This window comes from Pelmatolapia mariae, linkage group LG23 (genome assembly GCF_036321145.2).
Source record: "Pelmatolapia mariae isolate MD_Pm_ZW linkage group LG23, Pm_UMD_F_2, whole genome shotgun sequence".
In the NCBI taxonomy this organism is placed as follows: domain Eukaryota; kingdom Metazoa; phylum Chordata; class Actinopteri; order Cichliformes; family Cichlidae; genus Pelmatolapia; species Pelmatolapia mariae.
Genome location: NC_086246.1, coordinates 50,677,618 through 50,800,754, shown reverse-complemented (window position 1 = coordinate 50,800,754; position 123,137 = coordinate 50,677,618). Strand labels below are relative to the sequence as shown.

The window sequence follows — 123,137 nt, the reverse complement described above, 5'->3', positions numbered from 1 at the left end:
AAGCATGGCTGGTTGCTAGGCTTTGACCGTCTCATTGTAATATTTCCTGTATTTGGTTTTTGGGGCATATTGATCTTTTCAGATCCCGGTTTCATGCAGCCACACAGGCAAAAGGTTACATTCAGTAATCACGGACATGAATGTCAGAGTAATTTGGGGTTTTAATGATTTCTTTGAACTGTTCTTGAAAAACAAGAATTGGTGCATAAGTTTGGATTTATTTTGTGTTTTCCTTAATCCCCCCCCCCCCCCCCCCCACACACCCGCCCCGCCCCAAATAACATTAGGTTAAATGTCCCTTAGCAAAATCTATCCATCTATCTATCCATCGTGAAACTGAGGATTTTGGAGGGTCTTAGGGTCTCCAGTACTACTCACAGCAAAACAGCCCCAGAGCATAATGCTGCTACCACCATGCTTGACCGCTGGTGCGCTATCTTTTGGAGAGGCATTTGGTTTGTCCATGTGTATGCCTGCAAATTTCAACTGCACTTTAAGGCTTTGATTATGGAGCAGTGGCTTCTGTCTTGGTCGGGATCCTCTCAGTCTGTGTAAAACTTGTTTTGACTGTGGACAGTGACGCTGGTGTTCCAGCGGTTTCGAGTTCATGACACACTTTAACCCTGGTGGTTTCTGGGCTGTTCCTGAACATCAATTTCCTCTAATCGGAGGGTGACAGTTTGGCTGTTCTTCCTCAGCAAAGTGGTGACATATCCAAATAACTGGTACTTTTGTCCAGTTGTTTGTGTTTGATCTGCAGTTGTTCTGATGTAGCTCTATGACGCTTCTCTGATGGACCTTCCCAAAACCCCAACTTCAAATTTACTGACTACGTTTCAAAGCTGGTTCTGCACCAGGAAACCCACCAGGCCGTGATGAGTGGTGAAATATGCAGCCAGAGTTATGCCCGAGGCTCCAAAGGTGTCTTATGAAGGTGGGACTTGATTTGATTTTACATGTGTGTGTATACTTTGACCCTGTGTGGATTACAGAAAATCCTACATAAATTCAAACTTGTGCACGCAGTTCATGACCTTTTAGCATTAACAGTGGAAGAAACCACCTCTTTCCTGTTACCGTGGACTTTGACGTCTGCATCTGTAACAGGTTTTAGACACTGTGGCACATGTGGGTCGGGGTTGTACAGAGCAGGTGATTAAACCCCATCAGCCTCATGGTGCAGAGACTCGTCTGATGCTGTTCAGTCATTTTGGTCTCATCGTTGAGAGAAAACACATTTCAATGCTGCAGACCTTCTGATGCTATACAAAGGTTGCTTTAAAATAAGGTGAATCTACTTTTTATTGTCATGTGTCTAAGCTGGTCGACCCCTCGTTGATGCAGGGTGGAAAACCATCAGAGACACTGGGGCCACTGTTTACATTCTGATTGTTTTTCATGGTTCCAGTGATGTCGAGCATATGGTGCCTTGCACCATTAAAGCCAAAGCTATCTTTACCCTCATACTGACAGAAGGCTATTTTGGAGGTTAGTGTGTGGGGAGAGATATGTCAGCTGTTCAGCACTATGCTCCATAACAGCAGGAAAAAAAAAGAGAAAGCACTATAGCCTGTCAACTTTGGGAGCTGGGATGCACAAGGAGGCATGGACGCGCTCTTTGGTGGATTAAATACATCTTGTTAACCTTAAAGACTCTGTGAGAAACAGCACAGCACATGCTGGAGGTTTCATCCAGCTCGTGTTTGTTTTGGATAAAGTAGTTTTGCTTTTTTGAAACTGGTGCAGAAAGAGTGTATGCAGGCATGTGTTCGTCCTATAGATCACCTGCTTAGTTTGACAGCTGGTGCACTGGTGCAGGTAAGCTTATGTATTCTTCTTTAATTTGGAAATGTGTATAGAAATTATATTTTTTTATTTTTGCAGTTGAATATAGCCAACAAGAAATCCCTGTTGAATAGAGTATCACTGGAATAGTTGAATTATATTGCAGAGTTGTATTAAGCTGGTTTGCTGTATTGCTCTGAAAGGATTTCAGTTTTTATTTCTATGGTGTGTTTTTATTTTGCAGAATAGATTTTAATAGGCTTATGATAAAATATTAGGGCTCTACAGGTAATCTAGATAACAAAGACAGTGTCGTGTGTGACGCATCATAAAATACCATTTTAGCTGGTAGGTAATGTAATGGAGCAGACTGGCCTATGCTTGGAGTGCTGCTGGGAGGAGCTGGTGTGTTTGATGATCTCAAATATCATATCAATAGGTCATTGGTCGATCGCTTGTTGGCTTTTCAGAGCTTTCCCTTCCTCTGAGTTCAGCGCATGTTGCCTTATGGAGGTTTGATCACAGCTGAGTCTATATTGGGGGTGCTGAACTCAGCCAAGTGCGGTGACAGAGATTACTCTGCTCTTCATTACTGACTGGCACGCCATCACAGGGATCAACAATATGAGACACTGATGCCATGTATATCCAGTTTGATGGGGTTACCATTTTGGACGTTGTGGTTTGATGATTAGCCTGAAAGGAATTAGATCTGTTTTTGCAATGATGTCCAAAAGATTTAAGCACTTATGTAGAAATCAGTAATGTCTGTACCCCTGAACTGTGAGAGTGAGCTGAATGAGTTCGTGGAAAAGCTGATTTCTCTTTTTGTAACACGGTTAGACAACATATCCTGACTCAGGGTCACCTCAGGTACGTTTGTATTTGCAGCCTGCTGACTGTGATAGAAAACAAACTTCTCCAGTCAAGAACAAGAGACATGGGAGACAATAAGCCTGGAGGAATAGTAGCAGCTGCAAGTATGTTTATTTCTAAATGCATTTGTACTTTTTCAATAGAGTTCTCACCATGAGTCAAAGGCCTTTAGGCCTCTAACGCCGCCTGTGTGTGTTTGTTTGCCAGAGAACCGTCTGCAGGTGGTGAAGGGATTGGACGACGCAGAGGTCTCAGAGTGTGAGAGCTGCTCCTTTGAGGTTACTCTTAACCTAGCCTACATAGAGGGCGTGTGGATGAGGGATGGGACGCAGCTCAAATCTAAACCCAACTGTCGCATCAGCACACACGGGAAGAAACACTCCCTCTTACTGAACAGGGTGGCTTTGGGAGATGCCGGTTTGTTCTCCTTTCAGGCTAATGGCATTCAGACCTCAGGCCGACTCACTGTCAGAGGTAATGTGATAAAACTACTTGCATGCTCACAGGATTGAATGTTTTTATATGGCCCAGACCATCTCTGTGTTAGATCCCAAATTCAGGTCAGTGACTTTCTCCGGGGCTTCAATAACCTGAACCACTAACTCGAGGTTCATACGTGTTTTTAAGAGGGTGTAGTTTCTGCAGTGAAGTGCATGCTGTAGTTGAAATGTCCAACAACTGCTGGACTTGGACAGACGGTGTTGTCTTTAATGCAATGTTTCTTTTTCCCATTAAAACTAATCAGTGTTATGAACCCAACAAAGCTATGGAACCGCAGAACATACAGTCACAGCGCACCGTCTTTCATTTTAGTTCGTTCGGGCGATCGTGGCTCAAGAGTTGGGAGTTCGTCTTGTAATCGGAAGGTTGCCGGTTCGAGCCCCGGCTCCGACAGTCTCAGTCGTTGTGTCCTTGGGCAAGACCCGTTGCCTACTGGTGGTGGTCAGAGGGCCCGGTGGCGCCAGTGTCCGGCAGCCTCGCCTCTGTCAGTGCGCCCCAGGGCGGCTGTGGCTACAATGTAGCTGCCATCACCAGTGTGTGAATGTGTGGATGACTGGATGTAGTGTAAAGCGCTTTGGGGTCCTTAGGGACTAAGTAAAGCGCTATACAAATACAGGCCATTTAGTTCAATATATAAATAATGATATGGAGTAATATGTCAGATTGCAGTTAGCCAATATTTTAGTGGCAAAAAGCTCTCTTTGGTTACTTTCACTAAGTTTCGAGTCATAGTGTGGATATTTCCTGCCAGCTAGGGACATTCACATCGTGAAGGAGCTGGAAGATGTCGACACAGTCGAGCGTCAACCTGTAACCTTCGTGTGCGAGGTCAGCCAGATGGATGTGGATGGTCGGTGGTACAGAGATGACTGCCGGATCCGTCCTGGGGACAGCATCAAGATCAGACACCAAGGTAAAAGATCAGTTATCTTAGCAGTAGTCCTTATTTTGGGGGAGCTATCCTTGTAGTTGCTTGAATTGATGAGCTTCAGTCATTGGTACCTGAACCATAAGGGGAACTCTGAGAATTAACCGAGGAAAAGGTAATAAGCAGAATAAAATACTGGGTTTAATGTGATTTCAGGTAAAACACATTCTCTGTCCTTCAAGTCAGTCAGACCAGAACATGCAGGAGAGATCAGGTTCACGGCAGAGCGGGTCTCATCCTGTGCAACTCTCACGGTACAAGGTGAGCCCCGAGAGTCACACCTCACACTGGGCATGAAAGAAATCCTGATAAACACACCAGAAATAGTTCTTATAAAACAATAAAGATCATACAAACCCGAGTTTGTTCTTCCACTCTCAGAGCTTCCGGTCCAAATAGTGCGTCCTCTGAGAGTAAAAATCGCCATGTATCGCCACCGAGGTCTGCTAGAGTGCCAGGTGTCACGGCCTAATGCTGAGGTCAGGTGGTACAAGAACAGGAAGGAGCTACTTCCCAGCAAGAAGTATCAGCTAATCAGCCAAGATATCTACAGGCAGCTTGCTATCAATGATGTCTGCTCGTCAGATGAAGACACGTATACATGTGATGCACAGGATGATAAAACCTCCTGCCAGCTTCTGGTAGAGGGTGAGGTTCCCACACTTATGAAATCAAACTATGATGTCAGGAGCTGTGCAGTAGAGGTAATATGTATTATGCTGTACATGCAGAGCAGGCTATCACCATAGTGCGGGGGATGAAATCGGTGGAGGTGATGGAGCCAGAGCCTGCACGATTCCAGGTAGAGACCAACTTAAAATCAGGGAGGCCACCAAAGTGGACACTGAACGGTGAGGTCATGGAGCCATGCGCGGCAGTGACCATTGACAGGGAGGCCACCCTCCACAGCCTGTGCTTCACCTCCACAGAAAGCTCCATGTCAGGCCCGGTGGTCTTTGTAGCTGGCAAGAGTCGTTCCACCGCTCAGCTTACGGTTAAAGGTGAATCTCCCACACCGCCTCAAGCTGATAACATGGTATTCTCCAATGAAATAATGGAAATACGCTGCTGAACAGGTAAACCTGTCTTCCCTTTTAGAGCGGCCTCTGCAGGTGGTCCACCACTTGGATGACGTGGAGGCAAAAGAGAGCAGCTCTGTGACTCTGAGCTGTGAGTTTGCCCCGTCTCCCAGGGTGGTGCGCTGGTTTAAGGGCCGCACAGCTCTGAAATCCTCTAACAAGTACAGCATGAAGAGGGAGGGGAAACAAGCAGAGCTGACCATCCACGGCCTGACGGGGATGGATGCGGGACAGTACCGCTGTCTGGCTGGAGGCTCACAGAGCTCGGCACATGTTAAAGTAGAAGGTAGGTTCAGTGTAGTGTGATGCAAATGTTAATATGAAGCCTTTTCAGGACACGTTGATGAATTGAGCCTTTGTATTGCAGTGCGGACACTGAAGTTGGTCAAACACCTTGAACCGGTGGAAATTGAGGAGAATGGCGTCGCCACTTTCTCATGTGAACTCAACTACGTGGTGGCCAATGTGGAATGGCTCCTCAACAATGTCCGGCTCTATTCCAACGCCATCAACAAGATCCACCACATGGGCACCATGCACAGCCTCACAATCAAAAAGCTTCGGCCACAGGAGAGCAGGGTTACCTTCAAAGCGGGCCTTCTCACTGAGACAACCACCTTAAAGGTCAAAGGTCAGTGACAGAAGGAGTTGCTTAAATTTCTCAGAAACATAAATTGCAATAATAACAACACAAAGACTAACCTGTATTGTGTCCCAGAATGCACAGCAGTGTTCCTGAGGCCTCTGGAGGATGCAGTTGGAGAGGAGCAAGGGGAGCTTTGTCTTCAGTGTGAAATTTCCAAAGAGACGGCGAGGCCTGCTTGGAAGAAGGACGGTGTAGTTTTGACAGCTGATGACAAACACGAGCTGCTCCAGTTTGGGAAGTCCATGGCTTTGATCATCCATTCACTGAGCAAGGATGATGCAGGACAGTACACGTGTGATCTCGGCACAAGTCAGACCAAAGCTAAAGTCACAGTACATGGTGAGTAGTAGAAAAAGAAACGCCATTTCTAATAAGCTCTCAAACCAGAGAGTAAATTGTTTTATGTGAGTTTATCAATAAAAGCATTGCTCTTGTATTTCTGAATCCTCCACCATTTAAGAATTTAAATAATTTAAGGTAATTATTTCTTTATTCTGCACCATGTTTAATGAGTCTTGGTGCTATTAAACCTTTCTGAGATCTCATCCACAGTTAGTATAGCATTCATATGCATAATATATACAGGTCCTTCTCAAAAAATTAGCATATTGTGATAAAGTTCATTATTTCCTGTAATGTACTGATAAACATTAGACTTTCATATATTTTAGATTCATTACACACAACTGAAGTAGTTCAAGCCTTTCATTGTTTTAATATTGATGATTTTGGCATACATAACTCATGAAAACCCAAAATTCCTATCTCAAAAAATTAGCATATTTCATCCGACCAATAACAGAAAAGTGTTTTTAATACAAAAAAAGTCAACCTTCAAATAATTATGTTCAGTTATGCACTCAATACTTGGTCGGGAATCCTTTTGCAGAAATGACTGCTTCAATGCGGCGTGGCATGGAGGCAATCAGCCTGTGGCACTGCTGAGGTGTTATGGAGGCCCAGGATGCTTCGATAGCGGCCTTAAGCTCATCCAGAGTGTTGGGTCTTGCGTCTCTCAGCTTTCTCTTCACAATATCCCACAGATTCTCTATGGGGTTCAGGTCAGGAGAGTTGGCAGGCCAATTGAGCACAGTAATACCATGGTCAGTAAACCATTTACCAGTGGTTTTGGCACTGTGAGCAGGTGCCAGGTCGTGCTGAAAAATGAAATCTTCATCTCCATAAAGCTTTTCAGCAGATGGAAGCATGAAGTGCTCCAAAATCTCCTGATAGCTAGCTGCATTGACCCTGCCCTTGATAAAACACAGTGGACCAACACCAGCAGCTGACATGGCACCCCAGACCATCACTGACTGTGGGTACTTGACACTGGACTTCAGGCATTTTGGCATTTCCCTCTCCCCAGTCTTCCTCCAGACTCTGGCACCTTGATTTCTGAATGACATGCAAAAGTTGCTTTCATCCGAAAAAAGTACTTTGGGCCACTGAGCAACAGTCCAGTGCTGCTTCTCTGTAGCCCAGGTCAGGCGCTTCTGCCGCTGTTTCTGGTTCAAAAGTGGCTTGACCTGGGGAATGCGGCACCTGTAGTCCATTTCCTGCACACGCCTGTACACGGTGGCTCTGGATGTTTCTACTCCAGACTCAGTCCACTTCTTCCGCAGGTCCCCCAAGGTCTGGAATCGGTTCTTCTCCACAATCTTCCTCAGGGTCCGGTCACCTCTTCTCGTTGTGCAGCGTTTTCTGCCACACTTTTTCCTTCCCACAGACTTCCCACTGAGGTGCCTTGAGACAGCACTCTGGGAACAGCCTATTCGTTCAGAAATTTCTTTCTGTGTCTTACCCTCTTGCTTGAGGGTGTCAATGATGACCTTCTGGACAGCAGTCAGGTCGGCAGTCTTACCCATGATTGCGGTTTTGAGTAATGAACCAGGCTGGGAGTTTTTAAAAGCCTCAGGAATCTTTTGCAGGTGTTTAGAGTTAATTCGTTGATTCAGATGATTAGGTTAATAGCTCGTTTAGAGAACCTTTTCATGATATGCTAATTTTTTGAGACAGGAATTTTGGGTTTTCATGAGTTATGTATGCCAAAATCATCAATATTAAAACAATGAAAGGCTTGAACTACTTCAGTTGTGTGTAATGAATCTAAAATATATGAAAGTCTAATGTTTATGAGTACATTACAGGAAATAATGAACTTTATCACAATATGCTAATTTTTTGAGAAGGACCTGTATATGTGGTCATTTACTGATTGTATTTATTTACAGACTTACACATTACAATTGTCCAGCGTTTGAAGACGACGGCTGTCCTCGAGGGAGACACCTGCACTTTTGAGTGTCTTCTCTCCCATGATCTTGACGATAAACCTTCCTGGACAATTAACGGCCAGCTCGTGGTTACCAACAGCCGTATTCAGCTCACCAACAGCGGCCGCATGTATACGATGACAGTTAGAGATGCGTTACTTACTGACGCTGGAGATGTGGTCTTCACAATTAAAGATCTAACCTGTAGGACCATGCTTTTTGTTCAAGGTACATAATCTTTCCTAAGATTTGGTCATGCCTGGAGAGTTTATACACATTATACATATCCTACACTGTAAAATGTTTCAAGATGTTGAGCGAGCCAATGTGCCTTTTCTCACACAGAGAAGCCAGTGCACATCTTCAGGGACTTGTTGAACGTCAAGGCCGTGCCTGGTGAGGATGCAGAGCTGACCTGTGAAATCACCAAACCAGAAGTCACCATCCGCTGGCTGAAAAATGGGCGTCTGATCAAGGAGAGCCCCAAGTATGAGATGAGCGTGGAGAAACATCTGGCACGATTGGTGATCAAAAGCACCGCTATCCGAGATTCTGGAGAGTACTGCTGTGAGGCCGAAGGCGTGGCCTCCCGTGCCAAGCTTGAGATCAGAGGTAGATTCAGTTCGACTTTTCATTAATTCTTGGTTTTATAAAGGCAGCAACCATTCACAGATAGAGGTAAAACACAAGTTGCAGCACGGAGGTGCAGATTGAAAGGATCTAAATTATCTCCACGCTTATATGTCTTTGGGTTTTTTATGGCTGGATCGGCTTTACTAAGCTCCCTTTTCATTTCAGAGTTACAGCACACATTTGCCAGGGAGCTGAAAGACACTCGAGCAGAAGAAAAAGGAAAGGTGACACTCGAGTGCGAGACGAGGCAGCCAGCCAAGCGTGTGACCTGGCTGAAGGGCTTGATTGAGCTGCGGCCTGGAAGGAAGTATGTCATCAGGCAGAAGGGCGTGGTGCTGTCCCTCACCGTCACCTCACTGGAGAAATCGGACACAGATATTTATATATGTGACGTTGGCACCATGCAAAGCCGGGCACAGCTGACTGTGCAAGGTGAGTGTGGATCATTTAAATTAAACTGGGCCATATCAGGCAGTGATAGAAAATACTGTAAAACAAAGGAACCAACAGACTGGTAGAAATACCAGTATGATGAGTGCTGTAATGCATGTTGCTAACTTTTATCATTACTGAATAAAATGTTTGGTAAAAATACTAACGGTGCTGATCGGGTCATGTATGCTGTAAGTTTGTAAGAGTTTTGTCTTTTCCATCTCGCAGGTCAGAAGGTGGTGATTCTGGATGAACTGGAAGATGTAGAGTGTCTGGAGGGGGACACGGTCACATTCAGGTGTCGTATCTCTCCCAGTGACTACGCTGGGGCCAAGTGGTATTTGGATGAAACTTTGCTTTATACCAACGAGCTCAATGAGATCCAGGTGCTTTCAGGAGGCTTCCACACCCTTACGTTTAAACAGCTGGCCCGTAAAGACACTGGCACTATTTCCTTTGCAGCAGGGGACAAAAGATCCTACGCCTCGCTGTTGGTTCGAGGTAAAGCTGAGATCTTTGGGTTTTAATGTGTATTTTTTGTCACATCTTACATGTGCTGTGCTTCATCTGTTCATGATACCAGAAAGGCGTCCCACCATTTGTAAGTCACTTGAGGACTGTGAGGCCATCGAAGGAGGTGGTTTGATTTTGTCCTGTGTGACCTCCAAGCCGTGTCACATCCTGTGGTACAAAGATGGCTGTCTCATGTGGAACTCCTCAAGATACTTTACCAGTCGTTTGGGGTGCGAAGCTCGGCTGACCATTCGAGAAGTTTGCAAAACAGATGCAGGAGTGTACGAGTGCAGTGCTGGCTCTGTTACAACTAGGGCCGCGGTCACTGTCAAAGGTACGAACAGGGATTTATTTGTCATGTGCTTGCTATGGGTCGAACATTTCTGGTAGATTGTATATGATTACATAGGAGAAATTATAATAAGTAAAGATTTCCCCTCTTCATTGTCATTCCCAGCCATCCCAGCAGAGTTCATCCACCATTTGAAGCATGTGGAGGCCAAAGAAGGAGAAGCTGTCACCCTGACCTGTGAGTACTCTCTGCCTGGGGTCCAGGTCCACTGGAAGAAAGGTTTTGAGAGCATCAGACCAGGAGACAAGTACGTGATGAAACAGAGGAAAACGATCAACTCTCTGATCATCAAAGCCCTGAAACCCGAGGACGCTGGACAGTACACATGCCAGTGCAGAGACCACCACACTACAGCAAGTCTCAAAGTACACGGTAAAGCTCTTCATCACAATACAAACTCACCTGACACAGTTTTACCAAAAAGTTCTTCTTTTTTAGTATTTACAACATGTTTTACATCCATTGCGAGCTCATGCAAGTATAAAAGGAGCAGTGCAGTTTTATCCAGCTCACCTGGAGAAATACAGATGCATGCAACATGCAATAACTTACTGTGCACTGATATATGACAGTTAGCCACATACAGGTACAGCTGCTAATGCAATAAACTATCACACAAAGCTTTTATCCTCTTTGTATTCATGTCTATATCTATGATTTTCCAGCTGTTCCTATCACATTCATACAACAACTCAAGAATATGCAAGCAGAAGAGGGCAGCAGTGTCATACTGCGCTGTGAAATCTCCAAACCTGGAATACCGGTAGAATGGAGGAAAGAGGACGAGGTGCTGAAGAATAGTGTGAAGTACCAGATAAGGAAACGGGAGACCACACTGGAGCTCCTCATATGGAAACCTGTGCCCGAGGACGGTGGGGTCTACAGCTGTGTGTGTGCTGATCAGATGACATCTGCCACTGTCAAGATTACTGGTAGGAGTTTATTTACCAACTAGCTGATAAAGGAATAATTATGAGGCCGTCTGTGATTATTTATCTGGGTTTCTCAGCTCTCCCAGTCACCTTCAAGCAGAAGCTGAGGAACGTGTTGATAGAGGAGGGCAACACTGCCACGTTACGCTGTGAGCTCTCCAAACCTGGTCACACGGTGGAGTGGAGGAAAGGCGGGGATGAACTGATTAGAAATGGAGAGAAATATCACATACGACAGAGAGACATGCTCATTGAACTGAGGATCTTTGATGTGACCCCCGAGGACAGCAGCATCTACACATGCATCTGTGGAAACGTGGAGACCACCGCTACTCTGACTGTTAATGGTGACTTATATTCTAGTGTTTTCTGTGTATCTGGCAGGTACAGGAAGTCATACATTTGAAACCCACACGTTATGGCTTTAATTAATTACCTCAATGAATTTCAGAGCAGACCCATGAAAGAAGGATGTGCTGCTGTGCTGCATTTTTGTTTTCAGGGGCTTCACTTACTTATCTCGTCCACTTACTTTGCCTTTTAGCTCTTCCCATCGTCTTCAAACAAAAGCTAAAAAATGTACAAGTCGAGGAAGGACACAACATCACGCTGTGTTGTGAGATCTCTAAACCTGGTGTCCCAGTGGAATGGAGGCTTGGAGGAGATCTGCTTGAGCATGGAGACAAGTACCAGATAAAACAGAGGGACTCGGTCCTGGAGCTGACCATCAGAGATGCCATACCAGAGGACAGCGGTGTCTACACATGTGTGTGCAGAGAGCAGAGGACAAAGTCTACTGTTAAAGTTATTGGTGAGTTTACTCTCTGTGCCATATCTCGTTATTACTTAACCCTGTAATGCCCTTTGACCTGTGAAAAATGTCTTTTCCACAAGAATGAACATTGACCTGTAAATCATATTTGTCTCGTTCTTGCCTTTGTTTTACGTCACACATATAAAAATATATGTGCCTGCTTTGACAGCGATCCCTGCGACATTTAAGGTGAGCCTGAAGAGTCAGGTGGCTGAAGAAGGGAACAGCGTGACGTTACAGTGTGAGCTGTCGAAGAAGGGAGTCCCGATTCAGTGGCAGAAGCAGGGTCAGCTGCTCTCTGAGGAGGGATCTCAGGGAAAGTACCGGATAGAGCTCGAAGGAAAGACGGCTAAACTGACCGTTTTAAACATCCAACCAGAAGACGCAGGAAAATACAGCTGCATCACAGGAGATGAGAAAACCACTGCTGAAGTCAAAGTGAAACGTAAGTTTAAATCAGTTTGTCACTTTAGGAGGAACTGCATCAGTCCTGGCTATATAACCTCTGTGCTACATAAAAAAGCAGAAATAAAGACTGAATAAGAAATAAATACAGTGGGTAGGTGTAAACAGCAATTTGCAAATCCATTCAATCACCAAAAAAAATCCATTTTCCAACAGCACTTCCTGTAACATTTAAACGGGAGATCCGGAACCTGGTGGTAAAGGAAGGGGACAGCGGCGTTTTCTGCTGTGAGCTATCCAAGCCTGGAGCTGCAGTCAGCTGGAGGAAAGGCAGAGTCATTCTGAAACCTGGAGAGAAATACGAGATGAAACAGGACGGACGCGTCACTAAACTGGTCATCAACAACGTGGAGGAGAGCGATGCCGGCAAATACACCTGCAAGACTAAAGACAGCCAATCCACTGCTGAGCTCACAGTCGTAGGTGAGACGCATCCCCGACATCTGATTATGATTTTATAAAGCACTCTTCTTCCTTCTTTTTCAATTTTTATGTCATTATTTAACAGAGTCACCCAAGCGCAGACGTCAAAGAGGTCAGCCACAAAATAGTCAAAATGAACTAAGTAGACCCGTCATCACTGTGTGAACCCATTCATGATGTTTCCATATGTCGTCACCCAGTTTGTGCCTAATGTCACAGTGATAGTGTGTACTCTACTGGAAATGAGTTCTTTTAAAGACCTGCATCATTTAAGTGTTGAAGCCAAAGCTTCCTGAATCTTATTATGAGCAGCAGTCCATCATTTGTCTCATGCAGGCATCATGAGACATACTCACAGCCTGGAATATAATGGATTAGAGTTTAATCCATTATAATGCATATTGAATACCCACGTTTCCTCTGTAGTAGCTTTGTAGCAGAGTGGATACCTGGATAATGGATTTCTCCATCTGTAGTCATGTTTTCCACTGATTGCTGAAGTTGTACCATAAACAATTTCAGTGTGACCTTTAATTTTATCTGTAATAATTGTTTATGTTTTTTAAAATCACATCCCTTTAGTGCGCGACACGTGATGTTCTCTTTGGCTCTTGGTTTTCGTTAGAGTTACCGCCTAGTTTCAAGATACTGCTAGCCAATCAGGAGGTGACGGAGGGCAGCCGTGTGGTTCTGCGCTGTGAGCTCACCAAACCTGCGTCCGCGGTGGAGTGGAGGAGAGGAGGAGAGCTGCTGAAGACTGGAGACAAGTACCAGATGAGGAAAAAGGACCTGCAGGTGGAGATGAAGATCGCAGACCTCTGCGTGGAGGACAGTGGAGATTATACTTGTATATGTGGAGAACAGAGGACAACAGCTGAGATCAGAGTGAATGGTGAGCGCTGCTGCTTTCACTGTAGCAGTTTTTCATCTTTTTCAGCATCCTGAATGTCCTAAAGTAACATTTAAAGATGAAGACGACGCTGTATGAACAGAAATATAGTGACTCAAAAATGATGCAGTATATACATATATCTTTGTTTAAATCTTTTTTATATGTCATTGACTTTATCTCAGTGTCTACCTGTCAGAGCTACAGAAGCATAAAGGTGAAGTACATTTCAGGATGTCTCCTCTGCTCTTTTCTAGAGCGGCCCATCAAATTTCTTCAAGACTTGAAGAATATTCAGGTGCAGGAGGGCGGTGTTGTTACACTGTGCTGTGAGCTGTCCCAGCCTGGGGTCCCCGTGCAGTGGACAAAGGGAGACACTGTCCTTTCCAACGGAGACAAATACCAGATCAAGCAGAGCGGCTGCATCCACGAGCTCCACATCAGGAAAAGCCTCCCCGAGGACAGCGGCACCTACAGCTGCATTTGTGATGAGATAAAATCCACGGCAACAACAATCGTTACTGGTGAGATGTATTCAGCAACATCATTTAGGGGTGATCGTGGCTCAAGAGTTGGCAGTTCGTCTTGTAATCGGAAGGTTGCCGGTTCGAGCCCCGGCTCGGACAGTCTCAGTCGTTGTGTCCTTGGGCAAGACACTTCACCCTTTGCCTACTGGTGGTGGTCAGAGGGCCCGGTGGCGCCAGTGTCCGGCAGCCTCGCCTCTGTCAGTGCGCCCCAGGGCAGCTGTGGCTACACTGTAGCTGCCATCACCAGTGTGTGAATGACTGAATGTAGTGTAAAGCGCTTTGGGGTCCTTAGGGACTAAGTAAAGCGCTATACAAATACAGGCCATTTATAATTAAGCTTTAACAATCTTTTTGTAATGTTTCTGGCTATCACTCCTTAGCAATACCAGTGACCTTTAAGCAGAAACTGAAGAACCAGGAAGCTGTGGAGGAGGGCTGCGTGACCTTACGCTGTGAGCTTTCAAAAGCCGGAGTCCCCGTGGAGTGGAGGAAAGACGCTCAACTGGTGAAAGAGGGAGAAAAAATACAAATAAAGCAAGAAGGCCGAGTGGCGGAGATGTTAATCAGAAATGTAACTCTGGCAGACTCTGGCGAGTACAGCTGTTCTGTTGGGACTGTTGTGACATCAGCTGACATCAAAGTAAGAGGTAAGCTTCACTACAGCTGGGGTAGAGATATAAACTGTCCAGCTGGGAATGACCACAGGAGAAAAACACCCAGTACTTCCTATTAACCACAGCAGATTTAGAAAATGATTTGTAATTTCAGATTTGTATTCTTTTCTGTAGCACTTCCTGTTACATTTACAAAGGAGGTTGAGAATTTGGAGGCGAGGGAGGGGGACGGTGGAGTTTTCTGCTGTGAGCTCTCCAAACCCGGAGCTCCGGTGGACTGGAGGAAAGGCAGAGTGATCCTGAAGCCTGGATACAAATACGAGATGAAACAGGAGGGACGCATCACCAAGCTGATCATCAACAACATGGAGGAGAGTGATGCTGGCAAATACACCTGCAAGACTAAAGACAGCCAATCCACTGCTGAGCTCACAGTCGTAGGTAAAACCCAGCTCCCACACTAGAAACACTGAATCTGAAAGAATGAACTTTTATAAAATAAAGTCAAATAACTCCATAACTCCTCTTTGGTGCTTCTTGCAGCGCCGCCGGTCACATTCAAGACTAAGCTAAGGAACCAGCAGGTGGAGGAGGAGAACAGCGTGACCCTGAGCTGCGAGCTGTCCAAGCCTGGCCTTGCTGTGGAGTGGCGGAAAGGAGAAGAGCTGCTGAGGAATAATTTCAAGTACCAGATTAAAAATCGAAACAGCGTCATGGAGCTGACGATCAAAAACGCACAACTGGAGGACAGCGGCCTCTACAGCTGTTTCTATGGAGATGTCAAGACTACAGCCAATGTCACAATCACACGTAAGCCAAGAGTGTAGATGTGAAAGTGTTTGGTTCATTCATACTTCTAAAGCCTATGTTTCTGCTCGTAGAAGGTTTTAAAAGGTACCAAATGAAGCAGTACGATCCTGTCTTATATGTTCTTTCCTGATCGTTAGACTTCAAATTCGATTTTCTACCCCACATCCACAGCTATACCGCTCACGTTCAAAATGGGTCTGAAGAACCAGGAGGCCCCTGAAGGAGGCAATGTGTCCCTGCGCTGTGAACTATCCAGGGCCGGGGTGCCCGTACAGTGGTGGAAGGGGGAGGACCAGCTTTATCACGGAGGAAGATATCAGATGACGCTGAAGGGGAGGATAGCTGAGATGACCATCAGAAACATCCAGCCAGAGGATGTTGGCGAGTACAGCTGCGCCTTCGGGGAGCAGAAGACGGCAGCTGAAGTCAACGTGAGAGGTATTCGAAAATTTTACTTTTCTTTATTGCATTTTATTGCAAATTGCTACCCTGGACCCAGGGGCTATGTTGTCTGGGGGCTTTTGCCCCCTGGTAGGGTCTTCCATAGAAAACTGGTCTTGGGTGAGGGACGAGACAAAGAGCGATTCAGAAGACCCCTATGAGAAGGCCATCAAGGGAACAGTTCACCCTGCCCGGGTTAGGGTTACCGGGGCCCTGCTCTGGAGCCAAGCCCGAGTGTCTGGTTGCTAGGCTTTAGTCCATGGGGCCCGGCCGGGCACAGCCCAAAAAGGGGACATGGGCCCATCGTCCTGCAGGCCCACCACCCGCAGGAGGCACCGTAGGGGCCAGGTGCATTGTGTGCCGGGCGGCGGCCAAGAGTGGAGGCCCTGTGAGACTGATCCCCTACCAAGACTGAATTCTTATTCTTCAGGCCCGACCCGTGCTGTATAACTGTGCATTAAACATGCTGGAGTTGTATTTGTGGAACCACAATCCCACAATTCATGTGAACCCATCAATTTATCCCTTTCCTTAACTGCTTACCACCCCGGTGAGAGCTGGGGTCCACCCAGCAAAGGCTGCTAGTTTTACATAATAATTAATATTAATTAATTCACACATTGTTTCATACGTAGCTGGGCCATCACTGCTGGGTTTCTGTGTGTAACACAGCAGACCCGGGTGCACGTTCCCCCATCGCCTGACTGAGGCCGGGGGAACCATCCAGCCGAACCTACTCCCCTCCCCACAGCTCCAGGTCTAGCGACGGGGGGGGGGTTCAGGTGGCTGCCCACGGCTCCAGCTGGTCCGGAGGTCGGCCGCGTGGCAGGTGGTCACGGCTCACAGGAGGCTGGGCCGACGTATGACCAATTGGCGCGCCTGCCTCTGGTGGAGATGAGGCCGGTCTGGCCAGCACGCCGCCCTCAGACTTGGCGGTGCCGTCGCACGGCTCGCCCTCCGGCCAAGCAGGCTCCTCTAGCACGGGGACCTCAGGCTCCTCCTCCTCTGCGGCTGGAGCAGCTCCTCCACCTCTGTCAGGCGCGGACCCTCACGCGCCTCCCCGACCACCGGCAGGCACGGATCCTCGCGCACCTCCTCCACAAGTAAGCACAAGCCCCCGCGCAGCTCCTCCTCTTTCTCCTCCCTCTCACCTGTCAGGCATGGGCCCTCGCGCTCCTCCTCCAGCGCGCTGACCTCCGGCTCGGGCTGAGCAGGTGGGTGGGCTGTTGGTGGACCCAGTGGTTGTTTCGTGGCCCTCCTCCAGGGAGCAGGAACAGGCGCAGGCCTCGGCCAGGTACAAGCCGTTCCCACCTGAGGAGTGGGGATGGGTGCGGTGGCACGCTGCGTCCTGGCTGGTCGCAACTTGGGGGCCGGCACAGGCGCCAGAACGTTCCGGACATCTGCCACTCCCATGCATTCAAGGGATTACAGTGGGGGTTGTGGCGATGTCGGCCAGGACTGGATCTGAGCCGCCAGACTCGCGATCCTCTGCGTGCGGCGCTTAACCAGGTCCTCCAGTTCTTCCTGCTGTGTGGCCACCATCTCAGCCACCATTTGGGTCAGCTCCTTCCCCGGCTGGCCCAGTCGCGGGTCTGCTGTGTCCCCTTCCTGGGTTTCGGCACCACTGTAACAAACCCACAGCAGACCCGGGTGCATGTTCATGCTTTCAAGCATCTCTTTATTACAACTCAAGGTTGCCGTTCACGACACACACAGAGCTGCAGCTCTCCCGCTGCCAGCTCAACATAACACACAACCAACAACAACAAACACAGGACCCAGTACAATATTTAAGTCGGCGGGACATGATTGCGGATGCCGTGCAGGTGCGTCCACCTTCCCTGCACGGCACCGCAAGCCACGCCCCACCACACTGTGATAATCGCCTCTTTGATAAAAAAGTTATCTGAGTATCTCTTTTCTTTCTTCACCCAGCGGCAGCATCGGTGTTCTTTGAAAAGGAACTTGAGAGCCAAACTGTGATGGAGGGGAAGTCTGTGCTGTTCTCCTGTGAAGTCTCCAGTCCTAATGTGCCCGTAACGTGGAAGAAGGGCAACACTGTGGTGGAAGAAGGAGGACGCTATATCGTAACAAAGAAAGGCCCCAGTCACACTCTGGAGATCAAGAAATTGCATCTGGAGGATGCTGGGGAGTTCAGCTGTATCACCAGGGGCAAAAAGACCACTGCCAAGTTGATTGTCAGGGGTAGGTGTATATGGCAGTCTAATGTCATTATTTGTTGATATATTGGGCTAATTTATTTACATGACACGAAATCCAGAGCGGGCCCTTCCGAGTTGAGTTAATGTAAATGTATCAAATTCCCTTTTCTAAAAAAAAAAGCTGTATCTAGCTCCTTCTTCCTCCACAGAGCGCGTTCGGATCGTTACAGAGCTTCAAGACAAAACGGTGACAGCGGGAGAGGACGCGGTGTTTGTGTGCGAACTGAGCCACGCAGACGTGAGCGAGGGCGTCTGGTGGCTTGGGAACAGCCCTCTGCAGAAGAACGAGATGAATCAGATGACGTGTCGCGGCCGCCAGCACCGACTGGTCCTCACCATGACAACGCCTGAGGAGACGGGCACGGTTGCTTTTGTGGTCGGGGAGGAGAGGACCTCTGCACGCCTGCTGGTTGTTCCTAAGCCTAAAGGTGAGCAGAAGAATACAGTAGAGAGGGTGTATTTAAGTAAAAACTAATAAAATGCTTCAAAGTTATGTACCCCCTGATGATCACTGGGATTTGATATCAAATTCTAGTTTTATTGGAGGAGAAGCCCAAAGACACAGTGGTCATGGAGGGCGAGACGGCTACTTTGAGTTGCACCACCTCTGACCTCACCACCTTGGTTACCTGGAAACGCAACCACATTCCTCTTCGAAATGGTGATAAATACGAGATGCGCAAGGAGGGAAAAGTCAACCTGCTGCTCATCCGTGATGTCGACCCCCTGGATACTGGTGTATACTCTTGTGATACAGGAGATATGCAGAGCACTGCCAAACTTGCCGTCACTGGTACTTCAGGGCAATGAGCTAAACAATCTTACGATCAGCACGTACAGTGAAGCGTTCTTCTTATACTATTCCCATTTCTGTCCTTTTCCCCCAGAGCTTCCTCCGTTCTTCCAGGAGGAGCTTCAGAGTGTGGAAGCTGAAGAAGGAGCTTCAGCCACCCTGTACTGCGAGCTGTCCAAACTTGGAGTACCAGTTCAGTGGAAGAAAAACAGCTTGCCCCTAAGAGCGAGCAGGAAGTATGAGATGCGACAGGACGGTTGCTTCCTCCAGCTTCACATCAAGGAGCTCAAACTTGAAGACAGCGGCAGCTACTCATGCCAAGCAGGGGGTGCAGAGACCAGTGCAACTGTGTCTGTGAAAGGTGTGTGAAGTGTTACTGTGTTAGCATCCTTCCAGTTGCAGAAACATAATGTCAACAAAAGTACTGCGTGGTGATGCTGTGACAGCACTGAAAACTTTTCAAAAGGACACATGACTTTCTTCTCCCTTTTAACCCATTTTCCAGAACTTCCTCCATTCTTCAAGAAAGAATTAAGAAGTGTGGAGGCTGACGAGGGAGGTACAGCCTCCTTGTACTGCGAGTTGTCCAGACCTGGAGTGTCAGTGCTGTGGAAGAAGAACAGACTACCTCTGAGAGCCAGTAGAAAGTATGAGATCAGGCAAGAGGGCTGCAGCTTACAGCTTCACATCAAAGAGCTCAAGCCTGAAGACAGTGGCAGCTACATATGCCAAGCAGGAAGTGCAGAAACCAGCGCAAATGTGTCAGTGGAAGGTGTGTGAATGGCTGATTTGCTCGGTTTGTTTTACAGCATCATTAATATCTGAGTAGAAAATCATTTCTGCATTTCTACATTTTCTTTCATTACTTTCAATCCATCTTCTTTTTTGCAGAGCTTGCACCATTTTTCCAAAAAGAGCTGCAGAATATGAAGGCAGAGGAGGGAAGTACAGCATCACTGTCCTGTGAGCTGTCCAAGCCTGGGATATCAGTGCAGTGGAGGAAGAACAAGCTGCCTCTGAGAGCCAGCAGGAAGTATGAGATGAAGCAGGACGGCTGCCTCCTCCAGCTTCATATCAAAGAGCTCAAACCCGAGGACAGCGGCAGCTACACGTGTCAAGCAGGAAGTGCAGAGACCACTGCAGCTGTAACAGTGAGAGGTCTGTGATTATGGCCAGTTACATGGTAAATGTTAGTGTTCACAAGCCCTTAATCACTGGGAACTACTTTAAAATTACTTTTGATCATCTATACTTGTTTAAAACAAGTGGAGCAAACTTTAGTCATCTTTTTACATCACATGTACTTTCTATATCTTATTTGCCCTTACCTTAATTTTTCTTTTAATGATAATCCCTAAACCTTTTATTTTTGCCAGAGCTTCAACCTTTTTTCAGAAAAGAATTACAAAACATAGATGCAGAGGAAGGAGGTACAGCCTTATTGTCCTGTGAGCTGTCCAAGCCTGGGATATCAGTGCAGTGGAGGAAGAACAAGCTGCCTCTGAGAGCCAGCAGGAAGTATGAGATGAAGCAGGACGGCTGCCTCCTCCAGCTTCATGTAAAAGAGCTCAAACCCGAGGACAGCGGCAGCTACATGTGTCAAGCCGGAAACGCAGAAACTGGTGCAAATCTGTCAGTAAAAGGTACGTTAAACTATAGATTTGCATTTGGTATATTTTCAGGACATTTTAATGTCTAAAACATCACTTGGGTGATGCTGGAACATTTTTATTCATTACCTTCACTTCCTCTTTTTTTTTTGCAGAGCTTGCACCATTTTTCCAAAAAGAGCTGCAGAATATGAAGGCAGAGGAGGGAAGTACAGCATCACTGTGCTGTGAGCTGTCCAAGCCTGGGATATCAGTGCAGTGGAAGAAGAACAAGCTGCCTCTGAGAGCCAGCAGGAAGTATGAGATGAAGCAGGACGGCTGCCTCCTCCAGCTTCATGTAAAAGAGCTCAAACCTGAGGACAGCGGCAGCTACTCGTGTCGAGCAGGGACGGCTGAAACTACTGCAAAAGTGTCCGTGACAGGTTCAATTCAATTCAATTCAATTTTATTTATATAGCGCCAAATCACAACAAAAGTCGCCTCAAGGCGCTTTATATTGTACAGTAGATAGCACAATAATAAATACAGAGAAAAACCCAACAATCATATCATATGACCCCCTATGAGCAAGCACTTTGGCGACAGTGGGAAGGAAAAACTCCCTTTTAACAGGAAGAAACCTCCGGCAGAACCAGGCTCAGGGAGGGGCGGCCATCTGCTGCGACCGGTTGGGGTGAAAGAAGGAAAACAGGATGAAAGACATGCTGTGGAAGAGAGACAGAGATTAATAACAGATATGATTCGATGCAGAGAGGTCTATTAACACATAGTGAGTGAGAAGGTGACTGGAAAGGAAAAACTCAATGCATCATGGGAATCCCCGGCAGCCTATGTCTATTGCAGCATAACTAAGGGAGGATTCAGGGTCACCTGGTCCAGCCCTAACTATATGCTTTAGCAAAAAGGAAAGTTTTAAGCCTAACCTTGAAAGTAGAGATAGTGTCTGTCTCCTGAATCCAAACTGGAAGCTGGTTCCACAGAAGAGGGGCCTGAAAACTGAAGGCTCTCCCTCCCATTCTACTTTTAAATACTCTAGGAACAACAAGTAAGCCTGCAGAGCGAGAGCGAAGTGCTCTAATAGGGTGATATGGTACTACAAGGTCATTAAGATAAGATGGGGCCTGATTATTTAAGACCTTGTATGTGAGGAGCAGGATTTTGAATTCAATTCTGGATTTAACAGGAAGCCAATGAAGGGAAGCCAAAACAGGAGAAATATGCTCTCTCTTTCTAGTCCCTGTCAGTACTCTTGCTGCAGCATTTTGGATTAACTGAAGACTTTTCAGGGAGTTTTTAGGACATCCTGATAATAATGAGTTACAGTAGTCCAGCCTGGAAGTAATGAAGGCATGAACTAGTTTTTCAGCATCACTCTGAGACAGGATATTTCTAATTTTAGAGATGTTGCGCAAATGGAAGAAAGCAGTCTTACATATTTGTTTAATATGTGCCTTGAAGGACATGTCCTGGTCAAAAATGACTCCAAGGTTCCTCACAGCATTACTGGAGGCCAAGGTAATGCCATCCAGAGTAAGGATCTGCTTAGATACCATATTTCTAAGATTTTCAGGGCCGAGTACAATAACCTCAGTTTTATCTGAATTAAGAAGCAGGAAGTTAGCGGCCATCCAGGTCTTTATGTCTTTAAGACATTCCTGCAGTTTAACTAATTGGTGTGTGTTACCTGGCTTCATGGATAGATAGAGCTGCGTATCATCTGCATAGCAGTGAAAATTTATGCTATGTCTTCTAATGATGCTACCTAGGGGAAGCATGTATAATGTAAATAGAATTGGTCCTAGCACTGAACCCTGTGGAACTCCATAATTAACCTCAGCATGTGAAGAAGACTCTCCATTTACTTGAACAAATTGGAGTCTATTAGATAGATATGATACAAACCACTGCAGTGCAGTACCTGTAATACCTACAGCATGTTCTAATCGCTCTAATAGGATATTATGGTCGACAGTATCAAACGCTGCACTGAGGTCTAGCAGGACAAGCACAGAGATGAGTCCACTGTCAGAGGCCATAAGAAGATCATTTGTAACCTTCACTAAAGCTGTTTCTGTGCTGTGATGAGCTCTGAAACCTGACTGAAACTCTTCAAATAAGCCATTCCTCTGCAGATGATCTGTTAGCTGTTTGACAACTACTCTTTCAAGGATTTTTGATATGAAAGGAAGGTTGGAGATTGGCCTATAATTAGCTAAGACAGCTGGGTCTAGAGATTGCTTTTTAAGTAAGGGTTTAACTACAGCCACCTTGAAGGCCTGTGGTACATAGCCAATTATTAGAGATAGATTGATCATATTTAAGATTGAAGAATTAATTAATGGCAGGACTTCTTTGAGCAGTTTTGTAGGAATGGGGTCTAAAAGACACGTTGATGGTTTGGAGGAAGTAATTATTGAAGTTAACTCAGAAAGATCGATTGGAGAAAAAGAGTCTAACTTAACATCAATGGTACTAAAAGTAGCTGTAGACGATATTACATCTGTGGGATGATTATTGGTAATTTTTTCTCTAATGATAAAAATTTTATTTCTGAAGAAGTTCATGAAGTCATTACTAGTTAACGTTAAAGGGATTGTTGGCTCAGTAGAGCTCTGACTTTTTGTCAGCCTGGCTACAGTGCTGAAGAGAAACCTGGGGTTGTTCTTATTTTCTTCAATCAGTGACGAATAGTAAGATGTTCTGGCTTTGCGGAGGGCTTTCTTATAAAGCAGCAAACTATTTCTCCAGGCTAAATGATGATCCTCTAAATTTGTGACACGCCATTTCCTCTCCAGCTTACGAGTTATCTGCTTTAGGCTACGTGTTTGAGAATTATACCACGGAGTCAGGTACTTCTGATTTGAGACCTTAGTTTTCACTGGAGCTACAGTATCCAGAGTCGTACGTAGTGAGGAGGTAAAATTATTAACAAGATAATCGACCTTGTATGCAAAAAAGAATCCACTGTACAAACACACACACACGTTTCATACTGTATGTTGCTATCTTACATTAGCTGTTGAAAAGATATTTTATACGATATTCTCCTTTTGTTTATGCCTGAAGTATTGTATGTATCCTGTATGTATGATGACTTTTTCTCTAGAGCGCCCACCTGTTTTCAAACAAGATTTGAAAGATGTGGCTGCCGAGGAAGGAGGCACCGCCTTCCTGCACTGTGAAGTGTCTAAACCTGGATTATCGGTGCAGTGGCAGAAGAACAAGCTGCCACTGAGAGCAGACAGGAAGTATGAGATGAAGCAGGACGGCTGCCTCCTCCAGCTTCACATCAAAGAGCTCAAACCCGAGGACAGCGGCAGCTACTCGTGTCGAGCAGGAGCTGCAGAGACAGCTGCAACTCTGACAGTGAAAGGTGTGTGTAGCAAGAACAGCCTGACGTTTTTCCCAATCATTTGGTAAAGCGCTGATATTAGTACTGCCTTCTTTTATTCTGTGCTGCAGTACTATCCTGTCCTATTTTTGTATTTATTTGTTATTCATAATCTTTTAGTTTAGTTTTTTAATAAACTCACACACTTGAAATATTTGTAGGATATAGTTAGTGATGTATTAGCATGGTTCCTTATATATTATGAATTTTAAATTCCTTGCCTATTTTACCAGAGCTGCCTCCTTTCTTCAAGAGAGAATTACAAAATCTAGAAGCCGAGGAGGAAAGCACAGCAGCCCTGCACTGTGAAGTGTCTAAACCTGGGGTGTCAGTGCAGTGGAAGAAAAACAACACACCATTAAGAGCCAACAGGAAGTATGAGATGAAGCAGGACGGCTGCCTGCTCCAGCTCCACATCAAAGATCTGAAACCTGAGGACAGTGGCAGCTACACCTGTGAAGCTGGAGGTGCAGAAACCAGTGGGACTGTGACAGTAAAGGGTTTGTACACTGTGGTTTTAAACTCATCCACAGCAGACATTTACACAGTAAAACAATCTATTACATCTTGTACATACTCCATTGTTCACTATGAGCTAGATATTAAAAACATAGTGTTACCTTCCTTCCTCACCTCAGAGCTCCCTCCATTCTTCAAGCGAGGTTTACATAGCATGGAAGTTGAAGAAGGATGCATGGCTTCCCTTTCCTGTGAACTGTCTAAACCTGGAGTTATGGTGCAGTGGAAGAAGAACGGGCTACTGGTGAGACCGAATGCAAAGTATGAAATGAAGCAGGAGGGCTGCTTCATCCAGCTGCTGATTAAGGAACTCAAAGTGGAAGACAGCGGCAGCTACACGTGCCAAGCAGGCAAAGCAGAGACCAGCGCAACTGTAACAGTGAAAGGTTTGTGCATTTCAGCTGTACTCGTGGAGTATCGTAATATCAGTTTCTGAATACTTGTACGTGATTCTTTTGGGAACTCGTCTGTGGCACTTTAGCATTATGTAAGCTAAATCACAGCATTTCCTATTTCTTATTTGACCCTGTATCAAACTATTTGTTGGGCTGTTCTATCCCACCTAGAGCTCACCCTATTCTTCAACAAAGAATTGGAAAGTATAGAGGCTGAAGCAGGAGGTACAGCTTCCCTGTATTGTGAGCTGTCTAAGCCCAGCATATCAATACAGTGGAAAAAGAACAAGCTCCCACTGAGGGCCAGCAGGAAGTATGAGATGAAGCAAGATGGCTGCTTCCTGCAGCTGATCATCAATGAGCTCAAACCTGAAGACAGTGGTAACTACTCCTGTCAGGCAGGAAGCATAGAGACCACTGCAATGGTGCAAGTAAAAGGTATGTTGATTTATTGCTGATTGGCGAGGTTACAAGAAGGTAAACACACTCATGTCCATTTTCTTTGTCCAGGACAACAACCGACTCCAGCAGAGGCAGAACCAACAACAATCATGCCACAGGTAAAAGAAACCGTCTCCAAAACAACTCCTACTCAGGAGACGCAGAGACCAGTAATCCCAGAGGGTAAACCAGCTCCTCCTGAGCCTAAAAAGAGGGCAAGAAAAGCATCAACTGCAAATTCAGAAAAAGACACAGAGCTTGTTTTTGACCTCAGGCCGTCTGCGCTGAAGGATGATGATAAAGTCCAAAAGGACATTCAGTCTGCAAGAGCTGTAGAAAAAGGCACTGATGGTGCACAGAACGCAGCACGTGAACAGATTAATAAAGTGAAGGACCGGGAGGTGAACAAGAAAGCTGATAAACCTGTGAGACTACTGGAGACTATAGACTATAGGGTTGACGGGAAGGTCGAGGAGCCAGCTAGGCGTTTGGAAAAAGAAACTGATGCTTTCCCGGAGATGCAACAAACAAGAAGACATACTGAAGAATTAGGTAAAGCTGACCACGAAGAAACTCAATCAGACAGGGCTTTGGATAAAACATGTTTTGAACAAAGGAAACAAAAAGAAAAGAAACGTGGAACTGAAAACAGCTCAGAACAACTAGAAATACCTTTGGCAAAAACAAGTGGAGTTGAGGAGAAGCAGAAACATCCAGCTGCAGAAGCAGGAATGATAAGCCAGGATGAAAAGTCTCCTGTGAAACCACTAGAAGGGTTGATTAGCAAAGAATCGATGAAAGATCAAAATATGAAATCTTTAGAAAATGAAGGTGAACTAGACAAGACAGAAGGAGAGCCTTTGAAACCACCAACAAGATCTAAAGGAAAACTGACAGATGGAAAGCCACCAATCAAGTATTTACTGAAGGATAGTGAGGAGATCCTTCCTACAACGTTAAAGACTACACAGATCGATTCTGAAGAAGACAGCAAACAGAGAGATCGTCTGAATAAACCAGTGTCCAAAGAGTCAGAGAGAGGAACAAAGCCAGGAAAAGTGTTTGACAAAGAGCCAACTGAACAACCAGAACGGCCGGTAGAAAGCGAAGCCCCGTTTACTCATCCAAAGCCTCCTGTGAGGACAAAAAGCAAAGTAAAAGGTGTAGAAAAACAAGTATCACGGGACACTGAGACGGATCGAGAGGAACAAGAGCCAACAACAGGAGTGGTAAAAGTTCAAGACCAACCTATAAAACAGCTTCTAAAGCCATTAATAAAACAGGCCGAAGAGAAACCAGCATTGGAGAGGAACCAGTCAGTTACAGCAACTGAGAAAACAGACCAGCCTGCCAACCCTCCATTAAAACAGCCAGTTAAACCCATGAGAAAAGAACCGGAAATGGACCAGGACGTGAGACTGGCAGTGAAGCCAACGAGGAGGGAGGAAGAACAACAAACACAGGTGGCAGAAGACATTCCTCTCCTTTATATTTCTGAAGATGAAACTTTCTCAGAGGCTTTGACTGAGATACCAGCTGCCCACAGGGATGTCCAGCCCCATGAACCCTTTGTTGAGATTGAACCATTAAAGGAGTCTCCGCCGGAGATCGATATCAGCACCAAGGATGAACCACAAATGCAAGAGGCTGCAGTCAAGATCCAGGCTGCCTTCAAAGGCTTCAAGACGCGAAAAGATATGCGACCTGTTTTTAAAGAGGTTTTTAAGAACCAGACAGCAGATCTTCACGGTACGCTCACTCTAATGTGTGTTGTTGAGGGAAAGCCGAGCGCAGTACGGTGGCTCAGAAATGGACAACAAATTTGCAACGACCAGAGATGCAGGATTACGACTACAGATGATGGAGAATGCACACTTGTGATCAAGAACCTGTTAAACAGCGACAGTGGAATTTATACCTGTGAGGTGGTCAATAAGTTTGGTGTGACCTCCTACAATGGAAACATAACAGTGGTGCAAACCCCACAGCCTGCTCCTGTGGCACAGAAGCCCGTACACCCACCTCTTGCAGCCATTACTCCTTTGCAGCTCGCCCCAACAAAGCCCGCAGCCCCGCCCAAAGACCAGAATGAGAATCTGCCACAGAGTCAAGCGCAGGTGCCCACGTCAGCAGAGAACTATGCAGAAAGCATGAACGTGTCGCTGTGGGAGGCCTACACCCTGACAGAGCATGCGCCTCAGCAGACCCCACAAGAGAGGAGACGGTCCTCTGTCATGGCTGCCAGCTCCAGTGAGTGACTTAGCTTTAAAAACTTTATTGGGTCACATTGAAGCACTAATGATTCATTACTCTGCTTTGAACAGTGTCGAGTCCCTCTGATTATGACACAGCTCCCGATATGATGGAACCTGTTGAGATTTCCACAATCACACCGAGGTACCAGAGCGCAGATAAAATATTTGATTTATTCTATGAATTTCATTTTGTTTGGCTGTAAAGATGCCAAAAAATCTGAATATTGTCACAGGGAAGAACCAAAACCAACAGAACAAGCAGCTCCGAAGGATGATAACGAAGAGATAACCCAACCTCCGAAGATGCTATTAAAGATCAAAGGTCAGCAAGAATATTTATTTAATATATTATTTATGCAACTTTCTGAGCAGGTGTACTGAAGCTATCCTCTATTACAAATGTTTAGGGGCCCATGATAGTAAAATGAGGACACCATCTCCAAAACATCGTGCCTACACGCCCTTGGACAGCACCGTCTCTGGATCTGAGTCGGAAGGGGAAGAGGACAGACGAGAGGTGATTTATGTTGATTGAATGCACATTATTGTCTATTTTTATGTCCTTTTTAAGCATCAGTGGAACAAATCTGATAAAGTCGCTGTATGACAAAATAATATTGCACATGTCACGGCTGAGCCATAAATGATGTATTTGCTGTTTTCTTCCTCAGATGTTTGAAATATATGTGGCTCGAGCTCACTGTAGCCCTAACAGTGGCAGTAAGGAGAGTTTTATTCTGAAGGAGGGCCAGTTTGTAGAGGTCCTGGACTCTGTTCATCCTGACAGATGGCTGGTGAGGACCAAACCCACCAAAACCAACCCTGCTCGGCAGGGATGGCTGTGTCCAGCATACTTGGAGAAGAAGAGAAAGGTGGGATGTAGAAATCCGCATGACAAACATGTTGAATATCTATACTGTTAGTTTATTATTATATCAACAAAGACATTGAGGATTTAAAAAAAGAAGTTTTTAATAGTTATGACTGTCATTTTAAACAGGAGACCTTCCCTCAACTGAGAGCACGTCAAGAGGATCTTGATGGAATTGGATGTACAGGAGAAGAGTACAGGAGAGGCCTCAGGTTTGTCATACTGCCAGATCAGCTTTACTAGTATTTGGATACTGGATTACTTATACTGATGATGATTAAACTGTGTCAGAGTAAATACATGAATACATATTTCATATATGTTCATGTACTTCTACGATACTTTGGTGTTGGTCATCACAGCTGTTCCTGGAAACATTTTTATAATATCTTGGCTTCTGTGATGAATCTATTTGTTTCCCTGTATCTTTAGTCAGTTGATCCAAGGCCTGATTGACGGAGAGGAGGAGTTTGTGAGAGAGATGAAGATGTTTATATCTCAGCAGCTAACTTTTCTGGACTCCAGCTACCACGTCCCCGTTAACGTCCTCAACCAGAAAGAGATCATTTTCAGGAACATCAAAGACATCGTGTTGTTACATGAGAGGTGATACACACGTGCTAGATCAAAGGCAAAACGCATCGACATGTCAAATCACAGTAACAGAACTCGTGTTTTCTCAGGTGTGTCCTTCCTGGGTTCAGGGAGTGTGCCACAGATGATGACGTGGCCATGCATCTGATCAAACACAGAGAAGACTTTGAGAAGTATCTGCACTACATGGTGGGTCAAGCTCAGGCAGAGGCCTGCGTCGCTGACAAAGCTATCCAACAGTTTTTCAAGGTATTCAGAACTGAATTCAAGTATAAACATTTAATGCTGCTGAAATAAAGGTGTGGAGAGCAGGATTATTACATCAGTCTAATGTGTTGTTGTTTCCTGGGATATTTCAGGAGTTACCAGAAGCTGGTAAGCTGGAAAGTGCAGTTATGGATGTCCTTACATTCCTCCAGCAACCAGTGGAAAGAATTCAAACTTACCAAGCTTTACTAAAGGTTAGCATATAGATTTAATACCATTTAACATTTAAGGCTATTAGGGCTAATCTTCTTTAAAGTGTGTCACATGAAAAGTTCAACTTTTTACCTGCAGGAGTTAATCAAGAATAAAGCTAAGAGTGGCCAGAGCTGCTATCTGCTGGAGGATGCTTTCTCTTTGGTGTCCTGCCTTCCCTGGAGGTCAGACAACCTGCACAAGGTGTCTCTGATTGAGAACTACCCGGCTCCTCTTATTGCCCTGGGCGAGCCCGTGCGTCAGGTAGGCAAAAATGACTTATATACAGTTTAGATCTGGTTCCAGCATGAAATCAGCAAACCAAAAAAACTGTCATAACATTCTAGCTGTGCAGAAACACACAAATGATTTAATGTCTTCTTCTCTTTAGGGATCCTTCACAGTGTTGGAGGAGACTCCAGAAATTAAGACCCCCTCTAGAGGGCATCAGAGACAAGTCTTTCTCTTCAAGGAATGCATTGTACTGTGTAAACTGAAAAAAGACACCAGCATGAACCGAGACACCTACAGCTTCAAGAACAAAATGAAGGTAAGGTCATTTGTCGTTCCGGCCGTGCGTCATACCGCGCCGTACACTTACTGCTTTTCCAATTCTTCATGTCGTCCTCCTCATTGTCTCCAGCTGAATGATGTGGAAATAAAGGAGACTGTGGGTGGAGACGAAAGGTCTTGGGGCTTGTGGCATGAACACAGAGGCTCCATAAGGAGGTACACGCTGCAGGGCAGCTCCACGCTGGTCAAACTGTCCTGGCTTAAAGACCTGAAGGAGCTACAGCAACGTTCCAGCCTGCCTACTAACAGTAAGTCTGTTAGTCCAGGTACTGAATATCGAACATTTTTATGATAAAACCATAAAACTAAATACTGTTTCATTCATTAACCTAACATGGCAACATTCAGTTCTAAAACGCTGGATTAAAAGTTATCTCAGTGATAAACAGTCAAAGATAAACTGATGGGTCCAGTAACGCTGTGTGCTTGGTGTATATTTGTGTGTTTGCATCAACAGGTCCCCCAGTGTTTGGGTCACTGTTGTCTGACTGCACATCAAAGATGGGACAAACAATCAAGCTGACCTGCAAAGTGTCAGGATCTCCAAAACCAGAGATCAGCTGGCTCAAAGGTTTGAAAATAGACACATAATAGAAAATTATATTTCAGATGGTTGCACCTGTTTGATGTTTTATCAGATCAGATTATTTTCCCTCATTCGCACACATGTTATTTATGTCGTTGTGTATCCACATTTTGCATCCAAAGTAACTTGAAAAACTGACAGTTAAGCCAACTTTTACATACTGTGCTGAACAAATTTAGACTGCCACCTAATGTAAGGTTTGCACCTGCCCTGAAGTACCAGCATCATTTTTATGCTTCTGTAATGGTTAATCCAACATTTTTTTAATACATTTGTGTTTTCTTGTTTTTATATCTGGTTGTCTAGTAAATTTGTTGCGCACTTCGTACACTCAGTTTGCACGTGCCAATCCTTTGTCATCTAAACTCATGTTAGGTATAAAGCTGCATTTCACCTTTTCCACTTTAAAAATCAACCCAATATGTCATTTTTACAAAGGCAGTTTCACTTTTAGGTATTACTGTGCACCTAAAAAGAAAAGAAAAAGTGTATTTGTGTGACATAAGATAAGATAAACCTTTATTAGTCCCACACGTGGGAAATTTGTTTTGTCACAGCAGGAAGTGGACAGTGCAAAAGTTATGAAGGACAATTAGAATAAAATAAAATAAGAATAAATACAGTACACAACTGTACAGAATAGAATAAAAATAGAATATTATATACAGTAGAATAAAATAGAATAAAATATACAATAGGATAAAAATAGAATACAAATGCTATATACAGAGTGAAAAATACAACGGTGCCATTAAGATTATTGCACAATGTCACATGCACATGTCACGGAGACAGCGTCCAGAATAGCAGACTAGTTTATCACCATAAACACAATTGAGTGTTATGGTCACAGTGATGAACCTACCTGGATTCTGATCCCTTCCTCCTAGATGGCCTCCCTTTGGAGGACGACCCACGTCACATCATCACAGCAGACCGGTCGGGCTCTTGCAGTCTCATCCTGGACAGCCTCACTGCGGAGGACTCTGGAGAGTATGCGTGCTACGCTACCAGCTTCATGGGCAGTGCTGGCACTCTGGCTAAGGTGGTGGTGCTGGGTGAGTTACCAATCCGAGTTTAAGCTATGCTAACACTGGGGCTCGATTGATATGTGCGCATGCGTCAGGCGGCACGCAGCCTGTCTCAGTTGCTCCTGCTTTTGTCTCCTTACTTTAACTTTTTCTTACTTTTTTTTTGTCTTTTACTTTGCGTGTTAGAGTGTTTGTTTTGTCTTTTCAAACATGTGGATCAAGAAAGTTTTGGTTCTCCTTGTTGTCAGGGAACTATTTTGTATAATTTCCATAGCGATTAATAAAGTTTTGTGATGCTGATTTACTTACAAACAAATCTGTGCGTAAATCATGCAACTGTTTCACACACGTATCCATGATTGATCAATATTAGGAACAAATTTAGAGGTAAAAAACAAATAAACAACTTCTTGGTTGCCTTAGGAATTTAAACACAAATCTTTAAAATGAATACTACACCTACTACTGCTACAAGTAACAACAACAACAATAATTATTGTTTTTATTATTGCCTTTTGGTTATTATTTACAAAAAATGTCCTTTTTTAAAACAGCATAAGCAACAAAATGCACAGAATTGCAATAAAAAGAAAACATGTAAATTAAACAAATTACTAAATGTAGCGATGTAGCCTTTAACCTTTTTAATTTAAACATATTTGTCAGGTTAGGGCTGTGTGCAGGCAGGAGTGGTGGTAAGGAGGACCCAAAGCGCAGACTCCTTGACAGGCAAAAGTGTACCTCAAAACTCAGCTTTAATGCTGGATGGCAAAAAGTAACAAAAAACCCGAAAATACAAAATAAACTTACGCAGGCAGGCAGACGGAACACACAGCAAAATGAATGGTAGATCACAACATGGACACAGAGAAACACAGGGCTTAAATACACAGAGGGAGCAATCAGGGAATGAGTAACAGGAGGGAAACACAGCTGGGGCAAATCAGAACTGACGAGACAAGGAAGCGTAAACTGAACACACTGAGATAAGACAGAGACCTTCAAAGTAAAACAGGAAGCACATAACACAGACCGAACAAAAGACACAGACTCACATGCAGGCACTACACCAGAGGGAACAGAGACGTGGGACCAGGGCAGACACAGACACTGACTGGACGTGGGGATACAGCAGACAGGGGAGACAGCAACTAAGGATCACACCGAGACATAAACCAAAAGACAGAACTCAAAGAAACCCAGAAATGATAAATCATATAATAAACTCAAAAACCTCTGGGTCAACGACTCAGGCATCCTAACAATATTCCCCTATACGTTATTTTATTTTATCATAGCTTAAACATTCTTACCTTTCTTCAGGATGACTTCCATCATGGCAGCGTGATTTCTTGATGCTATCCCATGAAGCTGAGAATTTGGATCTTTTTTTCCATTGTAGTGAGTTTTTCTTTTTAGGTTGACACATGACACCTTGTCCGTGTCTTCCACCTGTTTTCTCTTCTTTCTCGTGGTCTGTTGGGCTTCTTCGTATCAACTTTGTGTTTTTGATTTAAGCCACAGTGATCTCAGGGGAAATCATATTCGTCGCTTCTTATTTATTGATTTATTTTTAAATGTTTCGTCACTCCAGTCGAAACACTTTGAAAAGCTACACCTCTTCTGGCTTACTCCTTGGACCTCAGACAGCATTATGTAATTTTCTATAGTCTGACTTTCTCCTTATTCCCTGCCTGAGAGGTGCGGGCTTCGTTCTTACAGCATAGTCACCAGTTTTGCCATTTCACATCTGTGCTTCTTTCTGCAGAGAAATGGGGGCGGGGCAGTATGCAGATAGTATGCAAATTGTATGCTGATTGCACAACGCTGCTGTGTCTGAATGATTTTGATTTACTAACATGCACGCAGCAGTGACAACAACATACACCGTTATGCACGTTTCATAAATCCAACTTTAATGTTGCCTACAAACTCATTCGTTGTGCAGGGTAAGAACATTTCCCCTGAGAGCCCCAGAGTTACTAGAATAGAATAGAATAATCCTTTAATTGTCCCACAAGGGGAAATTTGGTTGTAACAGCAGCCAGAAAGACACATATACAAACAAACAGGACACAGAACAGAAACATACACAATTTTTTCTTACATATTTACATCAAGGACTATGGTTACTATAAACAGAGTACTGTACAGTTATTAAATAAAATAAAATTAACTACAAATAAGAGGCAAACCCAGGTTGTAGTGCGAATTCCTACCTTTTATAATATTAATATAATAGCTGCTGCTTTTGGTTGCTTCTAGTCATAGGCTAAACCTGATCTTTTCATGCGCTGCTTCTTTTCTCCAGCTCCACCCAGATTCGTGAGTCGACTGGAAAGTGCTTGTCTCATTGAAGGAGAGGACATCCAGTTCTCCTGCTCCACATTCACCACTCCTTTACCGAGAATTAGGTATCGCAGCGCAGAGCTGACCGCTGTAGTCGCTTTACGATTTTGTAACTATTGTGTTTCTGAATGCAGCGCTGCTTGCTCTTGACAGGTGGTTGAAGGATGGCAAAGAGTTGACTGACCAGCAGAAATACTTGATTATGAATGATGCACGGAGCGGGATCCTGTCTCTGACCGTCGTCAGGGCAACTGAAGCAGATATTGGGCAGTACGAGTGTGAGGTATAAAACATCGTCCATGTGTGAACACAGCTGGTGTCACTAATATCAGAGCTCTCCCTTTGAGATAATGTATGAAAATGTTTTATTTTGTTCAGCTTTGGAATGAACTTGGTGGCGTCAAGTGCAAGGCAGGTTTATGCCCCGCCTATGTCCCCCCGACTGACCGCGAGAATGGCCAATCACAGGACTTACCTCCTAAAGGTACGACAGTCAGAGCCAATGAAGTTAATATCCTCCACCTAGGATGGGAACCCATAAGAGCATTTTTAAGTGGGGGGGTTCACACTCTCACTAGTTCAGCTGTGTTGGAGAAAGGGTGAAGCACATGCCATTGTCCAGTCACCCTGTTTTTACATCACACCATGTGACATCTCTTCCCTTCACTACAAACAGTTTGGATCAGTTTCACCTTTCCACCCTTCATTCATTTGATCAAGTTTACACCATTTTGAGACTTTACTCACGTTTTCCTTTTCCCCGTTTCACACACACTCACATCATGAATAGTTCCAACCACCCTACCAGTTGTCACTAGATTCCTAAGGATTATGGCGTTGGGTGTAGTCTGCACTGTAGCTGAATGCCACAGAGTTGATGCAGTTTCCATTTGCACTGTGCAGCAAATGCAAAATCCTAACTATTAACTGTCATATTTCACACGAGATAAAACCACGTCAGCATTTATTCACCATCAACCCATTTCTTATTTGGCATGTCATGAAAAATGCACACTTCATATCCATACCATCTCAGTGTCTGTAACTACCATTTTCCAGCAAAAACCAACTTACACATAAATATCTCTCTAATACTAATCTAAAACCTGAGTCATTGTTGTCTGTGAAGGTTCTCAGTCATCCAGGTCATCGGCGTCTAAGGAGCTTGGAAAGAAAAGCGTCTGGACTTCTTTAAGTTGCTTGAAGACGTTTCACCTCTCATCTGAGAAGCTTCCTCAGTTCTAGGGTCAAATGGTGGAGAGTCCCAGATTTAAGCCCTGTGGGAGTGTCCCCCCAAGAGGGACATAGACCCCTTAATGATCCTCCACCTAATCGCACGAGCCAAGGTGTGTAAATCTGAGACTCTCCACCATTTGACCCTAGAACTGAGGAAGCTTCTCGGATGAGAGGTGAAAGTCCAGATGCTTTTTTCTTTCCAAGCTCCTCAGACCTGAGTCATTGTTCACTTGCTCTTCTCTAATAACTGACTGTAGATCTGTAGTACTTCACCCTCTGCATGTATGGGACGCCTGAAATGTTTTTAGGGTCACATGGTGTTCTCAAGGCTAACATTTGTTCTGTTGCCATAACGATGGGATCTAGTGGCTACCATTCAACATAGACACCATACCTTACTCCACAGCATCCTCTCCCATGAGAAGACCCCGTATGCAACGTTTTGTGTGTTTCATCACATTTTTTCACAGAAGGCATGGATTCAAACTAAACAGATGAACAACAAGTAAAAATAAATAAAAATAAAATATACAAAGCTTGGAAGTAGCTGTTACTGTATATTGATTTTCCAACTCTGCTAGTTTTGCTACAGAATCCACACTTAAAGCAGAGCAATACAGTAGAATAGAGCGATCAGTGTAAGTATAGCATGTACGATCTACGAGCCATTGAGTATATATATATTTTCTGGACTGTTGACGCCATGTTTGCCCTTCCATTGTCCGTAACTTACATATTTTTTCATCTTCCCTGTACTGGTCCTAAAGCAGGAGGTTCCTCACATGGACAGTTCCATGTAAGTCATCATTGTCATGATAACAAATAACCACTCAGCATCCCCCTCTCTCCTCTTGCCAACGCATGCCCAGCTAACTCTTCACTCCTATGAACAAAAGATGGTCATGTGCTGGGCAAGTGTCACTTTTGCGCCCGTCTAGCAGGGGGCATGTGTCCATGTCCTGTTGATGTGGTGGGTTGGTAAGATCCAACCCAGAGGCTGAAGGTAAGGATCACAGCACATTGTTGCTGTTCCTGCGCTGTAAGGTAATGTACCCTATATGTTTCCTTTTTCAACTTATTAATAACAGTAAAATCCTTTGAAATATATAATTACTGCCATTGTTTTCTGTCTGAGTTGGTTTTGATCTTCATAGATCCCGACTCAGAGGGCTGGTCTGCTGCGTTTGTGAAGAAATGGTTACAGGCTGATTTCAACCCAACTTCTATTGCCAAGATGCTTTTTCCTCCCGAAAGTCCTGAACAGTAAGTTCAGCTGCATGCACTGACATTCACTTCGACATTAAATCAGCATCCCGATCATGTTTTGAATGTTTGTCTCTGTTTAATGGTTTACTTGTGAAACTCGATCTGGATTTTAAGGATTTACTGTGTAATAACTGTGTCCTTACTCTAATGTTTGTCTCCAGCGCTGAGGGTGGTGCTGAAGTGACTCTTTATGCCCCCACGTCAGCCGATCCAGCAGCACAGCAGCCCATGTGTTACCTTGAGGAAGAAGAGGAGATCTACATCTCAGAGCAAATACAAGAAATTGCAGATGGTATTCTTGTCTCCTACTCATGACATGCAGAATAATATCACATTTTACATGATTAGCTCATTAATCAAATTTCTTGTTTAGCTCCTCCCTCTATTCAGATACCCATCGAGGACCTGTTCGTAGAGCCGGGTCACCCATCGACATTTATAGCCATCATCACAGGAAGACCAACACCTAAGATAAAGTGGTACAAGGTATGAGCAGAGTTTGAGTTTTTTGAGTTGTTTTCTGAGCTGATTTTTTGGTTTATATCAACTCTTCAAAAGGTTGTAACAGGGAATCACATTGTTCTGAGATCACAAACTGCTGGTTTCAATCTGAAAGCTTATTTATAAATGAAACTGCTGGTCATTCACATTAATAGGACGAAGAGGAGCTTGCAGCCAATGAGAATGTGAAGATGGGACAACATGGTGCCCGCTGCTCATTAACCATAGTGTGCACCGAGGGTGAGGACAGTGGGATGTACGCCTGCTTCGCTCACAACGACTCTGGTTATGCATCGTGTCAGGCTGAGCTGACAGTAGAAGAAGGTAAGACGGGAGCTCAAAATAATCAAAGGGCTGCTCGTCGCTGAAGCGTGTGTTTGTTGTTTCCAGCACTGGAATTAGTTGCAGCTTTAGTTTTTTCCCTGCAGGACCCCTGGAGTTTCAGGAGAGAGAGGTGGAGCTGGGAAAAAGAAGGAAGCTGTTCTCTGTCTATGACGTCCACGATGAAATTGGAAGGTGAATCTGCATTTTCTCTTTAGTGTTATCTTTGCCAAGATTTCATGTGCAATAACTCATCTTTCTGTGTTTTAGGGGAACGTTCGGAGTAGTGAAGCGCGTCGTCCACAGAAGGACCGGTGAAGTCTTTGCTGCCAAGTTTCTGCCTCTGCGGAGCAGCACTCGGACCAGGGCCTTCCAGGAGAGGGACCTGCTGTCCCGTCTGGCTCACCCCAGAGTGGCTTGTCTGCTGGACTTCTTTTGCACCAGACGCACCTTGGTGCTGATCACAGAAATGTATCCTACCTCTTATGTGTTACAGTTCATTTTCCCTGTGTGTTTGACCACATATTGAAGCTGTGAGTTCTTTAACAGCTTTTCTAGCTGCTGTTCTCACGGGCTTCTGGATCATTTATTACTGAAAGGATCAGTCTCAGAAAAAGAGGTATATTTAATTTACTTTATTAAATGATTTGAGTCTTGCAGAAAAGGTGCATGACACATGTTGTGTCTTCTTATTTCAGATTCAGTCATTCATACAGCAAATTCTGGAGGGAGTTGGTCACATTCATAGCATGAACATCTTGCATCTGGACATTAAAGTGAGCGCTCTGCTGCTGTCAGCACTGCATTATTTACTCTGGGATTTATTTTCATGAAGTTTCTTTTTCATATTTCTTCCTTTTAGCCTGATAATATCCTCATGGTGTACCCCCCAAGAGACGAGATCAAAATCTGTGACTTTGGCTTCTGCCAGGAAATAGACACATCCCGGCACCAGTACAGCATGTTTGGTACGCCTGAATTTGTTGCCCCAGAAATTGTTCACCAAGAACCAGTAACTGTGGCCACTGATATTTGGTGAGTTTAACGGCTACATATATTTTAGATATAAATCAAATACTGTATATTTCTCTACATCCAGATGTAGAACCAACCCTCTAGTTTTATACGGAGATTTAAATAAAAGTAAACGATTATTTGCAGTAGTGCACAAATGTTAAAAGTTCTGCCCGTAACAAAACGTTTGAATGATTTGTGTCTTGTCAGGGCCGTGGGGGTTGTTGCGTTTCTCTGGTATGTATCCCCGCCTTTTGAAAGCAATCTTGAAATCTTAAAAATACAGAACATCCAAAAATGTAATGACTCTTAAACTTCATCTGGACAGTCTGGTGTGTCGATGCCCTTTTGTGGGCGAGACTGACCGCGCCACACTGCTGAGGGTGGGGGAGGGGACTCTGAACTGGGCCGCCCCTGATATCATGTACAGGAGCCCAGAAGCCAAGAACTTTCTCCACATGCTCCTTCAGCCTGACCCAGAGTAAGGAAGCACGTTTGGTGTTTTACGTGGGCTTGTGAGATATTTTTAAAGTTATGTGCAAATGACAGAAAGTACCCTGTGTCGGTGATGCTAACGCCCACTAAGCTTCTTATAGCTTCATTATGTTGGATCCAGTTGCTTTAAGGTGAAACAGAGAATGCCTCTGATGTTTCTGTACCTAGGAAGCGACCGTCTGCCTTTGAGTGCTTGGGCCATGACTGGATCCAGGTGAGGTCATATACAGAACATCAGGTGTTTCCTTTAAACTGTGAATGTCAAACTTACTGATCATTGGGACTGCTGTCAGGATGAACATGCAGGAGAAGACACGGATGAAATCAATACAAGGAGTCTGAAAGCCTTTATTTCAAAAAGGAAGTGGCAGGTGAGTTCCTGCTGTGGCTTTAATACCTGCCTGGATACAAAAGGAAATACCAGATGGTTTCCTGTAGTGTTAAACATCTCGAGTTTGATCGTCTAAGTGTGCTCTCTTTCTCTTCAGCGTTCTCTGACATGCATTGGGTCAGTGCTCACGCTGAGGCCCATTCCTGAGCTACTAGATGCTCCTCTCAGGGAGACGGCAGTGACGGTGCCCCGTGAGCCCCAAGAACACAGCAGTACCTCCCCGAGCAGCGGCTCTTCGTCGGAGTATGACGAGGCTGACTCCTGGGACTTTTTCCAGCACTGCAGCCAGACTGAAGAGGAAGAGGAAACAGAGGAAGACTATGATCCTTTAATGGAGAGAGCACAGATCCCAGATCCTTTTCCCAGCTTCCACCGGGATGGAGAAGAGGAAGGGGATTTGACACTAGGCGAGGAAGAGGATGGGGAGATAGTAGGAAGGAGGACTGTATTAGAGCGGAGTATGAGCAGGCAATCGGTCGCATCATCGGAGGTATCGTGTCAAAGGACACCTCAGAGGGAACGTCGGTTCAGCAAGGACAGCAGTCCATCGCTCTACCTGTCGGATGGGGATGAGGGTTCGGGGAGTGACGGAGGTCGTATTCCTCGGGGAAGCGTCATCCGAAGCACTTTTTATAGCAACTCTCATCAGCTTTCGCCGTTGTCTGCCAGACACATGACATTAAGGGACAAATTTCAAGCTAAGAAGCAGGAGAGGGGCCGCAAGCCACTCAGGAGGAGCTTCTCAGGACGCCTCAACGAGCCTCTTATTGAATATGTGGAGGATGAGACGGAGACCAGCCGTGGCCAGAGACGGGCATCCATTCAGACCGCAATGCAGAAGTCCTGCTCGTTTGACAGCGGGGTGGGTTTCGCCCATGCTAACGCACCACCTCACAGAAGGAGTAGGTCTCTTGATGAGTATTCACGTCGGTCTCCCACTTCACCTAAACGTGCGAACGCCAGTGAAGAAGAAGGGTCGCAAAGTCTAAAGGAAGATTTTACAGACGATGAAGTGGCCGGGACAAACTTGCTGACAATCCCAAATTCTCAGCGAGCCACGAGAAGAGGCTCTGTCACTCCTGTACAGGTGAGGCAGACTTTTAGAGGAGCCTCTGTTCCTTCGAGGTTAGACCAAGTACAGTCAGAGGGAGATAACTTTGCTGGCTCCCAGGGGTCTCTGGCTGAGTCTTTGATTTTGGAGCATGGTGGATCTGAGTCTTCAAGTAGACTCGGCTCCAATGAAGAACTGAGTCACGGTCGTCTCAGAGGGAGATACAGATCAGGAGACGGCGATGGATATGATGATCAGGGTGAGCGCCTCATTGCACCACCGCCTCGCTCTTTCCAAGAAGTAAAACCCCGAAGCTCGTTTCCCCGGGCACCACCACGTAATCGCACACGCTCCAATCCCAACCTGTCCACAAACAGCAGAGGTCAGCTGGGGACGCCGCTAATGCCAAGCCCCAGTCCCAGCCTCTCTTCTCTACAGGCTCCAGAGAGGCCTCCCAGAGCCCGGGACAAGAAAGAGGGTCACGGCCTCCAGAGGCACGCATCTGCTCCAGCCCTTGAAGCTCGACCACCTACAGGAAGGTCACCAAAACTGGGACTGCTGAACATCTTCCGCAGGCAATCCTGGACTGGCCATTCCTACTCCCATCTGGAGGACTCAGAGTTAGGACCAACTCTGGGCGAGATCATGAAGCCTGATACACCCACCATGTCTCTAAGGAAGAGAATGAGAGCGTCAGCCTCAAGTCTGACCAAACTGTTTTCCAGATCCTCCAGTAAAGAGGATGTGAGTAAAGGAGGTAAGGCATCGCAGCTACACCTCAGTATAAGCACTATGTTGTGTTACTGTTGTGAAATTCTATTCTGTATTATTCAATCTGAAGGTAATACCATTTGCTCTTTCCTTTTTTATTTATAACAGGGCCAATAGTGAAAGGATCAGCTCCCACTCCACCTGAAAGGAGGCGCAGCAGCAGCCTCGAGAGTCCCAAAAGGAGGAGCTCAAAGCTCTTACCATCCTTCAAAATACCTGCGTTTAAAAAGAAAGGTCGGACAAAGGTTACATTCTTTGACTGATCTGCTTTAAATTTCACATCACATTTGTTGCTTTGAGAACATGATCTTTTGTTACCCTTTGTTAATATTCAGACCTGCCCGTTCGCCCCAGCAAGGCTGAGGTGCTACAGTTGGATGGAGGCGGAGTCTTCCTGGCGTGGAGGCCGGTTCACTCAAGTGATCCCGTCACTTACTGCGTGCAGTACTGCACAGACGGTGCGTTCGCAGACACGGCAGGACAGAAATGTGTTTTTTGTTGTTTGTGTTAAAAAGAAATTAATTTAGTGTTTATTTCATTATGACTAAACTATATTTTTATTGTCTAAAATAGCGGCCCCCAACCTTTTTTGTGCCACAGACTGGTTTATGTCTGACAATATTTTCACGACCTTTAAGGTGTCGAGGATAAATACAACAAAATAAAAACAGTACTGGTACCAAAGAAGGAAGATTTATTCATAACATATGGGAAAAGAGCCAGGGAAAAGGGAAACCGAGTTAACGATAAAAACGATAAAAAAAAATAACGCTAAAACACTGAAAACCATAAATTTCACACCTGAGCCTCGACTCTCGAGACCCGGTACCGGGGGTTGGGGACCGCTGGTCTAAAACACCAGGGAATTTTAATAGCACTGTGTTATTGGTGTTTTTCATTGCCTAAATCAGGGGTGTCCAACTCCAGGCCTCGAGGCCCGGTGTCCTGCAGGTGTTAGATGTGTCCCTGATCCAACACAGCTGATTGAAATGGCTAAACGACCTCCTCAACATGTCCTGAAGTTCTCCAGAGGCCTGGGATTGAACTCATCATTTGAATCAGCTGTGTTGACCCAGCGTGAGATCTAAAACCTGCAGGACACCGGCCCCCGAGGCCTGGAGTTGGACACCCCTGGCCTAAATTTAAACAAGTGTAGTTGAATGTAACACTTCTTATAGGAGGTCATAGGTTATGAACAGAGGGTTGGGTGGTGATTGAGTGTGATGCTTACGGAGGAGTGCAAGGAGTGTACCTGTGTGTGCATGTATTGCAAACACATCATTTGTAAAATGTCACTAACACTGGTGTCGTTGGACAGAGTTTAGCTCAGACGTTTCATGTCTCCACAGGGGGGGGGTGGACAGTCCTGTCAGAGGACGTGACAGACAGCTGCTATGTGGTAAAGGACTTACCGAGAGGAGCATCTTACGTGTTCAGGGTGGGCTGTGTCACAAAGACGGGAGCAGGACCGTTCAGTGACACTTCAGCTCCCGTTGTTATGGCGACTGATCCTGAAGGCAAGAGAAACGCTGTCTCCTATTGGACGTTATGTCTTTTTATGATTTCATGTCATTGTTAGTATGCTCTTTTTGAAAACATGGTGCAACAGCTGTTTGTGTTTGTTATACAGAGATCCACATTCCTCTCATTCAGACTGAGTCACTGGGGTCAAAGGTCATTGGATCAGAACAAGCAACACACAAGAACTACAACTTCCTGTCTGAGATCAACAGGTGAGACATCCAACAATGAGCTGCAGCGGTTCAATAAAGTTACGTTTAGTTTTTTTAATCTGTATAATTGAAGAACTGATTCCTTCTGTTGGTAGTAACAGTGTGCATGATAATACACGGTCACAGGACACCAGAACCAGTAAGCCAAACCTTACTTTACATGCTAAGGTCTTGGCCTTACTATGCAAAGTGCCCTTGGGTGATTTATGTTGTGATTTAGTGCTGCATGCATCCATCTTTCAGGGGTCGTTTCAGCGTGGTAACCCTGTGCAGGAACGCTGAGACCAGCCAGGTGTTTGCGGCCAAGATCACCCCTTACCAAGCAGAGCAGAGGCAGCTGGTGTTGAGGGAGTACCAGCTGCTGAGGAGGCTTCACCACCCCCACCTGGTTCAGCTGCACTGTGCTTTCATCACCTCCAGCTACCTCGTGTTAGTAGAAGAGCTTTGTCCCGGCAAGGAGCTCCTCTACAGCCTGGCTGCGAGGTAAACGACGCTCAAAAACATCAGCCATGAAGCAATTCTGAGGAGCGTAGTTCCTAATAATGCTCGTGTGTCTTTCAGTCTAGCTTCAGGTTAGAACTTGTACACATGAATGGGCTTGAGATGGGAAGTCTAAGAATTTAAATAGACGTTATTAGGCAGAACAAACAGAACTGTATATCAAAATAAAATGTAAAAAAATCAAGCTAAGCTAATATTTCTATGCTAATTCATTTGTTGTGGCACCTCGGGTGCTGATGTCAAGCTTCACCATCACGTCTGTGTTTGCGTCCTCTCAGAGATCTGTACGCAGAGACTCAAGTGGCCGAGGTGCTGGTTCAGATCCTGAGTGCGGTCGACTATCTCCACAGCCGTCGAGTCATCCACCTGGACCTGAAGTCTGACAACATGCTGGTGGACGACTGTAACCACCTGAAGATTGTTGACTTTGGCTCGGCTCAGTCCTTCACACCCGGACAGCCTTTAAACATCGAGCACATCCAGGGCTTTTCTGACAGCAGAGGTAATGATGTATGTGTTTTAATTTAAATTCAGACTAAATGTTGTACGCTACATTCTGATTGGTCTAACATACTAAACCTCTGACTGTCGTGGCCTTCCGACAGACTCCTGCAGCAAAGGTACGCGTTGTTTTACGGAGGACGGATTGATGGATGGAAATAACTCAGCCTAACTCCATCCACCTCAGCTGACCCTAGCTCCCATAGTCTAACAAACCCAAGTCTACTTTCTTATCATTTTATCTATTTCCTTTTGGTCTGAGCCTTTTTCCTAATACAGAAAGATGCATTGCCTGTAAATGTGCCACTCTTTATAAAAATATTCTGTCTGTCTGTTCTCTCAGTGTATATTATCCTTCCTAAAGCTCCGGAAATCCTCGAAGGTCAGGGTGTTGGGCCAGAGACCGACATCTGGGCTGTTGGAGTTTTGTCGTTCATCATGTAAGCAAAGAGGTTTATTCAAATTTGGATTAAATCTCATCATCTGAGAACAATCCCACACGTAGCAGGGCTGTTACGTTCTGATAAATGTGGCTTTGTAGACTTCATAGTGTGAGGAGGCTAAAGACTGACTTCTGTTATAATAAGAATTACTATAATTTTTATCCTTCCCTACGTTAGGCTGAGTGCTGACAGCCCGTTTCATGCAGAGCACAGCTGGGATCACGACAGAAACATCAGGAAAGGGAAGATCCAGTTTGGACGCTGTTACCCGGGTCTGTCTGAGGGAGCCCTGAACTTCATGAAGAGCAGCCTGAACAACAAATCCTGGTGAGTCTTTTCCCAGAGTGTACTTACTCACACGTTAACATTCGTTCTGACATGATAAAAAAACTTTGTAGGGGGAGACCCACTGCAGCCGAGTGTCTCCAGAATCCGTGGCTCCGTGCCCATCGCGCCCCACACAAAGCCCGACACTCCAAAGTGTGCTTCTCCACCGACAAACTTAAAGCTTACCTCAAGCAGAAAGAGGAGAAACGAGATCAGGTGCGCACCAAGCTTCAGGGTCCCTTCTTCTTCCAGTGACGCGACGATGCCAAAGTTACCATCATCTTTCTTAAAGAAGAAAAAACCTGCAGCTGTAACGACGTGTCAGTGCAGCAGTTTGTGCTTCAAGTGTTGCTCTCTGTCTGCCAACCTGGAGCCCGGTTTGATTTTTAAAAGTTGATGCGTCTTAATGAGTTGCTTCTGTGTTCGATTGTGTATGATAGTCTGGGGATTTATTTTGTGCGTATCAGGGATAACATGTGATCACATAAGGCGTGCACGGTGCTGCTGCATGAGCTGTAAAGTTGATCAAAGTGTTGTTTTGCTCCTCTGGCAGACGGACGGACATGCTTGGCTTTGCAGTTCTGTCTCCGTAAAACTTATTTAACGCAGTATTTTATGTGAAACTTTACACGAGTTAGTCGATGAAATCATTATTAAACAACTCGAAGTGCTCAGTCATTGTCCTAAAACTCTTTATTCTGTCTCGTTTCAGTACAACACACGTACATTTCAGCTCTAACACACATTTTAGATTAAATCTACCACAAACAGTGATTTTCAGATGCTCTGTCGTTCATGTGCATGAGTCCATCCTGATAATAGACTCGACTAAGACTGAATTTATTTCTACTTCAGGTAGAAGTCATAGTATCTGAACACTTTCTAGATGTGGAGCTAAAGCAGATCTGCGCCAGCCTGTGAAGACCAAACGTAGCGCTGGATTTGGCGTTTTATTCGCTGAGCCAAATGTCAGAAATCTATGAAGTAGGACTACACACCTAATATCAGCCACTGCTTTCACTAAATCTAACACAAAGGACATGTGAGACACGTCAGTCCAGAGCTCTTCGTTTCCATCTGTGTGTCTGAACTGCAGCTGGACGCAGCTGAGCGTAAGGAAGAGCTTTTCTTATTTCACGTGTTCCAGTGACGATGGAGCTGTTCCAGTCAAAGACACATGAAAGTGTTCCTGTCCACCTGCTGAAAGACTGCCTGATTATTTCCTTATTATGATTTGGCCTCCTGAACTTTTTTAATTTCCTGTGGAGAGAGAGAGAGGTGACAAATACTTCAACCAATCATCTGATGAGTATTTCATAAAGTAAAAGGAGCAAAGAGACTTTATGCTTTTACTTACTTCATCCAGGATTTCTTTTAACTCCTCGTAGGCCTTTTCTAAGTCATCGTTGATGATCACAGCATCAAACACTCCGGGCTCCTTACCTAGAAATGAAATCAAATTGCAATAATTGGCTTTACATTCGGGATCACGTTCCACCGGAAATGATGGGAAACTCACTGAGCTCCATGTCGACGCGTGCCGCTTCCAGACGTTTCTGTAAACTCTCCTCTGATTCCGTCTGCCTGTCCCTCAGACGTTTTTCCTGAGAGAGACGACAGAACGATCACAACAGAGCACCTACCTGTAACTGGGCACTGCTTCTTACTATCAGGTGAAGTCTTGTCACACTTTTAAAGCACACTCAAAGTGCAAATATGAATAAATAATACATCTTAAAAGTGCAAGAAAAGAATCGATATATGCTGTTGATTAATCACAATAAAAGGATTTACCAAAACATCCATAGATGGAGGCTGGATGGAGATGTAGATGGGGTTCAGGTCGGTCTCTTTAATCCGCTTCACCCCCTGGATATCCACGTCCAGGATGCAGATCAGGTTTTTGGCTCGCACGTCTTCCACAGAAGCCTTACTGAACAAACAGGAGTCCTTTTCAAATAAGCCGTGCCATTCACGTGAGCAGAAACATCCAAGCAGGTACTGAATGTAATTTTGTGCTTCTCACATGAAGTGACTGGTAAGAGGATAAGAGGATCGCTGCACTGATCCAAGCTGCTCAGACTCAGTGAGTGAGCGTTATCTTCAGAACAAGAGGAAGAGATTAAATGTGACACAAGGTGCTGAGCCGCAGCGTTGCTCTTTTTGACCTAATGGGGGTTAAAGCTCCATCTGTCACCAGACTATTATATAGCCGCTTGATCCTTGTTACGAAGCCCACAGTGTGACATTTATGTAAGGCTCTGTCTTCATTTCTAATGAATTAAGTTCAGCCTGTATGCGTGACACTGATATCTTATTGTATTTTCAGCAGAAATGCGTTTGGTATGATCAGTCAAACCCTAAATCCTGGGTGTGGAGCTTCAGGCAGAATCACTGGATCACTTTGGAAAATGTAAAGAAGATTTCAGACTTTTAACTGTATTTTCTTCAGTGTTACAACTTTTCCTACTGATAAAGATCTCCCCACTCATACTACGCTCGCATAATTCAATTACAGATTTCTGTAATTTTAGACATTTTCTTCTCCAGTTTAGGCCCAACGAGACGTGCTGACAGATTTCTTTCATTTACTGCAGCTGCATTTCTTTAGCATGTAGTCAAACTCTGACATACTGTTGAAACTGTGGCTCTTTTTCTGACATTAAGATATCTCATTGATTAAACGTGTCGGTAATTCTCTGGCAGAAAGACTGTGTGTGGCTCGTGACGTAAAACGAGTTTCACATCCCTGCAAATGTTTTCTCAGCAAAGTTTGATCAGTTCTGTTTTTAAATAAACTCGGTTCAGTTCAAATGAAATCGCGCGAGATTAGAAGCTGTCGCGTCAGAGCGGTTTGCACCGGACAGTGTTACAGAGAGCGGGTTAACTCAGGGTTAGCCCCCCTCTGAGAATATACATGCAAGTTATAGTGTTCATGAATCTTTTAAAAAGTGCGTGAATTATCTCACAAATATCCATTTACCTTGTTCCATACATGTTGCCAGAAAACTCAGCGTGCTCAATGAACTCTCCTTTGTCGATGCCCTCCTGCATGGCCTCTCTCGTTGTGAAGTGATAGTCTGTGGGGAGCAACGTGTAGAATGAATCGAGCTCTGCGTGGAAAACAATCTATCAAAGCAAAATCAAGCAGGAGCTCACTACAGTGTAGCAAAGCATTCACAGTGTAACAGCCTGTCATAGCTGATCACGCGTGTCTGAGCCTAATTTAAACTGTGCTGTGATTGTCATCCTCTAAGTGCAACATTAGATTGTCCACACCCGACCCACAGGCAAACACGTTACTACGTCGACCGCTAATGGTCACAGTGATGGAAGCAATCATTCGCATGACAACATGAAGGAGTCAGACTGAAGTATCAGTTTGGAGAGAAACACTGTAAAACAACGAGATAATAAGCATGAGAACAGGACGCGGTGGATTTAAACAGGGCAAAGTGCGCTGTGTCAGATATTTCTGCTCATGTTAAAATCCTCATTTATTAAAATGGGACGCAGTTGTGATGGAAACCTGTTCATCACTCAATATTGGATTAAAGGACGTCTGGACCTCGACTAAAGAATGCAATAAAATGGATGCAACATGTTCTAAAATTATTTTAAAAATAACCTTTTGTTCTCCTGCATGTTGCCAATGGTTGGACGCATCTTGCCTATCAGGAAAAAGAGGAAATGGGATCACTAGTGTGGATCTAAAGACGTGTGGGAGTGGAAATGGGAATCACTGCTGAGGCATCACAGGGGGCTATTTTCAAAAGCTTTTTACTCCAAAGTGTAAACTGTCTCGTCTTCCTGAGGTCATTGTACTTTTTAAAAAATATATATATTTACATTATTTTCAATTTTTTGACCAGTTCCTATTAATCCAATGACAACGTGCCAGGATGATGAAAGTAACCCCCATCCATCTGCGGTAAAAAATACACTGTGATCAGGAATCACACTGAGATCACCTTCATCTGTGGTTTCTGATTCATTTGGACACGAAAATGAGGCTGACATTTCTATGTCCTCAGAGGATAAGACGGCTGCTACGGGCAGTAAAGTAGCCCCCAGAAGCATGGGGAGCTTGTTCAGTCCTATGGAGAAAACAAAAAAGGCACAGAGAGAGCTTTATCCCCAAACCAAGGGAGCCTCACAGGGTGGCAAACCAGTCCTGCAGTTCACTTGGGAGTAAGAAGTGCTGTGGGTGTGGAGTGGAGTGGGTGGGGGGAGGCTAGGAAACAAAATGAAAAGGAGCTTGTTTGTCAGATTCTCCACTTTTATCCACTTTTATCTCAGCTCTACAAGCTTAAATCCAGATGCAGGGCTGATGTTTTGTGATTCATGTGATCCTAACACAATGTGAAAGCACTAAACATGAGCCGGCTTTCATTCATAAGTGTTGTACCTTTGCCATCTTCTTCTCCTGGTCGAGGGTTTCTCGTTGTGTCTGCGGGGAAAGAATTGCAAAAACATCAGTCTCAACTTTACAGCCGTTACTGGCAGGTGCAGAATTAGGCTGCTGCTTCCACCTCAGACAGGACGTTTTGCAAAGGAAGCCGAACATCAGTTGGCACAAAAACGTACGTGAGACGCTGAATCCAAAGACTCCTTCGTGCTCCTTCATCAGCCTCTTCAACAGAGTGCTCTTCCCTGCTCCAGAGGGGCCACTCAGCACCACGGGCCTCGGTCCCGACATCGTTCTAAGAGCCACGGACGGACGCAGATGGGGGAAGAGGGATCGATTAGAATTAGAGATTTGTACAGCCCAACAAAGTGTTCAAACCACACATTTCACAGGCGGTGAGCTATGGTGTCTTTCAGGTGCTTTACCTTAATAATCTCCCTTTTTCCTGTGAATTGCTGCTCCTGGCAAAGATCTCAGCTATCCTGTTTGCTTGTCTTAGGTGCCGTAAGGCTAAATCTTTTGATCCAAGCTTCTCTACACACCGTGGGGTTAAAAGCAGGCTGTTCCTCGTATCACTGCTGTTGCAATCTAAGAATTAATTGACACTCGGAAATTTCTGTGTCCTTAATTAAAGCATCAAAATGCGTCCATGTCCTAATTGCTGACTGGTTAGGCAGCCAGAGGCCTTGAGGTTAACACTAAGGATGCCTGTTAATGAAGCCATGAGGGGTCAGTCAGCTGGGATAATTGGATCTGAGCCAGGTGGCGCTCAAGGTCCAGGACAGGTGAGTCATTTACCTAAAGACCGGATGAATCCCCGTTAACAGAATTACCTAATAACACAAAAATCTTCCCCAGCAGCACGTTTACTCGGGCACCTTGACTGAATTTATCAGTTCGAGCACTCTTTCATTGGCACACCTGTTACAGCTGACTGCTGATGGGAACACTCATCTATGGTTACATAGTTACTTCTGAGGTAACTGCATCTAATGTTGGAGAGAACACATGAGCAGTAAGGATAATCCACGGTCTGTTTATCACTATTAACACTGTTAGTTTTCATCATTTAATTTCCTGAAAAGATAACAACAGCTTATCTATTATCGTTTATTAACATTTTAACTCTGCACCTTTCCTTCCTAATTCAAAGAGCAGACACTGAATTTGTCCCAGTCACTTTTTCTTGGTGGACCACAGACTGTTTGACACATTTTCACTTTTTCACTCTATATTCATATAACAGAGCTGTTTTCTAATAAATGTGTCTGTATGTGCATGTAGGTATATGTATATATGTATATGTATGTGTGTTTGTGTATATGTGTGTGTGTTTGTATGTATGGGTGTATCCGTATGTGCGCATGTGTATGTATAACTTGTGCACATCTTTCTTGTGTAAATGCCTGTGTTATTCTTTAGATCAGGGGTGCCCAATCCCAGTCCTCGAGAGCTACCGTCCTGCAGCTTTTAGATGGATCCTTGTTCCGACACACCTGAATCAAATGAATGGCTTGTTATCAGGCATTTGCCAAACTTGATGGCATGCTGAAGAGGCAATCAAACCATTTGATTCAGCTGTGTTGGAGTAGGGATGCATCTAAAAGCTGCAGGACAGTAGCTCTCGAGGACTGGGATTGGGCACCCCTGCTTTAGATACTTACGTTATTGTGTATTACGCACAACGGAGAGATGCCAAACTGTGTTTCATTGTTCTTGTAACAGTGACAATAAAGAGCTATTCTATTCTATTCTATTCTATTCTAATGTTTTACTCTCGTTTTCTTCGAGTTTTATTGACCTTACCTTTTGTCAGAGCGTCTCTGTGTGTGTCGTCTGTGTCGGAGGGACGTGGAGTAACAGATGATTCTGCAGCCGGGCTTCTTAATGTGTGTGTGTGTGTGTGTGTGTGTGTGTGTCACACCGACTCACCAAAGCACCTGACTGTCAGTCTGGATTATCACCACCTCCCTTCAGCTCACTAACCAATCACGTCGGGGCATGCTGACTTGTTTTGAGCACTCGAGAAAAACACTCTGCCGTCTAAGTCTAACATAAATGTTTCATTTTTATTAGAATCTGATCAAATGACATTTACCTGACTGGCGTACATTCAGTTTATACTAGGCATATTTTTCTTGATGATTAATTATTTGAATAAATAAACGTTTGATTTGATATAAAATTATTGCTTCGTGTTTGTTGAGGATGAAGAATCTTTGTTTCTGAGTGTGCCGGGTCCTTCTTGGTCCTGTGTGTGTACTGCATGCACACTTTGTTTCACAACCCCGCTCACTTCAACACGTGTGCATTAATTTTTGCCCGTAGATGTCAGTCCATCGGCAGAAACTGGACTCACTCTGCCGTCTCTTGTTCCACTCTACGACGGAGGCGCATTGCTCTTTTACGTCTCTCTGTGTGATGTGGCTGAACCTAAGTGGCCTTGCAGTAAAGGCTCAGAATAGCAGGCTTTAGAGTCTTTCAACTCCAGATGAGCTGCGATGGGCTCTGCCTGGCTAATCCCGCAGCGACCCACTTCTTAAAGGGCGCACACACGTCCCAGAGCCATCATAAGGCTGTCAACAAACGCCAACACAGGAATGCTTGCCGCCCATTCACGCCTACGGTCCACACCTGCGGCAGGTGCAGCAGATACTCTTTAGGTGTTCACAGTTAAAAGATTTCAGGAAACAACCGCCTTTAGACACAGATTTTATTTTAGTAATGTTGATAAAATTAGATTTGAGTGATCCTATACAAAGAAATACGCCAATAACAAAGACAAAACAAGTCCCCATGTGGTGATTATTACTGTAAATGTTTCCAACCTACAAGAGCTAAACAAAGAATAAGTGATCTAAGCAAAGACAAACTCTGTACAGTAAATACAGTCTGCTAGTCAACATCCTATACACACACCACTGCAAACATACATACACAACATTATGTACATGTGCTTTGCGATTCAGTTCAATCATCTTTCCATAAAACAGAAACAAAAGATTTTTTTTTAAAAATCGATAAATAGTCTCGAAGCATTTTTTTTCTCAGTGCCTGAGCTCTCAGATGGTTTTAGATGTTTCTTCTGATCTGCTGGACGATGCAGTAGAAACACGGATATTGTACAGGTCAGAGGTCGCACTCAGTTAGTTAGTAGCTGTTAGGAGAACAACGATGGTAAGACCGAAAAGGAGTGAGAAGGAGGAAAAGGAAGAGGGATGGGAGAGGGGAAAGGTGGGCTTGCATGACAGGCCAGCTGCCTAACAAGTCCAAGCCTGATTGGTCAAAACAGAAGAAATCCCTGAAAGTGAGTCACAGGTAAACTCGCCTCAGGTCTCCAGGTGAGGTGATGGTGTTGCACTGAGGACACAACTTCTTTGCTCCCTTTGAAAAAGAACGATGAGACTTTTATTACAGACTTTTACTTCGTTCTGGATGTTTTGCATCATTTTTATGTTCAGCTTTTTACCAGCGTTCGAAGCCAACACTCCTCACAGTGAACATGCCAGCACTGGATGGAGGTGAGCGGTGTTGTGTAGGTGTCCTGCACACAGAAACAGGCAAAATACAGGTGAGCAACGTTTACCTGCAGTGCGACAAAGCTGCCACTAGGTGTCCACATGTAACTACAATCAGAGCTTTGCGAGGAAGCGACTTTTGAATCGTTTGTTGGGATTATTTCTCATTTATCCCACTGTGAGATTTTACTTTGTAACAGATTTTTTTTTTCAAATTTAAATCACAACAAAATATTTAACTTAGAAATAAGACAGCCATGCAAAAAAACTGTTCATTACTAATTAATTATATATTTCCAATAATTAATCACTTACATTTTTACATGTAAAATAATAGAAAAAAATAAATTCTCACAGACTGGGGTCGACTTTGAAGAGCAGTGTGTGGTGCATTTGGGCTAAATAAATATTTGAGTGAATAATTGTTCAGTGTTTTGATTCTTTCCGTGTGAAATAAGTCAGTATTTAAAGGAATAAATATCGCAGAGCTTTATCAGATGCAAACTGTAATATTTGTCGTGTGTATCAAACAGTATTAAGGTTATCTGCAGTACAGTCTGACGATCTGATCATACGAGGAGTCGCAGACAAAAACATTTTCCATAAAAATATTACTGTATTAATTATGTTAATGAAGAAACAAACATACACCAACAGTTTGAAATTGTGCTCTTTTCTCTTTTGCTTTAATTTGCCTTCACACTCACCATGCAGATGAGACATTTAAACCTGTCTCCTTTAGACAGCTGTTTCTCCAAGTCCCGTATCCGAGCCTTAAGTGCATCTAATGTTGTCAGCGTGGAGTCCTCCGAGAGCCTGCGCACACACACACACACGCACGCACGCACGCATGCACGCACACACACACACACACACACACACACACACACACGCACGCACGCATGCACACACACACACACACACACACACACAGGAGGACGAGAGAGGGAGGACACACGAGTTAGGCAGACACTGGAGAGTCATTTATAAATCGAAGACAGATTAAATTATTCGCTGGCCAACATGGACACTGAGCATGAAATTTAGCAGCAATCACATTGCCTGCATTGGCTGTCTCATTTATCATGGGCAGCGGGGCGGGGGTTAGGTGTCAGCGTCCTCACAGAAATAGACATACACGCGCACAATTACAGGATAGACTCTATGTGCAAACATACTGTACAGCCAAACAGATGGGATGCAATGCATTCAGCGCGATGAAACGTGTGTACACGCCTGCATCACCTGCTAAGACCCTGACTGATGACATCATCACACTGATATAGTATGGTATTATGTGCTGGTTAGAGCAGGCAGTCCGAACAGGTATGGCATAAATACAGAGGATCAGGATACAGAGGAATGGCTTCCTCTGGTTGGCTGATGGATGTTTGCCTGCATGTCACCAAGTGCATGCTGGGATAAGCAACAGCTGGATCAACCTACCTCCATGACTGAACAGTCAAACTTTAATTTGAAGAGGCACAACTTTGGACATGGCTGCTGACCATGTTTCCTCTCATGTCTCCAGAGTTACTGGTGTTGTGCCAAAAAGTGATCGTCTGCCAAAAGTGATTTCCGGTATTTGCCAAAAACTGATTGCTCGTATTTAAACTGCTATAAGTAACTTGTTGGGCTATAATATGTGAAACATATGTGAAATGCATCCCTCATGGATGACATAAAGTCATCTGGAGCCACAAACAACATTTGTGTAACAAGCTAGAAGGTGCAATCAGCTTTTGGCAGTGACTTTTATATAACCTTTATTTATGCAGTTAAAAAAATCTCATTAACATTAAAAATGTCTTTTGTAAGAGTAAGTTGGCCAAGAGGACAGCAGCAAATATTAAAATAGTTCTGTAAAAATATTTTAAGTGGGGATAAAGGAGCGGATTGGTTATAATGTAAAGTACAATAACACAGAGTTGTAAAGATACTTGAAAAACAGATAATTTTTTAATTCTATATATAACCCCTTTGTAAACGCTGTTCACCGAAGTCTATTTACCAACATACGTAAAGATATTACACAGAAAAAATACACAGAAACATTGGAAATCAGTTTTTAGCACAACACCAAAAATCCATCAAATACTCAACACGGATTATTTTACTTTGACTGAAAGTCAGTTCATGGGCTCGTTGGCAGCTTGAACAAAATGTGTCAAACTTGCTAAAAACAAACCATTAATTAATTGAACCATTTATGAAATTTGGGTTTAACAAATGTTGGTACAGAGTGCAGGGAAGCATTAGCCCGCAGCAGGGAAAAAACTATTTACCTTTAACCTCTAAAACATCGTTTTTTATTCATGTTTATCGAACCTTCTGACATTTTTTAACCCTATAAAACCTGAACCATGAAATAACTGCACACTGATGATGTGGAAGCCTGATAAACTCACAGAAATGCTTTCTACTGTATATGACAGAGTGGGCATTAAAGGGTTAACGACATAATGGATTAAAAGCCAAATACTCTTTGTTTACTTCTTTTTCCAGTTAAATTTTTCATTAAAATTTGTTTATATGGCGTCAAATCACAACAACAGTCGCTTCAATGTGCTTTATGTTGGAAGGTGAAAACCCAACAATCACACCTTTCTATGAATAAGCACTTGGCGACAGCGGGAAGGACAAACTCCCTGGGCTGCGACCGGCTTTAACAGTCTCTCAGTTTGTGTATAAATCTTTTAAATGTTAAACTGCAGCATATCAGGAGGGAACACTTCAGCTGTAACAGATCTAACAAACTCACATCTCTATCTCAGCGTTTTTGCAGGTTTGAGTGAGACCGGCTGCACTGCCATCCTGTTTCTCTCCACCGCTTGTAGACGGACTTCCTGGATACACAAATGAATGAGCAGATTACAGTTACATCCATAGTTTTAGGAACTGTGCTCAGCTGCCTCATTATTCCTAACTCACCATCATTTGACCATTTATTAAAGTCCAAGTTTACTCTGGATTCAGGCGGCACGCTGCTGCTGTTGCTGCTGAAAACAAACCAAAGTATATTTACCATCTGAAAGCATTTGAAACTGAAACAGCTTTGAAATGAATTTAGTTCATATTTATCTAATATGTAAATGAATACTGAGTGATCGTCACACATCACGGACACGTACTTCACTGCCGTCTCTTTGGAGCTTTCTCCCGAACAGGGAATCACATCTGTGTCTGTGTATCTGCAGGCAAAGTCAGGAGAAAAATACAACAAAGTGTGCGAGGAAGTACTTTCTCCATATACGCGTATATGCGCGTATATCCCAGTCCCCCCACTTTACTGTAAACGCATCAAAACATTAACATGTTGTTTTGTGTGCACGCTGGCGTTCTCTACAAAAGGATACTGTGCCCTGCCGTACTCCAGAGTGTCATCTCCGTCTACGTCCAGGTCTGCATCGCTGTCTCGACACTCCTTAGAGGTGGTGCTCACCAACATTGCACCTGGTGACACAGATTCAAATGGGAATCATTGTTAACAGCCACGTTAGTGATGAAAACAATGCGACGTTGCCCATGTATCTGCCGCGCTGCGACTGCGCCTGTCAGTCAGTTTCCAGGTCAGAGCTGCCTTCTCACGCCAAAGAAGCTGTTACTTGAAAGCCAACCTTCCAGGCATCCTGCTCCGCCGTAATCTGGACTGAAAAGTTCAGCGCTTTTTCAGCTGCCACTCAGTCACATTATTCACCCTCCACTGAACAAGATCACACACATGGGTACCTCGATGGCGCACACACACACACACACATTTTACTTACCTTTAAAGCCTATAGATGCCATCTGTATCCTTCTCCTCTCATTCCAGTCGTCCTCCAATGCCAACAAGTCTGCCGACCCCTCCTGAAAACAACGCCGCGCACACACATGTACACACAAAGACACGTGCATAAACACACACATCGGGTCCACGTGTTCTCTGTCTGGACGAACACGCCCATATGCCTCCTATAGCCTCGAGCTACATATCTGCCTCACAGCCGTGAACCGGCGCTCGCGGTGCTTTCACATGGATACACAGCGAGCTGACAGTGATCCGTGTGCCACATGAACAAAGCCAGGCAACAACGTCTCGGGGTTCAAGGTCAGCGTGTCACACGTTACATATATTCATCTCTGATTACAACACAAATGTCAGGGAAACAAATACTTGCATCTGTTTCTTGTGCTTGGAGAGCATACCTGTGCGTCCTCTGGTTTTCTCCTCTTCAGCTTTCCGATCCTGACTGAACACAAAAGAGACAAAAGAAATATTGTTAATAAGATAAGATACCTTTATTAGTCCCACAAGGGGAAATTTCATGATGATGAAATAATGGTTAAAGGGGACAAGGCATTAGTTTCTTGTGATTCCTTTGAGACCTTTAGGGTTTAAATCAGGCAACACCATCAAACAAGTCGCATCGATTTTTAGTAACAGTATTGAATTATGTGTAATGAATAACTGGGATATAACTTATTTGTTCCTATACACAAAAACGTACGAGTTTGAGTCGCTATTCCATTTTAAGAAGCCGAGCTGACTTTTGGGTTTGTTCTAAACTGTGATAGGAGGTCACCAAGCTGCGTGAAGAAGACTAATACGACCACTGGTCATTTAAACAGGTTCACACTGAGCCCAGAGCAAAAGAAAGAGAAGCACAAATATCCAGTGGGAATTTTCTTTTTGTTGGTGAGATTTCTTAATATTTACAGCTCTATATATTATCTCTATATTATTATATTTTTATTTAAATAAAAGATAAAAATACTGATAAATAACGGGATAAATTATGCAAAGACTACACTGTGAGTCAGCAGCTAAAAGTAGTGCATGAATGGTTAAAGCTCCCAACGTCCTGCACTCAATATTTCACATGCAAACATTGAAAACAGCAAATAGTGGTGGAAGAGGTACCGACAGCTTTTACTTCAGTAGTAATACCACAGTGTGGTAGTATTACAAGTAAAAGTTCTGCATTCACATGTTTTAGTTTTGGTTAATAAATCCAGTGAAAGCGTTCATTATCAGTGATGCACTAATATTTACATAACTTTAATGTTGCAGGTGATAAATATGGGGCTAAGTTTTCTTTTCCTTTCAATATTAGAGCGTCACCTTTAGAAATTATGTGTCATGTATTGAATTTAATCTTAAAGGAACAAAAAGTCATTATTGTTGATATGGTTCAGACTCAAGGATCGCCTGTGTAGACAGAGGAAACGCTCAAACGTGCCTCTAAAATCTAAATTCACCTGCTTGAGGAAACCGTCTCATTCACTGGTTCCACCAAGTCCACTTCTAATAACTTCCAACATTTAAAAGGTCGGAGATACGGATGCAACATTGAAAACTACTGAGTTCTGTTTCTGTGTGAGCTCACTCCACAAAATGTACAAGCTGGCCACATTTATGCACGAGGCCCTTAAAGCAGAGACAGGCAGATGCTTCGCATGGACAGAAGCTGCAGTACGGGATTCAAAGCGGCCCTCCCGTCCCCGTGCTGTCATCCCACCGTCCTCCCCCGCTTTCCTCTCTAAAAATATGAAAGTTAACATGGCAGAACACCAACTGAACCTCCTCTTCAACCGTGCCCTGACTGACTGCAGATTGCAAAAGGGGACATTAAGTTTTAAGGCCCTCTAATTCCCTGCTGGATGACAGTGGCCCCCGAGGGGAACGCACGGAGAGCTGGTGGCTGTGACCCGAGTGCCGCAATCCCAGCAAACATAATGAGGGTTAAAGAGACGGTCATAGATGAGGAGGAGCTCATCAAACAACGAAGACAGAGGAAGAGAGAGAGGGAGAGAGAGAGGTTGATTAATCAACAGAGGACCCCCCTCCTCCTTCGACTCTCTTCTTTTTCCTCCCTGACGTGTATTTAGAAGCTCATTATGCTGTCCGGTTATAAGGCCCAGTAAAGGCTAACAGACCTCGACAGTAGTGGCAGTTTGAAGAGTCAGCTAAGAGCTGCAGAGTCTCAGCGGGAATAATAACGGGAGCAGGAAGTCTGTGGCGTCAGCCGCCGCCGCGACGCTGCGCAGGTTTCTGTATTAGTGCAGAAATGCTGTCAGACTACTTTCAAAAATGCTACATGAGCGCTAGCATTTATTCATTTATTTAGAAATGGCTAGAAGCTGTTCAGGGCTGAGTTTCTGTTACAAGCTTCTGTGCTTGGAAAAGAACCAGAAACAATCATTCAATAAACTCGACATCAGCGAAGTCGTGATCTGGTTACTCCAGATCTACAAAACCTTCATTTGTTTCTTTTACCATGACGCACAGTGCAAACGCCATCAACTACCCGCACGCTTCAGTGGGCAGACGGCAGAGAAAATAGTTCCTACATGAAACATTTACACAACACTGTTTGTGGATTTTTGTGTCAGATATCTGAGTACGTGCGTCTCCCTTCCCTCCCGCTCGCCGCAGATGGCCCCGCCCCTCCCTGAGCCTGGTTCTGCCGGAGCTTTCTTCCTGTTAAAAGGGAGTTTTTCCTTCCCACTGTCACCAAAGTGCTTGCTCATAGGGGGTCTTTATCTTACAATGTAAAGCACCCTGAGGCAACAGTTTTTGTGATTTATAATAAAATGAGTGTGTCATTGGGAAACACGTTTTTCAGATTTTTATTCAAAAAAGCAGCTCAGGTGGAATAAATATTAAAGTCTGGTATCGTAAGGATGTATCACGCCTGTGTTTCACATTTTATGAAAAGTTTTTGAGACACTTGAAAAGTCAGTAGTAGCTTAAATAAAGGCTATTTCAGGCTTAGCCACTGCAGGGCCAGGATTACAAGCATGAAAATAATTATATCCATTCAACTAAATAAATCTAATACTGACTGATTAATGAGCTCATGTGTTAGTTGTTATTTTTCAAAGTAAAACCTGTCTGTGGAAAGTGTCAGAGGTGGGTCTTTTATAAAACAGGAAAAAGGAGAAATGAATAAAATAAATGTTTCTTGGTTATGTGTGTGTTGAATCCGGCCTCAGTGACTGTGGGGAAGAAGAAAATGCTTCTCAGTGTTTCTTACCAGCTTGTGCGCAGTCTAGGTGGGCTCCTGCGCTGTGGGGGCGTAATGGGGCAGATTTGACGTAGCACCTGCACCAGCAGAGGTCATCGACTGTTAACATATCAAGAGGTCAAAGTTGAAAGGTTAATAGGTCCTCTGCTCGTGGGGGCGCTAGGCCAGCTGAGATGGTGTGGGAAAAGAGGTGATATCTGAATGACTGGTGAGGGTGGGGACGACGAGTGTGAACAAAATATCTCTTTCATTTTCTCAATTTTACGACGTGACAGTCGCCTGGTCTGGACTCTGAACCACAAACTGAGTGTGCGGCACAGAAACACAACATTCAGTCCACGCCACGTGGATCAACGTACCGTTTAATCTGGTGTGTCTGTTGGCCCGGACGCGGAGAAACGTCTGCAACAGACAGAGGAAGAAAACATCATCTGCACTCATACTAAGAAAAAACTGTCCATAAAAATAGAAGATGCTGTTGGAGGAAGCTGTCACTGAAAAAAGAGACTTAATTGTTTGTGCGTGTAATGTTTGTGCCCTGTGATCTTAACGCTGCCGCTGTGCTTCTCCATGCTTACATCACTGTGTGACATCTTTTGAATGTCTGTCTGCTGCTTTTTGTGAATATGCCGTGTAGAATATATTGTACAATAAGATGAAGCTGTTAGTTCTCGTTCTGAGGGTCGAATGCTGCCTTCGTTCTCACATATATGCACAAGTTGTTCTTTGTCGTCTGTGTTGTGATCACAAGAGATGAGTCTCTCACTTCTAACCCGCCGCAGATGGATACTTGTAAAGGCCCCACAGCATCACGATCAAACAGGCTGAGTATTTCTCATTTAGACATGCGTGCATTTCAACCCAATCCTTAGAAACTAAACCAGCAAAAGGAAAAAAACAACTTTATATTTTTGTGACGTCAGTGGCACAAGGATGCAGCGTTTGACACTCTGGGATGAGACCCTGTTGGATTTTATAAACTGGTAATTGTAAGGGTTTTTTCAATGCCTTACAATATGTTCATTACAATGCACTCTTTAAAATCCTACCTGGTATCGGTCAGAGTGCGCTTCCTCGGCCGGTCGAGGGGGCGAGGTGGGGGAACTTCCCTCTCGCTTGATGTGCAGGGACAGTGAAAGAGACTGGACCCCGAAAAAAGGAAAAGAAAGAATCAAAGTCAAAGGCAGGACGACAGCTACTGACCAACTTCCTGAATGTGGTGAAAACATCACAGCTACCTTTGGCGTCCTTATGAAGTGGTCGTGCTGGACCGGAGTTGCACTGCGGGAAAAAGTAGCATAATAACACAGAAGCTCATATGTTAAACCTGTTTTTACTGTGCATAAATCAACAACACAATGTTCCCAGAAAATCTACAAACACAATATTGTCTTTTAAATGTCATCTGGTAAACAACCTCTGCTCTTATCTTGTCTGAATTTGTATCCGAGTCTGTGTGTAACCTCATTTTACTCCTTCTCACATTGTGTCTGTCACACGGATACTGTAGACACACACACACACACACACACACACACGGTGTCCCCGTGGGCCAAGTTCAATTTGAAACCATTACTGTCCACGGAGCGGTCGTTAAGCAGATTTGGAGTGTAATGCCTTTATTGGAGAAATCATTCTTCTGTTCTAAGCAGCAGGTAATGTGTGTGTGTGTGTGTGTGTGTGTGTGTGTGTGTGTGTGTGTGTGTGTGTGTGTGTGTGTGTGTGTGTGTGTGTGTGTGTGTCTGATCTATGCGTATGTTTTAGACCAAAGCAGCCATTAACAGAACATTATCTGCCTGCTCTATGAGTTGTTGCCTTGAGGCCAGAGGCTATAATATGAAATATGTAGGGAACAATGAGGCGGCTTGTAAACACTGCACACAGGTGACAGAGAAGAAGGGAGCTACCACCTGGGGAAACTGAAGGGGGGGGGGGGCATCTAGAGAGAGGGATCTGTCTACTTTCATTATCACCTTAAAGCTGAAGAGAACAGCAAGAGCAAGAAAATGACAAACAGATAAACGGAGGTAGTGTAAACTTTTTAGACGGTGGTAAGAAGAAAGAGAAGAGCAGAGGATCCTCAGGGAGTGAGCGTGATACCTGATCTGCAGCTGGGCGAGTTTGGCTAACTCCTGCTCCATGTGCTCCTGCAGCTCTCCGGGTCGCAGCACGGCCTTGCAGACTGGACACGCCGGGGTCTGAGCGTCATACAGACCTTTGACTTTGCCTGCAAACGTGAGGTGTTTAACAGTTAGAGGTGCTGATGGAAAAACTGCGTCGTGACAGTCATGAAAACCCTGTTTACTGAGCACAGACTGTTAGACTACCCTCTCAAATACTTAACACTTAAGTTTCAATGGATACAAATTTTATTAGTCGCATAAGAGACATTTCTTCTTTTTTTTAAGAGCATTTAATTTTCCTCCTTCAGAGGGTTTGAGAGGCTGAACAAGAACAAGTTGAATCCACCACTTAATTTATCACATAAAGGATTTTTCTACTTTTGAGTTTCAGTTTTATGATTTTCATTAAATTTGTGTTCTGGGTACTTTATACGTAAGGTGTTGCATAAAGACTATTTATTGCACAGCGACATGTCAGCAAATGCTTTTGTTTCATAACATAAAAGAATAAATATTCATCACAAAAACAGAACACACAATCACAACAGCATGAAGTGATTCATTTATTAAAATCTGCTTAATGATCCAGAAACATCTAAAATATCAGAGGTAAGCAGCAGCTCATTTAAATACACTGTGCACTTTAACTGTCGCACATGTGGCAGATGAAAGTTGAACAGGTGCCTAAAAACAGAATACTCGAGTAAATGTTGGCTACTTGGTTACTTTAGACAGACATTCAGTAGCTGATTGGAGCCCTGTGTGTGTTTCTGTGTGTTTAGTGGACCTGTCTTTACTACAGACAGGCAGCGGTAGTGAGAGTAAAATCAGGTAACACACACACACACACCTTAACACGGTGCTACGGCCCCCTGCTGTCAGTGTGTTGACACCATAGGCTGTCAATAGGAACATTACCCAGGAGGGCCACTCGGCCCATTGGGCCCCACTGATGGATTACTGCCATAAGCAGACAGCTGGGAGCCCGAGCAGCTCCACTATATCAAGATTTTACCTAGTAGATGAGGTGATTTACTCCTGAAAGCCATCAATCATACGGGGAGGGCTCGTAGGCAAGACGCACCTAATTTTCCATCTGGGCACAGCCGAGGGGGAAATGACACCGTGTGGCGATCCCAGTTTGTTTTAGCAAAGAAGGTTACAAACAAGTTTGTGCTGAGTAACTATGGGACTGAACTTCCTTCAGGACCCTGTTATAACACTTTGCCCGGCTCCGAGTCCAAATGACCAGCGATACTCGGGCTTGTCTATCAGCCGTGGTCGTCCCCTGACATCAGTTGAGCTGTGGGACCCCATAATGAGGAAACAAATGGGGCAAAATGGCCTCTAAATAAAACATGGGGTTGAAAATAGAAAGTGGAGTCAGGTGTCCTTGAGAGAGTGACAGCTCCCCCCCACCAAACACACACCCCTGCCTTTTTTGCATCCCCTAGCGGAAGCCTAAATGACTTTTCCCGACACGCATTGAGCGTTCCCGAGCTTTCCGCGCTCTGCCGCCCGGAACATGCAGGCATCAGTAAACAATGAAATCTGTGGGCTGAAATTGAATTTATAACCACATTACCTGCACAGATAACGTCTGTGAATGGCGCCGCGATAAGAGCAATGGGATTTGATTTTCAGGTGTTTTATTGGTCTACTTTTTGGATAAGCCCCCCCCTCATCTTACTACACCCCCCCACCACACCCTACACCTCTGCTCCACACAGACATCAAATTTAATGGTGAGGGAGCGAGAATGTTTGGATGCACAGATGAGTGTGTGCGTGTGTGTGTGTGTGTGTGTGTGTGTGCGTGTGCGTGCGTGCGTGTGTGCGCGTGTGTGTATGTGTGTGTGCGTGTGTGTGTGCGTGTGTGTGTGCGTGCGTGTGTGCGTGCGTGTGTGTGTGCGTGTGTGTGTGCGTGTGTGTGTGTGTGCGTGCGTGTGTGCGTGTGTGTGTGTGTGTGTGTGCTGCGTTCTTGTAAGTGACAGTCGTTGGTTCATGAGCACCTTTTTACACGTCTCCATCCCCCTGCTGCTCTCCGCCCCTGCCCACATAAACCCTGTCAGTATCAGTCAGCCTCAGCTCGTCTTCAGCCTGGGGGGTCCGACACACACAACAGGGGCTGTAAAACCTGCCTGTGGGGCTTGTTAACTGTTCCCTCACTAGGGCAACTGGCTGGGATGGACTGGCCCTCTCTCACTGGACTGTGCTGAGTTTGACTGGCCCATCTCCTAATGGATTCGCTGTCTGCGTGTCTCTGATTGTTTCCTTTTTCTGTCTTTGTGTCTCGCCGCTTCAGGACCTCCTTTCCTGTCTGTCTAGCCTTTGTCCAGCTGCCGTTTTCACCCTTGACTTACAGAGGCCCACTTGAGCTTATCTGGCTGGATTTGTTGCCTTGTTCGTGACAGAACAAAATGCATGGATCAGAGAGGCACGATATTTATTTCTTACTGTTTTGTAGTTTATAGACGTGTACAGCGCAGGAGGAGCATGGACAAACATGCTAAAAACAGTCTCCGGCTCACCCCAGATTTCCCCTCTTTTTGACAACTAACCCAGCCTCATGGCATGCCGCGTCTCTGCCTCCCCACTATTAACAGCAAACGTGCCGTCCACGGCTTGTACGAGGCAGAGTCTGTTGGAGCTCGAGTGTCCCGGGATCAGAATCCTGCTGACAAATCCTCAAAGCATCAAGCCTCCCCCAGGGCCTGTGTAATGGCCGAAGCCAACGCCCATATGACGGCTGCCAGTTCTGCTGATGCAGATGAAGCGGCGATGCCTAACGTGACCTTTAGTGAATGCCACATCGCATCAGGCCTGGATGTCACCCACTGACATTATGCTGGGGCACGAAACGGCTGTTCTGCAGGGGGAGACGTGGTGACGAACGTCCCCCTGGTGACAAACCTGTAGACGTGGCGTAATTCTGATTGACGTGAGCAGGATTGGACGGCTTTGAATGGCAGCGGACGTACGAGCAAGCGTCCAGGGCAGAAACTGAGGCTTTTATTTGATTTGATTTATTTTTTGCACAGCCTGGGTCTGTTTTTCTCTCTGTTCACTGGCGATAGAGTGCTGAGACAACTCACTCCAAATGGCATCATTATCCCAATCATCAAACAATTCTCTAAGCACATCAGAAATCCCTCTATAAAGCTGTAACAAGCACAGGCTCTATATAACCAGTAGGCACGTAGGGATCGGCGGGGGCAGAAAAGTTAACGCTTGGCGGCGAGCGCTGCAGCGGTGGGTTGTGCAGGCAGGTCCTTGGCACACTTTCAGAGGAGACGGAGGGCTATAAAAGCCATTGGCTCCTGCCACACCTGTACCCCTCCCTATCCCGCGGCCTGCTTCCTATTTAAAAGCATCACATGCAGGATATTAGTCAGGGCTTTTTGTGAGGTAGAGCAAACCTCTGAGACAGAGGGAGGGGGAAGGGAAAGTATGCAGGCCGCCGTTTGTTTTTTATTGGGGAAATAATGGCCTATTGAGAGGTTGGGTATTTAATGAGCAACATAATAGGCCCTGTAGTAACACATCTGCTATGAGCAAAGTCATTTCCTCAGCTTTCAAAGGCTGTAGCAGCAGCCTTTGAAACAGCAAGTCCAGTTGCCTTTGACTTAGTGCTTCTGCATATCTGCTTTTTATTAATTGCAGAATCGCTGCAGCGGTAATACCTGCGAGACAAATGTGCTGCTCGGCCTCGTGCTCAATCCTAACCGCATTCGGCGGCTTGGAAGGCACCTACGCTTCCTCTCCTGGCTTGACCTCAGATTTCTCACTGTCCAATCTAATTCCAGCATCCTTCAAAATATCCCTCCTACTCTGCAATCAATTGTGTTTAATGTATTAAAGACACTCGCCACAACCACGGCGACCTTTGGCCCCTGCACAAATCAATGCCTCGTTAGACCGCTAATGATCATTCATTGACTAATAAGATCTGTATCAACCTCTTGTAGCGCATTGATTGGCCTTTGGCCTTTGTAGTGCAATGTGCATAACGTGAACAACAGCAGACAGCAGCTGTAAGTCGCAGAGAGTCAGATGATGAAAAAGCTCCTGGTGGGAATGGACAGCAATCCTGAACCCCAAATAGACTCATTCTGAAGCACCTCAGGCCAAAACCCTTTCCTCCTGCTCTGCAGATCAATGGACATCACCTCTCTGACCACGGGTCAATCAGCGCACAGACTCCCAACTCCCCCGCCTCCCCCTCTCGTTCTTTCTCTCTCTCATCTTCTCCATTAGTCACAATTGTTCCATCAGCTGCGGGTGTGGCCCAGCATATATGTGTCCAATCATCTCATTGATGGAGAGTGGACCGGCTAGCTGTGCTACTGCGTCCCTGTGACCATATTTCCTTTCTCGGGACCTCGGGGCAAAGATCGAACCCTGCCTCCGCTCCGCTCCGACCAATCAATCTGCCCCTCATTGAGATGCATGGCTCAATGATCTTTGATAGTGACTTCCAGATTGGAGCGAGGAAGTGGAAGTCAGGGAGAAACTTACGGCTGTCCTTGGGTATGTGTGAAAATACAGGCTTTATTTCTTAATCAAGACTTGTAAAACAAAATGTAATTAAATCTTGTGGCTTTAGATTAGAAACGTGGGCTCCTCGCTGTTTAGTCTTTACAGACCAGCTTAGTTTACATAACCTGACCCTGAATCTATTTTCAGGACTTCTGGACCAAAAGTCTTTCAAGTCCAACATGAAATATGTTACTGTTTCCAGTTCACAGTGAAAACATCTTCTGATCTGATATAGTAATACACTCAATGCAAAACTTCAGCTGCTGCTGAAACTGACGCAGGCAGCGCGTCTACAAGTGTGCTGTTGTCTATCCTGATACGCTGAAGAAGAAGAAGAAGAAGAAGCACGCCAGTGAGCACGGGGAAAGATGGTGACTACAATCACTGATAACAAAGGCAGTAAAGTCGTGTGCTTTGGACTGTTATCCTAAAACACACGTTGCTGGTTGTTTTAGGGTTTTATTTAAACAGATTTGTGAAATCAGCTGTAGTCCACAGGTCAAGACATTTGCATGTACTTAAATTCCTTTAAGAAGTTCAGGAGACAATCCTTTTTTAACTTTGGTGTCAAACTGGGTGTTTAAAACTGTGTAAAACTGCATTGGTACCGACTACTAAAGTTCCAGCGTGTACATTTGTCCCTGGTTTATGTTTTATGAGTTACGTGATGCGACAAAGGTTCACTTAAAGTTTTGGCAGGAGAAAACTGAGTTTCAGTAAATATTGAGGTTTAGGTGAAGCCGGGGGAGAGTCAGATATAACCCCCCCACCCCCCAGATCTTTTCACACTATAAAAACAGACTTTTTTAAGCTGAGACTTTAATATTTTAATGAGCCATTAATACTTAAATATGTGCAGGAAATTTGCTCAGACTTACTCATGCTATTTTACGCTTTTTTCCTGCATTGCCTCTGAGTTGTTTTAAAGAGCTATGATGTGGTTCTTTGTTCACATGAGGATGGCGCTGACATCAAACGCAGTGTAATTTGGTAACTGAGCGGCCTTTTCTGCATCTGTTTGGGTCACTGGATCAGCCAAACTTCAAATCAGGTCAAACTTTCCTTTGTACATTTTCAAATTGGTCCTGACTTGATGTAACTTCTTTGTATTAGTTACTCTGAACACCTTATTCCTGAAACAACCATTAAAGGGGGAAAAACCCAAACCAGATGCACAGCAATGAAGGTCAGCTTACAAGAAAAGGTAAAAGAGCCACAAAATGTCAACTCTCGACTCTGGCATCCTTTTGCTGAGCGCTGTCTGTCAAAGTCAGTGCCGTCACTTTGGATCAGGAAGCCAGTGACAACGGACAGCGACAGAGCCGTTCACCGGCGGTCTGTCACTCATTCTGATGGCAACAACCTGCACTCACAAGACAGCCTGAAACACACAGATATCCGGCTCTGTCTCACTCTGTCAAAACCTGAAGCTCTCTCAAGACTCTAAAGGCAATCAATCTCCCTCTGCAGTTTTCAAAGTTTAACTTAAATGTATTTTTGCCAGGAGGGAGAAGAGAAATATGACAATTGGATGACAATATCTACGACACAGTGGCCACCACTCTCCTCTAAAGTAAGAGTGAAATAAGCAGGTGTTTGAGCTGGCCTCTGAAAGTCGGGAATCTGGGGAAAACACCAGCAAATTGTCAGAAAAGCCTTCCAGCAGTAGCAAAGGTTTCCTGCACGTTAGAAACTGCAACTCCTCTGATCTGATTAATGCAATATTTTTTTTATGTAGCAAACAATCACGAGGTCATTAATGTTCAATCAATGAATCAATGAGTTCTGCAGTGTTTCTTTAGCACAGCTTTGTGTGTTTATAGGAAAGAGGCAGGATGACAGAAAGACATCGAGACGCTAACAGACACATCACAATCCCTATTAGACTGAAATTAGATTGGCTCCAAAAATACAGATCACTATTACCCAGACCACTGATTAATACACATTAATGCTCGCTCTCCCTCTCTCTCTCCTATTATTCCGTGGCGTCCTCATCACGTCGCTCTCATTTTCATTTCCCTTCTCACTCGTTCTCTCAATTAGTGCTTAATAAGGAGAAAATGAGGGGATTGCTCTGTTGCTTGCAAGTACTCGACTTTTCTAAACAGTCCGAGACAAACACTTTGTGTGTGTGTGTGTGTGTGTAACTCACACTCAGAGTTTAATTAGTGCAGCAGGACTCTGACACTGAAACAATAACAGCACAGTCTAAAATGTAAGTGACTTGAGCGTCAGTGCACGAGGACTTTGCTTTTACTTTATTACCTCGTCTCCTCGTCCGGTTCTCCTTTCGTCTCCAGAGACGAGCGTGGATGACAGGTGTGACACGCAGACACACGCACCGTAGCTTTGCCTCATTAAACAAACGTAAGGCCAGAATTTTAGTGTTTGTAACGCACCAAAACTCGACAGGAGCAAAGCCACTGCTACCTGTCACTCTTTTTTTTAAACAGGAAAGAAAGAGGATTAACTCGATTTGAACTGTTGCATGAAGCACGCTGTGAAAACGCAGACGAGGTCCACAGACGGTGCTGAGAGGCTACAGAGAAGCTGTTGGAGTATAATTAAAAAAAGAGATAACATAAGCTCTGCTGTTACAACTGATTGGACAAAAAAGGAGAAAAAAAATGAAGATTTTGCTTCTATAGCTTCTTTAAAACACGGCTCTCTGTGAAAGTAACAGACCGGCTGAGAAGGAAGCATTTTTTATAAAACTGATCGCATGGATCAGCATCATTATTGTCATCATCATCACTCTTCATCAATCAGCCTTAAGAAGACTGCTCTCAAATTACCTGAACTAATTGAATTCATGCATTTTTCTTGTGATTTTTCTGTTTGTTCTCCCACACTCGCTTCATTTGTTTAAAAGTGGAAACATACAGCATGAAGACTGGCAGGAAAAAAGAGGCAATTAAAATATGTTCCAATTAAAAGAGCAAAAGGAGAAAGATGAGCTCATAAAGAAAGAACAGAATTCATCTGGTTAGCAAGAGAGGAAATGATCGCACATTTAGTAACAACAGTCAGAAAAATAATAACTTACTGTCCTGTGTCCTTGAGGTAACCAGTGATTAATACTAAAAGCTCCTGAATGTGAGGAAATTGCACAGTTTGCTCAAAACCAACAAAAACCCTGCAGATGCTGTTACAAAGAATCTGTTTTCATTCTGAAAGTGTTTGACTTCAGTCGTGCAAAGGTTCAGTCTGATCCACAGCTGTTACTGTGCAGTCTTTTTACACTGGATTTCTGCTTTAGCCAAGTCATTTTGACACAAACAAGCACATACGCTGCCCAACTCGCTCCCACCTGTTTTCCCATCACACACCTGTCCCACATGCACTTTGTGCAGCGCAGGTGAGCAGTGGAAACCTTACCCATTAGGCAACAGCACTCTAGAGAGACTTAACTAGTAGCACACTTCAAACAAAGTCTGAATGGTTTGTTTTTTCCAGGCAATGTGTAGCCCAAAAAAAGGACCCCGCATCGGGCCTGAAAGCAGTGTGAGCGGACAGCATCTTACTTTGGCTTCATCTGTGGGCATCACTGCAGATAAGACCTATCGCTCTCATCTCTCTCCTCGAGATAAGATCTGATACTGTCAGAAACACCGCACCACTGCTGCTGGTACGAGAGGACCACGAGCACCTGGTGCTGTGATACACCTGTGTTTGGGTTAGTCACACTTCCTGAAGGATGTTATTGTGTCTGCCTGGAGGAGCAAACAATTACAGCAGATGACGATGGTTTTATCTTCAAATGCTGGAAAGCTACAGATGATTGAGCAGCTTCTCTTCAGTGACCCGCAGACACAAAGGCGAGGTTTTTAAGCGCTGATCATGCGCGATAACTTATTGTGTACAAAGTACCAAATTCTAAAGAAATCCACGAGGAAGATTTATTCTTCAAGGAAGAAAAGCACTTGCTGATGTTTGTCGTTCTTGTTTTATCGTTCACGCTTTTATAGGTGAAAATGAAGTTTTACACTTCAGTCCATGTAGAAGTAAGAAAACAAGAGATAAATTACAACAGGACAAACATGCAAAAGCAAAATGAGAAATGAGAACAACTGCCTTAGAGGTGAGTCGTTGCATCAATCAGCCATTACAGTGCAAACAAAGGTGAGCTGTATATAACGCTGCTGTTGCTGTTTTCTTTTGTGGCAAAAGGGCGCAACATCTCAGCCTGCAGTGTCCCGGCACAGACGGGCGACTCTCCCGGCTCAGATGCCTTGTTAGGAAAAAGATATAGTGAGCTTTAATACAATGCTCTGAGCAGAGGGGACAAGCTGTAATGGCTTTTGCTGTTTTTGTGTGCAACTGGTAAGAAATGTGTCTGCAAACACACATCTCAGTGTGTGTGTGTGTCATTTACACTCACTGCCGTGTAGCCGTGGTGAGCGCAGCGCCGTGTGAGCCCCCCCCCCCCCCCCCCCCCCCCCCCCCCCCCAGTCAGCAAACACAGGAGAACAAAGAGGCCGGTGGCAGCGCCAGCGGGTATAGATCTTCTCCGCTATGTTCTCACTCAGCGAGGTCACGCAGGCGCCGCTCACAGTTCACTTTCCTCTACATGACTGATCAGGAGACTGGACTGAACCGGGCCACACACACCCAGGTCCGCTCAGAAGCAAGCATGCATGTTAGGACTAATGCTTAGCAGATGTAATAATGATCCAGCATCAACATTCAATTCAGTCTGATTTATTTATTTAATGCCAAATCACAGCAGCAGCTGCCTCGAAGCACTTTATACTGGAAGATGAGCCCAGCGCTAACACCAGCAAACTTGGAGTAAAAACTCACTCAAAATAGTTGCTTAGTGTTCTTGTTTGATTCCATTTTAAGGTGAGCATTCAGTGCAATCCTGAAATGATCTCATAATATTTCGAATAAGCAAACACATATAAGCCACAGATATCTGGCATTTTGAACTTTCTGTTTCCTTATACGACAATCTTTTTTTTCTAATAACAATATAATTACGCCTTCTTTTGAAACCTGTTCAAATCAAAATCCTGGGGATTCACAGCTGGCACAATTGCACTGCACATCTGAGTGCTGATCTCATTTTTCAGATGTCAGTGGGATTATTACAGTAGCAGTTTGACAGCGTTATGTAAGATCAGCCTCTGTGAGTCTCACCGTGTCAGGATGGCAGCATTTGCATTGAAACAATCCACAGCATGTATCCCATAATCATTCAGTGATTGATTTGTAATTGGGCTAATAGGGTCGTGACCGAGACAATAGGACGTATAAAGAGTCTCTGCTCTCACTCGGCTTCACAGACTCACAGCGGGCCTGCCGAGCGCTGCCTGTGTGGTCTGCGGGGACAATTAGCACAATCTCCATACTAATGGCAGCCTGTAATGGACACTGCTGAGCCTGCCAGCCACTGCGTGCGTGCCGGTTCCCTTGCATATGCATGTGTGTGTAAGGGAATGTTTGAATATGCGCATATCCTTCCTTCCTGTGTGCAGCTTGGCATCTCCTCAAGATGAGGTACAGATGATGCACTGAGCTTCTGTGCTGATGTATTTTTATGTGTGTGTGAGTGTAAGTAGCCCGTGTTTTACTGAGGCGAACCCCGTCTCCACCCCTTTTGCTTACGGCTCTAACCCTGCTCCACGGCCACTCATTAGCACCATAATAAAGACCTGAGACGACACGTAAAAGGTTATATACTGCCGGACTGCTGTTTTCCTACCAATTACCAGAGCTGTGATTTATGGCTGAGACCCAATGCAGCTCTCTGTGGAGAATTGGGGGAGTGTTTACACCCCTACACAGCGGGGTGAGGGGTCAGTCCTGCTAAACTTTGACCTTTCAGGCAGAGGTGCATAGCAGAGAGTTTGGCAAACAGTTAAGCGCCGCTGGAAGCGACTTGATCGATCAGAGGGTCTTTAGGATGCACGTGGAAGTAATCTATGCAGTTTCCTGTGCAGGAACGTGGTTATATAACCCCCCACCCCAACTTTCAGTGTATAAAATCACTCCCTGTTTGCTGAGTTGTTTGAGTTTCCCAACTCTGAGTGTGAAATTTATGCACTACACAACGCCGTCAAGAAATTCCCACACTGGAAGGAAGAGACAGGAGCCCGTGGTGTATAAACCACTTTCCGCTAACAGTCCCACAGTGCATAACGCTGCATTTTATAGCAGGAGAATTTACCATCCTACTGGGCAAAATGACAATTATTCATAAAAGTTCAAACTCTCAATTTGTTGCTCACTGGAGTAAACTGCTGGGTGTCTCTTGTATGGATACGCTGACATTTTCCAGGCCCCTGAAGTCATTTTCCCTTTTTTCATTTTTTATTTTTTGAATCACCCCAAAAATGCACACTTGTTAATCAACAAAAAGTGCCAATCCTGCTCCCTGAGCCACTGAGTGATGTCAGAAAGTCGTGTATCTGGGAGGTAAAACTACCACGCCTGGCATGCCTTTCACTTATTGGCTTTTGTCGAGCTCCTCCACAGCTGGGAGACTTGCAACAAGCACAATTGACATGCTGTAATGAGGTCTGTGTGTGTCACTGGCAGACAAGCGTTTACACACACACACACACACACACACATATAGTTTCTATCATATATATGAGTTGGTTCCTGGCTGTTATCCAAGCATGCAGGATTGGTGGGGTCTTGCTGTCTGTCTCCTCAGCGGCATGTGTTTAACCCCAGAATTTGGCCTTCATGCCCTCCCTATCTGCCTCACTGATTTGTTAAGCTCCAGGGACAGGACGAAGGACGTGTGTGTGTGTGTGTGTGTGTGTGTGTGTGTGTGTGTGTGTGTGTGTGCTACTTCTTACCAACACAGGATTCAATCTAGCGAAATACCATCTTTACCCCGAGCATCTCCTATGCACACACACACGTATGAAGGCTTTGATGTGAGATCACAGGCAGCAGGTCGATCAGGTGCACGTATAGAAAAGCAGAAACGGAGCAAAGAAAAGATGGAAAGATGGCGTTTGTTTCAACGAGGAGGCTGTGTTAACGACCTCTGAGCCCTGCACTCGTTACAACTCTCTCTCTCTTTATCTCGATGTCTCTCAGCACACTCGAGCCTTCCACTCTGTAACCACACAAGCTCGTGTGGGATGATCACGGCAGGAGACGGAGGCAGATGCATCAACTACAAGATGTGTTATGACTCATGTTCTGTTGACCGTCTAACAGGTGCTGATGGTCACTGCAAAAAAGACCCCCTCCTCCCCACGCATTTCCCCGTGCTACTGTAAAAGTCTGCTTCCAGACTCACAGAAGTCTCGTCTGTCTCTGACGAGCAGTGTGGTCCACAGCCTCCTGAAGACACTGGCATGTGTAGAAGGAGAACGCCTACACAGACACAAATGCTGCACACTCCAGTCGCACATGCACAAACACATATAGGACCACACAGCGCACTTCTACACCAAGACAAACTCCCTGCTTTCAGCCTTCATACGACGGAGAGAAGGAGGCAGAACAAAAAAAAGCTGAGAAGACTTTCCCCTCCTGCCAGGATGAAAGCCTCTTTTAGTTGGGAGAACATTAGGAGGACAAACCACCATCACAACAGGAGGGGGAACAGCCAACCACGACGTGTTCTCACATCAAACGCAGCCACCATTAATATTGTAATGCTTCCTCCCCGAGTGCCGAAAATCAAGAACAAGACTCCAGTGTGGTCAGCGTAAGAAGTGCTTACACGATGCAACTTTAAAAACAGACTCAGCATCGCCTTTCTGTGTGTGATGCTGCCAGGTGACATTTCTGATCCTTTTTTATTTTGTGATTTTTTTATTATCAAACGGGAGAAAATGATGCTACACTTTTTTTTTCTATACCATACTTTCCAATAAATTTGGTCTTATTTTCTTTAGTTCTTCATTTCCTGCCTCCTATTTTTTTTCTGAATTTTTACACATTCTTATTTTTACATAACGTCAATTTTTGCAATAAACTTTTCTCACAGCACAGAAAAACAAAATCATAGCAAAGAGCCATAAAAACAAAGAAAAGAACAAACCCTGCCCCGACGCATAAGGTTAGCGTGACTGTTGATGCATGGAGTCCATATGCAAGTCTGCCAGATAAGGAGTATACACATAGGGAATTATAGCAGGTACTATATGTGTATGCATGAGCATTGAGTGGCTGCTATTGATCTCCTGTGGTCTGCTGGGGGGATGTAAACACTGCGTCTTTCAACGAGAAGCTCTGCTCGATATGAACAGCCTTCAATGACAGCTGCACACAAAACACGGCCCGCGAGTTCTTCTTATCAAATCAGCAGAAACAACTACAGTATGAGAGAGGCAGAGATGTGAACGTGTGATACAAATTACATGCACAATAAGTACATTTTGTAAAATGTGCATTCGTGGTGGCTGAAGAAGCTGACAATATTCATATTTTAATGACCGAAGCAACACCAGCAGTCCTTAATTCACTTCCTAAGAAATTATAAATAAACTCATGTTCACCCAAACTCGCAGCAGATGAGCCGGCGTAAGCTTCGTTTGGAATGAGCTCAAACCCATCGTGTGCCACGCGCCACATCTAAGGCGAATATTGATTCTGTTCGAGCCGCACGGTGTGCCAACAACCCGTGAGTAACCAACCATGGAGGACACTTGCACACTGAGCGCATCTGGTGGAGACTCTTCCGAGTGTGTTACGCTTAAATGTTTCCCCGCTAATACCTTCCCGCAGGACATCGTTTCTCGCAGGTGAGACTCAGGTGAGACTCTCAGAGCCTTCTCTTCCGAGTGAGGGTAAAGTCTCCAGCGGCTCATTCAAGGGCCGAGTCTGGCCCTTCTATGAATCTTGTATGCAGACTCGCTCAGGAGATCGTTTAGGCTTTCATTCATCATTTCTTCCAATCTGATACGCCCACACAAGTAAATACATGCAGTATAAAGTACAGTTACGTTTTGGAGAGGCCGTTTTTGAAATACACCAAACAGTGCTAAAGATTTACAACTGACAAGGACGCTTTTTATTTACCAAAAAAAAGTTTAATTAAAAGTTTTGTTATCTGCTGTTTTTAATATTCTGTTTGCCTTTGCATGATTTCTCACTTTGCTCTGCAGGTGAAGGTTTTCTGGCAGCTGAATCCGCCGTTTAGGTGCTGCATCACAACACTAGTGCTCTCAAACATCTGGCTCCCATTATCACAGCTGTCACTTAGCTTTGCCACCACTGTGAGACGCACACACATGCACGTACGCACACACAGCATCTGGCCCTGGCATGTTTTTTGCCACTCTACTCCTCCGGTTTCCCAAACTCATGTTTCTGGTAAAGGAGCATTTTAGTTCCAGCTCAGTCCTGCGGTGGGAAGCGTCTCCCTGAGGAAAATAAGCATGACTCGCTCCAGTGAAGACATCTGCCCTTTGAAAGCGAGCGTGGCTGTTTGAACAGCTGTCAGAGCACACCGTGCATCTCAGACCTTCCCTGATAAAACAGCGGCGAGCCTGGGAGGGGAAATCGACACAAGGAAGACACTAAATGGACAGAAAAGGTGGCCGATGGCAATGACACGCGAGGCAGGTGTGGAGAGGTACGGTGTACCCGCTTGCTTGTCTGGACTGACAAAGAAACATGAGAGGAAGCAAAACGCGTGGTCACCTGTGCGCACTGCTGGAGACAGCGCCAAAAATTCCTGCAGATCTTTCTGCTGATGGAAAACACTGAGGAGGAATGCAATCTCACACAGGGAAAAGTCATTAGTTACTGTGTGTCATGTTCTGACAATATAAATGTTTTTGTATGTTTACAGGAAAGCTGACCAAAGGGAATTTGATCCAGTTGAAATATTCAGGTGTGCTGTGGAGCCACAAAGGGTCTGCGGTACAAAGGGCCGAATATGTTAAATGAAGATTTAAAAAGAAGCAAACTCTGCACTGATGTAAAAACTAAAGGTAGGATTTTATGGTCTGCTTCGTACTTCCGTGAGAGTGTCTGCTGCCGCTGTGTGCGAGCAGCAGACACTCTCGCACCCAAAGAAGATTTCAAGCTTAACACTTAAGACTTTTGGTCCTGAAGTGACTGTCTGTTACCCAGTCAAGAGGAACAAGTGTATGTCAGACTTAGAAAAGTGCTGGGAGCTCAATTGCATTAAGGCTCTTAGTTTGCCCGAGCTCCAATCTAATTGGATAAAGCTGGAAAAGCAGCTTCCAATGTGCATGAATCCATTTTTTTTCTTTGGCATAGAGATGCTCCCCGTGTTCCAGTCGACCCCGTCTTTTGTCCTTGTCAACATTCCCCAAATGAGATTCCCAAAATCAGGAGGTAAGCACGCACGCACGAGCGCGCAGAGCAAACATTGTCAGACAGACACACCTCTCACACCAGCACGCCGGCTGGCATCTCTTCTTTCCCTGTCCTTATTAAAATTCCATATTGAGATTCCTCGCTGCCACTCCGCCTCCCTGGCCCTGTCACTCAGCTACCAGCCAACGACAAAATCAGCAAGTTTGCACAAAGACGAGCACATATGCATAGAGACACACACACGGCACACAATCCAAACTTTTCTTAAGACAACTCGTCCCTGCTGCCGCCCTTTATGTGTGGGATGAAAGTTTCCTTTAGGTGAAATGTATGAGAGCGCGTATCTCCCCCTCCTGCCTTTGCCCCCTCTCCATCTCACCCCCCACCCCCAGCTCCCTCTCATTGTCATTATTTTCGATGGTGTCCCCCTCTGATCTGCTGAGCCTTTGGGTGCTCTCTCCTCTCTCTCCTCTCTGGTCCCTTTCATCTGTCAGGCGCTCCCCTTTGGCGACCGCCACTGAGGGGGTTTGATTTCCCATCATGCCTAGCATTGCCTCCCCGACTCTGGCTCCTTCACTCCCTCCCCGCTGCCTCTGAGGCGAGTGTTGTGCCCCCGCGTCGTTGGGCAATTATCCCTGGGAGTAATGAGGAGCGTCTCTCCCTCTGCGGCACGCTGACTGACACCTCTCCCACTCATTTGTCAACAAATCAGACGGCTGGTGTGGGCGGCCATATTGAGCTGAGGGTTGTCGTAGGGAAGCTCAGGCTGAGGCGCATCGCCACGTCTCCCTCTCTCTTTTTCTGTATCCTCCTCCATCCCTTCCTCTCTATCTCTGCCACCTCGTTATCTCTGACAGCGTGTCATTCGTTCCAACTCTCACTCCTCCCGTGTTAACCCTCCACACGCTCCCATGTATTTGTGTTCCTCAGCCACCAAGAAAAATCTGACTTCCAACAGCCCTAATGGTCATATGTGGCTAATGATCACTGAGCTGAATAAGTGACACCGTTCAATTTATTTGTGTCAAAGCCGCTCACAGCCTGCCTCTGTAAACACTTTGCCCGACTACATGCTGACGACTAAAGTGCAAAAGGGGGAAATGTTTTCAGATATGCCTTTACTCACAAAATCTCCTTTCAATTTGTCACCTTTAGTGGATGCAGCTGCAGAGGATATGTTACCCTCATTGGCCCTGTCATGTCAGGGGCGAGCAAAGCCTCTGATGTGCGGGTTAAACGCTGCATACTTTAAAGAAGCCCGATGAGTGACTGCGCTTTCTCTTTAGATACGAGCTGGGAGAATTGTGCAAACATAACAGCGCGTCGTGTGCGTCTCACTCACTGTGCTCTTTGCGCTCCTCGGGGCTCGATGAAGCCTCTCCATCAGACAGCAGGCCGGACATGGAGAACAGCTTCCTCCCTGACTCCTCCCCAGCTTTGAGGGAGCCTCCGAGGGAGCCAAAGTCAAACTCCTTCCCCTCCACCTCTGGAAAGCAGCTTTTCAGCCTCTTGGCGGGGGTGAAAGCAGACTGGTAACCCCCGGACTCCCTCTCATCTTGAGGCGAGGAGAAAGGCCGGAAGGCGCCCACACCGCTGTGGTTGAGCATGCCCAGGGTGGAGCAGTCCAGGTTTGGTGGGGTGAACTGTGGGTGCAGGTGGAGCAGGGAGGCCGGGAAGTCTCGGGACGAAAAGGTGCCTGACATGGGGCCCTGGCGCTGATACATGGAGGTAAACGTGTAGGAGGCTGAAGGGAAGGGGAGGTGGAGGTCCTTCTCCACAGAGACGGGGACGCCGAAGGGCCTCGGCGCTTGGCAGGGGACAGAGGCGTCTCGGCCAGACTCTGCAGTGGAAGCTAGGACCATCAGGGCAGGGGACGCCAGTGGAGCCGGTAGGTAGGAGGGGCTGTCCATCTTGAAGGGGCGGTGGAGGTCCATTCACCTCCTTTATGCTGGTTCTGAGAAGACAAGGAGACAAAATGAGAGGAGAGAGAAAAGTGTTTGGATGAGACACAAGAAGAAATGATTCTCAGTCAAGAATGCTGACTGTTGTTAGGTAGACAGAAAATTATTTCATTTTGTCAAATTTACAGGAAATTGTTTGATGTCCTCTTTAATGACAAGATCTTGATTTCTTCATTTTGTGAAATACACCCAGTTGCTTTTGTGAGGCATTTTTACAATTACAGGTTTCGACAAATTTCAGCAGAAAAATGGGTTTGAGGAGGCCTACTGCGCCTGTAAATAATTACGACGGGAATAAATTGCCAATAAAACACACACGTAGCTGGAGCCTGCAAAGGATCATTTTGATAGCGAAGTCTAAGCGATTAAATTAGGGAAATCATGCAAGCGCATTTTGGAAAGAGGACGATTCTTTTTTCTCCTTCTTCTTTCAGTCGTAATGAACTGTTTGACTTAGTAAATGAAAAGAGAATAAATCAAGACAAATGTGTCCGGTAAAATTAAATTCTAGGAATATTTTTTGTTGTTGTTGTTGTTTTTATTCTTTAAGGCACAAAAGTAATCTGTGCTGAAGCGCAAAAGACTGATCCACTTTAGTTATTGAGAAGGTAAAGTTTGAAAAAGTGCGCTTCATATGAAATGATAAGAGGCCTAAAACAGAAAAAAAAAAAAGGTTTGGGCCCACCCAATCACTTTTTTTTTTCTTACATCAGAAGCAAAACTATTCAGAAAATTTACCAAAAACAGAATAAAAGTTGGGACACTTAAGAGGGACAAAAACGACTTAATTTTTTTAAAACAAAAAAAGCCCTCCCTAAATGAACAAACTGGCAAAATACAGACGAAATGTTGCAAATTACTGACAGTTTTTCAGCGCCTCGTACTTTCTGCTCGCGTCCAAGAGCGCAAGTCCAAATGTGACCCCGGTTTATCCCAGGAATTAGCCTCCTACCGTTTTTCCAAGTCTTTCTACGAGTGTGTTATAAAAGTGGAAGTTTTTTTCTCAGTAACGAAAGCTCACAAGTTCCCTAACTTTAGAAAAACACACACAACAAACAACAAAACCTCACACCCGCCAGAACACATGGCAATCGAAAAGCCAATTAAACCAATTAAACCAAATGAAGGCGTAATCACTCGTATTATCGCGAAGCATCAGTCAGTACTTACCGTGATGAAGTACTCGAAGCGAGATTTATTTCGCCTCCAACTCTCTCTCTTTCTCACTTTGCCTTTCTTCCAAGTTACAGTTAATTTCAAGGACGCGGCACTTTCTCCCGGTTACGCAGGAATGAAAGAGGGAAAAAAAAGACCTGCAGCTGCGGGCAGCGTTGGCTTTTTCGGTCCTCCTCCAGATGTTGTGAGTGTTTACGAGTTAAGGCTGAGATGAGGCGCGTAGCTGCTGTGTTCCTGGGCAGGATCGAGGCATCAGTGAGTGGACTGGCTGCGGGTCGGTCTGTCTCTGTTGGTCTGTGCGCTCTGTGTGACAATCCCCCCCTCCACCCCCTCTCTTTCCACTTTACCCTGCCCTCTTTCTCTGTAGCCTCGTCCCCCCCTCCTCCGCGCTCTCCCCCTGAGACACGCCGCGTGCGATGGACACATTCAATTTCTCGTCCTCGCTTAAGGTGAGTTACAGTGAAATTGAGTCAAAAGAAAAATGCACTTATCAGCTGCCCACAGAGTAGGGGTGGGTGGGGATAAGAAGAGAAGTTGTGGGATTAAAAGTGTCAGATTATATCTGCGAATATAGAATCAAACGTGGTAACTTTCACTGAAAACTCGTGAATATCCGCAGTTATTGTCACCTGCGCTTCTTAACTCGCAGAGTCGAATCCACCACATCAATCTGAGTTTATGAAGGACATGCATGCACCAAAATTAAACTTTTCAGCTGCTTTCAGTGCATTAGTGCTATATACTAAGTTCACCAACTCATCACTTCCTCTGTGCGCCCGCGCGCGCGCGCGCGCGCGAGCGCGTGTGGTGCCGCTGCTTTGAATGGCAGGTAAATGAGTTATCCGTTCCTCCGTGGCTCACTGAGCATGTACAGTCGCCAGCCTGTGTGATTGACACCTGGGAATATTCCCTTTTGATGAGACACAGTGCAAACCAATGGTATTATTTGTCACAGATAATCTGCTTTCAAGTCCAACACATTACGCACGGCGTAATATCTACATTATTCATATCTGATTTCCAGCACATTGTCAGAAAGAACAGCTCAGAGCGCCACAAATCAGCCCAAATCACTCTTAATTTGTTTTTATCGGTATTGGTATTGCTTAAAGACTTTTTGAAATAATGTAATTGAAATAATTCCTTATTCCCTCGAGCCAATCCAGAGGCTTTACACTGCTAATCTAATGTGACACGCAATTTCCGTCTCTCAGACGATTGCTTCCCCTCAGGTCCCTGTCTTTAATGAACAGCCATTTGGCTGTGAGCCTGTGTGCCTGCATTTGTATGTGTGTGTGTGTGTGTGTGTGTGTGTGTGTGTGTGTGTGTGTGTGTGTGTGTGTGTGTAATCAGAGAGCGAGACACAGTCCTGAGATAGGAAATGAGTGAAATGGGAATATCCCGGCCAAGAAGACACAAGGAAGAGGGTTGCGGGGAAACATAGCTTGAGATCAGTGGCTTCGCTGTACTAAATCAGCCTGAAAACACACCACATAATTGAGATGTAAAAATAAACACTGACTCTCTCGATGGCATTAGCCAAGAGTGAAGAGGGCCACCGTTTAGCCTGGACAGTTCAGCTGTCTCCCGCATCCTTAAAATGCTCCCAGAGATGAAGCTTGCCATGTGTACCACTTCCTTTCACACCTAAAGACAGTCGCTGGTGGAGAGGTGGAGGGCCAGACAGCAGATGCAGACCTTTAAAGGGACACATAAACCAGAGTCCAGACCGACTCTGTCGCCGTGTTGCCCTCGGACCAGTACGGGAGCGTGCAACACATGTGTCCCTCGTGACAAAGCAAGGTCATTGCTCCGCTTAGAGAGCTCCCTCTCATTCAGTCCTTGTTGTTTTGAGGTCACACATCCCATCACACACCCGCACACGCCAGGGGTAAAGGCGAGGATTAAACGCAGAGGATTCCCAAACTGAATGACTTCCGTTTAATTGCAAATGGGTAATCAAAAGTCACCTTTTTTGGAAACCCCTCCTCTGTTGTTTGGCTAAGAAACACCAAAAATATCCTAATTTGCCAACTGATCAGTGAACACACGCTCCCCACGAGTGGCTGCATTGACATTACGATTATTATTTCTTCCCCGTTCCTCCAATTTGCCCCGTGTGCTAGTGGCCATGGGTGGTGCGTAGTGGATGATGGGTGTGTGTCCTGCAGGCCCAGTGAAGTGTTAATGATGTCCCCGCTGCCTCAGCCAGGTTACGGCACAGGGACCGTTAGCCGCCCAGGGTAAACTGCACGGCTCCCAGAATAAATTGCCACCCGAAGCCACGCAGGCTGGTCAGCCAGCCAATTACAGGCCTGCCCGCTCAGCTGAGGATGATGGGATGCGATGTTAATTGTAAGCTTTCATTTTCTGGCAGGAGGTGAGTCACTTGGCTGTCTTCTTGACTGCCGTACACACGCAGAGCATAACATCTTAATGCACGCAGTTTATGCTTAGATTGTGTGTGTGTGTGTGTGTGTGTGTGTGTTTGTGTGTCTTTTTGGTTCTGGTTTATGTGGTCATATTCATCTGCCCCATCTCACTCCGTTTTTTTCTTCCTTTAAAAGAAAATTGAGTTTTGAATCATTTACAAGCAGTTTTAATGGTATTTAAATGTTACAGCTTAGTTTCTGTGGTCTTCAGTGTAATTCCCAGCAAGTAAGAGATGAGATGAGGGGAATTAAATCAACATGATGAGAGTTCTTCACTTCTTTTATTAGGATGCCAGAGGTCATCTGTAGAGTCTTTTAACTTTCTCAATTGGAGTAGTGAACAGTAAATCGTCATGGTTTTATTTTTTTTACTCCGCCTTTCATATCAGTTGTTGTTGTTGTTGCTTTTTTTCTGGGGCACTGGATAAACTAAGTTACTGCTGTAATCATTCCCACAGACCAATTAGAGATAATTACTTTTTGCTGTGAGACTCACAATGTCCAATTACAGCAAAATGGCTTCAAAATTCATACAATGTTGCCAAATTAAAAGCAAAATGATATAAAAACGGGCCGAATGATTATTGTTTTGTTTTGGTGGGTGTACCTGCTGGTGAAGTTAAAGGAGAGCCGGGCACAATTCAAAGTCTCACCGACGGTAACGGGAAGAGCCCCGGCAGGATCAGCAGAGTGGCAGTATCAGCAGTGAAGATGAAGAGTGCTCAGTTCTCTGGAGTCAGTCGGGTAGTAGTTGTGCAGCCGAGTGCTACACTCTTCTCAGTATATCAACATAGAGACTGTCTGGTAGCAGTGCTATGGAGAGAGAGGTTAGCTACTATATTAACATACAGAGAGACAGCGCCAGAGCAGAGCAGTCTGCCAAAGACTAAGCAGTGGAAGTGAGACACAGAGAGGGGCCATCGACCAGACAGCTGCAAGATGGAGTGGAAGAGAACGTGTGAGAGATGAGCTGTCGAACATGTGACAATGTGTGTGTGTGTGTGTGTGACGGGTCCCCAAAGCAGTGTGTGAGCGTGAATGTGAGCAAGAATACAGAGAGGTGCATTATGGTCTCAATCATTGATCGCTTCCTCCCGAGGGGGCGGGCGTCTGCCCTCCGCCACACGTGTAAACACACGCACCACTCGGCTGTATGTGTTCACATTCACAGCACACTGTTGTGTGTCCTGAACTTTTGTCTTTACTCTGCCGCCAAATGTGTGACGGTTTAAGAATCCCACAACTTCTTCAGCACTTTCAGGAATGTGTCTCAGACACATGACGGCTTTTACTTGAGCCTAGTTTTAGGAAACGTGACGGTGATAAACTGAAGGAACGTGTTACCTGTGGGATGCATCACTATGATGGGTGTGGTGGGATACCAGGTGATGTAGGAATCATGAGTGACGGGAAGGACGAAAGGATTAGAAAAGAAAGAAAAAGTGACGCCGTGGTTAAAGGTCACGGTCCAGGAAAGGCTGCAGATGCAAACAGCAATAAGAAATCATACTGTACACCAAAACGGGTTACTTATTTACATCGTGCTTTCAAAGACGCGGGGACATTTGCATTTGTTACCTCCTGCAAAAAAATTCAATAACCATTATAACCATATACAGTGTTGATCATTGTTTGTTGTTTGCAGTGCCAGAGAGAAATATATGTAACACATTATTCAGAATGCAGTATATGACTAAATGCATTTAGTTACAGTTACAAGCTAAACAGGTCTTAATAAGCAGAATTAAAACAGCTGATTTTCCATCTTCTGTCTCATAATTCTGAAATATAAAAAAAAGAAATAATAATAAACCCAGCAGAGTTAAACAGGCTGTTGTTTCATTGATAGAAATATTTAAATATCGCAGAAAGAATAAAATACAGATCGTCTGTTTAAGCAGTTGGAGGTAAACAGGCCTGAAAGAGGCTGTGAAAACAGTCCAACCTAAATTTGCCAAAACAATTACAGCAGCTAAATTCAAAGTTTATTAAATACAATGATTTTTTTTTAATTTTATACATTTATTATTATTATTATTATTATTATTACTAATTAATGATGATTTTACCTAATTATTATCAACATATAGTCAGCACAATATTTATGTGAAACAACACCAAACATCTTATTTTTAATGTCTTATTTGTCAATATACCAAAATCTGCTAATCTATTGTTCGTCCATACTGCTAATTATTCTCAGCACAGAGACTCGGTCTGTACTTCTATACACAGCTCACAGGTGAGCGATCAGAAAGTTACAGTAAGCCAGAATTACACGTGGAGCACGTTCAGTGTTTCATAAATAAACAACACAGATCACAGATTTGAGCCAATAATGACGAATTTATTCTTTAGGTTTTCACCACGTTACAGAAATGACACTTCACTAAAGTGTCATTTCTTTCTCCTCCAGTACAACAGCCAGTGAATCCAAATGACTCAAACTGGGCTCTGAAAACATCATTTTTATAACAACCACCAGCTTCAGCGCTCCACTCACCCAGCTGATGGTTTAAAATAGGCAGCCTTGTAATCGTGCACTTACACTCTTTACATCGACAGATTCAATAAATGGATTACTCATCGTGTCTGCATTATTCATGAACTGCTGCCCAGCTGTCAACACTGTAGTTAAGTTGCTGAGCAGGTCTATTTAACAAACGAACTAAGCTGAGACGGGCGAATTTACCAATAACGAGATGTGTTATTCTCAACAATAAATATCAGGGAATGTTTTCAATTCCACCCGGGAATCATAATCCTTTGATGTGGAAGCTACTTGCCTGCTGTGTGCGTTTCCTATTTTCTGGTCATCTTTACCTAAAAGCTTGTTTAGCCTCCTGATTTTGGAAAAACAGAAGGTCAAGAAAAAAATGGACGTTTGTCTTATTTGTCAGACAAAACATCAGAGTTAGAGTGATTCTGGGGTCGGTCTACTTTTGGTGGCACTATGGGACAATTTAACAAACATGGAGGATGAATACTCTGAAAGGAAGCTGGTCCTGCTTTTTGCTTTTCACGTCTTTAGCCGGCTGGAAAACAGAACACCTTTTAACACTTGTTCAAACCCGTCTCGAGTGGCTGCGCCTGGATTTTCTGTCCATTTTTTGGTCATAATCTTTCCATCTTTTTAATGTTTTGATTTTAAAGCCATGTTACCTGTAATCCAGGTGAGACTCAAAGGTGAAAAGGAAAAGATGCAAAAGTGTAAAACCTTTTGCAAACAGTACAGAGCGCTGTCAGCCGGTGTCCTCAGCCCACCACCACCACTACAGTCTGCACACATAAATACAACACTGCCCACCACCAAACATCACACCCTTTCCCCTCCCCTCGCTCTGCGCCGAGGCCCCCGTCCTCGCTCCTCTCTCACCGCCATGAGGCTGACACTAATGTGACACTCTGGAAAATAATTACCAACAAACGCACTGCTGACTGCAAACAGCTCGCTCCCCTCAGTGGACTGTCACTAGTCATTAGTCTGAACCCTGGGTGAGGACAGGACCACAGAAATGGGGGTCGGGGGGTGGGTGGGGGGTTAGGCGATGAGGAGGAACATACCACGTGAAGAAGAAGAAGGAAATAAAGAGGAAGAAGGGAGATCCGACAGGTAAGACGAAAATAATCTGCTTTGCAGGTGTAAAACCTGATAAACAGAGTTGTGAGTTTGAGCGTCCTATTGTTTGGGCCCAGTCTTTATCATTTGCCCCCTCTGCTGGTTTATATTATATTAACTGTGGCCCAGTAGAAACACCTGCCCCAGTTTGCCCTTTATACTGAGTGCTCAGTATGCTGGCTCTATAGTGCTGAACCCTGATTTTCTGTGGTTTCAAAGAAAGCAGGTTATTGTCGTTGTTGCTTCAAGTGTCCCCCGTGACAGGAGCTGGTTGTGCAAAGAAAGAGTGCTACAGTACTGGAAAGGCTCATTTCTAACAGGAAAGGAGATGACACAGTCAGAGAAGGTGAAGCACCACAGGGCCTGTGAGAGGCGGGCGGATCGATCCACATATCCACAGTATCGATGCTGGTATTGGTATCGGATCAATGCTAACGTGATAGGATCGATTCTTTGTTTGTCTTTAAGTTCAGTGATAATTCTTTTTTTGGAAATGAAAAAAAAACTATGAAACATTTTTTTTATAGCCCATAATACATTTAAAGTCAAAGTGCAGACGGCACGTTTAAACTCCAGGTCTCCAGAAAACGTTTTTAAAAGAAGCTGAAAGGTGTGTTTCGTTGTGTTAACTAATTATTGTGGAACGAATCGCAGAAATGACGACACACTGCTCGCTGTAAGGTCAAAGTATCAGTATTGGAAACTCCGGCCCTATATTTACTTGTACTGACTCAATACCAACATCTGCAGTATCACAGAGCAATAATGACTATCGTGCTTTCATATAACAATTATTTTCATACAGTGATACTAATTTGGATTCATGTCGATGAAAATGCACAAAACCGTGAAATATTCAATATAATAATTATTGTATTTCTATATGAATCATTTAATATGTTGTTTTGCTCTCAGGTTAGACTGAGAACATTGTGACGAGCATCCGGTTTGACTTTGTTGCTCAGATTTGGATATAAAGTGATGCATTTTCACTGAGCTGTCCACGTTTGTTTATCCTGCATGAAAAAGCACAGCAAAGACACCTTTGCATTATTATGTGTAAGCGTACCTGGATGATCTCAGCGGCTCTGCATCTTTTCTGAAGAAAGTGAAGAACAAACCACCAAATTCCAACACTTGCAGTTAGAAAACAGAGAAATCTGTGGTCCAGGTAAGCAAATAGTTTAAATAAAGAAAGGCTGCTCAGCCTGAAAACTGTTCAAGGTGGCAGCAATTCCAACACAATTATCCAAATGCCACAGGGTACATCAATTCTTTGAACACCGACCCCCCTCCTGAAGACTGTTATTTGAGTTGCCTTAGGGGGCAACCGTGCCAGAGAGAGATTAAAATTTTTTACAGCTTCCACAATGGCCAATATTAAAATGTCTCGATACATCTGCCTGGCTATTTTGATTGGTAACTTAACCCCTGACTCCTGAGCAAAAAAAAGAGCCATTCTCTGTGCTATTGTCGCCAGGCTGGAGTCTAATTCTTGTATGATTCAGGCTAATGAGGCAGTAATAGGTCCTCTGTGTGTGTGTGTGTGTGTGTGTGTGTGTGTGTGTGGATGAGAAGGTTATTACAGTGTATTGGAGACATGAGCAGGAGGAGGGCCTCTCTGAAGTAGGGATGAAGGGTTCTTATTGTACAATAATTGGAGGGCGGGTTTAATCTGTGAGCAAGAAATGGTTTGCCCTCTTTAAAATACAGCAAAGGTGCTCGTTGTCAGTCTTTTTCTATAAAAACAGGCACACTGGACTGAAGCAAGCGCCCCTGTTTCAGTTCAATTTCAGTCACAGAAAGCAGGAGACGAGGAGTTGGAAGGAAAGTGAAAGTGTGTCTGTCTGTCTCTGTGTCATCAAGCCAATGGCTTCATCCAGCCTTATCCTGAACCATGAAACCATAGTGCATGACACCCTTCTATGCTCTGCACAGATATGGCTATTCACTGTTAGCACAGAGATTTGACAAGCCAGACTGATCTCACTCAACAGCCTGGGTCAAATGGATGACTGTCACAGTCTTTTTTTATCTGTCTCTCTTTCTCCCCCACCATCCTCTGTTCCACTTTGCACACCCTCATCTTTACTCCTCACTTGCTGCCAATCTCCCAACTTTGCCTGTTCAAATTGACAAATTCAACCAGCTACAAGAGAATAAATGGAATAGAGAGAAGAGACCCCTGAAGGGGATAATCTTTCCAGAGGGAAAGATCTGGTTGACTGGGAGACAGGTGAGCGCGTTCATCTGTTATTCACAGTGTAAACAGTCAGATGTAAATGTTTCTCACAACAGTACAAACACTGAAACGATAAATCTCCAGAATGTAACAGGATATGTTCATGTTTTTAAAGAAAGGTGGTCCGAACTCTTCTGTCCTCTCAGAGCAGCTGTTTGTTTCAGTCTTCAGCAGAGATGGGCAGTAATAAAGTAATCTGATTACTTTTTTCAATTAACGAGTAATGTAAGGGATTACTATTGCAAAAGAGTAATTAGATTACTGTTACTTTCCCATAAGCACGCTGCGTTACTGCGTTACTAAACTGTCGTGATTTTGTTTGTGAGAGTGTCTCATGACAGTGACGTACGAGCGTGCGGCGTCCGCGGTAACAGACGTGTGGAGAGAGTACGACCGTGCAGCGTTTAAAGCGTTAAAGTAATCACATTACTTTGAGTCTGATTCTGTAAAAAGTGACACAAACATTAGCGTCCGCTGTTCACTCTGCGTGGGAGGAAAACTTTCTACAGCAAAAAATAAACTTAAATCTGAGCGAGCAGCGAGCAGCGAGCACGCTGCCACGGGAACGTGACATTCACAGAGAAACCCCCGGATCCTCCCACTGACATGACCGCTGTGGGCAAACCTCCACCCGCCCCACTCCTGCTAAACAGCTGACAATAGATTTAAGAGCTGCTGAATCTTTTATTTTATTTATTTTTACTGTGTTTTACTTGCATCTATTTGAAAGAGTGTAAACACAAAACATGATTTTATTTTATATGCTGGAACATGCAGACAATAGGTTTAAATGTTAAACACATCTCTTCAAGTCAAAGACTGTTGCATATAATTTAATTTTTGCTTAATGCAATGTGCATAAAATTAAAACTAATAAAACAATTTTTAAAAAGAGGCTTTCCATTTGATTCAATTTTATATGATGGATTATGCAGAAAAAACAGAATTGGGCTGTGTGACAACATGGAGGAGCAGTTGCAATGCTCTCCATTTGTCCCATATGTGTTGACCTTTTTTTTTTTGCACATTATTCTGTTTCTATTTATTTGCTATGATTTGCTATTTGTCACGTAACGCTGCTGCACTCACTATCCCGGGTTTGTTTGTGGAAGCGTTTTGTTGCCAGCAAATCAAACATTCTGCAAATTAAGGCAAATACTCAGTTACATGTTTCTTTATATTTTATTATGTTACACATTAAGTCATTTGTTCATACTTACTTTGTTCTTTCTTTTCAGTCTTCATGAGGGTCAGGTGTGGGGAAACGCCCGCCTAGCATTTCCTCATTTTAAAGTCCTGATGATGTCACACATGACATCAGCAGGTCGAACCAAGTGGTGGGGTTTATTTGTCCTTAGAAATGCTTCCTTTTGTTTGTGTCAAGGTTTAAAGGGATTTGTTGAATATTTTTCTTTTCGTTAATACAGCCATCTAGTTGTGTAAATGTGCCAATTAGAAGTGTGAAGAGGTTTTGTGTCTTTTTTAATCATCTGTGTAGAGTTTTAGATCCCTCAGTTCAGGTGAGTGGTACTGGCTGGGCTAAGTGAAGGGAAATTGATGGCCCTATTTAAAGCCAGTCTCTACCAGATTCAGGGGAGAGCGGAGAGGTCAGCTGTGTTACCAGATCCATGGTCTGTTGAGTTTTGTTAATTGAGTTAATTTGGGTTAAGTTACACATTAAATTGAGTTCACTGTAAATAAATTGCTCACCTCTGGAAACCTGAAATGTCTGCGTAGTCTGCTTCCCTACCACCTTCCTTGAGGGTCAGACTGACTACCTCACAGGCTGAAAGATCTGTTGCTTTATTACCTATTCAGGTTGTGTATCATGCTTTTAAAAAGCAACTAAGTAACTAATTACTTTTGAAAATAAGTAATCAGTAAAGTAACAGGATTACTTTTTTGGAGAAGTAATCAGTAAGTAGTTACTAATTACTTTTTTCAAGTAACTTGACCAGCACTGGTCTTCAGAGGACAGACACAGTGTACCTGATGGTTTGTGATCACAACAAAGACTTAAAGAGCCGCAAAAAGACTTAGTGCGGCCGCTTGGCAATACTGCGGAGAGAGAACGCACAATCCCTTTTCACTGTATTTTTTTTCTTGTTACAAGCTTTCAGGGATGGATCGCATCATGAAAGCGATTGTCGAAACCTTTAATTTTCTGTGAGCCAGCGGAGGTCCGGACACTGACCGCGGCCCGCAATAAACGATTCAGCGGCGGAGCTGCGATGACATTTGTTTTGAGTTATGGCAGCAGATTGACTGAATGTGAAAACATTGGAAACACAATTTAAATCGCACTTACTTTACATAGGACATCACTGGCTGTTCATGCGTCCTGCAGATGGTTCATTAAATGTGTTTCCACAATGTATTTGTGCTTCTTTACACTAGAAGAAAAAAAAATGTTATTAGCTACACGTGGTCCCGGAAGTTTGACACAAAAATGTTTACGTTTTTCCTGAAAATACCTTCGAGCCAAACCTAATAAGATCCAGCTCACAGGTGAATGCAGACTGCAGTTTTTCACGTATGTAAATGGAAACCTCGGAGTCAAAAGTGTTTGTCTCATTTTAGTTGTTTTTTGTTTAGATCCTCTTTTACTTTGAAGGTTGGGGTTTTCCTGTTCTTGTTCCTGTTCTTCCTGCCCCGCCCTGTTTCACCTGTGCCGCCTTCTTATCTGTCTCACCCTTTCTCCAATAATCTGTACTACTTGTTTTTTTCCTAGTGTCCCCGAGATTTTCTTTGTTTGCTTTACTTTCATGAAACAGAGTGTAGAGAAGAAGTGGACATAAAAATGCAGACTTTGGGGAGAAGGAGAGTCTTCAACCTTGGGCCGATATCTCACTTGGCCAGGGTGTGGACAAGCAGAAGAGCCCAGAGTGCGGGGGGTCGGGCCAGAGATGGAGCAAGGAAAGGAGACCTCTCCAGAGGTCATCACGGAGAGGGAACAGGGCGGATGAACCTCTCGGGAGTGTGAGGAGGAGGCAGCAGGAAACGTCTTAAACAAGAAATTCAGTGTAAAAAACCACAAGTCATGACAGTTAAAAGACTTTTTGTGTTTTGAGTCCTGTGTTAAATTAAAATTGTAGTAAATAACTGCTTTTTAATATAATGTAAGAATGAGAAAGCACAGCATTCACCTCTGTGGAGCAGAAGACGATCAAATAAAGGTGAAAAAAAATCATTAGCAGCACTAAAATCTGAACACGGTTAAGAACGACATGATGACCTGCCATGGATGTTTCACTCTCCCTCTTTTCATACCCTCGAAAAACAGCTATGATCCTGTAATGTTCAGTAATGTAAGTCGCTTCTTCTAGACCTGTGGGACAGATGTTCATACATGTTCTCCTGTTCCACCTCTCTGTGTAGCTCTAAGGCCCTGGAGGCACTTTCACGCAGCCTGTGGTTTTGTGCATGAAAATCGTAATCACCACACTGTCCTCAACCCCAACCACACACACACACACACACACACACACAGTGTATTGTGCGTTCAGTCAGGAAAAGGTCTCTCAGTCGTGCTCTGTGAGTGGCCTCTGCTCAAACAGATCAATAGACACTGGCACGTCCCTCCACCAACCAAGAGAAAACAATTAAAAGCCATCGATCCTGTGCCAGGCTCCTCCATGAATATGCATGTGTCCTTGACCTTCCCTTGGAAAGGAGAAGAGAGAGCGAGATAGACAGACAGGTGTAGGAAATCTCACTCATAACCCTCCCACGGCTGTGGGAGTATTTTCTGTAGCCCCGTGCTTTTCTTTTCCACTTTTCTTGGGTTTACTTCAAGCAAACTGTCTCATTAAAGCTTGTTGCTCTTTTAGGAGCCAGTTTTAGGCACAGATTGCTCTTTTCTGAGCTGTGTTGAGACCAGAGATCAAGTGGTCCTACAACAACTGTCCCCTCCAGCTCTCCCGCTGCCTCTTTTCTAATTACAGATGTGTGACATGCACATGGGGACGTCTCCATGTTAGCACATCATCGTGCCTGTCCTGACACATCCTGTGGTCACAACAGCAGAGGCTGCAGGGGACAGCCCTGCCCTGTCCCCCGTCACTGGGGATTAGCATTAGCATGCTAACAGGACCCCCAGGGGACCATCGTGCAAAGGGTCATGTTGACAACTGTCAACAGCCTGCTTTAATTAGCTGAGCTGTTGGTGAGGCTAATCCTGCATTCTAATTTCTGCTCCCTGAGAACGTATCGTGCACGGTTTCATAGCAAAATAACATTTTGTGTTTTCATTGGTTGTAACTGGGAAGATGTGGGCGCAACTGGTGCTGCAATTCAGCATAAAAATACAACTGTTTTCCCCCCGCATCTCCTCTAATCCATCATTCATCATCAGTTCCCACTCTCTCCTGACCCAGCCACCTTTGCGTTTACTCTAATATTGAACGTCGGGAGCCAGTAGTGCGAGCGCTGACATATCACACCGGCTGGCTCCAGACCTGACAGCATCAAGTCGACATTGTCATAGGCCTGGAGACGAGGTGAGAGTGAGTGTGTGAGAGGTAGAGTGTGTCGTCAGTCAGACAGTGCATTATCCAGCTGTTCTGTGGCTGTCTACCTTTTTCTGTGGTGGGGTAATGGGAGTGTCACACAATAGCAGACAGCTGGAGTCTCACTATTCAGCTGAGAGGCCACATCCATATACACCGCTTTCTAACTTACTGCCAGCGCTGCCGAGGCTGTCCTGTCTGCCCCACAATGACTGTCAGCGGCAGCCCGGGCTGCTGGCTGGCGTGACTGTCAGCGATTGGTCACAAAGCATTTACCTTCTGACAGAATTGCAATTAGTCCAGGGAATGCTGTTACTGGGAGAAAGAAAAAGAGAGACAGAGGGGAACCAGAGGGGGGGAGGCTTGAGGGACAGGTATAGGAAAAGTGGGAGGGAAAGGACCCGTGGATGGAGAGTGAGAGGTGGGTAGATAAAGAGGAGAGAAGGTGTATTTGGGGGTGGCGGGGAAGGTTAGAAGAGATGTAGAGACAGCAGCAATAGAGAGTGAGAGGTGAGTAGATAGAGGAAGGTAAAAGAGGAACGTGAGACATTTGATCTGTGGAGCCCCCCACCCCACCCCCCGGTTGTGTACGTGCAGGAGATTGGCTCGCAGCATGAGGGGAGTACGTCTGTCTGTCAGTGGCCCGGTTCAACACACATTTGCTTAGTGGCACAATCCTAATGAATCTGCCCGGCCACATCACCTCGTCACCAGCTCAGAGCAGTGCTGATGACCTTCTGAAATAAACAGCCTGTGCTTTGCATGGAAGAGTGAAGTAGAGATTTCCCCCCTCTGTTTCTGTGGTTGTGAATCTTAACACAAGCACAACCATTTGGACTGAAGGAATCTGTGGTAGCCACAGAGTCATGTGACTACGTAACACGCTGCAGCCTCACACAAAGCCAGAGCGGAGCTGCCGTCTCTCAAACTCTTCACCGTCCACTAATGACCTCCCTCTCTTTCTCTACAAGCAAGCAACGCTCCCCTCTCGCCTCACACTCCGCATCCCTCTCCATCCCACGCAGTCTTTGTGTGTGTGCTTTCTGTCTGATAAGAGAGTGGCAGGGGCTCCTCCCTGGCCCCTAAGGGAGAGACGGAGCGTGACCGAAACTGTAGTCCCAAACCAAACACGAGTGGAAATTGCTCTATGGGCCAGGATCAATAGTGAATTAGCCAGTAGGCTGGTTCTATGGAGGGCTGCTCAGATCTGATCTGATGATCCATAGTAAAAGGCCGTGTGGGGAGATGTGAGGCAAACTGCAGAGGCAAAGAAGCCTTTGGGTCTAGTGGTGACCAACTCGTGCTGAAGTTTCTCCAGAAGAAATGTATGACTGCGATAATTTCAGAGCTTTAGAAATTATGACTTGTTTCCTGTGGGAGCACCGGAGGGACGGGCTGATATGATTCTAGAACCACTGGGCTCATCTAAGAAGGAGGTTGGGGTAGATGGTTGGGTCAATAAAAGGTTGAACGACTCAGGAAATGCTTTTTTTTTGTCCTGATAGGAAGAAGATGTGAGAAAGCCTAACGTCAGACTGTGGCATGACCAAATTCTCCGAACACTGTCTGGAGTTTATGTGTGAAAATAGTTCTTGAGTAAAGACAAAACAATCAAAATAAAAGGTGCAGACGCTGAGCCTGACACCCCGTGTTTGTGTCAAGCACCAATAATGTGAGAGCTAAAATCCATCTATCCAGCTCAGGGTCACAGGGTGAGTGGCTCAGTACAGCCTGGACAGACTGTCACAGGAAAACCATTCATCCTCATGTTCACACCTCAGGTCAATTTAGAATCACCAGATATGGTAACCCCACACATGTCTGTGGACTGTGGGAAGAATCTGGAGTGCAGACTCCACACAGAAAGCCCCCAGACTCGATTCAAACCCATACAATGCTAACAATCCAAGCAGGGCATGGGTGTGTGATACAACACACTAAACTAAGTTATGCTTTAGATGTCTTTTTTAAAAAAAAGTATTTAGTATATAGTACTCAGTGTGATGTAAGAACATGTAAATGCAATGAAATAAAAATCAAATCAAATCAATAAATTAATAAAAAGAAGAAAAGTTTCCATTAAAACAGGAACAAAGATCCTCCAGGTGCAGATGTGTCTCTGGAGGTTCTCTGAGGTCATTTCATGTTGTGCTTACTTGCTCTCTGTGGTGCAGGTGTTAGTGCTCCAAGCCTACTGTTCTTCACTGCCTGCCCTGATCCCAGAGGTGTGTGTGTGCGTGTGTGTGTCCGTGTGTGTGTGTGTGTGTCCGTGTGTGCATGTGTGTGTCCGTGTGTGTGTGTGTGTGTGTGTGTGTGTGTGTGTGTGCATGTGTGTGTCCATGTGTGCGTGTCTGGTGATTAATGAGTAGCAGGGCCTGATGGATTGTCCTGATCACAGAAGGGACACTGCATTGAGGAGACACAAAGGAGTGACACGAGGTGCGTAAAGACTGCTGTGCAACACGCACACAAACACCGAAATGTATGCATGCAAGCACTCATGCATGCACACACTTATCACTTTCTCCAGATAGATGTGACAAGGAGGGAGCTCTCCTAAAGGTTGCACCCAAACATATATTCTTTAAATTCACAAAACAAGCAGGGCATGGGTGTGTGACAGGCAGCTTTTATAGTCTGGAAGGCCTCAGCTGAACTATGCACAGCAGCTAGTGTCCCTTTCATGAAGACACCTTCCTGGCCTAATCTCTGCAGTTATAAGATGAGAGATGCATGCATGCAAAAAACAGGAGCAAAGCCCCATGCAAACAAAATTGAGTTGGCTTCTTCCCTCAGGCCTCAGTGACAAACACATGCAACAATGCACCTTACTTGCCTCTCTGCATTGCATGTTCCTGCCTTTAGTGAACTGGGTTATTGTGATCTGAATCCACTTTGCAATGCTTACCGTTTGACTGAGTTCTTAAGGTGATGGGCTTCTTGAATCCAATGAATCGCATTTGGAATATCCCATTTTGCAGCACAAACACATGCAAAGGTGTGGATGCATACACACATACACACAAGTACGCGGTCTCCCCCAAAGCAGTCTGATAAGGCTGCCTTATCAGAAAAGAAAGGGGCGAGAGGAGAAAGGGGGGGGGCTGCTGTGTGATAATGGCTTTCACCAAATCCCTCCTCTGTCACAGATTAAAATGCCTGCTTGGAGAGCATTAGCAATCTTTCTTTTCATCTGTCTCCTCATTTTTTTCTCTTTCGCCGAGTGCCATCGGATTTCTGGGCCAATCTATTGTCACAGGCCTGCCGAACATACAAGGAGAAGTCAACCTCAATCTGATAGGCCATTGTCTTATTCTCCCCATCGCTGATTCCTGCTCATGGTATTGATCGCAAAGCTGTCCCCCTCACATCTCATCACATCCCTCGGAGCGAGGGAGTGTGTTTGTGCCCGTGTCAGTCAGCCTGATGGAAGATGTGGTCAGTGTGTCTTCGTGGAACAACCTTTCCACAGGGGGAAAATGCTCAATTTAGGACCCCCTTTTTTTGCGCGCGTGTGTGTAATTACACAGATCCATATAAGGGTCAGATACTGGAACTATGCAGAATTAAACCCAGTGGACTCCTCCACCTAATCTGGTCACTCAAAGTATCAGGAGATCACAGGAGTGCAGAGAAGAAGCCACTCACAAACTGTGACACTTGCTTAGCCACCTCGCCGGCAAACCCCTCCCTCTGCCTCCTCCTCTACCGTGCCTCACAGGCCCGTCTGTCACCCCTCTATAATTATGAGGAGTGAGAGTAATGTGTTGCAGTATGAATAGGATTGTCGGTCTGATTGTGATGTATAGGCTTTCATTACCATGTCCAGGCCTGTGCCCTTCGCCATGTAGGAAATCCTATTTAGGCCCTAATTTGGGAGCCTCCCGACCGTCCCGCCTGATAGCAATCACACACAGTAATTGTGTGCTGGGGCAACTGACAAGAGCGGAGGCAGACATGGAGAGAGGGAAAGAAAGAAGGAATGGAGGAGCAGGAGGAGGAGGCAGAAGTCCTGACAGTGATATATCTGCATAGTTTGGCACATTATTCAAGTCATCCTCTGCAGAATATGTATGTTTATCGTATATACTTGTTATAAGGCGGTTTGTTAGCATGAGAACCGGGCACTTAGGCTAAACCTGGACATATTAATTTGCAGGATTTGATGGGATTTTAGAGTGGACTTGCCACTTTCCTCTCTCTCACCCTGCTTCAACAATGCTACATGGCTAATTGGGAGGAGAGATCATGCTAACTCAATAATTATGATTTATGAGACAATCTCCAATAGATATCGCGCATTCTCCTCTGATTTGATGACAACATGTAACCAGCCCTCTAGCAATCAATATTTGTACATTTTCCATGTCTAACTTGTTAACTTTTTTAATATTTCATTAGTTCCTTTTTAGAGAGGAGTGATTCTGTGCACCAACATTTATGCAGATCTGACTCCACTTATAGGCTTGTAGATAATGAATGTCTAATTGACTCATTTAAATACTGTTTGCCTGCAGGAGGGCCTTTGCATTAAATGTTTGATTGCCCTCATATTAACTGTCATTAATCCCCTCTGCTCTTAATAAGGACTTTATGAGGCTTTCTTAAAACTTCTCATCTACCTCCCCGATCCCTTTGCATAATTAAGTAGAATATTCAAAAATATGGAAATGAAGGAGCTCTCTGGATTTGACTAATGGTCTTTGTGCCACAGAATTTTAATTATAGGCAAACCGCAGCATTTCCTTTCCTGCACACGGCAACGGTTCATTAGCTCGGGTCAATGCGGGTCGATGCAGTTAGCGCCTCTGTTTAATGTCAGGCTTGAGCCGCTTTTGTTCTCTCGGAGAGAACTTCCTGTACCTGTTGTGTTTGCCCACGCTAGGTGCGGGACACTCGGGCGCTGCAGTGTCCCTTAAAGGAAGATGTACGGCACAGAGCGAACTTTTGACAGCCATTACAAACTGTCACTGTGCCAGAGTGGGTGAGAGACACAAACTTGTCTGTGTTTATAGCTTAACTGATCCTCTTATTCCTGCTACTCCTCCAGTCTCTCTGCTCTGCCCTAATCTCTCCGGGGGTCTTACTGGCACAGGATGACAAATGGGAAGGAGAGCCTAGCCAAGCGTGGGCTGTGTGGAGAGGCTCAGGCCGGGGGTCTCACTAAGCCCCCTCAGGATCATCTCTGACATGGCCTGCACTAACCCCGAGGATGGAAAGGCCACACACATCACACACAAACGGAGGTATCTGCGCAGGATGCGCCACCACACATACGCATTGTGTATCCATACGCACAGAGCAACACGAGAAGAGATAAACTTCTGATCAGTACACTGCACCGGATTGATTTGTCTCATAGACACCTTGAGCTGCTGCTGATACCCTGTATCACATGCGCGCGCACACACACCTGCAGGCTCGCACGCTTCTCGGTTGCTCCAACAATCCACGGCAGGTTTACGGATGTCAGCTCAGAGCTGGTGTCACCCGCCAGCTCTATTTCAGTATACACGGTCCATCTCAATAAGAGCATGTACTAAATGACTGCAATGTAATGAGTGGCTGTGTGGCTGTACTCAAAGCTGTGACACTGACAGCGCATGAGAATATAACGCATTGAAGCCTCCTTTTCCCCTCCGCCTCTCTCACTCGCTCCGTGCTCCTCTGCGCCCCACTGCCTCTCAGCCACGGGATCAGCTGCAGGCGCTAATGAAACGTCAGTCAGGTAATTGAGGCGCTGGTGGTGGCGGGCCAGCCAGGCAAGGAGGCTAGGAATCCTGCGTGGGTGATGACACTGGGACATTAGCACCTACAGTATCCCTGCAACCCCCTATGGAGCATCACAGGAACGGCTCCAGGAGCCAGCAGGGTGAAAAAAATGGTTGTGTTTATGCCGACATTTGCGCACGTCTTCCTGTTTGTGTTGCAGAGAATTTTGTGCAGCGAGCGCCAAGGTGTGTGTTGAGTCAATCCCACCAGAGATTAACCAGCAAAGCAAAAGCTCTTGTTGTTCATGAGGATGTTCTACTAGCAGCCATAGCAAAGGAGTCAGAGGTTAAAATCCTTTGTTATTGCACCCCAGAGTGATGTTACAATCCCCGCCATCCGCTGACCTGCTCAGCACCCCAGTGAGTTATGGGTAATGTTTAATTCCCCCACCGTGACAGCTGTGGATCCGCATGGCAAATTGGATTTTTTTTCCCTTCTTTGTTAGAACTGCGCTTGTGCAGGTAAAGAGAGGGAGAAAGGCATTCGCTGCGCTGCTTTGTCAAGGTAACTCTGTCACATATTGTTCAGAGTCTTCTCCATCTCTCACTGACAAATCAAATCAAACCGATTTGTTTCTGGAGGCTGATGGAAGAACAGAGTGGAGCTGATCTGTCCGGCCTGGCCTTGTTTATAGTCAGCATGCAATCACTGCACACTGTGCTGAATGAGCCTCAATCTCCCAGCCTGCCATGTGTCCTTCTCTTTATTACGTGCGCCATGATAGACTATAAAAAACAGCAAAGCACACGGAAGCTGAAGCCCAAAGTATTCCACACCACAGACATCTTTGTGTTTTATAAACAGTGTTGTGCAATTATACAGCCATTCTGCCCCCCCCCCCCCCCCCCCCCCCCCGGCCCCCCCCACTACATCCCCCTCGTCCATCTTTTCAAGTGTTGAAAAGGGAAATTGGAAACATTTCACTTAATATTTGAGGTCACGTGACAATTACAAAGAAAAGGAGTCAGAGCTTTAGTGATGGTGACATCTAACGTGGCCCACATGGTTGCTATCACTACACACACATAGAGGTGATATTCCTTATGGGGCCTTTCTAACTTTGCTGTTCATTGTTAATTTGAACAAAAAGGATCAAACTTTTCACTTGAATTTAAGCATTTGAAGTCCAACTTGTGATTAGTCCCTGTGACGAAGCTTCAAGGAGAAGAAAACTGGGTTCCACCCTCAGCTCTGTACTAACCTATGACTGAATCGAATTGAATTTGTGTACCTCACACACTGATGCTAAAACACATGAGGGCATTTCTGCTAATGTGAGGACTTTGTCTTTGCAGATTGAAGTTTGTGATGTTACAGTTCTCACATTTGGGATTTGGGGACCAGCACAAATTCTGATTTTACTGCTGAAGCACAACCTCTTTCACATTTGTCTTTATATCATGACAAGAAATGACATTTTCAAGCCCATCAATACACAGCCCCATTCTTTTATTTCAAGGTAGGACACCTTGACAGACTGCACCACCTGACTCGAGACGTTCCCAAAAGGATCACTTGCCGGGGAGCAGTCCCACTCCCTGCTCTGCTCCACTCCACTCTTCTTTCTTCTGCCTCCCCGGGGCTTTAATGTGGAGAGTGGACAGTGGGGTTAATGCCTAGCTGTAAGCACTGCTTAGCACAAGTGATTGGGTTTGTGTTGCAGCGGGCCTTCCCCCCACTAGCAAAAAAAATCCAGTGGAAATGACTTCTACTGTCCAGCCCTGTGGGCACTTTATTTCCCAACTAGCAGTTTCAACGTCCCTCCTCTTTGTTGCGGCTCAGTGTCCCAGAGGGCACAGGTGAATTTGATGTGGAACAATGATTAAAAGTTTTCTCCCTCAAGGTGACCTAAATAGTGGAGAAGGTGAAAGTGAGAAACATGAGTGAGGGGCACGGAGGTGAAAGTCTGCTGTGGACATGTGTTAATGATGTAGATGAGGCAAAATCCCGAGTTTAGGGAATAATTCAGAGCTTGTCCTCACACTACTAATGTACACATGTAGTAATCAGTGATTGCATGTGACATGATGGGTATAAAGCACTGTGCCACAGAAAGGAGGCATCCACAATCTAATCATTGTCACATCAGCGATTACCTCCAGGCGTGATGCATTTGAACAGCGTTCTATCACTTGTGCTATTACCTGCCTCTTCCTGCCACACGTCCCTCAGTACACATCTTCTCTCTTAACTGTGCGTTCAATCACCACCACCTTCGCCTGCCGCTGGAGCCGAGCTCCCCTTCGACAGTGACGTATGTCGGCGATTAGCCCGGATGCAGTTCAATTATGATAAAAAGCCAGCACACCTCTTAGGCCGTGATTAAAGCCTCAGCCGGGCCTTGATAAAGAGATCCCATCTCAGCGCCATCACGACCACATTATAAGACACTCTCCAGCGCGGTTCTGCCTCATGCTTTTCACATCAGCGTTGCAGAACGTATACTGTCGCACGGATGGAGTCCACGCTGGTCAGAGTTGGATGGGGGGGCTGCACACGTGGTCGTCGACGCCTCAGTGCTCGCCTATTTTCAATTTAGAATAGCATTTATTTATAACCTCCGCGTTCTCCGCGCCAGTCTTACACGATGCCTGCCGTATAACTGAAGGTGGCCTCTGATATCGAGAGGTAGCGAGAGGCCCAAGTTTTGATAAATGCAAGAGCAGCGATGAAAAGAAGATATCAGAGGAGCATGAAAGGAGAGAGGGAAGAGAGCAGAGCATTAATCCAACAGCAGGCTGGGAGAGAGGGAGTGAGAATGAAAGACAGAAGAAGGGGAGAGAGGGAGAGAGGGGAGGAGGAGGCGAAAGAAAGATAGCCTTTCGGCTGTGTTCTGTCAAGGGAGAAATTACACATTTACGGAGGTTTTTTCAAGCAACAACGGGCTCCATAGATCAAACCGCTGGATTTATGAGCCAATTTTCAACATGAAATATAGACACAGAGAATCCATTTTAGCCATGTTTACTTGGCTTCTCTCACTCTTTCCTCTCTCTCAATCAAACACGCTGCAGTTTGTGAATGGTTTGACTCTGGAAACCGTAGCAATGCTAATTAGAGCTGGAAGTAAAGATTTGATCAATTGCAGCATTTTGATCATTTCAAGTAGCTGTAATATCGAATGTTTCCACATGTGACTGTTGGGAAAGGTGTGGGAAGCTGCAGAAGATCGAGAATTTAAAAAGATCAAATGCTTTCTTTGCTTTGGGGTCAGTTTCTCCTGCAGATAAATTCATATTTGAATACTTTATAATAACTCAAAAACTATGCATGCATGATGTGCTTTGTTTTGCAGGTTGGAACCCAAAAGGCAGACAGACATCTGACATTTAAGTTTTGTGTGCAGGCTGCAGAGACTTATATATTCAATTTTAAAAATATAAAGGCTATAAAAGTGATGTACACCCATGTATACTCATATCAAAGCGCCCCCCCCCCTATTCTTGCCAAACATATTCAAAATTTGCATAGAAATTAATGTCTAAGTGGGCTAAACGACATAATTGACATGCAATTAGCAATATTATGAGGAGGAAACCTAATGAAGTTTTAGTGGCTATGCCAACCTAAGAATGATCACTGCTTAATTATCATATTAATGAAGTCATTAGTTGTCACTTAACTTGGATGACAGGTAAGGTAAGAATGTCGTGACCCTACAATTTCCCTAACAAATGTGTATTCAACACTAATTACCCCCAAGTGCAGATCTCTGAAACCTGTAAAGAGTGACGGCCCTTTGAAATGTGAAAGGCAAACTTCTGTGGTATAAACACGCACACCTCGATGTAAGAAAAGAAACGGACATTTATTGAAACGTTGACTAAAGCATCTCCAAGGTCACCTGAGAACACAAATCAGTCCCGCTAGTCCAACATGAAAAAAACTGGGCAGCAGATGGAAGCGAGGTCGAGACGGAGCCGGCACTACAGGTTAACACAAAACACGTTTCCAGTAAACACTACGGCACAAAACAAAAACCCTCACACGGGTCAAATGAGCACCGCGGCTCGACATCCTCCCATTCCCCGACCCCGTTCTTTCATTCCAATTCATTTCAATTACGCAGTCATTCCCACCTTCTTCCCCGTGTCCCGATTAGCTCAGCCGGGCAATTTACAGTTGATCTTGCCTCATCTAAGGCCAAGCACTGGTGGAGGCAGGGAGACGAGCAGTAATGGAATGAAATGTCACTCAGTCGCTGCCTTTGTCACAGCGATGCTGAGCAGGCCTGATGGGAGGGGTTCGAAAGGCCTCGTTAGTAGGTGAAAAGGTGTGTGTGTGTGTTGTGAGCAATGAGTGTACGTAAATAGACAACAACATGGTGTCCAGCTCTGTTGTGTCTCTCTGGTTCACTCGTGGCCATCTCCACTGTGATCTGAATGAGTAACACTGTCGCTTCACTTCCATGTGTAAAAGCTGCCGCTCCCATCAAGGCTTCTTCACCTTTTTCACCGAAGACGAGCTGGACGCCGATTCTCTTCGCTTGCGCTGCAATGTACAAATACATGACAGTCACACTGGGGTTTTCCACAGTCCACCGACTCCTACTACCACTTAATGAATAACAATCCAAAATGCCTACAACGGAGAAAAGTCCAATGATTTCTCTTCATGTGTTGTCAGTTATTCCCCTGTATGACCCACTCATGCTGTGCTCACCCCTGCTAACACCCGCTGTTTGCCTCGGGAGGGTGAAGACAGTCATTAGTCTCTACTGTTCTTTTCTACCACTGGAGAACTTTATTATGAGGCTGTGAGCAGGTTCACAGCATCTGAACAGATTCCACCCTTTTCAACACAGATACAAAAACACAACCACGAGGAGTGACTGCTGCAATAACGAGTGCTGGATTCTTCATTGGTTTCTCACCCATTAATACTACTAATAATAGTATAAAACAAAAATCATTACACACTTATTACACAATGATAACGGTTTGAAAAAGTTTGTTTCCGAGTTTCACAAACATACCGAGTTGGGGGTAAGCGGTGCTCCTACAACGTCGATGATCTGCTCCTTGGCTTCCACTTTAATGTCATCTGCGTTGAGCCAGGACTGAGATTCAGCCCCTGGGGTGGATGCTGTAGTGCTGTTGGTGGCGTTGATTTCCCCACCCTGTGATGCAATGACTGGACCGGCTCCTACAGTTCCCACGCACCCGCCGGCCTTCAGCAGGGCCTCGTAGCGATGACGCAGCATCTGCTGCTCGTATTCGCAGTTGCTGTGGGCCTGCTTCAATTCATACAGCAGCACCAGGTCACTACGAAGCTCATTGAACATCTGCACAATCTCCTCAGTGGGCATGGGGTTAAGATCTACAGAAGGGCACAAAGAGGAAAGACTAAAGTGTGATTTAAGCACTTTAACACATTTATTTAGTTAATGGTGTGTACAGTCTACGCATGAACAGTCGTGACATGTAAAGTCTGTTTAGCTAAAGTGTTGTTGCATTACTGTCAACTGTAACGTGAAGTGAGCACCTGAGATGCTGCAAACAAATATAAAGTCAAGTAAAACATTTCCTGTGTGTTCAACTAAACTCAAACTTATTTATAGCATCCCTGCAATGGTTAAAAGGTTACATAATCCTTTTATTTCCTTCTGTACTGAAACTAAACTCTGTCGCAAAGAAGAGTTAAGACTGTGAAACTGGGAAATGTTAACAAATTGCTAAAGTTTAGTCATCCTCACCCACTCCTTGCTCTATCAGGATCTGCTCAATGGCCTTGATCTTCTTCTGGCCTACGGAGCTTGGCAGTTTCATCTTAATAACACACAAACACGCAGAGAAAAATGCACACCCACACACACACACACACAAGCGTGATTTAAGGTACCAGGACATTAGGATAAACAGCTCCACCTCGGGGCTTTTAATTCGTATGAAATGCACTTCAGCGGGCCAGATCAAAATGTCTTTATCCACTGAACTCTATCTGACTGATTAGCTATGGGGCCACTCCACTCCTTTAGCTGTGCAAATGTATTTTCCATAGAGAGCGGCAGCTCCTCATCAGTCTTGAAGATGAATAAGAGTCCCTGTGCTAGGCTAGGTTTTACAGATATTAGCTAGTCAGTAATAGAATTAATTATCACAGTGATAAGAGGAATAGCTACTAAAGTCAGAAACTCTAGTTTCTCACAAATCAGTATCTTGAAATTAAGAATTAGACAAACAAAAACTTGATATTTTAAAGAATTTCACATTTTTACTTTTTATTTTTACATCAATTCCCTAAGAGTGATTACAATTTTATAGGACTATTTAATAATATTGTCATTTCGTAAGAGAACAGGATGGAGCTATACTCACCCTCTGACTGCGCAGTGTGACGCCCGCTGATTTGAAGTCAGGGAATTTGATGCCTGCCGTCTCTGGAACAGCCTAAACAAGAAAAAATATAAATGGTGAGACACAAACTGTGACTCCGCTTTGAAGTTTGGATACGTCTGAAACGTCACCATAGAGGCATTATTATGGATCAAACTGGGTTTTAAATGTTAAGGCTGTTACTTAGAATACTGAGAGAAGATCGGTTCGGGTTATTAGAGACACACTTGTCCCATCAAAATAAAGAAATGACCAAAACACTACGGAGACAAAACCAAGTAACAATTAATTTAGTGCAAAATGAGGACAACAGCTGCACCGTGTCCATTATTATTAAAATTCTCTCCCATTGTTGCTTTTATTTGACTTCCTCTGTTACCAACAGTCATCGTGTGCTTTACTTTGCTCTTCTTGAGTGAAATCATATCATACCGGTTTTTCTGTTTCTCTTTTTTGTGGAAGCTTCTTCTTGGAAACCCTCTTTTCAGCTCGTCTCAACTCTGTAGTTGTGTCAGCTGCCTTAATGAGTTTTTGCAGATCCTGGGCTTTCTTCTCACGCTCTTTCTTCCTAGTCTCAATTTTCCTTAGCTCCTGAACAAGATACTCCTCTTCTGCCACCTGCAGGGAAAAACGGAGAAATGCAGTCTTTCACATTTAAAAGGCTGTGAAAAATCTTTTTCTTCTTTTTTTTCCCACAAAAAGAACGTGTCTATACACCTGCACATAGATACAGGTCAAAATGCAAAATCACAAACCTGTTCAGGTGTGCGATTGAACAGCTTTTCCAGTTGCTCTTTACGGCGCCTTTCATGGCCAGCATCAAAGATGTAGATTTTGGGTTCTGTCCCTGATGCTGCGCGCACTTTGGTCAGCTTACCACAAACACTATAATATCGTTCTTTCAGGTCCTCCACAGAGCGTTTCTGACAAAAAAAACAGTTTTTAAAATTAAAACGTGTGCTTTAAATCCACCTTACTGTATTTTTTAAATCCATTATCTATAGATGAGGCACTAAACACTTACTCTGTATTGCTGGTGATCATATCGGTCATGGACAACAATGAAGCGTAAGTCAAACCGCTTGCAAAGGTCGAACAGGTGGTCTGTCTCTGCTTTAGTCCAGCCATCATCGTGGAGATGCATTTGGTACTCTTGCTCCGAGTACACTGGCACCTGCACTGTCTATAGAGGTAAAACAGAGAAACAGTGAAAAAGGATGAATAATGCGAAAGGACGGGTAGCTGCAACCACATGTCCTTCTTGCCTGTACTACATAAGCAGAAGAGGGTTTTCCCTACCTTGTTAAAGCGAGCAAAAGGGTAGTCCTTGCCCTCTTCTGCAACACGTCTCCAGTGGTGGAATATGGCCCCGTCTCTGCGTGCTGGATTTGTGAAGGGCATCCACTTCCAGGGACGAACCTTTTTACAGCCTAACTTGGCTTTGACTGTCCTATAACCTTGAGTGGTGTCACTAGGCAGCAGGGGGGGTGCATCCCTATGGATAAACAGAAAAAACAATTCTTTATTATCAATATTATTATTATTATTATTGTTATCATAAAATAAAGAAACACAGAAATGCAAAGTTATTTACAAAACACTTTAGATTCCTTCCAAATGCAAATAAATCCTTTTGAAATTCCCAAACAGCAAACATTAAAAAGGCCTTTATGCATTTCAGATTAACTGACTAATATTGAAAAAGAAAAACATACTTCTTATCTGAATAAAGCAGAGCGTAGACCTCTCTGTGCATTCCCTCTGGTCTCTTGAAGGTCAGCGTCTCTGTTGCTTTCTTGGTTTTTTTCTGAGGCGGAAGATGCAGACATTCGTTATTCAACTGCAAAAATATTTGTGCTCAAACAATTGTAATACACATCTCTTCAGTTTCTCTCCCTGGCAAAAGCTTTGAGCTGTAAGTACACAAGTACATCATTATAACTGCATGTTACGAACCCAACAGCTAGTGAAATTCATTGAAGGTGCTGGCAAATTTACAACAGTGTTACTTCAATCCAGGGACAGACATCGTTAGAATTATCGTATACAACACAAAACATAAACGTCCATCTCACTATAAGACAAACATATGAATAACACAGTCTCACCTTGTCTGAGTTGATGAGGTCTTTCTTGGTGATGGGACCATCATTATCCCCTCCGGTCAACTCAAGAATATCCCTGACATCAGCACCGGTAGCCATGGCTGTATGAGATTAACTGTTTAGCTATTTAACGTTTTGAAAAATCTATCAAAGCTAAATAACACGAATTAATTCACGCGCACTCATTCATTCTGTGCATGTGGTAACGAAAGACTCGTCGTACACACTCCTAGCTAAGCGCTAATGCTAATGTTACCATTTCGGTAGCAACGCTTAGGTCTCAGAACCGCAAACAGCAATATAAAGAGTTCGTAAGAGTTTATATTCCTAATATTACTGCGTACTTGACTACAATATGTGAACATTACAGGGCCATTTATAATGAACATTCACGAAATAGCTGTTAAGGCAAAGAGAGCAATTAGCACAAAACCGACACTCCTTCCGTCCCCGCTCACGTCGTTGTGACTACACGGATTGCCTATTAATTATCGCCCCCGTGAGGTCTGGCGGGCATAACAACTTGAATTCAGCTTTATTATGTTTACATTGTTAAATAATGTAAACGACAGTAGAGGTTAAAAATACCAATAAAATCATTGCAATAGAATACAAATTCTTCAAACCATGCCCAGCACATTTTTAAAATAATTGCAGAGCATAAAACTGGGATGCCATTATAAAAATAGTAACGCTTCAAACATGAAGGACCTGTTTGTCACGTTTCTTTGAAAACATATAAACCTTTGCTACTTATTTTACCGTTCATCAAACTTTATGTACGCTTGCACATTATTCTGAAAATCAATGTACGTGCCGCGATGTCCTTAGTTTTAAAAGAAAATACCGGAAGTAGACCCTTTCATTGAATGAAGACAATTGATCGATCATTTTGGTGATATGAAACTGAAACTGGACTTGGTTGATTTATTTCGTAAGAACTCGATAAGTGAAAGTTATCAGGCCATATTTTGGTTTTTAAGGCAGACTAATTTGTTTGGGACGATTTTATTTAATTTTTTTACATTTCGGTCCACACTCCTCACCGGATGGTGGCGGTAATGTACCATTTTGCTGTTTGCCAACCGCCGATAAATAATATAAAGAAGAAGAAGAACCTCTCGTTTAAACTCATGCCTCCTCCTTCTTTCCGCCATTTTCCTCCGTTGGCGTAGCAGTGAGGGGTGCTGTACGAATTCAGTATATGTGCTTTTGAGTTTCTCTTTAGAAGCGCAAGAATCACTAATATCAAATTTTCTAGTACAGTTTCCTTTTATAAGCACTAATTTGCGTAAGAAAATGTCTAACGAGCAGGCAGAAACTACCACAGAGCAAGCAGGCCAGCAGCAGCTGTCGACGCCGCCGCAGCAGCAGCCGACTTCGCAGCAGGGGTAAGTCCATTCATCGAGGTTCCTTTGTTGCGGCTTATTAGCTAGTTGGCCTAATTTGTTTTCTTACACAGCGATAAATTTGTATACAGCGGCGTCTCTTTAATTATATTTTTTAAAAAGATGCAATTAATGGTAGACTAGCAGCCCCGGTGTGCTTTAAATAAGTTCTGTACGTGTTTGTCTAGCTTAAGCGGCTTGTATTTGGGGCCCGTCTATTTACCGAATGCAACCCTGCGTTATATATTACTGGATGTATGATAGGATTAGAAGTACATGTAGCTATTTCTTTGTTGCAACAGAAAGTGGACATATTTAACTTTATAGCCGGTCGCTGTTGCTGCTTTTTGGCATTACTTAAAGCAGTTTAATATAGCACAGGCCCGCTTTATCCAAGGAGAGGCCTAGCCATGCGGCTGGATTGCAGATAGCAGGCTGCTAGTCAACCTGCTAGTTGTGTGTCTGTGTGTAAATGATGCCTGTGTCTGCAGTTAGCATTAGCATTTAGCATTGAAATTCACTTTTCCGGAGGCAGTGGTTTCCAAACTTTATTTGCTAGGCTCTCCTTTGTTTTACAAGGAAACCTTCTGTAAACAAATAAACAAACAAAAGTAAACTGCAATAAATTACAGGTTGCAATAAAATAAACTACCACCTACCAAATAACAGACCCCCCCCCCCCCCCCCCCCCCCCCCCCCCCCAGGGGGCACTCCCTACTTTGGGAACCACTGACATGAGGTATCTTTCTGTTCCCCCAGATTTTGGAAAATGTTTTGTTACAGTAGTTATAAGAAGTTAAACACAACAAACATAACAATTGGCATAAATACATAAACTATAGCTAATTAAACTAAAATACAATATAACGAAATATTTTAAAGTAAGATAGATGGATCGTAACGAAGCAAAAATGGGAAATGTGAGTTTGGCAAGTCTTTTAAAAGCTTTTTAAAGTATGTTTAGAAAGTTTTGTGAACATTTTGCAGGGAAATGAATGGAAAAGGCAAGAATGAGGCCAATGCCAGCAGGAAGGAAAGGCCTCAGAAGAGAGGTGGAGGTGGTCGCTATGAGCCCTATGGAAACGCAAACAAGAGATACCGCGTTTTCGTCAGCAACATCCCATATGATGTGAAGTGGCAAGCCCTGAAAGATCTGATGAAAGAGAAAGGTAAGGTATCAGGATTAGGGATTGACTCGTGTCACATTTTTGACATGATAAAAGATCAAATCAGGATGCAGGGTCATTTTGTTTGACCACTGCAGTTTTGAAGAGCTCTGGGGAGTTGTACAGTGTTGTCTGAGACCATGCTGGAGTCACTTGGAACAAAGGTTGTGGACAAGGTCCCCTTTTTTTAATCTGTCTGTCAGCTAAGGAGTCGCTGCAGACGTGTACAAGCGTGGTGAACCTGGATGTTTGAATTTTCAGTCTCCATTAAGATTACTAAAATCTTGAGTTTCTGTGAAGTGGAGGTCGTAAATGTGCAAAGGAAGTCCACTAACTCGAAAGTCCAATGGCTTGTGATCATGAATGGGATAATGATGTGGTTCCTCCCCCAAGAAATGCATTAAAAAATACAGTTCTTTGTTACAGTATAGTGATTTTTTTGGTCCAGAAACACGGAAAAGGTTGCTTTCAGTTGAAATTTGTAATTAACAGTAAAACTTACACACTTAAGATTTATTAACTTGTGGTCAAACGTTTGGAGAAATGTAATATTTAATATGTAATTTGGATGTGAGTAAGGATTATTTAAAAGTCAATTAAAGTGTTAAAAATGTTGTGTAGCTATGGAGTAATGCATTTAACTGGCACCTATTTGAGCATGTGTTAAGAAGGGTACAATGCTTTTTCAGAAGGTCCAAGTAGTATTTGTTTCATGACAACTGACTGTGGAGTTAAATTGCATTTTCTTTTTTAGGTGTGACCTTGACAAGCAAATGTTTTTCTCGGCAGATCTTCATGTTGTACCAAGCACAGCTTTGTGCTGCGGATTTATTTGGGGTACAGGTCTACAAAACGAAGCAGCTTCTTATGCACTGTCCTTGTCTCTAGAGGTTTGGTCATCAATGTCCATTTGTTGAGCAGACATGACCTGGAACAAAGGCGTGGCTGTGGTCGACGCTGAATCCAAATTACGATCGTGCATTTCAGGATCAGGTCCAGTCCATGATCAGGTTGGCAGTTAGAGAAGCTTCTCATCCAAAAGTTTTTCTTCATTACGATTATGGGTAGGTTTCTAGCTCAGCTAGGCTCAGCTGATGGACTGAGGGTTAAAACCGTTGACAAAGTTTGCTGAGGTTTGACATGAAAGTGGCTGAGGTATTAAGGAGGCTTTGCCAACTTGAAATTATTTGGTCAATTATCTTCAGGTAGAAGAGGTGGTGTTTGCGGCATCATATCCAACTTGAAAGGCTGTTGGCCAGTCCAAAAGTTGTTGTCCTCAGTCTACTGCGTTTGGTGTTTCGGGAGAATTCTAACAAGGACGGGCTAAGAAGTCTCAATTAATTAAAGAAAGAGGGAAAAAAAGTCCAAGCTTGCTTTTTGTAGACCTGTACCAGATTGTGCTGAATGAGGTGCTGGGGGAAGGCTCAGGACTGGCTGTCTGAGCTCACTGTCACCGGCCGCCCTACTTGTTTCTGCTCTAAACCCCCATTGTTCTCTCGGCTTCTCTCCCCTTGGTGTGTGTCGTCTCTGGAATCTGATTTGTAGTGGGTGAGGTAACGTACGTGGAACACTTAATGGACGCAGAAGGCAAATCCAGGGTAAGTGCAAATACATACAAATAAAACACACGAATAAGCCTAGACAAACCTGTGTTTGTCAGCTTTGGTTTCCTTATTTACTATGTTGGGAATTGTTCAGATACAAACCTGGTGGAGTGTGTGTGACACGGTGACGTGCCGGAGGCATGTTTCATTTGAAGTTGTCTGTGGCATTGACTCGAGGCCATCGAAGGGTTGATGATCTTATAACAGGACTTCAGCTCCTTTGTAGCCAATCCTGTGGGATTGCAGTAGCTGATAATGTCCCTGTGGTTGTGGGATTTGCTCCTTATGATCTAATGGGTCGTAGTCTGCAAGAGGTCGTAGCAAGGCTGCTAGATGGTTGATAAATAAAACTCATTCCATAGAACTGCTGGAAAACTCTAATATCTTAGTAGTTGGGAATCCTCTGTCACTGTCTGCCTTTAGGGTGTTGGGGGAAAAACTCTATATTGAATATATTTGCCTGTATTGTGTTACTGGCTTGGCTTAAAAAGATCTTAACAATGTAGTGTTATTTTGGAAGCACAGATGTGACCAAGGCTGTAGGCTTGTGTATGGTGATGAACTTTTAATTGCATGAGATTGTTTATTTTGACATGTCAAAATATGTCCAGTGTTACAATCACTTTAACTAATTTGAAATATTTTCTCTTCCCTTTGATTCGACCTGTTCCAATGACTTCAATCAACAAAGGGTTGTGCGTAAGTAGACTTTAACTTATCGTCAAAAGCAAATAGTACAAACTGCACGTGAGACATGCACCAGTGTTTTAGACACTTAAATTCTCACTGGAAATGTGTTTTTGTCAGTGTTGTTGAGTTCAGGACGGAAGAGTTGATGAAGAAAGCGGTGGAGAAGGTCAACAAGCACAACCTCAATGGTCGGCCCCTCAAAGTGAAAGAAGTAGGTCCCAGAGGGGGAAGCTGTCAGACGCACTGAACAGACAAAAGCTGTACTTGTGGATTTGGCCGACTCATTATTTTGTGCTTCTTTGTAAGGACCCTGATGGTGTGATTTGCCAGCGGGAGATCAACAAGGCCCAAGGTGGAGGCCCTCCAGGAGGTCACGGCGGAATGGGTGGCATGGGGGGAATGGGAGGAATGGGTGGAATGGGCGGAATGGATCGTATGGGTCCTGGACCAAATGGTCCCATGGTCAACATTCCTCCGAGCCTCTTGAATAACCCGAACATCCCCAATGAGATCATCCATGGTCTCCAGGCTGGCAGAATTGGCAGCACTGTCTTTGTGGCTAATGTAAGCCTTACTGATTTATCAGTTTTTCAGTCTGTATACGAATACTGAATATATGGAACTTTGTCTTATTAAAGAGGCCAAGAAATTAGATTTTTACTTGCATGATTTTTATTTATTTATTTTTATAAAAGAGAGAAATCAAAACTAATCCTGCAAGAATAATAATTTGCATTTATTGTAACTTTAGTCTTGTCTAATTAGCTGTCTGAAACTGTTTCTTGTACCTACAGCTTGACTACAAAGTGGGCTGGAAGAAGCTGAAGGAGGTGTTCAGCATGGCGGGCATGGTGGTGAGGGCGGACATTCTGGAGGACAAGGACGGGAAAAGTCGAGGCATGGGCACCGTAACATTTGATATGCCCATCGAAGCAGTCCAGGCTGTCTGTATCCTTTTGAAAAATTCAGCATTTCTATGGTAGCCATTGAATCTTCATTATTGGTTTCAAGGTGTGTGTGCACATGTTTTCCTTAATGGTTTCAAAGCAATGTTCAATGGACAGCTCCTGTTTAACAGGACGATGCACGTCAAACTGGTATGTTGCCTTTACTGTACATTAGAGCTCTATGGCATGACGATGATGAGTATGGTTAGAATGACTTTACCTTTTTTACAGGATGAGAAATCTCTTCCTAAAGATTTTGGACCACCGGACAGAGCAGCTGCCCTTCCCCGTAAGTATACATCGAGCCTTGTTCTAGTATAAAAGAAGGTTTTGAGAGTTAAAATATTCATGTCGATTAAAGTCCGGATTTTTATGATTAATTTTGTTAAATTAGATGAAATATTTAGTTTTGTCTCACTCACTTGAGTTCTCTTGCTGCATTGAAGACCACTTTGGTCCATGCTACCATAGTTTTTGTTAAACTGGGGAGAGAGAAACCCAGTAACTGTGTTAAATTATATCCCAAAATTTCTTGACATCGCCCATCTCCTCTACTGTCTGCTCATGCTTCATGTCCGTGGTTTCCCAGCAGCGCCTGGGGTCATGTGACCTTTCTGTTTCATGGAGGTCGACATTGGTTTACTGCTTCCCCTGAAAGTGTCAGCTGTATTTATGCTACTGACTGTGTGTGTGTGTGTGTGTACACACAATCTTCAAACCTAACCTGTTGTCTCTGAACCAGGTGGCCTGAGTGGTATTGGTTTGGGACTCGGACCTGGGGGCCAACCGATTGATGCTACTCAGCTCAACCGAGGTGGTGGTGCAGGGATGGGCAACATGGGTCCTGGAGGTACCCAACTGCAGATTCTTAAAACTAAACACATTAATTTAATTTTAATCCACTGACTAAAAGACAGCAGTGGAATGAAAGGCTCATTGTCACTCTGTCTCTGTAGGTATGGAAGGAATGGGCTTCGCCAACATGGGAGGCCGGATGGGAGGAGGAGGTGGTATGTAGTAAAACCTCTACAGTCTACCTACATGTGGTCTTTCCAAAATAAAGTGCCTTCTGTAATGTTAATGTTATGTCTTCTGTGTTTATAGGAATGGACAACTTTGGAGGAATGAACATGGACCGCTTTGGTTCTTCAGGGATGGGCAGGATGAATGGTAAGCAAGTGTTGAAAACCCACTCAGCACTCCAGAGCAAGCGTGGAACAGTTTCACGTTTTGCTGGATGTCTAATGGTTTCATCTCTTGCATTGTCAGAGATGGACCGTGGGATTGGTGGTGCTTTTGACAGGGAATTTGGGCGAAATGAAATGGGAATGTCTCGCAATAATTTTGGAGACTCCTTTGAAAGAGGAATGGGTTAGTATTTACAGGATTCTGTTTGAAAGCCACACTGATACTTACTTCCACTCATGCATTTTTCTCTCTCTTCTGTTTGCTCACTTTTATAGGAAGCTCGCTGGGAATGGACCGCATGGGCTCTGGAATGGACCGCATGGGAACCAACATGGACCGCATGGGAGGAATGGATCGGATGGGGATGGACAGGATGGATCGCGTGTCTGATCTAGATAGGATGGGTTCCGGGTTTGACCGAATGGGCTCTGGGATGGATCGGCTGGGACCCAGTATGGACAGGCTCGGACCTGGTCTGGATCGTATGAGTTCAGGTATGGATCGCCTCGGCCCATCTGGATTTGACCGCTTGGGCCCATCTAGCTTGGACCGCATGGGGGGTGGTGGTGGTGGCGGCGGCGGCATGGACTTTGGCTCTCCAATGGGAATGGATCGCATGGGCAACACCGGGATTGACAGAATGGCGAGCAACTTCGACCGCATGGGCTCTGCCGGAGGACTTGACCGTTTTCCATCTGGCGGCCTTGACCGCATGAGCTCTGGAATTGACCGGATGGGATCTGGAGGGGTTGGTGGTCAGTTCGACCGTTCTGGTGACTTGGAGCGTGGATTTGGCGGCAATTCCTTTGGAGGAGCTGGGGCTGGAGGTCCTGGAGCCGGGGGAAGCAATGTCAGGAAGGGATGTCAGATCTTTGTCAGGAATGTAAGTGTTTATCCACAGTTTAGCTTGGCGTATTCACTGGAGAAGTATGTCTGTACTTTAAATTAATTTGGGGATATTTTTGTCTTTCAGCTGCCTTTTGACTTCACCTGGAAGATGCTGAAGGATACCTTCAACGCATGCGGTAAGACTAAAATCAAATCAAATGAAATCAGCACTGTTAATCAGCATTTTTAGTCATTTTGGACATCTGTGTTCATCCTCCTTTAGGAATGGTCCAGTATGCTGATATTAAGATGGAGAATGGGAAGTCCAAGGGCTGCGGTGTGGTTCGCTTTGACAATCCCGAAACTGCCGAGCGCGCCTGCCGGACCATGAACGGCTATCGCCTGAATGGAAGAGAAATTGATGTTAGGATTGACAGGAATGCATAACCTGTGTGTCCGTGTTGCATCTGACATTTATTTTAGTTCATGATCTCACTCTGTACTCCTGAACTGCCCCTTCACCCAGTGTACTGTGTTAGATAAATGTAACAGTGAAACTCTTTATTTTTGCCCTTTTCAGACATGGGATATGTGTCACATGTTAAAATCACTCAGACATGGGTAAGCTTGACTTTGAATGAAGCTATGAGGACTATTAGACTGATCACCATGTGTCAGAGCACCACTCAGTCTGAGAGATCTTACTGCAGATCAGAAATGAAGTTGAGATGTGAGGCTGTTAATGTTCATGTTATTCTCCTTTAGGGGGTTCTACAGTGAGCTCAGGAGACATAACTCAAACATTAGCTTGTGCTGTTATTGCTTTGAGTTTTAAGAAGTCATTATTCAGACATGAAGCCAGCACGTTCGGATGCTGTTACAAAAGTAAAACTAAATGCATGTCTGAAATGGGCTTTAGTAACATGTCGATAGTCAAAGTGTTTGTTTTTCCTTCTGTTTAAATTTTTTAGAGACCAACTTTTAATTTTTTATTTTTTGTCCTATCATGCTTCCTGTCATTGCTTTTGTTCTGTAAGGTGTTTTGATAAAATAAACCTCAATATTTGAAATGCGTGCACTGATCGTACGTTTCATAACATTTGAGCTAAATAAGCCAAACAGTGAGCAGAGACTGCAGGGTTGATCTCGTAAATATGAGGCTGAAAACGTTGGGGGCGGTGGAACTATCCTCTTGAGCTCTCGTTGGCTATTACAATGAGCTGTAGTCCAGCCCCCTCGTGGACGAAGAAGGTCACAAGCACGACATTCAAGATGGCGACCCCCTTATGTCAGTGTTATCAGGTGAGTGTTTGGGGCCATGTGTGTAAAATATCCACGTAAAAACACCACGAAACGATAAGGGAACGAACTGAAACGACATTTATTCAACGGCCTATTTTACCCGAAACGGCAAATATCTCAATTTCGTTTAACTTCTCTGCTAAACGTGCTGTAAGCTAGCCGAGTTAGCCGTTTGAATAGAGGGATAAGCAGCCGGTGTCTGAGCTCTTGGAGTTGGGAGCATATAAAATGTTGGAATTTATCAGTGAAAAGTCCAAAAGCTCCTAACATTGTTTCTGGAAAACTGTTTATTTCTATCGTTAGCTTGTTTGCTGCTGCTTCACTTGAAGCGTTCTGATAAAGAAGTTTCCTGTAAAAACACCAAAGCTTCGTGATTTACCGTCACGTTCAGTTCAAGAGTTTATTTCAGCCTCGAGTGTCTGCTGAAGTTTGACTTTGTGTTTCTTTGTCCAGATATGTGTAAGAAGGGGTTTGGTGGCATTCCCTTCCTCTTACCTGCTGCTTTCCAACAGACCCCATGTCTACACGATACGTGGGCTCCTCACACACTCTCCACAGGTAACAACACCTGGAATAAGAAGTCCTACTGCCATACTTGACCCTGATTATGTCTGCCTTTGCCATATAGTGTACTGTTGGTTTATATTGGCATATATAATCATTAGTATTAACACAGAAAGATACTTGGGGTACTTTAAAATGCTAAAATGTCACAGTTTATTCAGGAAAGTCCGTACTGCAGCTTGTAGTTTAGAGTTAACCTGTGTTTGTATAGTTTCTGAAAGGCTTTGCTGAAACTTTAATACAAATGCTTGGTAATTTTCCTCTTTTAGCCCAAGTCTAGCACACTGTATCTAGATAGATATAGATGGTGGGATTTCTTGTCTCTCTAAAAATCAACTGTTGGTCAGGTTTACATTTTTAGGACTCTGGTACAAGAAATACATTTGAGAAATACGAACTCTATATTTGCATTCATCCTAACCTGGTGGGGTTTTTGTGTGTCTTCAAGGTGCCTCAGTCAGCCCTTCTTCAAGTAAGGTATTTGTCAGGAGAGCGGGGTGGTGGACGAAGAGGTTTCCTGGGAGAGTTTTTGGATAACCTCAAACAGGAGCTAAACAAGAACAAGGAAATGAAAGAAAACATCAAAAAGTTTCGAGAAGAGGCCAAAAAACTCGAGGAGTCAGAGGCACTGAAGCAAGCTCGGAGGAAATATGTAAGTATCTGGCCACACGCTGAACTTCTGTCACTTAAACTAGTAGCAGGTCTGAAAACTCTGGGAAATGCTCTTCTTGTCTTTTCCCAGAAAAATATAGAGTCTGAAACAGTGAAGACGTCCGAGGTTCTCAGGAAGAAGTTGGGAAACATTTCAGAGACGGTCAAAGAGGTAAATATGACAAGTAGCTTACACGTATAAACTCTGATTGTTATAGGCATGCTGCTGAAGCTGGTACGATTCTGTATGTTTGTAAGGGACTGGAAGAGGTCAGCCGGACAGAATTTGGGAAGAAAATCAAAGAAGGAATGGAAGAAGCTGCCAAAACAGCAAAGACATCTGCTGAGACTGTCTCCAAGAGTGGAGAGATGCTGGGGAAGACGGGCGCATTTAAAGCAATATCTCAGGTATGCAGTCACAGTACAAGTTAAATATGATTCACCTTTTATTTCTCTTATACAGCATGTATGACGCATAAACATGTTTATTCTCAGAGCTTTTATTAAAGACGAGGTCATTATTTACTAACTATTAGAAATAATTTGTGTCACTGACAGATTTTCTGTTTTTAGGGAATGGAGAGTGTGAAGAAAGAGATCGGTGACTTGGGTCACACTGGCCCTTATCGGCCTCCCACCAGACTCAGAAAGAGGACTGAATTCTCCTCCAAGGGGGCAGCGGATGAAAGCAGGGTCTTTGAGGCCAACGAGTACGTGAGGACCCTCTGTTTGCCTGATGCTAAGAAGGGAAATGCCCCTCAGCTTCACAGATCGATATTTGGATCGATCGGGCCAATATTAATAAAGATATAAGAATCGAAACTGACCCAAAGCTAAAAGCAGCGAGAGCTGGGACTCACATCTGATCAGATACCAAGAAACTGACATTAATATTATTTCTTCAGCAGGTTTTTGTATCGTCAGCCTAACACCATCAAATGACAGTTTTCACACATAAACAAACTGTTGCCTGATGTTTGTTTCAAGAGGAGGAGTGTAACAGTTGTGTGCCATTTCCTCCACCTCATTATCATTTCAAGTGTTTCATTTCTATTTGGTTTGTTGATCTGGCTGTAATGTGCTTATTTATCACATTTTATATCACTGTATATATTTATATCATCACTTTAGGGAAGCTATGGGCGTGGTGCTCCACAAAGACTCAAAATGGTACCAGCAGTGGAAGGACTTCAAAGACAACAACGTGGTCTTTAACAGTAAGGAATAACCCCCCCTTCATGTTACACATACTGACTCTTTGTTTTAGTCAAGCACTCAGACGTTACCTGGTTAACTGTCCCAGTGTAATTATAGATTGAGAGGACCAATGATATGTCTGTTGTCTTAAATGTGATGCTGCTGCTGGATCTTCTAAAGCTGTGATGACATCACTGTTGACCCCAAGTAATAAAGCTGGCGTACTTTTGTGTCTGGCCGGTGATGGCGTTACTGACCCTGCAGTTTATTAGCATCTATTAATAAGCATTTTCTGAAAGAGCCAGGTGATGGAAGATGTAGCTACACTCGGTTAATTTTATGTGCATTAGTTAGGGAAACGCTGTTAATGATTAATAATGTTTGGACGTGTGAAAAATGGCCTTTCAGTTGGGACGTTACACAAAGTAATCATGTAGTTTTTTTCATAGCTATTTGGGCACCATCAGCGTTTTTAAACTAAGCAGTAAAAATGCTGATCACTCACTTCTGTGTTTGATAAAATAACATTGCTGGCAAACTGCTGCCATAAAAGTCTTTCATTCCAGTTTGGGATGCATGATGAGTCTTTAACAGACACGGGCTCTGATTGGTTTCGCGCTTTTCTTGCCCTGCTTTCTATGAGGTGACGCTCTCCGCCGCCCACATTTTCTGACACATTTGTAAATGTTTTGACTCAAAATGCTATAAACAAACATGCTGCTTGTATAATGTACTTATTGTTAGAAAGTATTTAGAAGACAAATATTTGTACTGCTTTCCTAAACTTATCCAGGCCTGGAAATCAGATTACATTGTATCCAAACTACGTAGGAAACCTCTGACAAACTGATTTTTTAATAATCACAGGGTTCTTTGAGATGAAGATGAAATATGATGAGAGTGACAACGCGTTTATCAGAGCGTCCCGTGCCGTCACTGACAAGATGACTGACATCATAGGTGAGGCAGCTCTGGGAACTCTCACATGTGCTGTCGGTGCTTTGAAATACAGAAATGTTACATGTATTAATTTGTATTTGTGGACCTTGATATGATGTCTAGTCAAGATGTTTTTAGTAACATATGTGGTACTGGTCCACCAATAGAGACAAGTGATTTTTTTTTAACACCTCCAAGTCTGAGGCCATGGTCCTCAGCCGGGACAGGGTGGAGTGCCCACTCCTCAGGTGAAAAGTGGAGTCGTTCATAAGGAGTACGGCTCCTCCACACAGGGCTGTGCGATATGACCAAAATCTCATATCGTGATATAAGACATCTATCGTCCCACAACGATATATTTCACAAACATTTTACATTTTCTGTAAATTCTGTGAATCTCGGGCAGCTCGACTTGCGTGAAGTGTTTTCAGGTGGGCGTCGTGTAGCTGGAGTCGAGTGTTTTGACCGATTTTTAGACATAAGTTGAAACAGGCGCAATTTTCTTTGTGAGTATTTATTACACGGCGTGTTCTAAGGTTTATTTTTTAGCACCTGACGGCTCTTTTTAGCTTCTCGTCCGTAAACACTCTGCATACTCTTTCACGTGATTCAGTTTATTTTGAAAAATCTCAACAGGATCTTCAGCTTTATTATGAAAGGTTTATGTGGAAAATAAACAAGCGGACGGTGGAGCAACGCGATGGTTTTACCGTCAACGCATAAAAGCAGTCGCTTGTCCGTCCGTAGTGTGGTTACATCAAATATAAGAGAAAGAGAACTTTAAGAAACTAATTCTACAGTGACCATCAAAACGGTGAATGCATATTGCCGTAAACAGTTTATTTTGCGACAGCACGAAGTAAACGATATGAAACGATAGACATTTTCATATCGTCATATGATATATATCGTTATATCAAACAGCCCTACCTCCACATCCAAAGGACCCGGTTGAGGTGATTCAGACATCTGATCGCCTCTGGATAAGCGGAAGAGGATTGACTTATGTAAAGATAGAAGTCTTTATATTATTGGAGGTTATATCGCTGTTTATCATATACTTGATGAATCTTTTAAAAATCTTTGTCCTGCTCATCCATGTGCATAAAGGTGGGCTGTTTTCAAAGACTGAGATGTCTGAAGTACTGACAGAGATTTTGAAGGTGGACCCGTCCTTTGACAAAGACTCCTTTCTCAAGCAGTGTGAGCGGGACATCATCCCCAACATACTGGAGGTAACACTAATCTCAGCAGATGTCACTCAAGTACTTGTTTTTTTTTTATCTTTAAACTGTCATTTAAAGTGTACCTCTGCAAAATACTTCAGTTGTGTGTCAGGAGGAGAATACTCTGTACGACTGTGTACTGCCTTCATAAAACAAGTCTAGACGACCATTTTAAGCCTTTTTTCCACACAGGCGATGATTCAAGGGGAGCTGGAGGTTCTCAAGGACTGGTGCTATGAAGCGGTATGTCCTTTTGCACACACTGGCTCTGCCTGTTTAAATAAGTAGACTGACAGCTCCATGGCACTGCTGTGCCTTGATTATCTGCAGGTGGCTAGTTTTTCATGAAGTGTCTTTGTCATTATGTGATCTCCATTTTCTCCTTCACTGGGTTTGCAGACGTACAGCCAGCTGGCACATCCAATCCAGCAAGCCAAGGCCATGGGGCTTCAGTTCCACTCCAAGATTCTGGACATTGACAATATTGATGTAAGTTGCGTAAGACGAGACTCTGCAGGCTGATACTCAGACTACTGGCTCTTCTTTGCATTCTCAGGTTTAAAAATAGCAACACTTCATTAGTTTGCAGTTCATAAGTGTGCTGACAGGAGCTGTAACGAGTCTGATCACTGATTAGACTTTTATATTTGTAAATGTTTCACCTGATGACAGGGAAATCCTTGAATTCTGTTCAGTAAATATTCATGCATGTTGTTCTCCAGCTGGCCATGGGTAAGATGATGGACCAGGGTCCAGTGCTGATTATCACTTTCCAGGCTCAGTTAGTCATGGTGATCCGAAACACCAAAGGAGAAGTGGTGGAAGGAGATCCTGTAAGTCTCACAGAGACACACACACACACACACAGTTGTTGGTTGATCATGAAGTATTACAGAGCTTTAGCTGGCATATTGTCACACTCACACATGTGTGAGATCTTTTAAATTGATCATTAAGTGAATGTAACGAGACGGTGGAGTCATATTCAGCTGTTTGGACAAGGCCTTTGTTTATTTAGACCCAGACCTAGAAAGCTTTATGGGCTGTAAATCAGCCCCCGAGGACAGCTCGGGGACGCGTGTGGTTGGAAGCGAGGTCAAAGTATCCATTCAGTACCGTGCAGCTGGCAGATGCCCAGTGTTCAGGATACAAGGCTTCTGCCAAAGGATTAATGGGTGATATACTGTTCCTCTGGAGTTTATAAGCTGAGCTCTAATGTCTGAGCATTAAATGACACACTCGACCATTTATGGCTCCTGGACTCAGCGTCTCTCTGTTTCCATGTCTTTCATCTTTCAAACTTTTTAATGCGACGTCTGGATGTTGACTGAAAGTGAAAATGCCAAGAAGCTATCTGCACAGGCTGTCTCAGGAGCCCCTACCCTTTGAACCACAGGAGACTCTGTGTATTCGATCAAGCCAGCAGCAAAACAGATGTTTGTGTCGTGGTTCAATCAGTCGCTTACGAACGTATCATTAGTGTTATTTGTTTTGTTTGAATTTAAAGTGAAGTGCGCTCATCTGTCATTTTTCCTCCAGGAAAAAGTCCTCAGGATGATGTACGTGTGGGCTCTCTGCCGAGACCAGGAAGAGCTCAACCCATACGCTGCCTGGAGACTATTGGATATCTCCGCCTCGAGCACGGAGCAGATCCTCTAAGACTCTTTGATGTGCACTAAACACTCACAGTCAGGGAGACCATACTTCACCACATAGGCTCTGAGGCTGGGAGGATGGGACACACACAGGTGGACATGTGGGGGCTGGACTTTGCTACGAAAACACTGTGGAGTAGTGTTGCTGAAAGCTCGAGCTGCTTCTCCATCTATTGGCTTTGCTCAGTCAGTTATTCCTGACCGTTCCTCAGGCTCACACTTGGGGGCAGTAGACTACCAGCAACATTCATCCTAAGTCCTTTTTGCAGCCTGTAGGCTGTGCTTTTCTGTTTGATGTAGCCCTGCCATTGTTGGCTTTTAAAAGATAAATGATGCCTTTTTATCAATATGGGAAACAATTATGTGGGAATCAGCCCAATAGATTTGTAACTAAACTTAATGTCATCAAACAGACTCCTTCATATCCTGTCACTGAGATGTCACCGTATACCTTTATTCCACCGCCTTTCTCCATCAAAAAGAGACACACACCATAAACTTACTGGGCCCAGAGTTGGAACCATTGATCCCAGTGGCTGTGGGAGGTGCTGCTGCAAAAAAACAAAACAACTGCCGTGATTTTATTTCCAAAAATTAACTTTGTTACACAACACTATGGAATATCTGGTTTTCCAGCATGTGGGATGGTTGTTTCAGGACTAAGGCAAACGCCGGTCCTGAAGTCGCTGCACGCCAGCACCTGATTGGTGGAAGAGGTAACAGTGGCTGCTTTCGCCGGTGCCAATCAGTGCGCTCCCATCTTTACTGAGGATTGTCGTCCTTGTATGTATGATAATAATTCAGTGTGATTGTTGACCTGTAAGAGTCTATATTTATTATAAGAAATAAAATGAACAGTCGCTTTTGGAAACAACTTTCAATCCACCTTTTTTGTTTTTTTAACGCTTCAGCCGGCCTTCATTTTGGGACGAGATCATGTGATTCCTTCGAGGGCAGTTGCTAATTATTCTTTTAAAATTAAATCCTCGTGTGGGATTTCACTGTTTGATGTCATATTTCCTTTGGGAACATCTCCAGGGCTGAGCTGAGGCTGAGCACTCATTTGTTTGGATGAACTTCAGCGACCGTGTCAGCCTGAAGTGTGATGATGTCACGATGTAGGGTGAACTGGATCGTTTCATCGGCCTCCACGATTCGTGCCGTTCGTGTTTTTCTTCAGTGACTTCTGGTACGACTGCTCGGCCT

General features: G+C 44.4%; 6 protein-coding genes across 9 annotated transcripts; 3 read left to right on the top strand and 3 right to left on the bottom strand.

Moving 5' to 3' along the window:
- The first annotated feature begins 2,725 nt into the window (after window positions 1-2,725).
- obscna (obscurin, cytoskeletal calmodulin and titin-interacting RhoGEF a) lies at window positions 2,726-45,186 on the top strand. Its single transcript, XM_063467728.1, is given in 80 exon segments — window positions 2,726-2,765; window positions 2,869-3,135; window positions 3,914-4,075; window positions 4,247-4,351; window positions 4,472-4,738; window positions 4,822-5,091; window positions 5,189-5,455; window positions 5,537-5,800; window positions 5,888-6,154; window positions 8,047-8,316; window positions 8,434-8,700; window positions 8,887-9,153; window positions 9,382-9,654; window positions 9,737-10,000; window positions 10,124-10,390; window positions 10,684-10,950; window positions 11,028-11,297; window positions 11,495-11,761; window positions 11,934-12,209; window positions 12,386-12,652; window positions 12,738-12,764; window positions 13,278-13,544; window positions 13,799-14,065; window positions 14,449-14,715; window positions 14,857-15,123; window positions 15,226-15,492; window positions 15,664-15,930; window positions 17,869-18,138; window positions 18,305-18,583; window positions 18,691-18,948; window positions 19,043-19,309; window positions 19,454-19,720; window positions 19,840-20,106; window positions 20,325-20,591; window positions 20,714-20,980; window positions 23,665-23,931; window positions 24,183-24,449; window positions 24,588-24,854; window positions 25,035-25,301; window positions 25,374-27,554; window positions 27,629-27,701; window positions 27,793-27,881; window positions 27,967-28,076; window positions 28,231-28,431; window positions 28,560-28,642; window positions 28,863-29,036; window positions 29,114-29,273; window positions 29,384-29,485; window positions 29,583-29,747; window positions 29,875-30,033; window positions 30,127-30,304; window positions 30,514-30,627; window positions 31,533-31,700; window positions 33,985-34,087; window positions 34,176-34,305; window positions 34,401-34,506; window positions 36,413-36,588; window positions 36,750-36,816; window positions 36,898-37,010; window positions 37,181-37,349; window positions 37,454-37,541; window positions 37,617-37,817; window positions 37,905-37,965; window positions 38,045-38,122; window positions 38,209-38,381; window positions 38,571-38,597; window positions 38,689-38,841; window positions 39,024-39,069; window positions 39,149-39,226; window positions 39,344-41,054; window positions 41,177-41,302; window positions 41,404-41,526; window positions 42,418-42,585; window positions 42,699-42,801; window positions 43,045-43,284; window positions 43,581-43,804; window positions 43,908-43,922; window positions 44,147-44,243; window positions 44,424-44,573; window positions 44,645-45,186. Coding segments are annotated over 80 exon segments (18,570 nt in total). The 3' UTR covers window positions 44,829-45,186.
- Window positions 45,187-45,248: 62 nt separating this feature from the next.
- guk1b (guanylate kinase 1b) lies at window positions 45,249-50,918 on the bottom strand. Of its 2 annotated transcripts, XM_063466033.1 has the most exons (9): window positions 50,788-50,918; window positions 49,161-49,276; window positions 48,982-49,023; window positions 48,545-48,670; window positions 47,557-47,653; window positions 46,368-46,506; window positions 46,093-46,177; window positions 45,931-46,016; window positions 45,249-45,833 (listed from the first exon to the last, which is right to left on the bottom strand). In XM_063466033.1, exons 2-9 carry the CDS (start codon window positions 49,270-49,272, stop codon window positions 45,801-45,803), a joined length of 720 nt encoding a protein of 239 aa, XP_063322103.1. In that variant the 5' UTR covers window positions 49,273-49,276; window positions 50,788-50,918; the 3' UTR covers window positions 45,249-45,800. The 2 variants fall into 2 exon arrangements, with proteins under 2 accessions (XP_063322103.1, XP_063322104.1); XM_063466034.1 differs by lacking the exon at window positions 48,545-48,670.
- A 782-nt stretch (window positions 50,919-51,700) lies between these two features.
- Window positions 51,701-79,857, bottom strand: rnf220b (ring finger protein 220b). 3 transcript variants are annotated; one of them, XM_063466685.1, is made up of 16 exons: window positions 79,568-79,857; window positions 77,779-78,390; window positions 61,610-61,736; window positions 60,748-60,790; window positions 60,559-60,651; window positions 59,869-59,911; window positions 59,519-59,608; window positions 56,688-56,731; window positions 56,267-56,348; window positions 55,856-55,952; window positions 55,631-55,690; window positions 55,431-55,498; window positions 55,261-55,345; window positions 53,207-53,315; window positions 52,451-52,525; window positions 51,701-52,365 (listed from the first exon to the last, which is right to left on the bottom strand). In XM_063466685.1, exons 2-16 carry the CDS (start codon window positions 78,368-78,370, stop codon window positions 52,294-52,296), a joined length of 1,680 nt encoding a protein of 559 aa, XP_063322755.1. In that variant the 5' UTR covers window positions 78,371-78,390; window positions 79,568-79,857; the 3' UTR covers window positions 51,701-52,293. The 3 variants fall into 3 exon arrangements, with proteins under 3 accessions (XP_063322755.1, XP_063322756.1, XP_063322757.1); XM_063466686.1 differs by having other exon boundaries at window positions 55,431-55,495; XM_063466687.1 differs by lacking the exon at window positions 59,519-59,608.
- A 22,078-nt stretch (window positions 79,858-101,935) lies between these two features.
- dmap1 (DNA methyltransferase 1 associated protein 1) lies at window positions 101,936-107,044 on the bottom strand. Its single transcript, XM_063467278.1, has 10 exons — window positions 106,590-107,044; window positions 106,197-106,288; window positions 105,781-105,976; window positions 105,506-105,664; window positions 105,237-105,404; window positions 104,914-105,099; window positions 104,464-104,535; window positions 103,842-103,914; window positions 103,122-103,465; window positions 101,936-102,637 (listed from the first exon to the last, which is right to left on the bottom strand). Exons 1-10 carry the CDS (start codon window positions 106,683-106,685, stop codon window positions 102,578-102,580), a joined length of 1,446 nt encoding a protein of 481 aa, XP_063323348.1. The 5' UTR covers window positions 106,686-107,044; the 3' UTR covers window positions 101,936-102,577.
- Window positions 107,045-107,747: 703 nt separating this feature from the next.
- Window positions 107,748-115,473, top strand: hnrnpm (heterogeneous nuclear ribonucleoprotein M). The gene is made up of 16 exons (XM_063466278.1): window positions 107,748-107,977; window positions 108,962-109,143; window positions 110,686-110,738; window positions 111,436-111,443; window positions 111,552-111,645; window positions 111,741-111,998; window positions 112,229-112,382; window positions 112,482-112,531; window positions 112,613-112,670; window positions 113,124-113,231; window positions 113,338-113,391; window positions 113,486-113,551; window positions 113,651-113,752; window positions 113,845-114,452; window positions 114,543-114,594; window positions 114,681-115,473. Exons 1-16 carry the CDS (start codon window positions 107,886-107,888, stop codon window positions 114,842-114,844), a joined length of 2,103 nt encoding a protein of 700 aa, XP_063322348.1. The 5' UTR covers window positions 107,748-107,885; the 3' UTR covers window positions 114,845-115,473.
- Window positions 115,474-115,636: 163 nt separating this feature from the next.
- Window positions 115,637-122,912, top strand: timm44 (translocase of inner mitochondrial membrane 44 homolog (yeast)). Its single transcript, XM_063466339.1, has 13 exons — window positions 115,637-115,699; window positions 116,153-116,257; window positions 116,712-116,915; window positions 117,006-117,086; window positions 117,173-117,322; window positions 117,488-117,624; window positions 118,046-118,131; window positions 118,979-119,071; window positions 120,161-120,285; window positions 120,469-120,519; window positions 120,676-120,765; window positions 120,999-121,109; window positions 121,816-122,912. The coding sequence occupies exons 1-13, from the start codon at window positions 115,670-115,672 to the stop codon at window positions 121,933-121,935; spliced, it is 1,383 nt and encodes a 460-aa protein (XP_063322409.1). The 5' UTR covers window positions 115,637-115,669; the 3' UTR covers window positions 121,936-122,912.
- The last annotated feature ends 225 nt before the right edge of the window (window positions 122,913-123,137 follow it).

Bases quoted from the DNA above. Each gene is read 5' to 3' on its own strand.
- dmap1 (XM_063467278.1), bottom strand. From the start codon at position 106,685: ATGGCTACCGGTGCTGATGTCAGGGATATTCTTGAGTTGACCGGAGGG. The intron at 104,536-104,913 runs GTATGATATGAT...TTTCTTGTTTAG, and splicing joins AAAGAGAAACAGAAAAACCG to GCTGTTCCAGAGACGGCAGG. The intron at 103,915-104,463 runs GTGAGTATAGCT...TGTGTTATTAAG, and splicing joins TCACACTGCGCAGTCAGAGG to ATGAAACTGCCAAGCTCCGT.
- hnrnpm (XM_063466278.1), top strand. From the start codon at position 107,886: ATGTCTAACGAGCAGGCAGAAACTACCACAGAGCAAGCAGGCCAGCAG. The intron at 107,978-108,961 runs GTAAGTCCATTC...AACATTTTGCAG, and splicing joins CAGCCGACTTCGCAGCAGGG to GGAAATGAATGGAAAAGGCA. The intron at 113,232-113,337 runs GTACCCAACTGC...CTGTCTCTGTAG, and splicing joins GGGCAACATGGGTCCTGGAG to GTATGGAAGGAATGGGCTTC.
- rnf220b (XM_063466685.1), bottom strand. From the start codon at position 78,370: ATGGACCTCCACCGCCCCTTCAAGATGGACAGCCCCTCCTACCTACCG. The intron at 60,791-61,609 runs GTATCACGCTCA...TTTTTCCCGCAG, and splicing joins CTCGCCCAGCTGCAGATCAG to TGCAACTCCGGTCCAGCACG. The intron at 56,349-56,687 runs GTATGCTCTCCA...CGTTGTTTTCAG, and splicing joins GAAAACCAGAGGACGCACAG to GAGGGGTCGGCAGACTTGTT.
- guk1b (XM_063466033.1), bottom strand. From the start codon at position 49,272: ATGTCGGGACCGAGGCCCGTGGTGCTGAGTGGCCCCTCTGGAGCAGGG. The intron at 49,024-49,160 runs GTACGTTTTTGT...CTTTCCCCGCAG, and splicing joins CTTTGGATTCAGCGTCTCAC to ACACAACGAGAAACCCTCGA. The intron at 45,834-45,930 runs GTAAGTAAAAGC...CTCTCTCCACAG, and splicing joins TAAAAGAAATCCTGGATGAA to GAAATTAAAAAAGTTCAGGA.
- timm44 (XM_063466339.1), top strand. From the start codon at position 115,670: ATGGCGACCCCCTTATGTCAGTGTTATCAG. The intron at 117,087-117,172 runs GTAAATATGACA...TATGTTTGTAAG, and splicing joins TTTCAGAGACGGTCAAAGAG to GGACTGGAAGAGGTCAGCCG. The intron at 117,323-117,487 runs GTATGCAGTCAC...TTCTGTTTTTAG, and splicing joins CATTTAAAGCAATATCTCAG to GGAATGGAGAGTGTGAAGAA.